The sequence below is a fragment of the Oncorhynchus keta genome, chromosome 17 (genome assembly GCF_023373465.1).
Source record: "Oncorhynchus keta strain PuntledgeMale-10-30-2019 chromosome 17, Oket_V2, whole genome shotgun sequence".
NCBI lineage: Eukaryota > Metazoa > Chordata > Actinopteri > Salmoniformes > Salmonidae > Oncorhynchus > Oncorhynchus keta.
The window spans coordinates 37,079,963-37,224,141 of NC_068437.1; the positions used below are offsets into that span (position 1 = coordinate 37,079,963).

Genomic DNA, 144,179 nt, shown 5'->3' on the forward strand with positions numbered 1-144,179 from the left:
CTCTCTCCTCTCTTGCTGCCTCTCTCATCTCTCTCACTGACTCTCTTCTCTATGTGGCTGCCTCTCTTCTCTCTCTTGCTGCCTCTCTTTTCTTTATTGCTGTCTCTCTCTATGTTGCTGCCTCTCTCCTATGTTGCTGCCTCTCTTCTCTCTCTTGCTGCCTCTCTCCTCTCTTGCTGCCTCTCTCCTCCCTCTTGCTGCCTCTCTCCTCCCTCTTGCTGCCTCTCTCCTCCCTCTTGCTGCCTCTCTCCTCCCTCTTGCTGCCTCTCTCCTCCCTCTTGCTGACCCTCTCCTCTCTTGCTGCCTCTCTCCTCTCTCTTGCTGTGTGTCTCCTCTCTCTTACTGCCTCTCTTGTCTCTCTTGCTGTCTCTCTTCTCTATGTTGCTGCCTCTCTCCTCTCTCTTACTGCCTCTATTCTCTCTCTTGCTGCCTCTCTCCTCTCTCTTGCTGCCTCTCTCTCTTCTCTCTCTTGCTGCCTCTCTCCTTTATCTTGCTGCCTCTCTCCTCTCTCTTGCTGCCTCTCTCCTCTCTCTTGCTGCCTCTCTCCTCTCTCTTGCTGCCTCTCTCCTCTCTCTTGCTGCCTCTCTCCTCTCTCATGCTGCCTCTCTCCTCTCTCTTGCTGTGTGTCTCCTCTCTCTTGCTGCGTCTCTTCTCTCTCTTGCTGCCTCTCTTCTCTCTCTTGCCTCCTCTCTCCTCTCTCTTGCTGCGTGTCTCCTCTCTCTTGCTGCCTCTCTTCTCTCTCTTGCTGCCTCTCTCCTGTCTTGCTGCCTCTCTCCTCTCTCATGCTGCCTCTCTCCTCTATGTTGATGCCTCTCTGCTCTCTCTTGCTGCCTCTCTCCTCTCTTGCTGCCTCTCTCCTCTCTCTTGCTGCCTCTCCTCTCTCTTTCTGCCTCTCTCCTCTATGTTGCTGCCTCTCTCCTCTCTTGCTGCCACTCTCATCTCTCTTACTGACTCTCTTCTCTATGTGGCTGCCTCTCTTCTCTCTCTTGCTGCCTCTCTTTTCTCTCGTGCTGTCTCTCTCTATGTTGCTGTCTCTCTCCTATGTTGCTGCCTCTCTTCTCTCTCTTGCTGCCTCTCTCCTCTCTTGCTGACTCTCTCCTCTCTCTTGCTGCCTCTTTAATCTCTTGCTGCCTCTCTCCTCTCTCATGCTGCCTCTCTCCTCTATGATGATGCCTCTCTGCTCTCTCTTGCTGCCTCTCTCCTCTCTCTTGCTGCCTCTCTCCTCTCTCTTGCTGCCTCTCTCCTCTCTCTTTCTGCCTCTCTCCTCTCTCTTTCTGCCTCTCTCCTCTATGTTGCTGCCTCTCTCCTCTCTTGCTGCCACTCTCATCTCTCTTACTGACTCTCTTCTCTATGTGGCTGCCTCTCTTCTCTCTCTTGCTGCCTCTCTTTTCTCTCTTGCTTTCTCTCTCTATGTTGCTGCCTCTCTCCTCTCTTGCTGCCTTTCTTCTCTCTCTTGCTGCCTCTCCTCTCTCTTGCTGCCTCTCTTCTCTCTCTTGCCGCCTCTGTCCTCTCTCTTGCTTCGTCTCTTCACTCTCTTGCTGCCTCTCTTCTCTCTCTTGCCGCCTCTGTCTTCTCTCTTGCTGCATCTCTTCTCTCTCTTGCTGCCTCTCTCCTCTCTCTTGCTGCCTCTCTCCTCTCTCTTGCCGCCTCTGTCCTCTTTCTTACTGCCTCTCTTCTCTCTCTTGCCGCCTCTGTCCTCTCTCTTGCTGTGTGTCTCCTCTCTCTTGCTGCGTCTCTTCTCTCTCTTGCTGCCTCTCTTCTCTCTCTTGCTGCGTCTCTTCTCTCTCTTGCTGCCTCTCTTCTCTCTCTTGCCGCCTCTCTCCTCTCTCTTGCTGCGTGTCTCCTCTCTCTTGCTGCCTCTCTTCTCTCTCTTGCTGCCTCTCTCCTGTCTTGCTGCCTCTCTCCTCTCTCATGCTGCCTCTCTCCTCTATGTTGATGCCTCTCTGCTCTCTCTTGCTGCCTCTCTCCTCTCTTGCTGCCTCTCTCCTCTCTCTTGCTGCCTCTCTCCTCTCTCTTTCTGCCTCTCTCCTCTATGTTGCTGCCTCTCTCCTCTCTTGCTGCCACTCTCATCTCTCTTACTGACTCTCTTCTCTATGTGGCTGCCTCTCTTCTCTCTCTTGCTGCCTCTCTTTTCTCTCTTGCTGTCTCTCTCTATGTTGCTGTCTCTCTCCTATGTTGCTGCCTCTCTTCTCTCTCCTGCTGCCTCTCTCCTCTCTTGCTGACTCTCTCCTCTCTCTTGCTGCCTCTTTCCTCTCTTGCTGCCTCTCTCCTCTCTCATGCTGCCTCTCTCCTCTATGATGATGCCTCTCTGCTCTCTCTTGCTGCCTCTCTCCTCTCTCTTGCTGCCTCTCTCCTCTCTCTAGCTGCCTCTCTCCTCTCTCTTTCTGCCTCTCTCCTCTCTCTTTCTGCCTCTCTCCTCTATGTTGATGCCTATCTGCTCTCTCTTGCTGCCTCTCTCCTCTCTTGCTGACTCTCCTCTCTCTTGCTGCCTCTGTCCTCTCTTGCTGCCTCTCTCCTCTCTCATGCTGCCTCTCTCCTCTATGTTGATGCCTCTCTGCTCTCTCTTGCTGCCTCTCTCCTCTCTTGCTGCCTCTCTCCTCTCTCTTGCTGCCTCTCTCCTCTCTCTTTCTGCCTCTCTCCTCTATGTTGCTGCCTCTCTCCTCTCTTGCTGCCACTCTCATCTCTCTTACTGACTCTCTTCTCTATGTGGCTGCCTCTCTTCTCTCTCTTGCTGCCTCTCTTTTCTCTCTTGCTGTCTCTCTCTATGTTGCTGCCTCTCTCCTATGTTGCTGCCTCTCTTTTCTCTCTTGCTGCCTCTCTCCTCTCTTGCTGACTCTCTCCTCTCTCTTGCTGCCTCTTTCCTCTCTTGCTGCCTCTCTCCTCTCTCATGCTGCCTCTCTCCTCTATGATGATGCCTCTCTGCTCTCTCTTGCTGCCTCTCTCCTCACTTTCTGCCTCTCTCCTCTCTCTTGCTGCCTCTCTCCTCTCTCTTTCTGCCTCTCTCCTCTCTCTTTCTGCCTCTCTCCTCTATGTTGCTGCCTCTCTCCTCTCTTGCTGCCACTCTCATCTCTCTTACTGACTCTCTTCTCTATGTGGCTGCCTCTCTTCTCTCTCTTGCTGCCTCTCTTTTCTCTCTTGCTTTTCTCTCTATGTTGCTGCCTCTCTCCTCTCTTGCTGCCTTTCTTCTCTCTCTTGCTGCCTCTCCTCTCTCTTGCTGCCTCTCTTCTCTCTCTTGCCGCCTCTGTCCTCTCTCTTGCTTCGATCTCTTCACTCTCTTACTGCCTCTCCTCTCTCTTGCTGCCTCTCTCCTCTATGTTACTGCCTCTCTCCTCTCTTGCTGCCTTTCTTCTCTCTCTTGCTGCCTCTCCTCTCTCTTGGTGCCTCTCTTCTCTCTCTTGCTGCCTCTCTTCTCTCTCTTGCCGCCTCTGTCTTCTCTCTTGCTGCATCTCTTCTCTCTCTTGCTGCCTCTCTCCTCTCTCTTGCTGCCTCTCTCCTCTCTCTTGCCGCCTCTGTCCTCTTTCTTACTGCCTCTCTCCTCTCTCTTGCTGCCTCTCTCCTCTCTCTTGCCGCCTCTGTCCTCTTTCTTACTGCCTCTCTTCTCTCTCTTGCCGCCTCTGTCCACTCTCTTGCTGTGTGTCTCCTCTCTCTTGCTGCGTCTCTTCTCTCTCTTGCTGCCTCTCTTCTCTCTCTTGCCGCCTCTCTCCTCTCTCTTGCTGCGTGTCTCCTCTCTCTTGCTGCCTCTCTTCTCTCTCTTGCTGCCTCTCTCCTGTCTTGCTGCCTCTTTTCTCTTTCTTGCTGCCTCTCTTCTTACTCTTTCCACCTCTCCTCTCTCTCTCAGCCACCTCTCCTCTCTCTCTCGTATCCTCTCTTGCTGCCTCTCTCCTCGCTCGCTGCCTCTCTCCTGTCTTGCTGCCTCTTTTCTCTTTCTTGCTGCCTCTCTTCTTTCTCTTTCCACCTCTCCTCTCTCTCTCGCCACCTCTCCCTCTCTCTCATCTCTTCTCTCTTGCTGCTCTCTCTCTCTCTCTTGCTGCCTCTCTCCTGTCTTGCTGCCTCTTTTCTCTTTCTCGCCGCCTCTCCTCTCTCTCTTGCCGCCTCTCCTCTCTCTCTCGCCGCCTCTCTCGCTGCCTCTCTCCTCTCTCTTGCTGCCTCTCCTCTCTCTTGCTGCCTCTCCTGTCTTGCTGCCTCTTTTCTCTTTCTTGCTGCCTCTCCTCTCTCTTGCTGCCTCTCTTCTCTCTCTTGCCGCCTCTGTCCTCTTTCTTGCTTCGTCTCTTCACTCTCTTACTGCCTCTCTCCTCTCTCTTGCTGCCTCTCTCCTCTATGTTACTGCCTCTCTCCTCTCTTGCTGCCTTTCTTCTCTCTCTTGCTGCCTCTCCTCTCTCTTGCTGCCTCTCTTCTCTCTCTTGCTGCCTCTCCTCTCTCTTGCTGCCCTCTCTCCTCTCTCTTGCTGCCTCTCTCCTCTCTCTTGCCGCCTCTGTCCTCTTTCTTACTGCCTCTCTCCTCTCTCTTGCTGCCTCTCTCCTCTCTCTTGCCGCCTCTGTCCTCTTTCTTACTGCCTCTCTCCTCTCTCTTGCTGCCTCTCTTCTCTCTCTTGCCGCCTCTGTCCTCTCTCTTGCTGTGTGTCTCCTCTCTTGCTGCGTCTCTTCTCTCTCTTGCTGCCTCTCTTCTCTCTCTTGCCGCCTCTCTCCTCTCTCTTGCTGCGTGTCTCCTCTCTCTTGCTGCCTCTCTGCTCTCTCTTGCTGCCTCTCTCCTCACTTGCTGCCTCTCTCCTCTCTCTTGCTGCCTCTCTCCTCTCTCTTTCTGCCTCTCTCCTCTATGTTGCTGCCTCTCTCCTCTCTTGCTGCCACTCTCATCTCTCTTACTGACTCTCTTCTCTATGTGGCTGCCTCTCTTCTCTCTCTTGCTGCCTCTCTTTTCTCTCTTGCTGTCTCTCTCTATGTTGCTGCCTCTCTCCTCTCTTGCTGCCTTTCTTCTCTCCCTTGCTGCCTCTCCTCTCTCTTGCTGCCTCTCTTCTCTCTCTTGCCGCCTCTGTCCTCTTTCTTACTGCCTCTCTCCTCTCTCTTGCTGCCTCTCTCCTCTCTCTTGCCGCCTCTGTCCTCTTTCTTACTGCCTCTCTCCTCTCTCTTGCTGCCTTTCTTCTCTCTCTTGCCGCCTCTGTCCTCTCTCTTGCTGTGTGTCTCCTCTCTCTTGCTGCGTCTCTTCTCTCTCTTGCCGCCTCTCTCCTCTCTCTTGCTGCGTGTCTCCTCTCTCTTGCATGTTACTGCCTCTCCTCTCTTGCTGCCTTTCTTCTCTCTCTTGCTGCCTCTCCTCTCTCTTGCTGCCTCTCTTCTCTCTCTTGCTGCCTCTCTTCTCTCTCTTGCCGCCTCTGTCTTCTCTCTTGCTGCATCTCTTCTCTCTCTTGCTGCCTCTCCTCTCTCTTGCTGCCTCTCTCCTCTCTCTTGCTGCCTCTCTCCTCTCTCTTGCCGCCTCTGTCCTCTTTCTTACTGCCTCTCTCCTCTCTCTTGCTGCCTCTCTCCTCTCTCTTGCCGTCTCTGTCCTCTTTCTTACTGCCTCTCTCCTCTCTCTTGCTGCCTCTCTTCTCTCTCTTGCCGCCTCTGTCCTCTCTCTTGCTGTGTGTCTCCTCTCTCTTGCTGCGTCTCTTCTCTCTCTTGCTGCCTCTCTTCTCTCTCTTGCCGCCTCTTTCCTCTCTCTTGCTGCGTGTCTCCTCTCTCTTGCTGCCTCTCTGCTCTCTCTTGCTGCCTCTCTCCTCACTTGCTGCCTCTCTCCTCTCTCTTGCTGCCTCTCTCCTCTCTCTTTCTGCCTCTCTCCTCTCTCTTTCTGCCTCTCTCCTCTATGTTGCTGCCTCTCTCCTCTCTTGCTGCCACTCTCATCTCTCTTACTGACTCTCTTCTCTATGTGGCTGCCTCTCTTCTCTCTCTTGCTGCCTCTCTTTTCTCTCTTGCTGTCTCTCTCTATGTTGCTGCCTCTCTCCTCTCTTGCTGCCTTTCTTCTCTCTCTTGCTGCCTCTCCTCTCTCTTGCTGCCTCTCTTCTCTCTCTTGCCGCCTCTGTCCTCTCTCTTGCTTCGTCTCTTCACTCTCTTACTGCCTCTCTCCTCTCTCTTGCTGCCTCTCTCCTCTATGTTACTGCCTCTCTCCTCTCTTGCTGCCTTTCTTCTCTCTCTTGCTGCCTCTCCTCTCTCTTGCTGCCTCTCTTCTCTCTCTTGCTGCCTCTCTTCTCTCTCTTGCCGCCTCTGTCTTCTCTCTTGCTGCATCTCTTCTCTCTCTTGCTGCCTCTCTCCTCTCTCTTGCTGCCTCTCTCCTCTCTCTTGCCGCCTCTGTCCTCTTTCTTACTGCCTCTCTCCTCTCTCTTGCTGCCTCTCTCCTCTCTCTTGCCGCCTCTGTCCTCTTTCTTACTGCCTCTCTCCTCTCTCTTCCTGCCTCTCTTCTCTGTCTTGCCGCCTCTGTCCTCTCTCTTGCTGTGTGTCTCCTCTCTCTTGCTGCGTCTCTTCTCTCTCTTGCTGCCTCTCTTCTCTCTCTTGCCGCCTCTCTCCTCTCTCTTGCTGCGTGTCTCCTCTCTCTTGCTGCCTCTCTTCTCTCTCTTGCTGCCTCTCTCCTGTCTTGCTGCCTCTTTTCTCTTTCTTGCTGCCTCTCTTCTTACTCTTTCCACCTCTCCTCTCTCTCTCGCCACCTCTACTCTCTCTCTCGTATCCTCTCTCTTGCTGCCTCTCTCCTCTCTCGCTGCCTCTCTCCTGTCTTGCTGCCTCTTTTCTCTTTCTTGCTGCCTCTCTTCTTTCTCTTTCCACCCCTCCTCTCTCTCTCGCCACCTCTCCCCTCTCTCTCATCTCTTCTCTCTTGCTGCCTCTCTCCTCTCTCTTGCTGCCTCTCTCCTGTCTTGCTGCCTCTTTTCTCTTTCTCGCCGCCTCTCCTCTCTCTCTTGCCGCCTCTCCTCTCTCTCTCGCCGCCTCTCTCGCTGCCTCTCTCCTCTCTCTCTCGCCGCCTCTCTCGCTGCCTCTCTCCTCTCTCTTGCTGCCTCTCCTCTCTCTTGCTGCCTCTCTCCTGTCTTGCTGCCTCTTTTCTCTTTCTTGCTGCTTCTCCTCTCTTTTGCTGCCTCTCTTCTCTCTCTTGCCGCCTCTGTCCTCTCTCTTGCTTCGTCTCTTCACTCTCTTACTGCCTCTCTCCTCTCTCTTGCTGCCTCTCTCCTCTATGTTACTGCCTCTCTCCTCTCTTGCTGCCTTTCTTCTCTCTCTTGCTGCCTATCTCTCTCCTTTCTCTTGCTGCCACTCTTCTTTCTCTTGCTGCCTCTCTTCTTTCTCTTGCTGCCTCTCTTCTTTCTCTTGCTGCCCCTCTACTCTCTCTTGCTGCATCTCTCATCTCTCTTGCTGCCTCTCTCCTCTCTCTTAATGCCTCTCTCTCTTCTCTCACTTGCTGCCTCTCTCCTCTCTTACTGCCTCCCTTCTCTCTCTTGCTGCCTCTCTCCTCTCTCTTGCTGCCTCTCTCTCTTCTCTCTCTTGCTGTCTCTCTCCTTTATCTTGCTGCCTCTCTTTTCTGTGTTGCTGCCTCTCTTCTTTCTCTTGCTGCCTCTCTTCTTTCTCTTGCTGCCTGTCTCCTCTCTCTTGCTGCCTCTCTCTCCTTTCTCTTGCTGCCTCTCTTTTCTGTGTTGCTGCCTCTCTTCTTTCTCTTGCTGCTTCTCTTGTCTCTCTTGCTGTCTCTCTTCTCTATGTTGCTGCCTCTCTTCTCTCTCTTGCTGCCACTCTCATCTCTCTTGCTGCCTCTCTCCTCTATCTTACTGCCTCTCTCCTCTCTCTTGCTGCCTCTCTCCTCTATGTTGCTGCCTCTCTCCTCTATCTTACTGCCTCTCTCCTCTCTCTTGCTGCCTCTCTCCTCTATGTTGCTGCCTCTCTCCTCTCTCTTGCTGCCTCTCTCCTCTATGTTGCTGCCTCTCTCCTCTATGTTGCTGCCTCTCTTCTCTCTCTTGCTGCCTCTCTTCTCTCTCTTGCTGCCTCTCTTCTCTCTCTTGCCGCCTCTCTTTTCTCTCTTGCTGTCTCTCTCTATGTTGCTGTCTCTCTCCTATGTTGCTGCCTCTCTTCTCTCTCTTGCTGCCTCTCTCCTCTCTTGCTGACTCTCTCCTCTCTCTTGCTGCCTCTTTCCTCTCTTGCTGCCTCTCTCCTCTCTCATGCTGCCTCTCTCCTCTATGATGATGCCTCTCTGCTCTCTTGCTGCCTCTCTCCTCTCTCTTGCTGCCCTCTCTCCTCTCTCTTGCTGCCTCTCTCCTCTCTCTTTCTGCCTCTCTCCTCTCTCTTTCTGCCTCTCTCCTCTATGTTGATGCCTCTCTGCTCTCTCTTGCTGCCTCTCTCCTCTCTTGCTGACTCTCCTCTCTCTTGCTGCCTCTCTTCTCTCTCTTGCCGCCTCTGTCCTCTCTCTTGCTGCGTCTCTTCTCTCTCTTGCTGCCTCTCTCCTCTCTCTTGCTGCCTCTTTCCTCTCTCTTGCTGCCTCTTTCCTCTCTTGCTGCCTCTCTCCTCTCTCATGCTGCCTCTCTCCTCTATGTTGATGCCTCTCTGCTCTCTCTTGCTGCCTCTCTCCTCTCTTGCTGCCTCTCTCATCTCTCTTACTGACTCTCTTCTCTATGTGGCTGCCTCTCTTCTCTCTCTTGCTGCCTCTCTTTTCTTTATTGCTGTCTCTCTCTATGTTGCTGCCTCTCTCCTATGTTGCTTCTGTGGCTCAGTTGGTAGAGCATGGCGCTTGTAACGCCAGGGTAGTGGGTTCGATTCCCGGGACCACCCATACGTAGAATGTATGCACACATGACTGTAAGTCGCTTTGGATAAAAGCGTCAGCTAAATGGCATATATTATTATTATATATATTGCTGCCTCTCTTCTCTCTCTTGCTGCCTCTCTCCTCTCTTGCTGCCTCTCTCCTCCCTCTTGCTGCCTCTCTCCTCCCTTTTGCTGCCTCTCTCCTCCCTCTTGCTGCCTCTCTCCTCCCTCTTGCTGACCCTCTCCTCTCTTGCTGCCTCTCTCCTCTCTCTTGCTGTGTGTCTCCTCTCTCTTACTGCCTCTCTTGTCTCTCTTGCTGTCTCTCTTCTCTATGTTGCTGCCTCTCTCCTCTCTCTTACTGCCTCTCTCCTCTCTCTTGCTGCCTCTCCTCTCTCTTGCTGCCTCTATTCTCTCTCTTGCTGCCTCTCTCCTCTCTCTTGCTGCCTCTCTCTCTTCTCTCTTTGCTGCCTCTCTCCTTTATCTTGCTGCCTCTCTCCTCTCTCTTGCTGCCTCTCTCCTCTCTCTTTGCCCTCTCTCCTCTCTCATGCTGCCTCTCTCTCTCTCTTGCTGTGTGTCTCCTCTCTCTTGCTGCGTCTCTTCTCTCTCTTGCTGCCTCTCTTCTCTCTCTTGCCGCCTCTCTCCTCTCTCTTGCTGCGTGTCTCCTCTCTCTCTTGCTGCCTCTCTTTCTCTCTTGCTGCCTCTCTCCTGTCTTGCTGCCTCTCTCCTCTCTCATGCTGCCTCTCTCCTCTATGTTGATGCCTCTCTGCTCTCTCTTGCTACCTCTCTCCTCTCTTGCTGCCTCTCTCCTCTCTCTTTCTGCCTCTCTCCTCTATGTTGCTGCCTCTCTCCTCTCTTGCTGCCACTCTCACTCTCTCTTGCTGCCTCTCTTTTCTCTCTTGCTGTCTCTCTCTATGTTGCTGTCTCTCTCCTATGTTGCTGCCTCTCTTCTCTCTCTTGCTGCCTCTCTCCTCTCTTGCTGACTCTCTCCTCTCTCTTGCTGCCTCTTTCCTCTCTTGCTGCCTCTCTCCTCTCTCATGCTGCCTCTCTCCTCTATGATGATGCCTCTCTGCTCTCTCTTGTTGCCTCTCTCCTCTCTCTTGCTGCCTCTCTCCTCTCTCTTGCTGCCTCTCTCCTCTCTCTTTCTGCCTCTCTCCTCTCTCTTTCTGCCTCTCTCCTCTATGTTGATGCCTCTCTGCTCTCTCTTGCTGCCTCTCTCCTCTCTTGCTGACTCTCCTCTCTCTTGCTGCCTCTGTCCTCTCTTGCTGCCTCTCTCTCTCTCATGCTGCCTCTCTCCTCTATGTTGATGCCTCTCTCTCTGCTCTCTCTTGCTGCCTCTCTCCTCTCTTGCTGCCTCTCTCCTCTCTCTTGCTGCCTCTCTCCTCTCTCTTTCTGCCTCTCTCCTCTATGTTGCTGCCTCTCTCCTCTCTTGCTGCCACTCTCATCTCTCTTACTGACTCTCTTCTCTATGTGGCTGCCTCTCTTCTCTCTCTTGCTGCCTCTCTTTTCTCTCTTGCTGTCTCTCTCCTCTCTCTTGTCGCCTCTGTCCTCTTTCTTACTGCCTCTCTCCTCTCTCTTGCTGCCTCTCTCCTCTCTCTTGCCGCCTCTGTCCTCTTTCTTACTGCCTCTCTTCTCTCTCTTGCCGCCTCTGTCCTCTCTCTTGCTGTGTGTCTCCTCTCTCTTGCTGCGTCTCTTCTCTCTCTTGCTGCCTCTCTTCTCTCTCTTGCCGCCTCTCTCCTCTCTCTTGCTGCGTGTCTCCTCTCTCTTGCTGCCTCTCTTCTCTCTCTTGCTGCCTCTCTCCTGTCTTGCTGCCTCTTTTCTCTTTCTTGCTGCCTCTCTTCTTACTCTTTCCACCTCTCCTCTCTCTCTCGCCACCTCTCCTCTCTCTCTCGTATCCTCTCTCTTGCTGCCTCTCTCCTCTCTCGCTGCCTCTCTCCTGTCTTGCTGCCTCTTTTCTCTTTCTTGCTGCCTCTCTTCTTTCTCTTTCCACCTCTCCTCTCTCTCTCGCCACCTCTCCCCTCTCTCTCATCTCTTCTCTCTTGCCGCCTCTCGTCTCTCTCTCGCCGCCTCTCTCGCTGCCTCTCTCCTCTCTCTTGCTGCCTCTCCTCTCTCTTGCTGACTCTCTCCTGTCTTGCTGCCTCTTTTCTCTTTCTTGCTGCCTCTCCTCTCTCTTGCTGCCTCTCTTCTCTCTCTTGCCGCCTCTGTCCTCTTTCTTGCTTCGTCTCTTCACTCTCTTACTGCCTCTCTCCTCTCTCTTGCTGCCTCTCTCCTCTATGTTACTGCCTCTCTCCTCTCTTGCTGCCTTTCTTCTCTCTCTTGCTGCCTCTCCTCTCTCTTGCTGCCTCTCTTCTCTCTCTTGCTGCCTCTCTTCTCTCTCTTGCCGCCTCTGTCTTCTCTCTTGCTGCATCTCTTCTCTCTCTTGCTGCCTCTCCTCTCTCTTGCTGCCTCTCTCCTCTCTCTTGCTGCCTCTCTCCTCTCTCTTGCCGCCTCTGTCCTCTTTCTTACTGCCCTCTCTCTCTCTTGCTGCCTCTCTCCTCTCTCTTGCCGCCTCTGTCCTCTTTCTTACTGCCTCTCTCCTCTCTCTTGCTGCCTCTCTTCTCTCTCTTGCCGCCTCTGTCCTCTCTCTTGCTGTGTGTCTCCTCTCTCTCTTGCGTCTCTTCTCTCTCTTGCTGCATCTCCTCTCTCTCTTGCCGCCTCTCTCCTCTCTCTTGCGTGTCTCTCTCTCTCTTGCTGCCTCTCTGCTCTCTCTTGCTGCCTCTCCTCACTTGCTGCCTCTCTCCTCTCTCTTGCTGCCTCTCTCCTCTCTCTTTCTGCCTCTCTCCTCTCTTTCTGCCTCTCTCCTCTATGTTGCTGCCTCTCTCCTCTCTTGCTGCCACTCTCATCTCTCTTACTGACTCTCTTCTCTATGTGGCTGCCTCTCTTCTCTCTCTTGCTGCCTCTCTTTTCTCTCTTGCTGTCTCTCTCTATGTTGCTGCCTCTCTCCTCTCTTGCTGCCTTTCTTCTCTCTCTTGCTGCCTCTCCTCTCTCTTGCTGCCTCTCTTCTCTCTCTTGCCAGCCTCTCTTCTCTCTCTTGCCGCCTCTGTCTTCTCTCTTGCTGCATCTCTTCTCTCTCTTGCTGCCTCTCTCTCTCTCTTGCTGCCTCTCTCTTGCCGCCTCTGTCCTCTTTCTTACTGCCTCTCTCTCTCTCTTGCTGCCCTCTCTCCTCTCTCTTGCCGCCTCTGTCCTCTTTCTTACTGCCTCTCTTCACTCTCTTACTGCCTCTCTCCTCTCTCTTGCTGCTTCTCTCCTCTATGTTACTGCCTCTCTCCTCTCTTGCTGCCTTTTCTTCTCTCTCTTGCTGCCTCTCTCTCTCTTGCTGCCTCTCTTCTCTCTCTTGCTGCCTCTCTTCTCTCTCTTGCCGCCTCTGTCTTCTCTCTTGCTGCATCTCTTTCTCTCTTGCTGCCTCTCTCTCTCTCTCTTGCTGCCTCTCTCCTCTCTCTTGCCGCCTCTGTCCTCTTTCTTACTGCCTCTCTCCTCTCTCTTGCTGCCTCTCTCTCTCTCTTGCCGCCTCTGTCCTCTTTCTTACTGCCTCTCTTCTCTCTCTTGCCACCTCTGTCCTCTCTCTTGCTGTGTGTCCTCTCTCTTGCTCGTCTCTTCTCTCTCTTGCTGCCTCTCTTCTCTCTCTTGCCGCCTCTCTCCTCTCTCTTGCTGCGTGTCTCCTCTCTCTTGCTGCCTCTCTTCTCTCTCTTGCTGCCTCTCTCCTGTCTTGCTGCCTCTTTTCTCTTTCTTGCTGCCTCTCTTCTTACTCTTTCCACCTCTCCTCTCTCTCTCGCCACCTCTCCTCTCTCTCTCGTATCCTCTCTCTTGCTGCCTCTCTCCTCTCTCGCTGCCTCTCTCCTGTCTTGCTGCCTCTTTTCTCTTTCTTGCTGCCTCTCTTCTTTCTCTTTCCACCTCTCCTCTCTCTCTCGCCACCTCTCCCCTCTCTCTCATCTCTTCTCTCTTGCTGCCTCTCTCCTCTCTCTTGCTGCCTCTCTCCTGTCTTGCTGCCTCTTTTCTCTTTCTCGCCGCCTCTCCTCTCTCTCTTGCCTCCTCTCTCTCTCTCTCGCCGCCTCTCTCGCTGCCTCTCTCCTCTCTCTTGCTGCTCTCCTCTCTCTTGCTGCCTCTCTCCTGTCTTGCTGCCTCTTTTCTCTTTCTTGCTGCCTCTCCTCTCTCTTGCTGCCTCTCTTCTCTCTCTTGCCGCCTCTGTCCTCTTTCTTGCTTCGTCTCTTCACTCTCTTACTGCCTCTCTCTCTCTCTTGCTGCCTCTCTCCTCTATGTTACTGCCTCTCTCCTCTCTTGCTGCCTCTCTTCTCTCTTGCCGCCTCTGTCTTCTCTCTTGCTGCATCTCTTCTCTCTCTTGCTGCCTCTCCTCTCTCTTGCTGCCTCTCTCCTCTCTTGCTGCCTCTCTCCTCTCTCTTGCCGCCTCTGTCCTCTTTCTTACTGCCTCTCTCCTCTCTCTTGCTGCCTCTCTCTCTCTTGCCGCCTCTGTCCTCTTTCTTACTGCCTCTCTCCTCTCTCTTGCTGCCTCTCTTCTCTCTCTTGCCGCCTCTGTCCTCTCTCTTGCTGTGTGTCTCCTCTCTCTTGCTACGTCTCTTCTCTCTCTTGCTGCCTCTCTTCTCTCTCTTGCCGCCTCTCTCCTCTCTCTTGCTGCGTGTCTCCTCTCTCTTGCTGCCTCTCTGCTCTCTCTTGCTGCCTCTCTCCTCACTTGCTGCCTCTCTCCTCTCTCTTGCTGCCTCTCTCCTCTCTCTTTCTGCCTCTCTCCTCTCTCTTTCTGCCTCTCTCCTCTATGTTGCTGCCTCTCTCCTCTCTTGCTGCCACTCTCATCTCTCTTACTGACTCTCTTCTCTATGTGGCTGCCTCTCTTCTCTCTCTTGCTGCCTCTCTTTTCTCTCTTGCTGTCTCTCTCTATGTTGCTGCCTCTCTCCTCTCTTGCTGCCTTTCTTCTCTCTCTTGCTGCCTCTCCTCTCTCTTGCTGCCTCTCTTCTCTCTCTTGCCGCCTCTGTCCTCTCTCTTGCTTCGTCTCTTCACTCTCTTACTGCCTCTCTCCTCTCTCCTCTCTCTTGCTGCCTCTCTCCTCTATGTTACTGCCTCTCTCCTCTCTTGCTGCCTTTCTTCTCTCTCTTGCTGCCTCTCCTCTCTCTTGCTGCCTCTCTTCTCTCTCTTGCTGACTCTCTTCTCTCTCGTGCCGCCTCTGTCTTCTCTCTTGCTGCATCTCTTCTCTCTCTTGCTGCCTCTCTCCTCTCTCTTGCTGCCTCTCTCCTCTCTCTTGCCGCCTCTGTCCTCTTTCTTACTGCCTCTCTCCTCTCTCTTGCTGCCTCTCTCCTCTCTCTTGCCGCCTCTGTCCTCTTTCTTACTGCCTCTCTCCTCTCTCTTGCTGCCTCTCTTCTCTCTCTTGCCGCCTCTGTCCTCTCTCTTGCTGTGTGTCTCCTCTCTCTTGCTGCGTCTCTTCTCTCTCTTGCTGCCTCTCTTCTCTCTCTTGCCGCCTCTCTCCTCTCTCTTGCTGCGTGTCTCCTCTCTCTTGCTGCCTCTCTTCTCTCTCTTGCTGCCTCTCTCCTGTCTTGCTGCCTCTTTTCTCTTTCTTGCTGCCTCTCTTCTTACTCTTTCCACCTCCTCTCTCTCTCGCCACCTCTCCTCTCTCTCTCGTATCCTCTCTCTTGCTGCCCTCTCTCTCTCGCTGCCTCTCTCCTGTCTTGCTGCCTCTTTTCTCTTTCTTGCTGCCTCTCTTCTTTCTCTTTCCACCTCTCCTCTCTCTCTCGCCACCTCTCCCCTCTCTCTCATCTCTTCTCTCTTGCTGCCTCTCTCCTCTCTCTTGCTGCCTCTCTCCTGTCTTGCTGCCTCTTTTCTCTTTCTCGCCGCCTCTCCTCTCTCTCTTGCCGCCTCTCCTCTCTCTCTCGCCGCCTCTCTCGCTGCCTCTCTCCTCTCTCTTGCTGCCTCTCCTCTCTCTTGCTGCCTCTCTCCTGTCTTGCTGCCTCTTTTCTCTTTCTTGCTGCCTCTCCTCTCTCTTGCTGCCTCTCTTCTCTCTCTTGCCGCCTCTGTCCTCTCTCTTGCTTCGTCTCTTCACTCTCTTACTGCCTCTCTCCTCTCTCTTGCTGCCTCTCTCCTCTATGTTACTGCCTCTCTCCTCTCTTGCTGCCTTTCTTCTCTCTCTTGCTGCCTCTCCTCTCTCTTGCTGCCTCTCTTCTCTCTCTTGCTGCCTCTCTCCTCTATGTTACTGCCTCTCTCCTCTCTTGCTGCCTTTCTTCTCTCTCTTGCCGCCTCTCCTCTCTCTTGCTTCGTCTCTTCACTCTCTTACTGCCTCTCTCCTCTCTCTTGCTGCCTCTCTCCTCTATGTTACTGCCTCTCTCCTCTCTTGCTGCCTTTCTTCTCTCTCTTGCCGCCTCTCCTCTCTCTCTCGCCGCCTCTCTCGCTGCCTCTCTCCTCTCTCTTGCTGCCTCTCCTCTCTCTTGCTGCCTCTCTCCTGTCTTGCTGCCTCTTTTCTCTTTCTTGCTGCCTCTCCTCTCTCTTGCTGCCTCTCTTCTCTCTCTTGCCGCCTCTGTCCTCTTTCTTGCTTCGTCTCTTCACTCTCTTACTGCCTCTCTCCTCTCTCTTGCTGCCTCTCTCCTCTATGTTACTGCCTCTCTCCTCTCTTGCTGCCTCTCTTCTCTCTCTTGCCGCCTCTGTCTTCTCTCTTGCTGCATCTCTTCTCTCTCTTGCTGCCTCTCCTCTCTCTTGCTGCCTCTCTCCTCTCTCTTGCTGCCTCTCTCCTCTCTCTTGCCGCCTCTGTCCTCTTTCTTACTGCCTCTCTCCTCTCTCTTGCTGCCTCTCTCCTCTCTCTTGCCGCCTCTGTCCTCTTTCTTACTGCCTCTCTCCTCTCTCTTGCTGCCTCTCTTCTCTCTCTTGCCGCCTCTGTCCTCTCTCTTGCTGTGTGTCTCCTCTCTCTTGCTGCGTCTCTTCTCTCTCTTGCTGCCTCTCTTCTCTCTCTTGCCGCCTCTCTCCTCTCTCTTGCTGCGTGTCTCCTCTCTCTTGCTGCCTCTCTGCTCTCTCTTGCTGCCTCTCTCCTCACTTGCTGCCTCTCTCCTCTCTCTTGCTGCCTCTCTCCTCTCTCTTTCTGCCTCTCTCCTCTCTCTTTCTGCCTCTCTCCTCTATGTTGCTGCCTCTCTCCTCTCTTGCTGCCACTCTCATCTCTCTTACTGACTCTCTTCTCTATGTGGCTGCCTCTCTTCTCTCTCTTGCTGCCTCTCTTTTCTCTCTTGCTGTCTCTCTCTATGTTGCTGCCTCTCTCCTCTTGCTGCCTTTCTTCTCTCTCTTGCTGCCTCTCCTCTCTCTTGCTGCCTCTCTTCTCTCTCTTGCCGCCTCTGTCCTCTCTCTTGCTTCGTCTCTTCACTCTCTTACTGCCTCTCTCCTCTCTCCTCTCTCTTGCTGCCTCTCTCCTCTATGTTACTGCCTCTCTCCTCTCTTGCTGCCTTTCTTCTCTCTCTTGCTGCCTCTCCTCTCTCTTGCTGCCTCTCTTCTCTCTCTTGCTGACTCTCTTCTCTCTCGTGCCGCCTCTGTCTTCTCTCTTGCTGCATCTCTTCTCTCTCTTGCTGCCTCTCTCCTCTCTCTTGCTGCCTCTCTCCTCTCTCTTGCCGCCTCTGTCCTCTTTCTTACTGCCTCTCTCCTCTCTCTTGCTGCCTCTCTCCTCTCTCTTGCCGCCTCTGTCCTCTTTCTTACTGCCTCTCTCCTCTCTCTTGCTGCCTCTCTTCTCTCTCTTGCCGCCTCTGTCCTCTCTCTTGCTGTGTGTCTCCTCTCTCTTGCTGCGTCTCTTCTCTCTCTTGCTGCCTCTCTTCTCTCTCTTGCCGCCTCTCTCCTCTCTCTTGCTGCGTGTCTCCTCTCTCTTGCTGCCTCTCTTCTCTCTCTTGCTGCCTCTCTCCTGTCTTGCTGCCTCTTTTCTCTTTCTTGCTGCCTCTCTTCTTACTCTTTCCACCTCTCCTCTCTCTCTCGCCACCTCTCCTCTCTCTCTCGTATCCTCTCTCTTGCTGCCTCTCTCCTCTCTCGCTGCCTCTCTCCTGTCTTGCTGCCTCTTTTCTCTTTCTTGCTGCCTCTCTTCTTTCTCTTTCCACCTCTCCTCTCTCTCGCCACCTCTACCCTCTCTCTCATCTCTTCTCTCTTGCTGCTCTCTCCTCTCTCTTGCTGCCTCTCTCCTGTCTTGCTGCCTCTTTTCTCTTTCTCGCCGCCTCTCCTCTCTCTTGCCGCCTCTCCTCTCTCTCTCGCCGCCTCTCTCGCTGCCTCTCTCCTCTCTTGCTGCCTCTCCTCTCTCTTGCTGCCTCTCTCCTGTCTTGCTGCCTCTTTTCTCTTTCTTGCTGCCTCTCCTCTCTCTTGCTGCCTCTCTTCTCTCTCTTGCCGCCTCTGTCCTCTCTCTTGCTTCGTCTCTTCACTCTCTTACTGCCTCTCTCCTCTCTCTTGCTGCCTCTCTCCTCTATGTTACTGCCTCTCTCCTCTCTTGCTGCCTTTCTTCTCTCTCTTGCTGCCTCTCCTCTCTCTTGCTGCCTCTCTTCTCTCTCTTGCTGCCTCTCTTCTCTCTCTTGCCGCCTCTGTCTTCTCTCTTGCTGCATCTCTTCTCTCTCTTGCTGCCTCTCCTCTCTCTTGCTGCCTCTCTCCTCTCTCTTGCTGCCTCTCTCCTCTCTCTTGCCGCCTCTGTCCTCTTTCTTACTGCCTCTCTCCTCTCTCTTGCTGCCTCACACCTCTCTCTTGCCGCCTCTGTCCTCTTTCTTACTGCCTCTCTCCTCTCTCTTGCTGCCTCTCTTCTCTCTCTTGCCGCCTCTGTCCTCTCTCTTGCTGTGTGTCTCCTCTCTCTTGCTGCCTCTCTTCTCTCTCTTGCTGCCTCTCTCCTGTCTTGCTGCCTCTTTTCTCTTTCTTGCTGCCTCTCTTCTTACTCTTTCCACCTCTCCTCTCTCTCTCGCCACCTCTCCTCTCTCTCTCGTATCCTCTCTCTTGCTGCCTCTCTCCTCTCTCGCTGCCTCTCTCCTGTCTTGCTGCCTCTTTTCTCTTTCTTGCTGCCTCTCTTCTTTCTCTTTCCACCTCTCCTCTCTCTCTCGCCACCTCTCCCCTCTCTCTCATCTCTTCTCTCTTGCTGCCTCTCTCCTCTCTCTTGCTGCCTCTCTCCTGTCTTGCTGCCTCTTTTCTCTTTCTCGCCGCCTCTCCTCTCTCTCTTGCCGCCTCTCCTCTCTCTCTCGCCGCCTCTCTCGCTGCCTCTCTCCTCTCTCTTGCTGCCTCTCCTCTCTCTTGCTGCCTCTCTCCTGTCTTGCTGCCTATTTTCTCTTTCTTGCTGCCTCTCTTCTTTCTCTTTCCGCCTCTCCTCTCTCTCTCGCTGCCTCTCCTCTCTCTTGCTGCCTCTCCTCTCTCTTGCTGCCTCTCTCCTCTCTCTTGCTGCCTCTCTCCTCTCTCTTGCTGCCTCTCTCCTCTCTCTTGCCGCCTCTCCTCTCTCTTGGAACCTCTCTCCTCTCTCTTGGAACCTCTCTCCTCTCTCTTGCTGCCTCTCTCCTCTCTCTTGCCGCCTCTGTCTTCTCTCTTGCTGCATCTCTTCTCTCTCTTGCTGCCTCTCTCTTGCCGCCTCTCTCCTCTCTCTTGCCGCCTCTCTCCTCTTTCTTGCTGCCTCTCTCCTCTCTCTTGCCGCCTCTCCTCTCTCTCTCACCGCCTCTCCTCTCTCTTGTAACCTCTCCTCTCTCTCTCGCCGCCTCTCCTCTCTCTCGCCGCCTCTCCTCTCTCTTGCTGCCTCTCCTCTCTCTTGCTGCCTCTCTCCTCTCTCTTGCTGCCTCTCTCCTCTCTCTTGCTGCCTCCCTCCTCTCTCTTGCTGCCTCTCTCCTCTCTCTCTCGCCGCCTCTCCTCTCTCTTGGAACCTCTCCTCTCTCTCTCGCTGCCTCTCCTCTCTCTTGCTGCCTCTCTCCTCTCTCTTGCTGCCTCTCTCCTCTCTCTTGCTGCCTCTCTCCTCTCTCTCTCGCCGCCTCTCCTCTCTCTTGGAACCTCTCTCGCCGCCTCTCCTCTCTCTTGGAACCTCTCTCCTTTCTCTTGGAACCTCTCTCCTCTCTCTCTCGCCGCCTCTCCTCTCTCTTGCTGCCTCTCTCCTCTCTCTTGCTGCCTCTCTCCTCTCTCTTGCTGCCTCTCTCCTCTCTCTTGCTGCCTCTCTCCTCTCTCTTGCTGCCTCTCTCCTCTCTCTTGCTGCCTCTCTCCTCTCTCTTGCTGCCTCTCTCCTCTCTCTTGCTGCCTCTCTCCTCTCTCTTGAATGCTGTGTCTTTCTCTATGTCACTCTCTGTCTCCCACTCTCGGAGCTTTGTGTTGTCTTGCTTATTCTCTCATCGTCTCTGTCTGTCTGTCTGTCTGTCTGTCTGTCTGTCTGTCTGTCTGTCTGTCTGTCTGTCTGTCTGTCTGTCTGTCTGTCTGTCTGTCTGTCTGTCTGTCTGTCTCTCCTCTCCTCTCCTCTCCTCTCCTCTCCTCTCCCTTCCCTTTATGTTGATCGTCCTCAAAGATGACAGTAATTATGTTCATATGAGCGTTTGGCTGGGCTGAACAGTAGCTGGTTTGTGTTATTGAATAATCACCAATCAACAACCCAAGCTGTGACATGGGCTGTCATTACACCAGTATGCCAGGGAGAATGCTTGGCACAGCGGATAAACCTCTTCCAATCCACTTTTAACAGCAGCCCTCTGCTGTTAAAAGCTGCCCTCTTGTCTCAGCAGCCCTCTGAGACGAGACAGGAGAGCCACTGACAGTACAGGCCACACACACAAACACACAGGCCTAGCCGACTAAACTCAACTCCAGATGGTTAATAGTGAAATTTCAAATGCCCATCTCTAAGTGTAATTGCGGGCTATTCTTTTGGTGCTGAAATCAGCCGTTTTCCATTAAAATGTCGGAGCTCCACTCTGCCCATACTAGTTGCTGCTCAACTCCATCATAAATCATAGAGTTGAGTTTAATCGGCTAATACAGGCCAAGACATGCACAGAGACACTTGGAGAAAACACAGAGTGACATGTGGACTGCCTGTACCTGCCTCACACACACACGCTTGCTACATGCATCATTTGAATATAATAGTGGTCTATTGAGGTTGAGATGAATAATGGACAGGGGGATTATGATCTGACTGGAGCTGCTGAGTGTTGGTGGCTGTGTGTGTGTGTGTGTGTGTGTGTGTGTGTGTGTGTGTGTGTGTGTGTGTGTGTGTGTGTGTGTGTGTGTGTGTGTGTGTGTGTGTGTGTGTGTGTGTGTGTGTGTGTGTGTGTGTGTGTGTGTGTGTGTGTGTGGCATTCATCTGTGCTGTCAGTGCAGCCATCTTTCTCTCATTAGTTTCCTGGAGCCCTGAGTGGGGCCCCTGGAGCATTCATTATACAGAGAGAGGACCTTCCGTGTGTCGGGTAACAGACAGAGGGCTTCAGTTATTACAGGGGCTGTTCCCTCTGGACTGGCTGGCTTTTCACTCCTTCCTCCACTAGACCAAATAGGGAATCCTGAGGACGAAGGGGCCTGCTGACCCCCACACACACACACACATTCCATACCACAAAAGGAGGGACTTGAAGAATGAGAGAAGATTTTAATGACACGCTTCGCAGGCTCTCGTTTCCTGCCACCCGACGGCAGGAGCTGTCCGTTACTGTGACAGACGGCTCCATTTTCCAAATATTGTTTCATATCAGGCCTGAGACATTAGAGAATGACAGCGCCTGTTACCGCGTGATGGATGGACCTCTTTGAATAGACCATCAGGGGAAGGATGAGGTCGCCACCACAGCAGTACTTTCTCTTTCCTCCTTCCCTCCTTCCTTCCTCACTTCCCCCCAGGGCTTTCAAATTAAACTTGTTCTGATTAAAAATGTGGCAACGTAGATCTTATGAAAAATGTTGAGGGAAGTTTATCTTTGTTCTTTGGTTGTGGAGTGGACATGGCCTTTTCATTTGGACAGGCAGGGCACTGAGCAGGGGGAGGGGGAAACATGGCCTTTTCATTTGGACAGGCAGGGCACTGAGCAGGGGGAGTGGACATGGCCTTTTCATTTGGACAGGCAGGGCACTGAGCAGGGGGAGGGGAAACATGGCCTTTTCATTTGGACAGGCAGGGCACTGAGCAGGGGGAGTGGACATGGCCGTTTCATTTGGACAGGCAGGGCACTGAGCAGGGGGAGGGGAAACATGGCCTTTTCATTTGGACAGGCAGGGCACTGAGCAGGGGGAGTGGACATGGCCTTTTCATTTGGACAGGCAGGGCACTGAGCAGGGGGAAGGGAAACATGGCCTTTTCATTTGGACAGGCAGGGCACTGAGCAGGGGAGTGGAAACAGGGCCTTTTCATTTGGACAGGCAGGGCACTGAGCAGGGGAGTGGACATGGCCGTTTCATTTGGACAGGCAGGGCACTGAGCAGGGGGAGGGGAAACATGGCCTTTTCATTTGGACAGGCAGGGCACTGAGCAGGGGAGGGGAAACATGGCCTTTTCATTTGGACAGGCAGGGCACTGAGCAGGGGGGGAAACATGGCCTTTTCATTTGGACAGGCAGGGCACTGAGCAGGGGGAGGGGAAACAGGGCCTTTTCATTTGGACAGGCAGGGCACTGAGCAGGGGGAGGGGAAACAGGGCCTTTTCATTTGGACAGGCAGGGCACTGAGCAGGGGGAGGGGAAACAGGGCCTTTTCATTTGGACAGGCAGGGCACTGAGCAGGGGGAGGGGAAACAGGGCCTTTTCATTTGGACAGGCAGGGCACTGAGCAGGGGGAGGGGAAACAGGGCCTTTTCATTTGGACAGGCAGGGCACTGAGCAGGGGGAGGGGAAACATGGCCTTTTCATTTGGACAGGCAGGGCACTGAGCAGGGGGGGGGAAACATGGCCTTTTCATTTGGACAGGCAGGGCACTGAGCAGGGGGAGGGGAAACATGGCCTTTTCATTTGGACAGGCAGGGCACTGAGCAGGGGGAGGGGAAACAGGGCCTTTTCATTTGGACAGGCAGGGCACTGAGCAGGGGAGGGGAAACAGGGCCTTTTCATTTGGACAGGCAGGGCACTGAGCAGGGGAGGGGGAACAGGGCCTTTTCATTTGGACAGGCAGGGCACTGAGCAGGGGAGGGGAAACAGGGACTTTTAATTTGGACAGGCAGGGCACTGAGCAGGGGAGGGGAAACAGGGCCTTTTCATTTGGACAGGCAGGGCACTGAGCAGGGGAGGGAAACAGGGCCTTTTCATTTGGACAGGCAGGGCACTGAGCAGGGGAGGGGAAACAGGGCCTTTTCATTTGGACAGGCAGGGCACTGAGCAGGGGGAGGGGAAACAGGGCCTTTTCATGTGGACAGGCAGTGCACTGAGCAGGGGGAGGGGAAACAGGGCCTTTTCATTTGGACAGGCAGGGCACTGAGCAGGGGAGGGGAAACAGGGCCTTTTCATTTGGACAGGCAGGGCACTGAGCAGGGGGAGGGGGAAACAGGGCCTTTTCATTTGGACAGGCAGGGCACTGAGCAGGGGAGGGGAAACATGGCCTTTTCATTTGGACAGGCAGGGCACTGAGCAGGGGAGGGGAAACATGGCCTTTTCATTTGGACAGGCAGGGCACTGAGCAGGGGAGGGGAAACATGGCCTTTTCATTTGGACAGGCAGGGCACTGAGCAGGGGGAGGGGAAACAGGGCCTTTTCATTTGGACAGGCAGGGCACTGAGCAGGGGGAGGGGAAACAGGGCCTTTTCAGTTGGACAGGCAGGGCACTGAGCAGGGGAGGGGAAACAGGGCCTTTTCATTTGGACAGGCAGGGCACTGAGCAGGGGAGGGGAAACAGGGCCTTTTCATTTGGACAGGCAGGGCACTGAGCAGGGGGAGGGGAAACAGGGCCTTTTCATTTGGACAGGCAGGGCACTGAGCAGGGGGAGGGGAAACAGGGCCTTTTCATTTGGACAGGCAGGGCACTGAGCAGGGGAGGGGAAACATGGCCTTTTCATTTGGACAGGCAGGGCACTGAGCAGGGGAGGGGAAACAGGGCCTTTTCATTTGGACAGGCAGGGCACTGAGCAGGGGAGGGGAAACAGGGCCTTTTCATTTGGACAGGCAGGGCACTGAGCAGGGGAGGGGAAACAGGGCCTTTTCATTTGGACAGGCAGGGCACTGAGCAGGGGAGGGGAAACAGGGCCTTTTCATTTGGACAGGCAGGGCACTGAGCAGGGGGAGGGGAAACTGGGCCTTTTCATTTGGACAGGCAGGGCACTGAGCAGGGGAGGGGGAAACATGGCCTTTTCATTTGGACAGGCAGGGCACTGAGCAGGGGAGGGGAAACATGGCCTTTTCATTTGGACAGGCAGGGCACTGAGCAGGGGAGGGGAAACTGGGCCTTTTCATTTGGACAGGCAGGGCACTGAGCAGGGGAGGGGAAACAGGGCCTTTTCATTTGGACAGGCAGGGCACTGAGCAGGGGAGGGGAAACAGGGCCTTTTCATTTGGACAGGCAGGGCACTGAGCAGGGGGAGGGGAAACATGGCCTTTTCATTTGGACAGGCAGGGCACTGAGCAGGGGAGGGGAAACAGGGCCTTTTCATTTGGACAGGCAGGGCACTGAGCAGGGGAGGGGAAACAGGGCCTTTTCATTTGGACAGGCAGGGCACTGAGCAGGGGGAGGGGAAACAGGGCCTTTTCATTTGGACAGGCAGGGCACTGAGCAGGGGGAGGGGAAACAGGGCCTTTTCATTTGGACAGGCAGGGCACTGAGCCAATATTATTAGCAATCAAATCAAAAATCGAATCAGATTGTACTTGTCAAATGTGCCGAATACAACTGGTCTAGACTTTAAAAAATACAAATACAACTGGTCTATACTTTAAAAAATACAAATAAAACTGGTCTAGACTTTAAAAAATACAAATACAACTGGTCTAGACTTTAAAAAATACAAATACAACTGGTCTAGACTTTAAAAAATACAAATACAACTGGTCTAGAATTTACTTTGAAATGCTCCCAGTACCAAGTATCAACTCACACCTAGGGGTCTTTACTTTATTTATTTCACATTTCCTATTTTCAGGGCCCTAACTACATTACTTTCACCAGCTGACATAAGAGTAGATATCATCTCATAGAGACGCCTGCTGTGTTTGGGTTCTAGTGATGCAATAACAAAGAGTCGGTCAGTGGCTTTGATGTCGCAGATTGTGATCTCCATCCACAAACTGAATTTAATTGGGTAATTCTGATTGTTTATTACATAAAGCACCCAATTCCTTTAGATGTTTTTTACTCTCTGTAAATGGCCATTGCTCTGTAGATGGCTGATATGATTAAGGATAGTTAACTAAACGCGGAGTCTGCTGCCAGACCGTACTGAGGCCTGTTGAGGAGGAATGAGTCAGAGCTGGAGAGAGGGAGGTAGGGAGGGAGAGAGAGAAAGAAAGAAGAAGAGGATAGGGGGGCCATCCCTGTCCCCGTCGTACCGCACAAAAGTATTTTTTCTATACATTTCTTAACATTATCCTGAGTTTGATTCTACTGTGGGTCTGAGTTAATGTGAATGAAAAGGCTGCTGATTGCAAAAGGCTACAAAGCAACAGACTACTGAGTAGCAAATAAGGACGATCTGTCCTCATTTCAAGGATGATGAGAGGATTTAAACACGAGAGGAAAGTTTAGAAATCAGCTAAAGCTGGTTATTAAAGGGTGACATCAGTGTGGTAAAACCATAACTCTCTGGGATTGAAAACATTTTGCTGGATCTATGTGTGTTTTTCTAGTGGTTACTTAAAGTGTGACAAATAGCAGAGCCCTGCCTGTCCTCTAGAGAAACCGCTGTGGGTCTGTATCGCACAATGTTTATTTTCATTTTCATTCATCAGACTCCACTGTGGAAAATGTGCACTAGGATTGTTAAACTAGGGGTTAATGTATAGGTTTATATAAGTTCAAAGTTCTGTTTGAGTAGAAAAGCAGTTGTGAGGGGTGAGAATTATTTGTGTGTGTGTGTGTTTGAGTGTGAGTGTGCTGGTTTGTAGGTGTTGTGTGCATCTGTGTGCGTGTGTTTGTTAGTTTATCATGCATGCTGTTGGCAGTAATGCGTCTTGGCATGTGTTTATGGCTAGGTTTGTGTCTGTTGATGTGTCTCCCTGTCTCCGTGTGCGTTTAACGCCAGTCTAAAGCTGGTGCTAAAACCAGTCTCAGTACGGGAAGACGAGAATTACTACTGCCATAACTCTCTCTCTCACTTTAGCTGAGGTATTTCAACACCCCCAAAGTGTGGCTTGTTAATCAATGTGAAATCCTGACCTTGCAAAGACATCATAATCCATCCCTACATTTTCATAGGAGTAATTCAATTTCTCCAACCATCCATCACGTTTTATAGCCGAGTACATTATATATTTTAATGGTAGATGATGTGTGTTGTTGTTCCTTGAGCTAACTCCAGGAGGTGATTATGAATTGTTGCTATTCTGTGTGTGTGTGTGTGTGTGTGTGTGTGTGTGTGTGTGTGTGTGTGTGTGTGTGTGTGTGTGTGTGTGTGTCAAGGTTTCTGGGCCTGGTTAAGCTCTCCCTGGAGTTCCAGTGTTGATGAGAGCTGAAGCCCTGCAGACATTAATGTGGGCACATTTATACTTACTTTAATGAAGTATTCATGCTAGGGGAGCATGGAGAGCACAAACAATAGGAGTGTTTGTATCAGTATTGATATCAGCAGGCAAATCCCAGCTGTACGGGGAGGAGGGAGGGAGATGCTGCCGAGTGCTAGGCTCCATCGACAGCCCAGACCGCCAGTATGTCTGCCTCTGTCGCCAGGTCCAGAGCGGCTACGCTAGTTAGTTCGTTTCTGTAAACGAAGGATCTGCACCACGGGGAAGCAATGGAGAGAGAAGAGAGGGAGGATTGGATGAGACGAGAGATGTCCCAGTCCCAGGTCTGCTGATTGCTACCACATTGGGGATGGTTTGTGGGAGAGTGTACCCATGGATCATGGAGGCTGTGCGGTAGACTGCACTGGTCTGTCAGCTGGCTGGTTCAGCCCTGTGGCACTTCACCCTCTGCCCCTCAGGCAGGCCCTGAGGCAAGGACATATCCCTCAAATAAAATTAAATCAAATGTTATGTGTCACATACTCATGGTTAGCAGATGTTAGCAGTTATGAAGGCAGGTAGCCTAGTGGTTAGTGCGTTGGGCCAGTGACCGAAAGGTTGCTAGATCAAATCTCCGAGCTGATAAGGTTCAAAACTGTCATCCTGCTCCTGAACGAGGCAGTTAACCCACTGTTCCTAGGGCGCCATTGTAAATAAGAATGTGTTCTTAACTGACTTGCCTAGTTAAATAAAATAAAAATTATAATAATGCGAGTGTAGCGAAATGCTTGTGCTTCTAATTAGTTCTGACAGTGCAGTAATATCTAGCAAATTCAAAACAACTACCTTATACACACAAATGTAAAGGGATGGAATAAGAATATATACATATGGATGAGCGATGGCCGTGTGGCATAGACAAGATCCAATAGATGGCATGAAATGCAGTACATACATATGTGATGAGTAATGTAGAATATGTAAACATTATTAAAGTTGCATTATTTAAAGTGGCCAGTGATTTGGGTCTGTATATTGGCAGCAGCCTCTCTATGTTAGTGATGGCTGTTTAACAGTCTGATGGCCTTGAGATTGAAGCTGTTTTTCAGTCTCTCAGTCCCAGCTTTGATGCACCTGTACTGACCTCGCCTTCTGGATGATAACGGGATGAACAGGCAGTGGCTTGGGTGGTTGTTGTCCTGTGATATTTTCGGCCTTTCTGTGTCATCGGGTGCTGTAGGTGTCCTGTAGGGTATGTAGTTTGACCCGGGGATGCGTTGTGCAGACCGTACTACCCTCTGGAGAGCCTTACATTTGAGCGAGGTGCAATTACCGTACCAGGCGGTGATACAGCCCGACAGGATGCTCTCGATTGTGCATCTGTAAAAGTTTGTGTATATATTAGAGTGTTTTAGATGACAAGCCAAATTTCTTCAGCCTCCTGAGATTGAAGAGGCACTGTTGCGCCTTCTTCACCACACTGTCTGTGATGGTGGACCATTTCAGTTTGTCCGTGATGTGTATGCAGAGGAACTTAAAACGTTCCACCTTCTCCACAACTGTCACGTCGATGTTTCCTGATGTCCACGGTCATCTCCTTTGTTTTGTTGACGTTGAGTGAGAGGTTATTTTCCTGACACAACACTCTGAGGGACTTACCTCCTCCCTGTAGGCCGTCTCGTCGTTGCTGATAATCAAGCCCACTACTGTTGTATCGTCTGCAAACTTGATGATTGAGTTGGAGGCGTGCATGGCCACACAGTCATGGGTGAACAGGGAGTATAGGAGGGGGCTGAGTACGCACCCTTGTGGGGCCCCAGTGTTGAGGATCAGCAAAGTGGACATGTTGTTGCCTACCTTCACCACCTGGGGACGGCCCGTCAGATAATCCAAGACACAGTTGCACAGGGCGAGGTTGAGAACCAGGGCCTTAAGCTTAATGATGAGCTTGGAGGGTACTATGGTTTTGAATACTGAGCTTACAGACTACAAAGGAAAGCACAGCCGCGAGCTGCCCAGTGACACAAGCCTACCAGACGAGCTAAATCACTTCTATGCTCGCTTTGAGGCAAGCAGCACTGAGGCATTCATGCGAGCATCAGCTGTTCCGGACGACTGTGTGATCACGCTCTCCGTAGCCGACGTGAGTAAGACCTTTAAACAGGTCAACGTACACAAGGCTGCGGAGCCAGAAGGATTACCAGGACATGTTCTCCGGGCATGTGCTGACCAACTGGCAGGTGTCTTCACTGACATTTTCAACATTTCCCTGATTGAGTTTGTAATACCAACATGCTTCAAGCAGACCACCATAGGTCTGTATTTTCCTCAAAGCGGGTGTTTAGCTTGTCTGGGAGAAAGACATTGGTTTCCGTGACGTGCCTGGTTTTCTTTTTATAGTCTGTAATTGCCTGTAGACCCTGCCACATACGTCTCGTGTCTGGGCCGTTGAATTGCAAAATTTTGCTTGTTTGATTGCCTTGCGGGGGAAATAACTACACTGTTTATATTTGGCCATATTCCCCCAAACTTTTTCCATGGTTGAATGCGGTGGCTTTCAGTGTTGCGCACCACCATCTATCCCTCACATCATTCCCTGTGCCTAGGCTAGGACATATCCCTCACATCCCTTCCTGGGACTAGGCCAGGACATATCCCTCACATCCCTTCCTGGGACTAGGCCAGGACATATCCCTCACATCCCTTCCTGGGACTAGGCTAGGACATATCCCTCACATCCCTCCCTGGGACTAGGCTAGGACATATCCCTCACATCATTCCCTGTGCCTAGGCCAGGACATATCCCTCACATCATTCCCTGTGCCTAGGCCAGGACATATCCCTCACATCCCTTCCTGGGACTAGGCTAGGACATATCCCTCACATCCCTTCCTGGGACTAGGCTAGGACATATCCCTCACATCCCTTCCTGGGACTAGGCCAGGACATATCCCTCACATCCCTTCCTGTGCCTAGGCCAGGACATATCCCTCACATCCCTTCCTGGGACTAGGCTAGGACATATCCCTCACATCCCTTCCTGGGACTAGGCCAGGACATATCCCTCACATCCCTTCCTGGGACTAGGCCAGGACATATCCCTCACATCCCTTCCTGGGACTAGGCTAGGACATATCCCTCACATCCCTCCCTGGGACTAGGCTAGGACATATCCCTCACATCCCTCCCTGGGACTAGGCTAGGACATATCCCTCACATCCCTTCCTGGGACTAGGCCAGGACATATCCCTCACATCCCTTCCTGGGACTAGGCCAGGACATATCCCTCACATCCCTTCCTGGGACTAGGCTAGGACATATCCCTCACATCCCTCCCTGGGACTAGGCTAGGACATATCCCTCACATCATTCCCTGTGCCTAGGCCAGGACATATCCCTCACATCATTCCCTGTGCCTAGGCCAGGACATATCCCTCACATCCCTTCCTGGGACTAGGCTAGGACATATCCCTCACATCCCTTCCTGGGACTAGGCTAGGACATATCCCTCACATCCCTTCCTGGGACTAGGCCAGGACATATCCCTCACATCCCTTCCTGTGCCTAGGCCAGGACATATCCCTCACATCCCTTCCTGGGACTAGGCTAGGACATATCCCTCACATCCCTCCCTGGGACTAGGCTAGGACATATCCCTCACATCCCTCCCTGGGCCAAGGCTAGGACATATCCCTCACATCATTCCCTGTGCCTAGGCCAGGACATATCCCTCACATCCCTTCCTGGGACTAGGCTAGGACATATCCCTCACATCCCTTCCTGGGACTAGGCCAGGACATATCCCTCACATCCCTTCCTGGGACTAGGCTAGGACATATCCCTCACATCCCTTCCTGTGCCTAGGCCAGGACATATCCCTCACATCCCTTCCTGGGACTAGGCTAGGACATATCCCTCACATCCCTCCCTGGGACTAGGCTAGGACATATCCCTCACATCCCTCCCTGGGACTAGGCTAGGACATATCCCTCACATCCCTTCCTGGGACTAGGCTAGGACATATCCCTCACATCATTCCCTGTGCCTAGGCCAGGACATATCCCTCACATCCCTTCCTGGGACTAGGCTAGGACATATCCCTCACATCCCTCCCTGGGACTAGGCTAGGACATATCCCTCACATCATTCCCTGTGCCTAGGCCAGGACATATCCCTCACATCCCTTCCTGGGACTAGGCTAGGACATATCCCTCACATCCCTCCCTGGGACTAGGCTAGGACATATCCCTCACATCCCTCCCTGGGACTAGGCTAGGACATATCCCTCACATCCCTTCCTGGGACTAGGCTAGGACATATCCCTCACATCATTCCCTGTGCCTAGGCCAGGACATATCCCTCACATCCCTTCCTGGGACTAGGCTAGGACATATCCCTCACATCCCTCCCTGGGACTAGGCCAGGACATATCCCTCACATCCCTCCCTGGGACTAGGCTAGGACATATCCCTCCCTGGAACTAGGCCAGGACATATCCCTCACATCCCTTCCTGGGACTAGGCTAGGACATATCCCTCACATCCCTTCCTGGGACTAGGCCAGGACATATCCCTCACATCCCTTCCTGGGACTAGGCTAGGACATATCCCTCACATCATTCCCTGTGCCTAGGCCAGGACATATCCCTCACATCCCTTCCTGGGACTAGGCCAGGACATATCCCTCACATCATTCCCTGTGCCTAGGCTAGGACATATCCCTCACATCCCTTCCTGGGACTAGGCCAGGACATATCCCTCACATCATTCCCTGTGCCTAGGCTAGGACATATCCCTCACATCCCTTCCTGGGACTAGGCCAGGACATATCCCTCACATCCCTTCCTGGGACTAGGCCAGGACATATCCCTCACATCCCTTCCTGGGACTAGGCTAGGACATATCCCTCACATCATTCCCTGTGCCTAGGCCAGGACATATCCCTCACATCCCTTCCTGGGACTAGGCTAGGACATATCCCTCACATCCCTCCCTGGGACTAGGCCAGGACATATCCCTCACATCCCTCCCTGGGACTAGGCTAGGACATATCCCTCCCTGGAACTAGGCCAGGACATATCCCTCACATCCCTTCCTGGGACTAGGCTAGGACATATCCCTCACATCCCTTCCTGGGACTAGGCCAGGACATATCCCTCACATCCCTTCCTGGGACTAGGCTAGGACATATCCCTCACATCATTCCCTGTGCCTAGGCCAGGACATATCCCTCACATCCCTTCCTGGGACTAGGCCAGGACATATCCCTCACATCATTCCCTGTGCCTAGGCTAGGACATATCCCTCACATCCCTTCCTGGGACTAGGCCAGGACATATCCCTCACATCATTCCCTGTGCCTAGGCTAGGACATATCCCTCACATCCCTTCCTGGGACTAGGCCAGGACATATCCCTCACATCCCTTCCTGGGACTAGGCCAGGACATATCCCTCACATCCCTTCCTGGGACTAGGCTAGGACATATCCCTCACATCATTCCCTGTGCCTAGGCCAGGACATATCCCTCACATCCCTTCCTGGGACTAGGCTAGGACATATCCCTCACATCCCTCCCTGGGACTAGGCCAGGACATATCCCTCACATCCCTCCCTGGGACTAGGCTAGGACATATCCCTCCCTGGAACTAGGCCAGGACATATCCCTCACATCCCTTCCTGGGACTAGGCTAGGACATATCCCTCACATCCCTTCCTGGGACTAGGCCAGGACATATCCCTCACATCCCTTCCTGGGACTAGGCTAGGACATATCCCTCACATCCCTCCCTGGGACTAGGCTAGGACATATCCCTCACATCCCTTCCTGGGACTAGGCCAGGACATATCCCTCACATCCCTTCCTGGGACTAGGCTAGGACATATCCCTCACATCCCTCCCTGGGACTAGGCTAGGACATATCCCTCACATCCCTCCCTGGGACTAGGCTAGGACATATCCCTCCCTGGAACTAGGCCAGGACATATCCCTGACATCACTCCCTGGGCCAAGGCTAGGACATATCCCTCACATCCCTTCCTGGGACTAGGCTAGGACATATCCCTCACATCCCTTCCTGGGACTAGGCTAGGACATATCCCTCCCTGGAACTAGGCCAGGACATATCCCTCACATCCCTTCCTGGGACTAGGCTAGGACATATCCCTCACATCCCTTCCTGGGACTAGGCTAGGACATATCCCTCCCTGGGACTAGGCTAGGACATATCCCTCCCTGGAACTAGGCCAGGACATATCCCTCACATCCCTTCCTGGGACTAGGCTAGGACATATCCCTCACATCCCTCCCTGGGACTAGGCTAGGACATATCCCTCACATCCCTCCCTGGGACTAGGCTAGGACATATCCCTCCCTGGAACTAGGCCAGGACATATCCCTGACATCACTCCCTGGGCCAAGGCTAGGACATATCCCTCACATCCCTTCCTGGGACTAGGCCAGGACATATCCCTCACATCCCTTCCTGGGACTAGGCTAGGACATATCCCTCACATCCCTCCCTGGGACTAGGCTAGGACATATCCCTCACATCCCTCCCTGGGACTAGGCTAGGACATATCCCTCACATCCCTTCCTGGGACTAGGCCAGGACATATCCCTCACATCCCTTCCTGGGACTAGGCCAGGACATATCCCTCACATCCCTTCCTGGGACTAGGCTAGGACATATCCCTCACATCCCTCCCTGGGACTAGGCTAGGACATATCCCTCACATCATTCCCTGTGCCTAGGCCAGGACATATCCCTCACATCATTCCCTGTGCCTAGGCCAGGACATATCCCTCACATCCCTTCCTGGGACTAGGCTAGGACATATCCCTCACATCCCTTCCTGGGACTAGGCTAGGACATATCCCTCACATCCCTTCCTGGGACTAGGCCAGGACATATCCCTCACATCCCTTCCTGTGCCTAGGCCAGGACATATCCCTCACATCCCTTCCTGGGACTAGGCTAGGACATATCCCTCACATCCCTCCCTGGGACTAGGCTAGGACATATCCCTCACATCCCTCCCTGGGCCAAGGCTAGGACATATCCCTCACATCATTCCCTGTGCCTAGGCCAGGACATATCCCTCACATCCCTTCCTGGGACTAGGCTAGGACATATCCCTCACATCCCTTCCTGGGACTAGGCCAGGACATATCCCTCACATCCCTTCCTGGGACTAGGCTAGGACATATCCCTCACATCCCTTCCTGTGCCTAGGCCAGGACATATCCCTCACATCCCTTCCTGGGACTAGGCTAGGACATATCCCTCACATCCCTCCCTGGGACTAGGCTAGGACATATCCCTCACATCCCTCCCTGGGACTAGGCTAGGACATATCCCTCACATCCCTTCCTGGGACTAGGCTAGGACATATCCCTCACATCATTCCCTGTGCCTAGGCCAGGACATATCCCTCACATCCCTTCCTGGGACTAGGCTAGGACATATCCCTCACATCCCTCCCTGGGACTAGGCTAGGACATATCCCTCACATCATTCCCTGTGCCTAGGCCAGGACATATCCCTCACATCCCTTCCTGGGACTAGGCTAGGACATATCCCTCACATCCCTCCCTGGGACTAGGCTAGGACATATCCCTCACATCCCTCCCTGGGACTAGGCTAGGACATATCCCTCACATCCCTTCCTGGGACTAGGCTAGGACATATCCCTCACATCATTCCCTGTGCCTAGGCCAGGACATATCCCTCACATCCCTTCCTGGGACTAGGCTAGGACATATCCCTCACATCCCTCCCTGGGACTAGGCCAGGACATATCCCTCACATCCCTCCCTGGGACTAGGCTAGGACATATCCCTCCCTGGAACTAGGCCAGGACATATCCCTCACATCCCTTCCTGGGACTAGGCTAGGACATATCCCTCACATCCCTTCCTGGGACTAGGCCAGGACATATCCCTCACATCCCTTCCTGGGACTAGGCTAGGACATATCCCTCACATCATTCCCTGTGCCTAGGCCAGGACATATCCCTCACATCCCTTCCTGGGACTAGGCCAGGACATATCCCTCACATCATTCCCTGTGCCTAGGCTAGGACATATCCCTCACATCCCTTCCTGGGACTAGGCCAGGACATATCCCTCACATCATTCCCTGTGCCTAGGCTAGGACATATCCCTCACATCCCTTCCTGGGACTAGGCCAGGACATATCCCTCACATCCCTTCCTGGGACTAGGCCAGGACATATCCCTCACATCCCTTCCTGGGACTAGGCTAGGACATATCCCTCACATCATTCCCTGTGCCTAGGCCAGGACATATCCCTCACATCCCTTCCTGGGACTAGGCTAGGACATATCCCTCACATCCCTCCCTGGGACTAGGCCAGGACATATCCCTCACATCCCTCCCTGGGACTAGGCTAGGACATATCCCTCCCTGGAACTAGGCCAGGACATATCCCTCACATCCCTTCCTGGGACTAGGCTAGGACATATCCCTCACATCCCTTCCTGGGACTAGGCCAGGACATATCCCTCACATCCCTTCCTGGGACTAGGCTAGGACATATCCCTCACATCCCTCCCTGGGACTAGGCTAGGACATATCCCTCACATCCCTCCCTGGGACTAGGCCAGGACATATCCCTCACATCCCTTCCTGGGACTAGGCTAGGACATATCCCTCACATCCCTCCCTGGGACTAGGCTAGGACATATCCCTCACATCCCTTCCTGGGACTAGGCCAGGACATATCCCTCACATCCCTTCCTGGGACTAGGCTAGGACATATCCCTCACATCCCTCCCTGGGACTAGGCTAGGACATATCCCTCACATCCCTCCCTGGGACTAGGCTAGGACATATCCCTCCCTGGAACTAGGCCAGGACATATCCCTGACATCACTCCCTGGGCCAAGGCTAGGACATATCCCTCACATCCCTTCCTGGGACTAGGCTAGGACATATCCCTCACATCCCTTCCTGGGACTAGGCTAGGACATATCCCTCCCTGGAACTAGGCCAGGACATATCCCTCACATCCCTTCCTGGGACTAGGCTTGGACATATCCCTCACATCCCTTCCTGGGACTAGGCTAGGACATATCCCTCCCTGGGACTAGGCTAGGACATATCCCTCCCTGGAACTAGGCCAGGACATATCCCTCACATCCCTTCCTGGGACTAGGCTAGGACATATCCCTCACATCCCTCCCTGGGACTAGGCTAGGACATATCCCTCACATCCCTCCCTGGGACTAGGCTAGGACATATCCCTCCCTGGAACTAGGCCAGGACATATCCCTGACATCACTCCCTGGGCCAAGGCTAGGACATATCCCTCACATCCCTTCCTGGGACTAGGCTAGGACATATCCCTCACATCCCTTCCTGGGACTAGGCTAGGACATATCCCTCACATCCCTTCCTGGGACTAGGCTAGGACATATCCCTCACATCCCTTCCTGGGACTAGGCTAGGACATATCCCTCCCTGGAACTAGGCTAGGACATATCCCTCACATCCCTTCCTGGGACTAGGCTAGGACATATCCCTCCCTAGGACTAGGCTAGGACATATCCCTCCCTAGGACTAGGCTAGGACATATCCCTCCCTAGGACTAGGCTAGGACATATCCCTCCCTAGGACTAGGCTAGGACATATCCCTCACATCACTCCCTGGGCCTAGGCCAGGACATATCCCTCCCTAGGACTAGGCTAGGACATATCCCTCACATCACTCCCTGGGCCTAGGCCAGGACATATCCCTCCCTAGGACTAGGCTAGGACATATCCCTCACATCACTCCCTGGGCCTAGGCTAGGACATATCCCTCACATCACTCCCTGGGCCTAGGCTAAGACAGTCAACAGTGTGCAACTGCCAACTAGTTGTTGAGCCAACTCTTTTGCACTGACTCCATGCACAAACACTGGACTCTACCCACACACTCACACAAACTTACACTGACACTTACACTGACACATACACACACAAACACACACACTACATATGCCCACATACACATTACATGCATACACATGCATACTGATGCCACACACACACACACTTTCACACGTACCATATATGCTGCTGCTACTGTCTATTATCTATCCTGTTGCCGAGTCACTTTACTTTACAGTACATAGCAAACTCATACTGCTACTCCCTATAGCAGGGGCGGCAGCGTAGCCTAGTGGTTAGAGCGTTGGACTAGTAACCGGAAGGTTGCGAGTTCAAAACCCCGAGCTGACAAGATCTGTCTTTCTGCCTCTGAACAGGCAGTTAACCCAGGCCGTCATTGAAAATAAGAATGTGTTCTTAACTGACTTGCCTGGTTAAATAAAGGTTAAAAAAAATAGCCATGTTATTTTCTACTCCCTAAATATAGACATGTTATTTTCTACTCCCTATATATAGACATGTTAGTTTCTACTCCCTATAGCCATGTTATTTATACTCCCTAAATATATACATGTTATTTTCTACTCCCTAAACGCCCAACCAAAACAGCTAGCCCATCCAACTACCTTATGTTATTATACCTTATGTTATTTATTTATTTATTTCTACTTGCACATTCATCTTCTGCACATTTATCACTTCAGTGTTTAATTGGTAAATTGTAATTACTTCGCCACCATGGCCTATTTATTGCCTTACCTCCCTAATCTTACCTCATTTGCACACACTGTATATAGACTTTTCTGTTGTGTACGTTTGTTTACTCCATGTGTTACTCTGTGTTGTTGTTTGTTTATTCCATGTGTAACTCTGTGTTGTTGTTTGTTTATTCCATGTGTAACTCTGTGTTGTTGTTTGTTTATTCCATGTGTAACTCTGTGTTGTTGTTTGTTTACTCCATGTGTTACTCTGTGTTGTTGTTTGTTTATTCCATGTGTTACTCTGTGTTGTTGTTTGTTTATTCCATGTGTAACTCTGTGTTGTTGTTTGTTTATTCCATGTGTAACTCTGTGTTGTTGTTTGTTTATTCCATGTGTAACTCTGTGTTGTTGTTTGTGTCACACTGCTTTGCTTTATCTTGGCCAGGTCGCAGTTGTAAATGAGAACTTGTTCTCAACTGGCCTACCTGGTTAAATAAAGGTGAAAAAAAATGAACATGCGCCAAATACAATAAGTGTGTACCTTACAGTGAAATGCTGACTTACAAGCCCTTAACCAACAATGCAGTTTTAAGAAAATACCACCAAAAAATACAAATAAAAGTAACAGATAATTAAAGAGCAGCAGTAAAATAACAATAGCGAGGCGATATTACAGGGGGTACCGGTACAGAGTCAATGTGCGGGGGCACCGGATAGTCGAGGTAATTGAGGTAATATGTACACGTAGGTAGAGTTATTAAAATTACTATGCATAGATAAGAAATCTGTCGTTCTGCCCCTGAACAAGGCAGTTAACCTGTTTAAACTGTTCATAGGCCGTCATTGTAAGTAAGAATTTGTTCTTAACTGACTTGCCTAGTTAAATAAATGTTAAATAAAAAATATAATAACAGAGAGTAGCAGCAGTGTAAAAGGGGGGGGCAATGCAAATAGTTTTAGATGTTCAGGAGGTTTATGGATTGGGGGTAAAAGCTGTTTAGAAGCCTCGTTGACCTAGACTTGCCTCTCCGGTACTGCTTGCCGTGCGGTAGCAGAGAGAACAGTCTATGACTTGGGTGGCTGGAGTCTTTGACAATTTTTAGGGCTTTCCTCTGACAACCCGTGGTATAGATGTCCTGGATGGCAGGAAGCTTGGCCCCAGTGATGTACTGGGGCGAACACACTACCCTCTGTATTGCCTTGCGGTCGGAGGCCGAGCAAATCTTTTCAGTCTCCTGAGGGGGAATAGGTTTTGTCGTGCCCTCTTCACGACTGTCTTGGTGTGCTTGGACCATGTTAGTTTGTTGGTGATGTCGATGCCAAGGAACTTGAAGCTCTCAACCTGCTCCACTACAGCACCGTCGATGTGAATGGGGTGTGCTCGGCCCTCTTTTTCCTGTAGTCCGCAATTATCTCCTTTGTCTTGATCACGTTGAGGAAGAGGTTGTTGTCTTGGCACCACACGGTCAGGTCTTTGACCTCTTCCCTATAGTCTCCTCGTTGTCGGTGATCAGGACTACCGCTGTTGTGCCATCGGCAAACTTAATGATGGTGTTGGATTTGTCTCTGGCCGTGCAGTCATGCGTGAACAGGGAGTACAAGAGGGGACTGAGCACGCACCCCCGTGTTGAGGATCAGCGTGACGGATGTGTTGTTACCTACCCTTATTTCAACTTACTTTCAAGTAATCAAGGTAATACTGTCGTTAATGAAATGTATAAGCAATACGTTTCATTAACGTGGATAGTTAGTTGACTTTGTCATCCATGCACTTTATGGAGATTGGGCTGATTTCACATTGACAACTCTTGACAACTTCTGATATCTGGCCCAACCTTAATTGGATGTTGATCTGACGTCGTTGGTCTGTGGGTTGTATTACATTTGTATGTTGTATGTTATCAGTAGTTTGGATTGTCCCCATGGGTGCATCTGTTATTCTGTTGATGTTCTGTTAATGTTCTACTCGATGTTGTCTCATGCCAACATAGTTGAGGTTGACATTTTAGAATTGTAACCAACTCTGTCTGAGTAGACCAAAGAGCATCTCTTGTTGCATCAGGAAATCGGCCAAATCAACAGCAAAAAATGTCCAGTCCCTCTACCCCCGCTCCTCTCTGTCTCGTCCCCTTTTTCCAATCCCCCTCTTCTCTTCTCTCTTCTCTTCTCTTCTTCTAGTATCAGCTGCTTCAAATAATGTGATTGACTCATTTTCCAGCAGCCCAACTCTCTGTGTTTTCTAAGAACTGCAATATTATACTCCTGTCCTCCTCAATTTCTTCAAGCAATTGGAAGCTGTGAAACCTAGCGTGTAAGAGCAGTTTTTATAATTTAGCTAATAGTGTGCCCTAAACCAAACCAGATACATAAGCAGCACAGCAAACACACACCCTGCTTCAACACCCTCTGCATCTCTCTAATCACACACACACACACACACACAGCGTTAACAGACGATATTTGGCTGAGAAAATTCAAAACTCAGAAATATTGTACTCATATACCAATCTACACTACATTACCAAAAGTATGTGGGCAACTGCTCGAACATCTCATTCCAAAATCATGGGCATTAATATGCAGTTGGTCCCCCTTTGCTGCTATAACAGCCTCCTCTCTTCTGGAAGGGTTTTCTCTAGATGTTGGAACATTGCTGCAGGGACGTGCTTCCATTCAGCCACAAGAGTATTAGTGAGGTAGGGCACTGATGTTGGGCGGTTAGGCCTGACTCGCAGTCGGCGTTCCAATTTATCCCAAAGGTGTTCGATGGGGCTGAGGTCAGGGCTCTACAGGCCAGTCAAGTTCTTCCACACCGATCTCGACAAACGATTTCTGTATAGACCTCGCTTTGTGCACAGGGGCATTGTAATGCTGAAACAGGAAAGGAAAGGGCCTTCCCCAAACTGTTGCCACAATGTTGGAAGCATAGAATTGTCTAGAATGTCATTATATGCTGTACTGTTAAGATTTCCCTTCACTGGAACTAAAGGGCCTAGCCCAAACCATGAAAAACAGCCCCAGACCATTATTCCTCCTCCACTAAACATTAAAGTTGGCACTATGCATTTGGGCAGATAGAATTCTCCTGTCACCCACCAAACCCAGATTCGGCCGCCGGACTGCCAGATGGTGAAGCGTGATTCATCACTCCAGAGAACACGTTTCCACTGCTCCAGAGTCCAATGGCGGCGAGCTTTATACTACTTCAGCCGACACTTGGCATTGCGCATCGTGATCTTAGGCTTGTGTGCGGCTTAGTGGCCAAAGAAACGTATTTCATGAAGCTTCCGACGAACAGTTCATGTGCTGACGTTGCTTCCAGAGGCAGTTTGGAATTCGGTAGTGAGTGTTGCAACCGAGGACAGACAATTTTTATGAGCTACAATGATTCAGCACTCAGTGGGCCTGTTCTGTGAGCGTGTGTGGTCTACCACTTCACCCTGAGCCGTTGTTGTTCCTAGACGTTACTACTTCACAATAATAGCACTTACATTTCACCAGGGCAGCAATTTGACGAACTGACTTGTTGGAAAGGTGGCATCGTGACGGTGCCACACTGAAAGTCACTGAGCTCTTCAGTACGGGCCATTCTACTGCAAATGTTTGTCTATGGAGATTGCATGTCTGTGTGCGCGATTGTATACACCGGTCGGCAGCGGCTGAAATAGCCGAATCCACTAATTTGTAGGGGTGTCCCACTACTTTTGTATATATAGTGTATACCATGTTCCCTTTGGACATTTATGAGCAGGTTTATGACTGCCTGAAAATCACAACAATCAAGGGACATTGTTAGCACCCAATTTGCACTGCAAAAGCACTTAGACACACTTATTTTGGTACTCCTAAACTTTCCCTTATGAAACAAGAGGGGGAAAGGTTTTGGCTGTTCAGACTTTTGCATTGTAAGCATTTAATATAAACTCTAGGTCTAGGATATGGGTCCAGGCTATACGTTCAAATGTTTTCCCATACGAGTCTATCGTTTTACCCCAAGGCTCTTGTTGTTGCTAGCAAGATTAAATGACGCTCCTCCGCTAGCTTTTCTTGATGTATGTTTGGGGGAATATTTTCTTTGCTCAGCGGAGGAAATATTTTTGTAATGGAAGCAGCATCTGCAGCAGATGGAGAAACTCTTTTTCAGTTGGCAAACAGTAACACAGGCTTTCCCTGGTGGTATTGAGAACATTGGCAAATGTTTACATGCCGCGATTGAAGAACAAGGATAGGGTTTTTGACATGAGAAACTGCAAGGCAGCCAGAGCTCTCACTCCACACTTCCATCTTGCACAGGCCCGATCCAACGATACGAGAAAAAAATATGATAATGAGTAGCGAGAAGAGGAGAAGAGACTGGTGACAAGATCAGCGAGTGTGATTTAAAGAAAAACGGTTTGCCAGATCTTGAAGCAACGCAGCCTGCCTGTGGGAAGCTGTTTGAGCAGTGCTTCATATTTAATCAGACGATGTGTCATAGTTCTAGCTGTGACGACTGACTGACGTCTTTATACAACAGCTTAACTGTTGGGTAGTACTATAGTATATTCATGTTATTGTAGTTATGGATGTGATCATATGGATGGGGTATTCTATATTTCCTGTATCGTAGTACGTGTCTGGGACATAGTTCCGTGCATACTGTGGGGTTGAAGCAACATTAGGGGGACGGCAGTCTGTTGGGTGATCTAAATAGCTGATGGCACACGGAAAATCCTTTTCCTGCTCCTTGTTTTCCTGCTTATTCCAGTCTAGTGTTATTCCAGTGTCACAAAAACACCCCGGGCTGAGTGAAATGGAGGACATCCATCAATGGCCTATGGCGCAAGGTCATAAGCTAAGGTATACCACAAAAAAGACTGGGCTACGCTTTTTAGATGAATGAGGAGTTTCGATATTAGCGTAAATTAAGATTTTGGATCATACTAAAGTTATCAGAGTTTGAATGGGATTCTCAGAATACAGTTGGATCGCTCCATACTCCAGCATAATATATCCCACAATGCTTAGCCATAAAAAGGTATTTCCTGATTTCTTGGCTGCTTACAGTAAGTGATGTGAAGGGCTTTAGTAGGGACCTGGCAGCCCTCCTCCACTACGCCTGTGTCTTAAGGCCTGTGAAGGCGAAAGTCGTCACACTCTTTTCCATACACTCAACAGACTGGGCACAGACTCTGCCAGGCTAAACCACATATTTTATTCACAGGCCTTGACTCTACTGCTTCCATATGATAAGGGGGGGTGTTTACTTTGTCATAACATCCTCTGTTTAGACCCTTAGACCCTCTCTTCTGCTCTCTCCTGCTCTCTCTCTCTCTCTCTCTCTCTCCTGTGTCACTTTAATCTCTTGCTGTCTTTCGTTTTCTCTTGCTGTCTCTCGTTCTCTTCTTCCTCATGATGTGTGGATGTCGCCCACTCTCTCTTTTACATTATTTCCCTCCGTATCTTTCCCTGCACCTCTCTCTTTCTCTCTCTCTTTTCTGCCTGGGCAGAAACAGATTAGGCAGCGTCAGTGAGTGTTGGGGCCCAGAGCCCTGGATTGGGTTCTCAATAGAAGGCCTGTCTCTTTGTGTCTCTCCTAAAAAGGCAGGATGGGATGGCTGCTGCCACGACCTGACAACAGAGCTTTTAGTTCTAGCTGCTTTTATTTAAGCACCACAGTGGGGCTGAGGCTCATTTAGCCCACCGCTGATTTGTCGTGCCCAGCTCCACAGATGTGTGTGTGTGTGCAGCTCCACAGATGTGTGTGTGTGTGCAGCTCCACAAATGTGTGTGTGTGTGTGCAGCTCCACAGATGTGTGTGTGTGTGCAGCTCCACAAATGTGTGTGTGTGCAGCTCCACAAATGTGTGTGTGTGTGCAGCTCCACAGATGTACAGTACCAGTCAAAAGTTTGGACACACCTACTCATTCCAGGGTTTTTCTTTATTTTTACCATTTTGTTCATTGTAGAATAATAGTGAAGACATCAAAACTATGAAATAACACATATGGATTCATGTAACCAAAAAGGTGTTAAACAAATCAAACATTTGAGATTCTTCAAATTAGCCACCCTTTGCTTTGATGACAGCTTTGCACATGCTTGGCATTATGTCAACCGGCTTCATGAGGTAGTCACCTGGAATGCATTTCAATTACAGGTGTGCCTTGTTAAAAGTGAATTTGTGGAATTTCCTTCCTTCTTAATATGTTTGAGACAGTCAATTGTGTTTTGACAAGGTAGGGGTGGTATACAGAAGATAGCCCTGTTTGGTAAAAATAAGCAAAGAGAAACGATAGTCCATCATTACTTTAAGATATGAAGGTCAATCAAACCGGAAAACATCAAGAACTGTGAAAGTTTCTTCAAGTGTAGTCGCAAAAACCATCAAGCACTATGATGAAACTGGCTCTCATGAGGACCACCACAGGAATGGAAGACACAGAGTTACCTCTGCTGCAGAAGATAAGTTAATTCAAGTTAACAGCCTCAGAAATTGCAGCCCAAATAAATGCTTCACAGAGTTCAAGAGACACGTCTCAACATCAACTGTTCAGAGGAGACTGTGTGAATCAGGCCTTCATGGTTGAATTGCTGCAAAGAAACCACTGCAAAAGGACACCGATAAGAAGAAGAGACTTGATTGGGCGAAGAAACATGAGCAATAGACATTAGACCGGTGGAAATCTGTCCTTTGGTCTGATGTGTTAAAATGTGAGATTTTTGGTTCCAACTGCTGTGTCTTTGTGAGAGGCAGAGTACTGTAGGTAAACGGATAATCTCTGCATGTGTATTTCCCACCGTGAAGCATGAAGGAGGAGGTGTGATGGTGCTTTGCTGGTGCCACTGTCTGTGATTTATTTAGAATTCAAGGCACACTTAACCAGCATGGCTACCACAGTATTCTGCAGCGATATGCCGTCCCATCTTGTTTGCCCTTAGTCCCACTATCATTTGTTTTTCAACAGGACAATGACCCAACACACTTCCAGACTGTGGACGGGCTATTTGACAAAGAAGGAGAGTGATGGAGTACTGCATCAGATGATCTGGCTTCCACAATCACCCGACCTCAACCCAATTAAGATGAGCTGGACCGCAGAGTGAAGGAAAAGCAGCCAACAAGTGCTCAGCATATGTGGGAACTCCTTCAAGACTGTTGGAAAATAATTCCAGGCGAAGATGGTTGAGAGAATGCCAAGAGTGTGCAAAGCTGCCATCAAGGCAAAGTGTGGCTACTTTGAAGAATCTCAAATATAAAATATATTTTGATTTGTTTAATTAACACTTTTTTGGTGACTACATGATTCCATATGTGTTATTTCATAGTTTTGATGTCTTCACTATTATTCTACAATGTAGAAAATGGCAAAAATTAAGAATAACCCTTGAATGAGGTGTTTCAAACGTTTGACTGGTACTGTACATATAACTAGGAATAAAGTGATAGATAATAAACAATAGCAGCAGTATATGTGAGGAGTCAAACATGTTAGTGAAAAAAGGGTCAATGCAGATTGTCTGGGTAGCTAACTAACTATTTAGCAATATTATGGCTTAGGGGTAGAACTGTTCAGGGTCCTCTTGGTTTCAGAGAGAACGGTGTATGACTTGGGTGTATGGAGTCTTTGAAAATGTTTAGGGCATTTCTCTGACACTGCCTGGTATAGAGGTCCTGGATGGCAGGCAGCTTGGCCCCAGTGATGTACTGGGCTGTACGCACTACCCTCTGTAGCGCCTTGTGGTCGGATGCTAAGCAGTTGCCGTACCAAGCGGTGAAACATCCAGTCAAGATGCTCTCAATGGTGCAGCTGCAGAACGTGTTGAGGATCTGAGGGCCCATGCCAAATCTTTTCAGCCTCCTGAGGGGGATGAGACGTTGTCGTGCCCTCTTCCCAGATGTGTTGGTGTGTGTGGACCATGACAGATCTTAGTGATGTGGATACAGAGAAACTTGAATCTCTCAACCTGCTCCACTACAGCGCTGTTGATGTGAATGGGGGCAAGGTTAGTCCTCTGCTTCCTGTAGTCCCTGATATGCTTTTTTACTTGGTGAGGAATAGGATTTTGTTCTAGCAGCACACTGCCAGGTCTCTGACCTCCTCCCTGTACAGTGGCTTGCGAAAGTATTCACCCCCTTTGGCATTTTTCCTATTTGTTTCCTTACAACCTGGAATGAAAATAGATTTTTTTGGGGGGGTTGTATCATTTGATTTACACAACATGCCTACCACTTTGAAGATGCAAAATATGTTTTATTGTGAAACAATACATTAGACATTAGACAAAGACATTAGACAAAAAAACTGAAAACTTGAGCGAGCGTTCACTTTTTTTTTCTTTTTCATTTCACTTTTTTTTGTGTGTGTTTGTCCATTACATGAAATCCAAATAAAAATCCATTTAAATTACAGGTTGTAATGCAACAAAATAGGAAAAATGCCAAGGGGGATGAATAATTTTGCAAGGCACTGTAGGCTCATAGTCATCGGTGATCAGGCTTACCACTGTGTCGTTGGCAATCGTAATTATGGTTTTGGAGTCGTGCATGGCCATGGCCACGCATCATGGGTGAACAGGGGGTACGGGAGTGGACTAAGCACGCACCTCTAAGGGGCCCCCGTGTTGAGGGTCAGCGAGGGTCAGATGTGTTGTTGCCGACCCTCACCACCTGGGCGCGGCCCATCAGGAAGTCCATGATCCAGTTGCAGACCTAGGTGTTCAGTATCAGGGTCCTGAGGTTAGTGATGAACTTGGAGGGGACTGGTGTTGAACACTGAGCTGTAGTAGATTAACAGCATTGTGTGGAGTGCAATAGAGATTGCGTCATCTGGAGATCGTTTGGGGCGGCATGCAAATTGGAGTGGGTCCAGGGTGTCTGGGATTAGGGTGTTGATGTGAGCCATGACCAGCCTTTCAAAGCATTTCATGGCTACAGATGTGAGTGCTACTGGGCGATAGTCATTTAGACAGGTTACCTTGGCTTTCTTGGGCTCAGGGAATATGGTGGTCTGCTTGAAACATGTAGGTATTACTATACATACAATATAAGGTTACTGAGTTCTTCACTGTCTGACTTTGTCAAGTGCCAGATGTCTTTCCTGTGTGTTAGCTTGCCCGCTAACGTGCTAATGGTGTGCAGCCATGCACTCTCCGGGGTGTGTGTGTGCTCTCGCAGGTGTGTCGTAATGTGTTAATGGCTATCTAGTCCCCTTTAGTCAGGTAATCAGTAATGAGCTCCCTCAGGGGTTTCTAACTCCGCCCTCCCACCTGCTCTCCTCTCTGCCTGCACGGACAGACAGACGCCTAGAACCCAAGCACTCCGGAACCCATGGGTTCTACTTAACATATTATACTGGCCTTCCGGGCGAGCCCCTGGGAACTACAGCTGCGCTTCATTTGATCAGTGTCCCACTGCCGACAGTGTGGGCCTCACGTCAAACGGCTTCTGTGTGACAGGGGCCAATATCGCTGCTTTGATAGTTTCTATACGTGTGTGTGTGTGTGTCTGTGTATATAAAGCCTGTGTATATTTTAACCCAAGGTACTGTGTATGTGAGTGTGTGTGCGGGTGTGTGTATGTGCGGCCGTGCGTGTATGGAATGTGGGTTGGAAGCACTGACCTCTTTCTCTCTTTTCCTGAATGTACATACATAGAGGACCCATGCGTCTGTGCCAGTGAATGGTCTCTGTGTGTTATGCTCTATGTATAAAATATCAGATCACAAGTCTGTAGGGGGAAGCTGAGGGAGGGCTGTGACTGGAGGGACACACACATACACACACACGTCTGTGACTTGGTAGTATGTTATTTCAGCGCTAATTAATGGCTGCTTGTGCTGTGTCAGGCCTCTCTTCCTCTCTTTCTGTGTGTGTGTGTTCTTCTCTCCAAGTATTTGTGTGTGCGTGTGCGTGTGCGTGCGTGTGCGTGTGCGTGCGTGTGCATGCGTGTGTGCGTGTGCATGCGTGTGTGCGTGTGCATGCGTGTGTGTAAGATATAAATGTGTCAATACACTATAGAGAGCTGATATTGATTGACAGCAAGTCCTCTGTTTAATATGACTGTTCATAGTGGTATTGTTAGTTTATGTTCCACCGAAGGATGAAAAGAGATGGAGACAGATATCAGTGGCTCTCACAGATAGACTGTGAGAAACGCTTTACGTCAAGACTCTCAATGGATCCTTTCTCACTGTCTCCTCAGTCTCATGGCTCACAATGCTGCGACTGTATGAGCCTTGAACCTAAAGTGCCCTACTATGCATTCACCTACAAACCACAATGAGGAGACTGTATGCGTCGAGGTGTGAAAACATTCCTGTCACCATTGAAAACTCTCCCAGCTGTCAGTGGAGGGGAAAATGTCCCTGTGTACCTTACCCTGACACAATCCCACAGTTTATTTTCTGAAACTATAGTATAGCTCACACACACATCAGACAGAGCGGATCCTTCAGCCATGGTATCCTATTCACTGCTGTACATCATCTTCAGCCATGGTATCCTATTCACTGCTGTACGTCAGCTTCAGCCATGGTATCCTATTCACTGCTGTACGTCAGCTTCAGCCATGGTATCCTATTCACTGCTGTACATCATCTTCAGCCATGGTATCCTATTCACTGCTGTACATCAGCTTCAGCCATGGTATCCTATTCACTGCCGTACATCATCTTCAGCCATGGTATCCTATTCACTGCCGTACATCATCTTCAGCCATGGTATCCTATTCACTGCTGTACATCATCTTCAGCCATGGTATCCTATTCACTGCCGTACGTCAGCTTCAGCCATGGTATCCTATTCACTGCCGTACGTCAGCTTCAGCCATGGTATCCTATTCACTGCCGTACGTCAGCTTCAGCCATGGTATCCTATTCACTGCCGTACATCAGCTTCAGCCATGGTATCCTATTCACTGCCGTACGTCAGCTTCAGCCATGGTATCCTATTCACTGCCGTACGTCAGCTTCAGCCATGGTATCTTATTCACTGCCGTATGTCAGCTTCAGCCATGGTATCTTATTCACTGCCGTATGTCAGCTTCAGCCATGGTATCCTATTCACTGCTGTACATCATCTTCAGCCATGGTATCCTATTCACTGCTGTACATCATCTTCAGCCATGGTATCCTATTCACTGCTGTACGTCAGCCTCAGCCATGGTATCTTATTCACTGCCGTATGTCAGCTTCAGCCATGGTATCTTATTCACTGCCGTATGTCAGCTTCAGTCATGGTATCCTATTCACTGCTGTACATCATCTTCAGCCATGGTATCCTATTCACTGCTGTACATCAGCTTCAGCCATGGTATCTTATTCACTGCCGTATGTCAGCTTCAGTCATGGTATCCTATTCACTGCCGTACATCAGCTTCAGCCATGGTATCCTATTCACTGCCGTACATCAGCTTCAGCCAGGGTATCCTATTCACTGCTGTACGTCAGCTTCAGTCATGGTATCCTATTCACTGCCGTACATCAGCTTCAGTCATGGTATCCTATTCACTGCAGTACATCAGCTTCAGCCATGGTATCCTATTCACTGCCGTACATCAGCTTCAGCCAGGGTATCCTCCTCACTGCTGTAAGTCTTCTTCAGCCATGTGCATGTGTTTGAGAGGCAGAGTAAGAGGGGGAGGTTGTGTGTTGTGAGATGGAGGATTAGTTTTCATAGTGTTTGTTTGTGTGTGTGTACATGTGTGTGTGTGTGTGTGCATTCGTGCACCTTGCTCTGTGTGTATGTTTGTGTGTCTGTATGTGGGATGGTTTTTTTCATAGTGTATGTGCAAGTGTGAATGAGCAAGAGAGTGAGCAAGTGAGCGAGAGTGACTTGGAGAATTAGTGCAAATATAACAAAATGGAACGTTCTAGATGTAAGTTACTGTTTATGCTGCATATTCAGTTCATGCAGGCAATTCATTGCATTCATAAAAAAAAGGGTAAAAATAACTTCCTATTTTAATATTATGTTGAAAACCATTTTTCTCATTTACAGTAAAGTATGCAATCAGAGCCAGTATCCTGTGAGTTCAAGTCAATGTACTGTGATGGGTGGACAGGCAGCATAGTGTACCCATAGCAGTAATATAGGAAGTGTTTGATCTGTTTTTATTGGTGTTCAGCTCTTGGCTGCCATAAACACCCCAGACTCAGGGCTTGTTTTGACTGTAGACCCTGCCTTCTTGGAGGAAGTAGATCTAGGGCCAAATGTAACTGGCTGGGCCTGGCCAGCTTAGGTCGTGTCCAGAAGGCACCAAACGGAAGGCATCGGGCTGAAACAGGGAGGGACTACCTGGACTTGTCCAATGAGAAAATCATTTTCGTTTTACATTGCAAAATGTTTTAAATATTCCCGTTGTGTGCCCTAACAAACACTACCTAGTTTAACTTACAGCGATCCTGCTATGTGCTTGTTTCACCTTCTTTAGTTAGATTCACTTACTGTAAGTAATTCTGTTAACACATCTTATATCAGAATATATGTGAATTATATGTGAATATAAATGTGTGGTAGGAAGGAAGTTGCAAGTGTGGGTGGGTACAGAGATGCTGCTGTGTCATTGTAAGACAGAAAGGAGGAGCAGAAAGGAAAAGTAAAATGCCAAAAACAGAGCTGCTCTGGTTACTTGTCATCTTATGGATGAGATGGGGGATGGCTGGCTCGGGATAGACAATCTGCCAATAGATGCACAGCCCTAAGACCCCTGTCTTGATTCTGTATTTCAAAATCAACACATACTCCATATTTTAGAGCACACTATAAGGAGTATAATGACACCAAGATTGTCTGTATTGTGTACGGTTCACAGATCATAGGGTCTTACAGCAGGCATGGCCTATAATGGCCACTTTTATCATGAATTTCTCAAGAATGTTTTGAGATACAAATGTAATAGGCATTTATTTCAAACATCCTTCCTCCCAATGAAGTTTCTATGTGACAATTTCCAGAACAGTCTGAGATACAAAAATGATGTTCCACTCCCGCTGGCGTGGAATCGCCCTAATGTCCACACTTTAAGTAGGACGTCACAGGATGCTAACTTTAGTGCCCATGTTCTCTAGGCTCTAGGTGTCCTCTTACTACACTCCTTACGTTTTACTGTCTACTGTATATTGAGGCTGTGGGTGTTGGACAGACTGTAGAGCTGGGTTCCTCATCTGGTGGCAAGCGATTTGGTTTTATTTGCCCCCCACGTTTTCTGAGCAAAGAATATACAGTATCAGCCAACGTTTGGACACACCTACTCATTCAAGGGTTTTTCTTTATATATACTATTTTCTACATTGTAGAATAATAGTGAAGACATCAAAACTATGAAATAACACATATGGAATCATGTAGTAACCAAAAAAGTGTTAAACAAATCAAAATATATTTTAGATTTTAGATTCTTCAAAGTAGCCACCCATTGCCTTGAGTACAGCTTTGCACACTCTCGGCATTCTCTCAATCAGCTTCATGAGGAATGCTTTTCCAACAGTCTTGAAGGAGTTCCCACATATGCTGGGTACTTGTTGGCTGCTTTTCCTTTACTATGCAGTCCGACTCATCCCAAACCACCTCAATTGGGTTGAGGTCGGGGGATTGTAGTGGCCAGGTCATCAGATGCAGCACTCCATCACTCTCCTTCTTGGTCAAATAGCCCTTACACAGCCTGGAGGTGTGTTGGGTCATTGTCCTGTTGAAAAACAAATGATAGTCCCACTAAGCACAAACCAGATGCGATGGCGTATCGCTGCAGAATGCTGTGGTAGCCATGGTGGTTAAGTGTGCCTTGAATTCTAAATACATCACAGACAGTGTCACCAGCAAAGCACCCCCACAGCATCACACCTCCTCCTCCATGCTTCACTGTGGGAACCAAACATGCAGATATCATCCGTTCACCTACTCTAAACGGAAGTTGGAACCAAAATCTCAAATTTGGACTCATCAGACCAAAGGATAGATTTCCACCAAGTCTCTTCTTCTTATTGGTGTCCTTTAGTGGTGGTTTCTTTGCAGCAATTCAACCATGAAAGCCTGATTCATGCAGTCTCCTCTGAACAGTTGATGTTGAGATGTGTCTCTTACTTGAGCTCTGTGAAGCATTTATTTGGGCTGCAATTTCTGGCTGGTAACTCGAATGAACGTATCCTCTGCAACAGAGGTAGCTCTGGGTCTTCCTTTCACAATAAGAAGGAAATAAATTCCATAAATTAATTTTTAACAAACATTTTAATTGAAATGCATTCCAGGTGACTACCTCATGAAGCTGTTTGACAGGATGCCAAGAGTGTGCAAAGCTGTTATCAAATCAAATTTATTGGTCACATACACATGGTGAGGAGATGTTAATGCCAGTGTTGCAAAATGCTTGTGCTTCTAGTTCCGACCATGCAGTAATATCTAACAAATAATCTAACAATTTCCAATAACTACCTTTTACACACAAATGTAAAGGAATGAATAAGAATATGTACATATAAATATATGGTTGAGCGATGGCCGAACAGCATAGGCAAGATGCAGGAGATGGTATAGAGTACGGTATATACATATGTGATGAGTAATGTAGCGTATGTAAACATTATATAAAGTGGCATTGTTTAAAGTGACTAGTGATACATTTATTACATCCAATTTTGTATTATTAAAGTGGCTAGAGATTTGAGTCAAACTAACACATACTAAGGGCATCAAGACACTCAGGACAATCACCCACCATACAACCAAAGAATATGGCTGCCTAAATATGGTTCCCAATCAGAGACAACGATAAACACCTGCCTCTGATTGAGAACCACTTCAGACAGCCATAGACTTAACTAGAACACCCCACTAAGCTACAATCCCACTATCTACACACCACATACAAAAAACCCATGTCACACCCTGGCCTGACCAAATACATAAAGAAAAACACAAAATACTTCGAACAGGGTGGCTACTTTGAGAAATATAAAATAGATGATGTCTTCACTATTATTCTACAGTATAGAAAATAGTAAAATAAAGAAAAACCCTTAAATGAGTAGGTGTGTCCAAACTTTTGACTGGTACTGTATATATTATAATTTGATTTTAATTTTAACAGTAAAAACACCAGGAAATCAGCTCCATCTGATTTTAATTTGGGATATTTGTTCTCAAGTATTTCCACGCATAATCCCATAATAGATTATGTATATATATAGTGATTATATACAAATGTAAGCAAGGTTTGAAATGATTATGTTTTAGTCAAATATTATATTTTTTTCGGCTTCTTGTGGTCAATTTGCAGTCTACAAATGATTTGTAAATATGTTCCGGCCCCCTGACCATTCCTTCAAGGAAAAATCATCCCGCCGCTCAATATAGTTGATGATCCCTGCTGTAGAGTTTGTTGTTGTAGTTTTGAGACATTGACTTCCAGGTTACCCTCACTGTGCTGCACCACAGACTTTATGAGTAGGGCCATGAGTGTCTCTGACCATGTAACCTAACCGGGAAAAACTCCAGGCTAGAGCTGGGGCTCAACGTTTTCCCTGTTTTTCCCTTGCAGGTTTTTCCCTTGCATGTGTTCAAGTCAAATTTCTAGCCTGACTTCATGACTTTCGGTGTCTCTTGAGGTCTTCTGTTTCATAAAGTAAAAAAAAAAAGCCTTCCTGGTCTTGGAGAACAGTCAGACATATCGGCTTTGTAACCCTATTCCCTATATAGTGCACTACTTTTGACCAGCGCCCAGGCTTTAGTCAAAAGTAGTGTACCATATAGTGCAGGGCTCTCGAACCCTGTTCCTGGAGAGCTACCGTCCTGTAGGTTTTCACTCTTACCCTGTTCCTGGAGAGCTACCGTCCTGTAGGTTTTCACTCTAACCTTGTTCCCTTGAGAGCTACCGTCCTGTAGGTTTTAACTCTAACCTTGTTCCTGGAGAGTTACCGTCCTGTAGGTTTTATCTCTAACCTTGTTCCTGGAGAGCTACCGTCCTGTAGGTTTTAACTCTAACCTTGTTCCTGGAGAGCTACCGTCCTGTAGGTTTTAACTCTAACCTTGTTCCTGGAGAGCTACCGTCCTGTAGGTTTTAACTCTAATCTTGTTCCTGGAGAGTTACCGTCCTGTAGGTTTTAACTCTAACCTTGTTCCTGGAGAGCTACCGTCCTGTAGGTTTTAACTCTAACCTTGTTCCTGGAGAGCTACTGTCCTGTAGGTTTTAACTCTAACCTTGTTACTGGAGAGCTACCGTCCTGTAGGTTTTAACTCTAACCTTGTTCCTGGAGAGCTACCGTCCTGTAGGTTTCGACTCCAACCCTAATGTAGCATACCTGATTCTAATAATTAGCTGGTTGACCAGTTGAATCATGTTAGTTAAAGCTGGGTTTGGACTGAAAACCTACAGAAGGGTAGATCATGAGGAACAGGGTTGGAAAGCCCTGATATAGGGAATAGAGTGCACACCCTTACTGTACAGTAGGGTTGAGGGAGGGTCCCCATTGTAATAACGAAACCCTGCAGATGCCGGCCCTTTGAAGGCAGAGGTGCTGACCTCTGTGTCAGTGGGGGCCTGGGGTGACACAAGCCATGAAAAGGGCCATTGTTGTTGGAAGAGAGAACGGCCTGCTGAAGCCCCATAGATTACTAAAGTACATGTCCCCCTGTCTCTCTCTTCCTCAGAGAGCATATCTCTCTCGCTGTCTCTCATAGGTTTACATTGCCAACGCAAGTGAAATAGATAATAAACAAAAGTTAATTAAACAGTAACATATTAACAGTACATATTACACGTACAAAAGTTCCAAACCAATGATGTGCAAATAGTTAAAGTATAAAAGGGAAAATAAATAAATATAGGTTGTATTTACAATGTTCTTGTCACGCCCTGACCGTAGAGATCTTTTTATTCTCTATGTTTGGTTGGTCAGGGTGTGCCTTGAGTGGGAAACTCTATGTTCTTTGTTTCTATGTTTTGGCAGGGTAAAAGAAATGTACTTTCACCATGCTGCACCTTGGTCTGGTCATTTCCACGACGACAGCGATCGTGACAGTTCTTCACTGGTTGCCCTTTTCTTTTGGCAACAGGTTACAAATCTTGCTGCTGTGATTGCACACTATAGCATTTCACACAATCAATATGGAAGTTTATCAAACTTGGATTTGTTTTCAAATTCTTTGTGTATCTGTGTAATCTGAGGGAAATATGTGTCTCTAATATGGTCATACTGTCAAATGTCAATGTGTAGCAGGTAGGACGGAGTCAGGCGCAGGACACAGAACTGAGTAAAAAACGTACTTTACTCGAATAAACCACAAAAATAATTCCACGCAGGGAAAATACTCCAGCTCACAGAAATAGCGAACACTTAACAATGAACAAACACGCACAAAACCATGTGGGAACCAGAGGGTTAAATAGGGAATAAATAATAATGTCATGGAAACCAGGTGTGTACAATAAAGACAAAACAAATGGACAATGAATCGTAGATCGGTGGTGGCTAGAAAACCGGTGACGACGACCGCCGAAAGCCACCCGAACAAGGAGAGGCACCAAATTCGGCGCAAGTCGTGACACATACATTTGTCAGGAGGTTAGGAAGTGCATCTCAGTTTCCACCTCATTTTTTGGGCAGTGTGCACATAGCCTGTCTTCTCTTGAGAGCCAGGTCTGACTTTCTCAATAGCAAGGCTATGCTCACTGAGTCTGTACATAGTCAAAGATTTTCTTAGTCTGGGGCCAGTCACAGTGGTTAGTTATTCTGCCACTGTGTACTCTCTGTTTATGGCCAAATAACATTCTAGTTTGCTTTGTTGTTTTGTAAATTCTTTCCAATGTGTCAAGTAATTATCTTTTTGTTTTCTCGTGATTTTGTTGGGTCTAACTGTGTTGCTGTCCTTGGGCTCTGTGAGGTTTGTTTGTGAACAGAGCCATAGGACCAGCTTGCTTAGGGGGCTCTTCTCCAGGTTTATTTATATGTACAGTGGGGCAAAAAAGTATTTAGTCAGCCACCAATTGTGCAAGTTCTCCCACTTAAAAATATGAGAGAGGCCTGTAATTTTCATCATAGGTACACTTCAACTATGTCGTGCAAAATGAGAAGGAAAAAAATCCAGAAAATCACATTGTAGGATTTTTTAATGAATTTATTTGCAAATTATGGTGGAAAATAAGTATTTGGTCAATAACAAAAGTTTATCTCAATACTTTGTTATGTACCCTTTGTTGGCAATGACAGAGGTCAAACGTTTTCTGTAAGTCTTCACAAGGTTTTCACACACTGTTGCTGGTATTTTGGCCCACTCCTCCATGCAGATCTCCTCTAGAGCAGTGATGTTTTGAGGCTGTTGCTGGGCAACACAGACTTTCAACTCCAAAGATTTTCTATTGGGTTGAGATCTGAAGACTGGCTAGGCCACTCCAGGACTTAGAAATGCTTCTTACGAAGCCACTCCTTCTTTGCCCGGGCGGTGTGTTTGGGATCATTGTCATGCTGAAAGACACAGTCACGTTTCATCTTCAATGCCCTTACTGATGGAAGGAGGTTTTCACAAAAAATTTCACGATACATGGCCCCATTAATTCTTTCCTTTACACGGATCAGTCGTCCTGGTCCCTTTGCAGAAAAACAGCTCCAAAGCATGATGTGTCCACCCCCATGCTTCACAGTAGGTATGGTGTTCTTTGGATGCAACTCAGCATTCTTTGTCCTCCAAACACGACGAGTTGAGTTTTTACCAAAAAGTTATATTTTGGTTTCATCTGACCATATGACATTCTCCCAATCTTCTTCTGGATCATCCAAATGCTCTCTAGCAAACTTCAGACGGGCCTGGACATGTACTGGCTTAAGCAGGGGGACGCGTCTGGCACTGCAGGATTTGAGTCCCTGGCGGCGTAGTGTGTTACTGATGGTAGGCTTTGTTACTTTGGTCCCAGCTCTCTGCAGGTCATTCACTAGGTCCCCCCGTGTGGTTCTGGGATTTTTGCTCACCGTTCTTGTGATCATTTTGACCTCACGGGGTGAGTTCTTGCGTGGAGCCCCAGATTGAGGGAGATTATCAGTGGTCTTGTATGTCTTCGATTTCCTAAGAATTGCTCCCACAGTTGATTTCTTCAAACCAAGCTGCTTACCTATTGCAGATTCAGTCTTCCCAGCCTGGTGCAGGTCTACAATTTTGTTTCTGGTGTCCTTTGACAGCTCTTTGGTCTTGGCCATAGTGGAGTTTGGAGTGTGACTGTTTGAGGTTGTGGACAGGTGTCTTTTATACTGATAACAAGTTCAAACAGGTGCCATTAATACAGGTAACAAGTGGAGGACTGAGGAGCCTCTTAACTTCTTCCGGCGACCCATCCCGGATCCGGGATCGTGACTACGGCTAAAGCTCATTACCATAACGCAAAATGCAAAAAAATATTCTTAGAAATATTTAACCTCCACACATTAACAAGTCCAATAGCTCAAATGAAAGATAAACACATTGTTCATCTACCCAGCAAGTCAGATTTCTAAAATATTTTACGGCGAAAACATAGCACATATTTATATTAGACCACCACCTAAACAAAAGACGAGAGGCAGCCATTTTGTCCCAGAAAATATAAAATTATAAAAGCAGGATTAAAAAATAAATCATTCACTAACCTTTTGAAAATCTTCATCAGATGACAGTAATAGTACATGTTACACAATACATTTTTTTTTTCAATAATATGCCATTTATATCCATAAATCTCTGTTTACAATGACGACATTTCAAAAAATGCTACTCAAATGTCCGGAGAAATGATGATAGCTCCGACAGATAACGTCAGATAACAAGCAATAAACATGACTAAATATACATGTTCTACATATAGTTACAAAGATACACTTCTTCTTAATGCAACCGCTGTATTACATTTATTTTTAACGTTACAGAATTTGTTCACTGGCTATACAATGAGACGGCGCTCAGATATTAGCAGTATGTCTCCTCTACGTTTGGAGTCCACAGAAACCCAAAATAACCACATAAATATTCCCTTACCTTTGATGTTCTTGATGTTCTTTGATGTTCTTCGAATACATTGTTTGGTTTCACGTTGTGTGTCTCTGTATTAGCATATGCTAACAGCTTCAGCTGAAATGCACCCAAAATGACTTCTGCGCATCAAAACTTCAAATTTACATATTATATGTCGACTAAACTGGTCAAACTATGTGCAGAATCGAGCTTTATGATGTTTTTAACATGTAAAACAATTATCAGCGCGAACAGACAAACCGCCTTCAATTGGTGTTTCTTGGAAAAGACGGTGCCCCAAATCGGCCGCGCGCAATAGAGTGCATGTATTTGAAAGTGACCCGAACATTTTCGCCCGCCATTTGAAAGCAGGCATCGCGCTGAACACATACATACTGATCCCAGATCAGTAGCTGCCTGGGAAGGGTGGGGGCGATGACGTCAAAGTTGACCCAACTTTTCTCTTGACAAGAGAGAGTTTGGGAGAAAGGCTGCCCTGAGAGTTCTGCTTTACATACAGACATAATTTAAACGGTTTTAGAAACTTTAGAGTGTTTTCTATTCAATAATAATTATTGCATATTATTGAATATGCATATATTAGCAATTTTGGGAAAAAATATTTTCAGTTTACTATGGGCACGCACTTCCTCCAAAGGGGGCAGTATTGAGGCCTAGTCTTAAGAGGTTAAAGAGGTCTGTGAGAGCCAGAAATCTTGCTTGTTTGTAGGTGACCAAATACTTATTTTCCACCATAATTTGCAAATAAATTAATAAAAAATCATACAATGTGATTTTCAGGATTTTTTTTCTAATTTTGTCTGTCATAGTTGAAGTGTACCTATGATGAAAATTACAGGCCTCTCTCATCTTTTTAAGTGGGAGAACTTGCACAATTGGTGGCTGACTAAATACTTTTTTTGCCCACTGTAGGTGATGGCTTTGTTATGGAAGGTTTGTGAATTGCTTCCTTTTTCAGTTGGTGTATGTAGAATTTAACGGCTCTTTTCTTGATTTTGATAATTAGCAGGTATCGGCCTGATTCTGCTCTGCATGCATTATTTGATGTGTTACGTTGTACACAGAGGATATATTTGCTGAATTCTGCATGTAGAGTCTCAATTTGGTGTTTGTCCCATTTTGTGAATTCTTGGTTGGTGTGCGGACCCCAGACCTCACAAACATAAAGGGCAATGGGTTCTGTAACTGATTCAAGTATTTTTAGCTAGATCCTAATTGGCATGTTGAATTTGATGTTCCTTTAGATGACATAGAAGGCTCTTCTTGCCTTGTCTCTCAGATCGTTCACAGCTTTATGGAAGTTACCTGTGGCACTGATGTTTAGGCTGAGGTATACATAGTTTTTCGTGTGCTCTATCTAGGGTGTCGGTGTCTCGATGAAATATGTTTTCGTGGTCCCAGGAACTGGACCTTTTATGGAACACCATTATTTTTGTCTTACTGCGATTTACTGTCAGGGCCCAGGTCTGACAGAACTGTGCAGAAGATCTAGGTGCTACTGTAGGCCCTCCTTGGTTGGGGACAGAAGCACCAGATCATCAGAAAACAGTAGACAATTAACTTCAGATTCTAGTAGGGTGAGGCCCGATGCTGCAGACCGTTCTAGTACCCTCGCCAATTCATTGATATATATGTTGAAGCGGGTGGGGCTTAAGCTGCATCCATGTCTCACCCCCCGGCCCTGTGGAAAGAAATGTGTTTTTTTTGTGCCAACTTTAACCTCACACTTGTTGTGTGTGTACATGCATTTCATAATGTTGTATGTTTTTGCCCCAACACCACTTTCCATCAATTTGTATAGCAGGCCCTTGTGTAAAATTGAGTTGAAAGCTTTTTTGAAATTAACAAAGCATGAGAAGACTTTTCCTTTGTTTTGGTTTGTTTGTTTGTCAATTAGGGTGTGCAGGGTGAATACATGGTCTGCCGTACAGTAATTTGGTAAAAAGCCAAATTGACATTTGCTCAGTACATTGTTTTCGCTGAAGAAATGTACGAGTCTGCTTTTAATGATAATGCAGAGGATTTTCCCAAGGTTGCTGTCGACACATATCCCACGTAGTTATTGGGGTCAAATTTGTCTCCACTTTTGTGGATTGGGGTGATCAGTCCTTGGTTCCAAATATTGGGGAATATGCCAGAGCTGAGGATGATGTTAAAGAGTTTAAGTATAGCCAATTGCGGTCTGTATATTTTATCATTTCATTTAGGATACCTTCAACCCCACAGTTCATTCAATGTAATTGGAGAATTCAGTGGGTTCAGGTTAGAGGTCGACCGATTATGATTTTTCAACGCCGATACCGATTATCGGAGGACCCACACATAAAAAAAACCCAGATACCGATTAATCGGCCAATTTAAAAAATAAAAAATAAAAAAAGTATTTGTAATAATGACAATTACAACAATACTGAATGAACACTTATTTTAACTGAATATAATACATCAATAAAATCAATTTAGCCTCAAATAAATAATGAAACATGTTCAATTTGGTTTAAATAATGCAAAAACAAAGTGTTGGAGAAGAAAGTAAAAGTGCAATATGTGCCATGTAAGAAAGCTAACATTTAAGTTCCTTGCTCAGAACATGAGAACATATGAAAGCTGGTGGTTCCATTTACATGAGTCTTCAATATTCCCAGGTAAGAAGTTTTAGGTTGTAATTATTATAGGAATTATAGGACTTTTTCTCTCTATACCATTTGTATTTTATTAACCTTTGACTATTGGCTGTTCTAAAAGGCACTTTAGTATTGCCAGTGTAACAGTATAGCTTCCGTCCCTCTCCTCGCTCCTACCTGGGCTCAAACTAGGAACACAACGACAACAGCCACCCTCGAAGCAGTGTTACCCATGCAGAGCAAGGGGAACAACCACTCCAAGTCTCAGAGTGAGTGACGTTTGAAACGCTACACCCCGCTAACTAGCTAGCCATTTCACATCGGTTACACCGGCCTCATCTCAGGAGTTGATAGGCTTGAAGTCATAAACAGCTGCTGGCAAACGCACAAAAGTGCTGTTTGAATGAATGATTACGAGCCTGCTGCTGCCTACCATCGCTCAGTCAGACTGCTCTATCAAATCATAGACTTAGTTATAACATGATAACACACAGAAATACTAGCCTTAGGTCATTAATATGGCCAAATCCGGAAACTATCATCATTATTATTTCAGTGAAATACAGAACCGTTCCGTATTTCATCGAACGGGTGGCATACAAAAGTCTAAACATTCCTGTTACATTGCACAACCTTCAATGTTATGTCATAATTACGTAAACTTCTAGCAAATTAGGAGGCCCAAATTGTTGCATATACATTGACTCTGCGTGCAATGAACGCAAGAGAAGTGACACAATTTCACCTGGTTAATATTGCCTGCTAACCTGGATTTCTTTTAGCTAAATATGCAGGTTTAAAAATATATACTTCTGTGTATTTATTTTAAGAAAGGCATTGATGTTTATGGTTAGGTACACATTGGAGCAACAATACGCACCGCATCGATTATATGCATCGCAGGACACGCTAGATAAACGAGTAATATTTTATTTGATTTGATTTTACTATCATCAACCATGTGTAGTTAACTAGTGATTATGATTGATTGATTGTTGTTTATAAGATAAGTTTAATGCTAGCTAGCAACTTACCTTGGCTTACTGCATTCGCGTAACAGGCAGTCTCCTCGTGGAGTGCAATGTAATCAGGTGGTTAGAGCGTTGGACTAGTTAACTATAAGGTTGCAAGATTGAGTCCCCCGAGCTGACAAGGTAAAAATCTGTCGTTCTGCCCATGAACGAGGCGGTTAACCAACCGTTCCTAGGCCGTCATTGAAAGTAAGAATGTGTTCTTAACTGACTTGCCTAGTTAAATAAAGATTTTTTTTTAAATACATTTTAAAAAATGTTAAATCGGCCAAATCGGTGTCCAAAAATTGTTATGAAAACTTGAAATTGGCCCTAATTAATCGGCCATTCTGATTAATCGGTCGAACTCTAATTCAGGTAGTCTTTAATTGTTGATTCTAAGATGTATATTTGAACATGTATATGTTATTGCTGTTTGTTCTTTGTTATAGAGCAAAAAAGATTGGAAAAGTGTTTTTTCCATAAATCTCCGTTTTGGATAGATAACTCTTTGTGTTGTTGTTTGTTGAGAGAGTTTTCAAATTTTCCCAGAAGTGGTTAGATTCTATGGTTTCTTCAATTACATTGAGCTGATTTCTGACATGCTGTACCTTCTATTTCCGTCGTGTATTTCTATATTGTTTTAGTGATTCACCATAGTGAAGGCTTAGGTTCAGGTTTTCTGGGTCTCTATGTTTTTGGTTGGATAGGTTTCTCAATTTCTTTCTTAGGTTTTAGCATTCTTCATCAAACCATTTGTCATTGTTGTTAATTTTCTTAGGTTGTCTACTTGAAATTTTGGAATTTGATAGGGAAGCTGAGAGGTCAAGTATACTGTTTAGGTTTTCTACTGCCAAGTTTACACCTTCACTATTACAGTGAAACATTTTGTCCAGGAAATTGTCTAGAAGGGATTGAATTTGTTTTTAGTAGATTTCCACACTACTTTCCTTCCATCTATAGCATTTCTTAATATTATTCAGTTCCTTTGGCTTTGATGCCTCATGATTGAGCAAAGCTCTGATCAAGTAGTGTGATTTTTCTGTGATCTGATAGGGGTGTCTCTCTCGCTCGTTCTCTTTCTCAGAGAGAGCCTCCGGGTCTTTCTCTCAGGCATTCCTTTTGCTTGAGTATTCCTCTGTGTATCTTCTGCTCTCTTCCTGCTGCTGTTCATACCTGTAAGCCTTTCGCAGGTACCAACACCTTTAGAAATGGTTGGTTAAGTCCCTGTCTCTCTGTCTTGCTCTTTCTTTCTTTCTCACTTTGTCTCTTTATTGTTCGCTCTCAATTCAATTTCAATTTAAAATGCTTTACTGGCATGACAAAAGTGCATGTTTCTCTCTCTTTCTCTCTCTTTCTCGCTCTGTTTCAATTTAAAATGCTTTACTGGCATAACAAAAGTAAATATTTCCCTCTCTATCTCTTTCTTCCTCTATTGCTCTAGCTATTTCTCTCTTGCTTGCATGTCTACAGTTGAAGTCGGAAGTTTACATATACACTTAGGTTGGAGTAATTAAAACTTGTTTTTCAACCACTCCACAAATTTCTTGTTTACAAACTATAGTTTTGGCAAGTTGGTTAGGACATCTACTTTGTGCATGACACAAGTAATTTTTTTCAGTGGGTCAGAAGTTTTCATACACTAAGTTGACTGTGCCTTTAAACAGCTTGGAAAATTCCAGAAAATTATGTCATGGCTTCAGAAGCTTCTGATAGGAGGTGTACCTGTGGATGTATTTCAAGGCCTACCTTCAAACTCAGTGCCTCTTTGCTTGACATCATGGGAAAATCAAAAGAAATCAGCCAAGATCCCAGAAAATAAATTATAGACCTCCACAAGTCTGGTTCATCCTTGCGAGCAATTTCCAAATGCCTGAAGGTACCACGTTCATCTGTACAAACAATAGTACGCAAGTATAAACACCATGGGATCACGCAGCCGTCATACCGCTCAGGAAGGAGACACGTTCTGTCTCCTAGAGATGACCGTACTTTGGTGTGAAAAGTGCAAATCAATCCCAGAACGACAGCAAAGGACCTCCTGAAGATGCTGGAAGAAAGAGTTACAAAGGTATCTATATCCACAGTAAAAACAAGACCTATATCGACATAACCTAAAAAGCCGCTCAGCAAGGAAGAAGCAACTGCTCCAAAACCACCATAAAAAGCCAGATTACGGTTTGCAACTGCAACGTGAGGACAAAGATCGTACTTTTTGGAGAAATGTTCTCTGGTCTGATGAAACAAAAATAGAACTGTTTGTCCATAATGACCATTTTTATGTTTGGAGGAAAAAGGGGGAAGCTTGCAAGCCGAAGAACACCATCCCAACCGTGAAGCACGGGGGTGGCAGAATCATGTTGTGGGGTGCTTTGCTGTAGGAGGGACTGGTGCACTTCACAAAATAGATGGCATCATGAGGCGGGAAAATTATGTGGATATATTGATGCAACATCTCAAGACATCAGTCAGGAAGCTAAAGCTTGGTTGCAAATGGGTCTTCCAAATTGACAATGACCCCAAGCATACTTCCAAAGTTGTGGCAAAATGTCTTCAGGACAACAAAGTCAAGGTATTGGAGTAGCCATCACAAAGCTTTGACCTCAATCCCATACAAAATTTGTGGGCAATTTGTGGGCAGAACTGAAAAAGTGTGTGCAAGCAAGGAGGCCTACAAACCTGACACAGTTACACCAGCTCTGTCAGGAGGGATGGGCCAGAATTCACCCAACTTATTGCGGGAAGCTTGTGGAAGGCTACCTGAAACATTTGACCCAAGTTAAACTATTTAAGGGCAATGCTACCAAATACTAATTGAGTGTATGTAAAATTCTAACCCACTGGGAATGTGATGAAAGAAATAAAAGCTGAAATAAATGGTTCTCTCTACTATTATTCTGACATTTCACATTCTCAAAATAAAGTGGTGATCCGAACTAAGACAAGGAATTGTTACTAGTTTTAAATGTCAGGAATTGTGAAAATCTGAGTTTAAATGTTTTTGGCTAAGTGTATGTTAACTTCCAACTTCAACTGCATGTAGAACGGGTAGGTAATTGTTCAGATGTGCACTCGCCTTAACCCCACCTGGCTCTAGCTTCTAACCCTGGCTCTGTCACAGTCAAGTTCACCTGGAGAGGACAAGCTGTTGGAACACAGGGAAAAATACTAATTGCTGCCTCTTTCAAAGCGCATGCATCCTCTCTAATGTATAAGCCCCCGGGGGCAGAAATCGCTAATATATCGCTGACATTCAGGAGTTTGAGGGACACCCACAGTAGGGAAAACGGAAGAGGTGGAGGTAGGGGCGTGTGTTGATGTCACTTCTGATGGCTTCACTCACCCCCCCTCCCACTCTCCTTCACCCACCATCCTTTCTTCCATTCCTTCAGCTCTCCATCACTCCCCCCTCTCTCACAGGAATCGTGGAATTCTCCCACTTGGCGCATTTCCAATGAGGATTTACCCCAGTGTTTACCCAAAAGGCTCAGACTTTTCTGTTTCCATCTACGTGGGCCGGCCCCCGTGTCTCACTGGGCCACGGCTCCAGTGGACCTGCTCTGACTTGGAGCCAGGCAAGGCTCTAAGTATTTTTCAGCTGCATTTACAAAACAATGGCTAACTGTGAACTTTAACACCTTCTCACAAAGCCACTGTCTTGAATGATGCAGAGTTTGTTGATTCAGCTCACCACAAGTCTTTCGTGTCATACTCCTGATGGAAACACAATAACACTAGAGCTGGCATTAACATAAAACACTGGTGACAACCTTGTGTGGGGGAAAGACTCAGTGAAAAAGCACCATTAGAGTAGTGCAGGAGTTCCAGCCACTGGCACTCAGTCCCTCTATAGGACTTTAAGGTTTTCCCAGTCTATCCAGGCTGTTTCTGTCCAGGATTGAGCTTAACCTGTGTTTGGGAAACCTGCCCCAGTTGTATACTTTAAAATTACCCTCACGTCCTCACTGAATTAATTATGTAGAGCTTACCTGTACCAGAACAGTCATTACATGTCCCTGAATTCACAAGCAGTGTCTCCACTGTCCTGAGATGGACTCTGTCTGTGCACGCTCAAGCAGTTATGTACATACACATGCAGCCACTTGCATACGCATACACCCACATGTATTTTAATCGTATACTGTGTATACATACCAAAGCTGCTGTGTGCTCACACAGAGTCACTCCGTTTATTTTCTCTGTAGTAGCTAAGAGTGCTTCACTTTCTCTGTTTGATCAAGTTTTGTAATCAGGCAGTGGTGTAACAGAGGAGGACAGATGGGGCCTTCAGACCCTGTTTGTTTATGTTTTTCTAAGATAGAGGCAGGGCTCTATTACTAATAGCGGAGACAAATTAGTTAAAGGTTGAGTAAGTATACATTTTGTTCGTGAATTCCATAATGTAGTTATTTTGTTACATACTTCTCCCTTTTAGTTGAAATCGTGTTTTTTCAAAGCCATTTTAGCTGTTGTGCTAGCTGTTTGGTCCAGACATTTTCACAAATTATGGGAATTTGTTGCATTATGAAGCTGTTGCCTCCTGCCAAGGATTCATGATCATGTTGTTAGACAAAGCAAGTAAAGTGAACTTCAGAACGTGATGTAGTTTTATAGGAATTTGCAGCTGCTGTTGTTAAGTAATGAATCTGCTCGCTTCTGACATGACTTACTGCATCTTTAATTAGCATTGCATATATTAGCGCTCGTTGTGTCTGTTTTCATCTGTCCTCTGAGCTTATTATCTCCCTATGTTCAAAGAACGGAAACTCCAGAGGAGGAGAGAAAGGGGGGGAAGACTTTTATAGGCGGACAGCAGAGACACGTTTGACCTGTTTAACAGCGACTTCTTTTATGTGGCTGCCGAAAGAAATCATGAGTCTATTCTAATTACACTGTACATTGGTCCTGCCAGGCATGAGCTAATGCTCTTTATCGAAGAGTCTTTCGATTTTCTCTCCGTGTTGCAATGCTCTGCCAGCGAACTCAGATAAATATAATAGTTTGATTTAAACACTTACATATTTGCAAGAAGAATGATTTCCCTAATAATGTTGTTTACATGACACATCTGAAATCAGGCTACGTGATGGGATCTTGATAAATGAACAAAATCTCAATCAAAATAAATGTTCTACGACAGCGACCATGTTATTTTTGGGAAGCCTGTTTGATTCTGAGTTCAGACATATAACGTTTGTATGTGAAAACTAAGATGCATACTTTCAGTTTTTCTAAAACTGACTTCACTTGCGCATAAACATAAGAGGTAGGCTTGTGCATAAACATAAGAGGTAGGCTTGCGCATAAACATAAGAGGTAGGCTTGCACATAAACATAAGAGGTAGGCTTGCGCATAAACATAAGAGGTAGGCTTGCGCATAAACATAAGAAGTAGGCTTGTGCATAAACATAAGAGGTAGGCTTGCGCATAAACATAAGAGGTAGGCTTGCGCATAAACATAAGAAGTAGGCTTGTGCATAAACATAAGAGGTAGGCTTGCGCATAAACATAAGAGGTAGGCTTGTGCATAAACATAAGAGGTAGGCTTGTGCATAAACATAAGAGGTAGGCTTGTGCATAAACATAAGAGGTAGGCTTGCGCATAAACATAAGAGGTAGGCTTGCGCATAAACATAAGAGGTAGGCTTGTGCATAAACATAAGAGGTAGGCTTGCGCATAAACATAAGAGGTAGGCTTGTGCATAAACATAAGAGGTAGGCTTGCGCATAAACATAAGAGGTAGGCTTGCACATAAACATAAGAGGTAGGCTTGCGCATAAACATAAGAGGTAGGCTTGTGCATAAACATAAGAGGTAGGCTTGTGCATAAACATAAGAGGTAGGCTTGCGCATAAACATAAGAGGTAGGCTTGCGCATAAACATAAGAGGTAGGCTTGTGCATAAACATAAGAGGTAGGCTTGCGCATAAACATAAGAGGTAGGCTTGTGCATAAACATAAGAGGTAGGCTTGCGCATAAACATAAGAGGTAGGCTTGCACATAAACATAAGAGGTAGGCTTGCGCATAAACATAAGAGGTAGGCTTGCGCATAAACATAAGAGGTAGGCTTGCGCATAAACATAAGAAGTAGGCTTGCGCATAAACATAAGAGGTAGGCTTGCGCATAAACATAAGAGGTAGGCTTGCGCATAAACATAAGAGGTAGGCTTGCGCATAAACATAAGAGGTAGGCTTGCGCATAAACATAAGAGGTAGGCTTGCGCATAAACACAAGAGGTAGGCTTGCGCATAAACATAAGAGGTAGGCTTGCGCATAAACATAAGAGGTAGGCTTGCGCATAAACATAAGAGGTAGGCTTGCGCATAAACATAAGAGGTAGGCTTGCGCATAAACATAAGAGGTAGGCTTGCGCATAAACATAAGAGGTAGGCTTGCGCTGCTGGTCCTTGCACATCAAATGCACCGATGCTGTTGACGTATGCTCGCAAGCTAATCACAGAATGTGACGATAACACTTAAGCAAATCATGCAATCTGGCCAGATTGATATCCAGATTTTAATTTGGTAAAGTTGCACAGTGTGACATGTAATAATAGTAAAAGACTGAATCCGACATATAGTGTAGGAAGGCCTTCAAGAATATCATCCATCTCGTAAAGCAACTGTCTAACACTAACTTTCTCTTGATATCTCTCTGTCTTTCTCTTTAACTAGGCTATTTCCATCTAACTCATTCTCTCTTTAACGCTATCTCTTGGTCTCTTCCTTGAATGCTTCATTTCAATCTCTTTCTCTCTCAAAAACCATGACTCAGTCCTCCATTTCGAACACAAAAACAGTGTCAGAATCTCTAAAAGTTCTCAGTTTGTAATGCTTTTCTCCCTCTCTATATTTCTGTTTTTAACATGTCTGAATTTCTGACAATTAACGCCTTTTTTACGTCAATGTTTTTATCATCACTTTTTCAGCCCAGAACTCGTGTGGGAGTGTAACAGCTCGGAAAATGACACAGGGTGCCACAAAAAACACAGAACACAGAATATCAAATAGACACACTAGACTTGTATTTTTCCCCCTTTTAGCTGTCCTTTACTCCATTGCTTTTATTCTCTCCTTTCTTCTTGAACATGTTTCTGGCTGCGGCTTGATGGGTTTGACTGGAAGTTCTGGAACCTGTGTTGTGATTGGATTGGAGGACAATTGTTCTAGTGTGGCTTGGGCTGCCACAGCATGTGCTTACTGTGCTAGCACATTCAACGGTTGTGGTGAAAGTAAGTCTTTCTTTCCAACCATATTTTCCCCTTGACTTGTGTTGTGAGTAAGACTTGACGGGCAGCACTGTTTGGTATTTTGGTAAGTCCCCATGTGAGAGGATACAGCACCAAGCCCTGAAGAACACCGTGGCCTGTTAATTGTACACACAAGGGGTGTGGATGACTGTGTGAAATGCCAACTGGCCAGGTCATAGAGCTAAAAGTCAGAATAGGCTGTAATGCTCAGTGGGCTGGGTGGTCATTACTTTGTCTGGGATACAGATGTTTCACTGGGAATTTGGCTTTTAAAAAAATCTTTCCCCATCTTTCTTATTTTCTTTCACTCATGCAAACATTCTATCCATAGATCTTCAATTATTGCTCCATCTCCCCAAGGCTTCAATCATTTTTTATCTCCTGCTTCTTTATTTACCCTCTTCCTTCTTCTTTTTTTTAAAATATTTTTTTTACCAAACTCTCTTCTTTCTTTCCCTCCCTCTAACTTTATTTTTCACTTAAATTCCACTCACTGGTGCTCCTGTAGGGATCTATATGGAGAATGTATGTAGCCCTCCCTCTTGAAGAAGATGAGCACTCGGTTATCAGTGAAGCAAAACTTCTACAATATCCATATCCAAAACCATAGCTCTGAGAGAACTCTCCTTATTTTGCTCTATGATATATGACTGAGACAATAGGCAGACAGAGATAGAGATCAAGAGTTGCAGAGGGAGTTGTAAAATGTATATCTGGCGGGGGGAATCTCCCTGGGTCAGTTGAGACGGAGGGAGAGGAGGACAGTAGAAGGAAGAGAAGGGGGGAAATGGAGGAAGAGGGGTGAGAAGGGGGAGAGAGAGGAGTAAGAGAATAGAGAAGGGTGTGAAAGAGATAAAGAGTAGACTAGGGGAAATTGAGAGATAGGGGGTTGAGTGAAGACAAAGAGGTGAAAGGGGGTGGGGTTTGGGCTAAGCCTGTGGGTCCTCTGAGGATCTTTGAGATGTATTAGCAGCAGATGAGGCTGATATCCATCTGCACAGATAACACTCTCCACTGAGCCAGCCAGCACTCTGCTCCACCACTGCAGCCCCCTGCCCTTAACCACAGAATATTACATTCCTCGAAGTCTGGTACACAGCGCTACTGCAACAGGAGGGACGAAAAGAAAGAGATTGAGAAAGATTGACAGACAGCAAGAGAGTGGGGTGTGTGTGTGGGGGGGAGTACGGAAGGCGAAAGAGACATAGGAAGAGAGAGAGGAACACAGACAGAGAGAAGGGGCTGAGATAAAGAAAGGACAGATTGTGACAGACTTTTAAAATTTGATTTATATACGTTTTTTATTTCACCAGGTAAGTTGATTCAGAACACATTTTCATTTACAGCAACGACCTGGGGAATAGTTACAGGGATGATTGAGCCAATTGGAAGCTGGGGATGATTAGGTGGCCATGATGGTATGAGGGCCAGATTGGGTATTTTGCATAAGAGTAGGGGTGTTAAGTGCCATGGATTTTTTAGTCCCCAATCACTGCCCTGGGGCACTGGGATATATATATGTTTTAGACCAGAGGAAATAGTGCCTCCTAATTGCACTCCAACACCACTTCTAGCAGCATCCAGGGACCGACCAGAACCAACCCTGCTTAGCTTCAGAGGCAAGCCAGCAGTGGGATGCAGGGTGGTGTGCCCCTGGCAAGATTAAGTTTCCCAGATTTGTTTCAGTAGTTTTTCTTTAAAATAACTTTCTCACACACTTACGGTATATTATCAGTTAAGGTGAGGAATCCTCTATATGTGTAGTAACCAGGGTTGAGGTCAATTTAATGTATGTCCCAGTCATTCAGGAATTGGAATTTTGTTTTATTTTCTGAATTTAAAAGAATTGAATTGACCGTAACCCTGTTAGTAACCAAACCTGGCCACCCTGTAGACAATCGGAGTGCTTCCAAAGCAAAGAGATATCATGTGTTTGATACTCACCAAGCATCCATGTCTAGAAAAATAAATTGCCCCCTTACTTCTGGGCCCTGTAACCTCTACCTATGGCTGTGATCAAGGTGTCTGTGTGTGTGTCGTCTGTGTGTTTGAGTGTGTGGGTGCGTGCAGGTTTCATTGAGTTGAATGAACTTTACTTTTCACCAGTTCTTCTAACTAACACGTTCTTAATAGGAACCATTTTCCACCCACATATATCACAGGAATCATCCCAAAGTCTGCTAAGAAGGCATGTTTTCAATTCAGAATGTGTTTTGTAGTTCATCTTAAATGATTTCTGGTACCACAGAGAGACTAGGCTATATCAGGCTATTTTGAATCCCTGTTTTGAGTCCAGAAATTGTACTGCATATTACGGTTGTTTTTTTATAGATTATTGGATGCTCTGTCCATTAGTTGTACTCGTTGCTTTCTTTTAAGCACCAGTCCATATGTACCTCTTATTCCCATGACATTTTAAGTGAGGGATGAGAGAGAGGGACTTTGCGAGTGTACTGTATCTGCCTGCAATAGAGGTAGAGTGAACGATGTAGAGCACACCAATTTCTTTGTTTATTTTTATTTTGTTATCGGGTCAATTTGAGTTTTATGTATTCTTCGTCTTACAGTTGCCACGGGGGACAGGTCACTTACAGGACTGAGCTTTTAAGAGGGAGTATTTCCAGAGACACACATTGTTAAGTCCTCGGTAGCAGCAGATTGTGAGAAAATCTGCTTTATGAACCACTAAAATGAGCTGTTTCAGATTGGTATTGTTCTACTTTACGGTGTGGAACCGATCGTCAATAATAATGCTAATGGCTCTCCCTCCTGATGGCGGTGTTGAACCTTAAAGCACCTCTGTGTCTCATAAAGCCTGTCTATTGTGGTTGTTTCGAGTGCTAGGCCGCATCCCAAATGGCACCCTTTTCCATTTGTACTGTACTACTTCTGATCAGGGCCCATAGGGCTGTTGTGCACTATATAGGGAATAGGGTGCCATTTGGTACGTATCCAATGACTTTAAGGATTGGGACCATAGGGAATGCTGGGAAAGTGTGTTAGCTCGCTTCTCCATGGGGAAACCTCCAACCTCCATTATGATTTCCCCCCATCCATCTTTTTTTCATGAGGTAGCTATGACGGACAGACTTTTCCAGCAACACATAGGTTTTTGATGCAGTACTGCGGTGAAGAGGGACTCCAGAGAAGTGGAACTTTATAATCTGAACATTGTGTATTAGAATCACATAAAACAATAACAGTTGGTAACCTTAAACGGTTGGACCTGGGACAAAGCACAGCTGGGAGGGTTTTAAATGTGGGAATGAAACAATATGGCCTCAGACACTTTCTCTCCAAGGCTTCGGTTTAACTGTGCTTTGGAAAAATGAGGCATATCTTTTGTGACAAATGTTAAACTTGTTGGAAACTAGCATGGTCTCTTAACCGTGTTTGGTATAACAAGATCTATTATCATTGTTTAAATATGGTCAAGGCCCTCTATGGGTGTTTAAAAGTGAGCTGCCTTGGACTTTTTGCTTTCAGGAACTCCAATAGCTCTTTTCAATACAGCTTCTAATTGCAGGCCATTACTCAGGAGTTCTCTTTGCTAAAGTCTTATTGGTAAATTTTTAAGAATTATAACTATTATCTCAGAGCCGTAACTCTTGACTCTGTATTCTTTTCAAATGTACTTAGGCGAACAACTCTGAACGAATCTGCTTTGTTAGGGGGCCATGGTGTAAAGTTCTCGTAGCGTCTATACTTTCAGTATTTTTCTCTTTCTCTCGCACGCACGTACGCACACGCACACACACAAACACACACACACACCCACCCACCCACTCACCCACCCACCCACCCACCTACCACCAGGGTTAATTATCATTCATAATGATCGTGCGACATGTGATGGAAAGAATCATGATGTTTAGGTCATTAGTATAAACCTTGCTGGGCCTCATAGACATAGCTTAGGACCATCATGGTTACACTGTTTCCCAAGCAGATGACACGCTTTTCATGTTTGACCATGTGAATGGTATCACACACATGCATGTATGCACGCACACACACACACACACACACACACATTAATTTTCTCCTCCACTGTGATCTTAGAATGATAACATAGCTCAACATAGGCCATATCCAGCTTCTCCTACTGATCAGCCTTTCTCTTAACTTTAATTCAACAACATGTAGGCCTACACTACCTTCTTCCACCATAACTATACAGTATACACATTGCAATGTCACAATATCTACAGTAAATGTTCCTAATGTATGAGAATATGATATTCCCAGATATTAGTGACATCAGTCATTAGTGGGCCCTATTGAATTGTACAGTATTAGCAGTCAGAACAGGCCTCTATAGAACAGTCATCAGACACGCATCATTCATCACGCTAATTAGTTCTACTATACATTCTTACGGAGCTTACACTCTGCAGAAAGTGTGTGTGTGCTGGGCCGGGAGAGGCACAGAGATGGGTCAAAAATAGACTTGAGTATAGTGGGAAGGAGAGTGGAGGGGAAAAATGTTGTTTTTTGTTAGCTTTGGCTGATACACGGAGCGATTCCGGAACCCTGTGTCCAGATTCCCAGCAGTATGTGGTGCTAAGGCCTGTTACGCACCATACCTGCCTGTAAACACACACACACATACTGTAGGGCTGTTACGGTGACCTTATTATCGCCACACCGGTGGTCACGAGTCATGACAGCAGTCAAATTCCATGTGACCACTTAGTCACGGTAATTAGGTTTCTCCAAGCTCTGATGCTGCTGATGGTCGTTGTAGCCTACCAAACTTGCTAACCGCCTGGTACTCATCAGCACTATATTGTCCCTCTAATCACTCTGACATCAATGAAAATGTAATCTAAAATGAGCTGATGTTGCTTAATATATATTTATTTCTCAAATATTAAGCATGAAAATGAACCATGGGAAAAGCATCCTCCATTCGCTATTTAAGTGCATAGATGAAGTATTCTTCCTCCTGCCTCTGTTTCGAGACAGGTGCATGATTGTCCATTCACACATATTATTTAGTATATGTAAAGACAAGATTAAATCAAGAATAGTGTGATGGGTTACAATATTAGCCTGTCACTTGTGAATTATATTTTATCACTTGTGAATGATGCCCAGCTTAAGGCAAGAAACAGCGCATGCCTTTTTGTGACATAGTCGCACACCTCATGTAACCTAGTCCATAAGATTATATGTTTTGATAATGTTTGTGTCATAACTAAAGTGCCAAAATAACTTCTTAAAATTAAGCACATTAATCCGCTTTACAAGGGGTGTAGAGCCTAGCTGGCATACATAAGCAGTGTGTGAGTTTCAAGTTTGGGGAAGATAATTTTCACCATAAAAATGCACCTTTATAATAAAAGCATTACATGCATAATCACATTTGTGGTCACTTTTGAGAATGGTGTTTTCCTGCTAATGGAACATTTGCACTTGTGCCGTGTGCGCATTGCTGCACAATATCCTAATAGTTTATCAACACTTTAGACTAAACGTTCTGATCTGTTGCGTTTTTTGATGCTAATAATGGTTGTATTAATTTGGGATCCATCGCATCCCACAACTGTCCCAGACTATGTTTGGAATATTTCTTTGTCACACAGAATATGCCAACTTTTGTACTATGGGGGATAGTAGATTGACATAGACTAGTGATTTTGCTGTTCATTAGGCCTACTCATCTAGTTGGCTGATGAAAAGTAAATGTGGACAGTTCTTCCAATATCTTCAATATGTATATTAATGTTTAATAATTAAGGACTCTTGGAAGATTAGTCCAAATGAGGACTAAAAGAGATAAATAATAAAATAAATAAAAGCAAATATGCACCTTTGAATTTGCTAAGGACACAAACAGTTGCGTCCCAGATGTGTCTGTCTTCACTTGTAGCCTGTGAGAAAGACCCCATCACGTGATGGAGAGCCATGTGAGTGAGATGTGCTTCAGCCAGGCGAAGGGAACTATCATTATTATATTTAGCCCTAGGGCACAATGGGCACTGGCCACAAAAGCATGCATTCTTTTAGGGAGTATTACGGCCACACAAAGGGGATGTAGCCAGGAAATTCAAGGCATAATCAAGTGCTTGTCAAATTGTGAATGAGTGACTGATTCACAATTTTTGTACAGCCTGCACAATTAACAAAGCAGATTTCATGCCTTTCATGTGATTTTTTGTTAGTTACATCATGCAGCCTTGGAATGTATTAAAAATAAAAAATAAAAACCTGTACCCCCGCACATTGACTCAGTGCCCCCTGTATATAGCCTCGTTGTTGTTATTTTATTGTATTATTTTTTACTTTCGTTTATTTTGTAAATATTTTCTTAACTCTTAAATCTGCATTGTTAGTTAAGGGCTAGTAAGTGTAAGCAAGCATTTCACGGTATTCGGTGCATGTGACAAATATTTGATTTGAATATTTGTATCACAACTCATAAATAACTCTAAATGTAGCATATGTTCCTTTGTTAATCACTCAACACAGAATAGCCACATGTGCACATATCCTTTCTATGTTCAGTTGTATTCTTCATACTGTAAAATAATATAAAATAATGCCACGGAATTCTAAGCAAATGTTGTCTGCTAAATTAACTAATGTGGCCCACAATCATTTGGTATAGCCAGATCAGGGCCTAACATAAAGACAACTCATAGAATGCTATTCTGTTCATCTGAAATGGACTACATTCTCTTCATAACATGTTTCTTTAGACTTGTCTAAAATAAATCATGTATTTATTGTGAAGGTGTAGGCTATATTACAAGGATTTATTGTGATGGTGTAGGCTATATTACAAGGATTTATTGTGATGGTGTAGGCTATATTACAAGGATTTATTGTGATGGTGTAGGCTATATTACAAGGATTTATTGTGACGGTCTAGGCTATATTACAAGGATTTATTGTGACGGTCTAGGCTATATTACAAGGATTTATTGTGACGGTCTAGGCTATATTACAAGGATTTATTGTGACGGTCTAGGCTATATTACAAGGATTTATTTCACTTTTTAAAATGTTGATGTTCCAAAGGTCTGCATCAGTGGCTTGTAGGATGTGCGTGGAAGCCAGGAGATGTTAAATGTGTTTATGTTCATTAACTCTAAATTACTGGGAGACCGGCAGTTATTTGCTTGACAATCACCAGCTGACAAAATGTCCTGACCGCCACAGCCCTACACAGAAACACACAGTCGTAAAAGCTGTCGGGTGGAGCTGGTGTAGAGCCTTCTGGATGTCTTATGGATCCACGGGCCTAGTGCTGAGAACGGAGGAAACACACAAATGGAAGAACAGAGAAGGGGGAGGTGTGAGAGAAGTGTGTATGTGTGCATGCGTGTGTGCTTGTGTTTGTTCATGTGTATGTGTTTATGCATGTGTGTGTGTTTGTGTTTGTTCATGTGTATGTGTTTATACATGTGTGTGTGCTTGTGTTTGTTCATGTGTTTATGCATGTGTGTGTGCTTGTGTTTGTTCATGTGTATGTGTTTATGCATGTGTGTGTGTTTGTGTTTGTTCATGTGTATGTGTTTATGCATGTGTGTGTGCTTGTGTTTGTTCATGTGTTTATGCATGTGTGTGTGCTTGTGTTTGTTCATGTGTATGTGTTTATGCATGTGTGTGTGTTTGTGTTTGTTCATGTGTATGTGTTTATGCATGTGTATGTGTTTATGCATGTGTATGTGTTTGTGTTTGTTCATGTGTATGTGTTTATGCATGTGTATGTGTTTGTTCATATGTATGTGTTTGTTCATGTGTATGTGTTTATGCATGTGTATGTGTTTATGCATGTGTATGTGTTTATGCATGTGTATGTGTTTATGCATGTGTATGTGTTTGTGTTTGTTCATGTGTATGTGTTTATGCATGTGTATGTGTTTGTTCATATGTATGTGTTTGTTCATGTGTATGTGTTTATGCATGTGTATGTGTTTATGCATGTGTATGTGTTTATGCATGTGTATGTGTTTATGCATGTGCTTGTGTTTATGCATGTGTATGTGTTTATGCATGTGTATGTGTTTATGCATGTGTATGTGTGTGTGCTTGTGTTTGTTCATGTGTATGTGTTTATGCATGTGTATGTGTTTATGCATGTGTATGTGTTTATGCATGTGTATGTGTGTGTGCTTGTGTTTGTTCATGTGTTTATGCATGTGTATGTGTTTGTTCATGTGTATGTGTTTATGCATGTGTATGTGTTTATGCATGTGTGTGTGCTTGTGTTTGTTCATGTGTTTATGCATGTGTATGTGTTTGTTCATATGTATGTGTTTGTTCATGTGTATGTGTTTATGCATGAATATGTGTTTATGCATATGTATGTGTTTGTTCATATGTATGTGTTTGTTCATGTGTATGTGTTTATGCATGTGTGTGTGCTTGTGTTTGTTCATGTGTTTATGCATGTGTATGTGTTTGTTCATGTGTATGTGTTTATTTTTTATATTTTTTTTATTTCACCTTTATTTAACCAGGTAGGCAAGTTGAGAACAAGTTCTCATTTACAATTGCGACCAGGCCAAGATAAAGCAAAGCAGTTCGACACATACAACGACACAGAGTTACACATGGAGTACAACACAAATACAGTCAATAATACAGTATAAACACGTTTATATACGATGTGAGCAAATGAGGTGAGATAAGGGAGGTAAAGGCAAAAAAAGGCCATGATGGCAAAGTAAATACAATATAGCAAGTAAAACACTGGAATGGTAGATTTGCTGTGGAAGAATGTGCAAAGTAGAAATAAAAATAATGGGGTGGAAAGGAGCAAAATAAATAAATACAGTAGGGAAAGAGGTAGTTGTTTGGGCTAAATTATAGATGGGCTATGTACAGGTGCAGTAATCTGTGAGCTGCTCTGACAGTTGGTGCTTAAAGCTAGTGAGGGAGATAAGTGTTTCCAGTTTCAGAGATTTTTGTAGTTCGTTCCAGTCATTGGCAGCAGAGAACTGGAAGGAGAGGCGGCCAAAGAAAGAATTGGTTTTAGGGGTGACCAAAGAGATATACCTGCTGGAGCGCGTGCTACAGGTGGGTGATGCTATGGTGACCAGCAAGCTGAGATAAGGGGGCACTTTACCGAGCAGGGTCTTGTAGATGACATGGAGCCAGTGGGGTTGGCGACGAGTATGAAGCGAGGACCAGCCAACGAGAGAGTACAGGTCGCAATGGTTGGTAGTATATGGGGCTTTGGTGACAAAACAGATTGCGCTGTGATAGACTGCATCCAATTTGTTGAGTAGGGTATTGGAGGCTATTTTGTAAATTACATCCCCGAAGTCGAGGATTGGTAGGATGGTCAATTTAGTCAAAAGGGTATGTTTGGCAGCATGAGTGAAGGATGCTTTGTTGCGAAATAGGAAGCCAATTCTAGATTTAACTTTGGATTGGAGATGTTTGATGTGGGTCTGGAAGGAGAGTTTACAGCCTAACCAGACACCTAGGTATTTGTAGTTGTCCACGTATTCTAAGTCAGAGCCGTCCAGAGTAGTGATGTTGGACAGGCGGGCAGGTGCAGGCAGCGATCGGTTGAAGAACATGCATTTAGTTTTACTTGTATTTAAGAGCAATTGGAGGCCACGGAAGGAGAGTTGTATGGCATTGAAGCTTGCCTGGAGGGTTGTTAACACAGTGCCCAAAGAAGGGCCGGAAGTATACAGAATGGTGTCGTCTGCGTAGAGGTGGATCAGAGACTCACCAGCAGCAAGAGCGACATATTTGATGTATACAGAGAAGAGAGTCGGTCCAAAAATGGAACCCTGTGGCACCCCCATAGAGACTGCCAGAGGCCCGGACAGCAGACCCTCCGATTTGACACACGGAACTCTATCAGAGAAGTAGTTGGTGAACCAGGCGAGGCAATCATTTGAGAAACCAAGGCTGTCGAGTCTGCCGATGAGGATGTGGTGATTGACAGAGTCAAAAGCCTTGGCCAGATCAATGAATAAGGCTGCACAGTAATGTTTCTTATCGATGGCGGTTAAGATATCGTTTAGGACCTTGAGCGTGGCTGAGGTGCACCCATGACCAGCTCTGAAACCAGATTGCATAGCAGAGAAGGTATGGTGAGATTCGAAATGGTCGGTAATCTGTTTGTTGACTTGGCTTTCAAAGACCTTAGAAAGGCAAGGTAGGATAGATATAGGTCTGTAGCAGTTTGGGTCAAGAGTGTCCCCCACTTTGAAGAGGGGGATGACCGCAGCTGCTTTCCAATCTTTGGGAATCTCAGCCGACACGAAAGAGAGGTTGAACAGGCTAGTAATAGGGGTGGCAACAATTTCAGCAGATACTTTTTGAAAGAAAGGGTCCAGATTGTCTAGCCCGGCTGATTTGTAGGTGTCCAGATTTTGCAGCTCTTTCAGAACATCAGCTGACTGGCTAGTAATAGGAGTGGCAACAATTTTGTGTTGTTTAGTGTTGCAGGAAGCAAATTTCTGCTTGAAAAAGCTAGGCTTGTCTTTTCTAACTGCCTGTGTATAATGGTTTCTAGCTTCCCTGAACAGCTGCATATCACGGGTGTTGTTCGATGCTAATGCAGAACGCCATAGGATGTTTTTGTGTTTGTTAAGGGCAGTCAGGTCTGGGGAGAACCCAGAGCTATATCTGTTCCTGGTTCTAAATTTCTTGAATGGGGCATGCTTATTTAAGATGGTTAGGAAGGCATTTTTTAAATACCCAGGCATCCTCTACTGACGGGATGAGGTCAATATCCTTCCTGGATACCCCGGCCAGGTCGATTAGAAAGGCCTGCTCGCTGAAGTGTTTCAGGGAGCGTTTGACAGTGATGTGTGGAGGTCGTTTGACCGCTGACCCATTACGGATGCAGGCAATGAGTAAGTGATCGCTGAGATTTTGGTTGAAGACAGCAGAGGTGTATTTAGAGGGCAAGTTGGTTAGGATGATATCTATGAGGGTGCCCGTGTTTAAGGCTTTGGGGAGGTACCTGGTAGGTGAAGCCGGAGGTTTACATACACCCTAGGCAAATACAGTGGGGCAAGAAAGTATTTCGTCAGCCACCAATTGTGCAAGTTCTCCCACTTAAAAAGATGAGAGAGGCCTGTAATTTTCATCATAGGTACACTTCAACTATGACAGACAACATGAGAAAAATCCAGAAAATCACATTGTAGGATTTTTTATGAATTTATTTGCAAATTATAATGGAAAATAAGTATTTGGTCACCTACAAACAAGCAAGATTTCTGGCTCTCACAGACCTGTAACTTCTTCTTTAAGAGACTCCTCTGTCCTCCACTCGTTACCTGTATTAATGGCACCTGTTTGTTGTCAGTATAAAAGACACCTGTCCACAACCTCAAACAGTCACACTCCAAACTCCACTATGGCCAAGATCAAAGAGCTGTCAAAGGACACCAGAAACAAAATTGTAGACCTGCACCAGGCTGGGAAGACTGAATCTGCAATAAGTAAGCAGCTTGGTTTGAAGAAATCAACTGTGGGAGCAATTCTTAGGAAATGGAAGACATACAAGACCACTGATAATCTCCCTCGATCTGGGGCTCCACGCAAGATCTCACCCCGTGGGGGTCAAAATGATCACAAGAACGGTGATCAAAAATCCCAGAACCACACGGGGGGACCTAATGAATGACCTGCAGAGAGCTGGGACCAAAGTAACAAAGCCTACCATCAGTAACACACTACGCCGCCAGGGACTCAAATCCTGCAGTGCCAGACGTGTCCCCCTGCTTAAGCCAGTACATGTCCAGGCCCATCTGAAGTTTGCTAGAGAAACCAAAATATAACTTTTTTGGTAAAAACTCAACTAGTAATGTTTGGAGGACAAAGAATGCTGAGTTGCATCCAAAGAACACCATACCTACTGTGAAGCATGGGGGTGGAAACATCATGCTTTGGGGCTGTTTTTCCTGCAAAGGGACCTGGACGACTGATCCATGTAAACGATAGAATGAATGGGGCCATGTATCGTGAGATTTTGAGTGAAAACCTCCTTCCATCAGCAAGGGCATTGAAGATGAAACGTGGCTGGGTCTTTCAGCATGACAATGATCCCAAACACACCGCCCGGGCAAGGAAGGAGTGGTCTCCAGATTTCAACCCCATAGAAAAATCTTTGGAGGGAGTTGAAAGTCTGTGTTGCCCAGCTACAGCCCCAAAATGTCACTGCTCTAGAGGAGATTGAGGTCAGGGCTTTGTGATGGCCACTCCAATACCTTGACTTTGTTGTCCTTAAGCCATTTTGCCACAACTTTGGAATTATGCTTGTGGTCAATGTCAATTTCAAATCAAATCAAATTTTATTTGTCACATACACATGGTTAGCAGATGTTAATGCGAGTGTAGCGAAATGCTTGTGCTTCTAGTTCCGACAATGCAGTGATAACCAACAAGTAATCTAACTAACAATTCCAAAACTACTGTCTTATACACAGTGTAAGGGGATAAAGAATATGTACATAAGGATATATGAATGAGTGATGGTACAGGGCAGCATACAGTAGATGGTATCGAGTACAGTATATACATATGAGATGAGTATGTAGACAAAGTAAACAAAGTGGCATAGTTAAAGTGGCTAGTGATACATGTATTACATAAGGATGCAGTCGATGATATAGAGTACAGTATATATGTATGCATATGAGATGAATAATGTAGGGTAAGTAACATTATATAAGGTAGCATTGTTTAAAGTGGCTAGTGATATATTTACATCATTTCCCATCAATTCCCATTATTAAAGTGGCTGGAGTTGGGTCAGTGTCAATGACAGTGTGTTGGCAACAGCCACTCAATGTTAGTGGTGGCTGTTTAACAGTCTGATGGCCTTGAGATAGAAGCTGTTTTTCAGTCTCTCGGTCCCAGCTTTGATGCACCTGTACTGACCTCGCCTTCTGGATGATAGCGGGGTGAACAGGCAGTGGCGGGTGGTTGATGTCCTTGATGATCTTTATGGCCTTCCTGTAACATCGGGTGGTGTAGGTGTCCTGGAGGGCAGGTAGTTTGCCCCCGGTGATGCGTTGTGCAGACCTCACTACCCTCTGGAGAGCCTTACGGTTGAGGGCGGAGCAGTTGCCGTACCAGGCAGTGATACAGCCCGCCAGGATGCTCTCGATTGTGCATCTGTAGAAGTTTGTGAGTGCTTTTGGTGACAAGCCAAATTTCTTCAGCCTCCTGAGGTTGAAGAGGCGCTGCTGTGCCTTCTTCACTACGCTGTCAGTGTGAGTGGACCAATTCAGTTTGTCTGTGATGTGTATGCCGAGGAACTTAAAACTTGCTATCCTCTCCACTACTGTTCCATCGATGTGGATAGGGGGGTGTTCCCTCTGCTGTTTCCTGAAGTCCACAATCATCTCCTTAGTTTTGTTGACGTTGAGTGTGAGGTTATTTTCCTGACACCACACTCCGAGGGCCCTCACCTCCTCTCTGTAGGCCGTCTCGTCGTTGTTGGTAATCAAGCCTACCACTGTTGTGTCGTCCGCAAACTTGATGATTGAGTTGGAGGCGTGCGTGGCCACGCAGTCGTGGGTGAACAAGGAGTACAGGAGAGGGCTCAGAACGCACCCTTGTGGGGCCCCGTGTTGAGGATCAGCGGGGAGGAGATGTTGTTGCCTACCCTCACCACCTGGGGGCGGCCCGTCAGGAAGTCCAGTACCCAGTTGCACAGGGCGGGGTCGAGACCCAGGGTCTCGAGCTTGATGACGAGCTTGGAGGGTACTATGGTGTTGAATGCCGAGCTGTAGTCGATGAACAGCATTCTCACATAGGTATTCCTCTTGTCCAGGTGGGTTAGGGCAGTGTGCAGTGTGGTTGAGATTGCGTCGTCTGTGGACCTATTTGGGCGGTAAGCAAATTGGAGTGGGTCTAGGGTGTCAGGTAGGGTGGAGGTGATATGGTCCTTGACTAGTCTCTCAAAGCACTTCATGATGACGGAAGTGAGTGCTACGGGGCGGTAGTCGTTTAGCTCAGTTACCTTAGCTTTCTTGGGAACAGGAACAATGGTGGCCCTCTTGAAGCATGTGGGAACAGCAGACTGGTATAGGGATTGATTGAATATGTCCGTAAACACACCGGCCAGCTGGTCTGCGCATGCTCTGAGGGTGCGGCTGGGGATGCCGTCTGGGCCTGCAGCCTTGTGAGTGTTAACACGTTTAAATGTCTTACTCAGCTCGGCTGCAGTGAAGGAGAGACCGCATGTTTTCGTTGCAGGCCGTGTCAGTGGCACTGTATTGTCCTCAAAGCGGGCAAAAAGTTATTTAGTCTGCCTGGGAGCAAGACATCCTGGTCCGTGACTGGGCTGGGTTTATTCTTGTAGTCCGTGATTGACTGTAGACCCTGCCACATGCCTCTTGTGTCTGAGCCGTTGAATTGAGATTCTACTTTGTCTCTGTACTGACGCTTAGCTTGTTTAATAGCCTTGCGGAGGGAATAGCTGCATTGTTTATATTCGGTCATGTTACCAGACACCTTGCCCTGATTAAAAGCAGTGGTTCGCGCGTTCAGTTTCACGCGAATGCTGCCATCAATCCACGGTTTCTGGTTAGGGAATGTTTTTATCGTTGCTATGGGAACGACATCTTCAACGCACGTTCTAATGAACTCGCACACCGAATCAGCGTATTTATCAATATTTTTATCTGACGCAATACGAAACATGTCCCAGTCCACGTGATGGAAGCAGTCTTGGAGTGTAGAGTCAGCTTGGTCGGACCAGCGTTGGACAGACCTCAGCGTGGGAGCCTCTTGTTTACGTTTCTGTCTGTAGGCAGCGATCAACAAAATGGAGTCGTGGTCAGCTTTTCCGAAAGGGGGGCGGGGCAGGGCCTTATATGCGTCGCGGAAGTTAGAGTAACAATGATCCAAGGTTTTACCACCCCTGGTTGCGCAATCGATATGCTGATAAAATTTAGGGAGTCTTGTTTTCAGATTAGCTTTGTTAAAATCCCCAGCTACAATGAATGCAGCCTCCGGATAAATGCTTTCCAGTTTGCAAAGAGTTAAATAAAGTTTGTTCAGAGCCATCAATGTGTCTGCTTGGGGGGGGGAGATATATACGGCTGTGATTATAATCGAAGAGAATTCTCTTGGTAGATAATGCGGTCTACATTTGATTGTGAGGAATTCTAAATCATGTGAACAGAAGGATTTGAGTTCCTGTATGTTTCTGTCATCACACCATGTCTCGTTAGTCATGAGGCATACGCCCCCGCCACTCTTCTTACCAGAAAGATGTTTGTTTCTGTTGGCGCGATGCGTGGAGAAACCCGTTGGCTGCACCGCCCCGGATAGCGTCTTCCCAGTGAGCCATGTTTCCGTGAAGCAGAGGACGTTACAGTCTCTGATGTCCCTCTGGAATGCTACCCTTGCTCGGATTTCATCAACCTTGTTGTCAAGAGACTGGACATTGGCAAGAAGAATGCTAGGTAGTGGTGCGCGATGTGCCCGTGTCCTGAGTCTGACCAGAAGACCGCTACATTTCCCTCTTTTACGAAGTCGTTTTTTTGGGGGGTCGCTGCATGCGATCCATTCCGTTGACCTGTTTGTAAGGCAGAACACAGGATCCGCGTCGCGGAAAACATATTCTTGGTCGTACTGATGGTGAGTTGACGCTGATCTTATATTCAGTAGTTATTCTCGAGTGTATGTAATGAAACCTAAGATGACCTGGGGTACTAATGTAAGAAATAACACGTAAAAAAACAAAAAACTGCATAGTTTCCTAGGAACGCGAAGCGAGGCGGCCATCTCTGTCGGCGCTGGAAGTTAAAAGGAAGACCCATTTGCGACCAAGCTTGAACTTATATCCACATAATCTTCCTTCCTCGTAATGCCATCTATTTTGTGAAGTGCACCAGTCCCTCTTGCAGCAAAGCACCTGCAGAACATGGTGCTGCCACCCCTGTGCTTCACGGTTGGGATGGTGTTCTGTGGCTTGCAAGCCTTCCCCTTTTTCCTCCAAACATAACGATGGTCATTATGGCTAAACAGTTCTATTTTTGTTTAGTCAGACCAGAAGACATTTCTCCAAAAAGTATGCTCTTTGTACCGATGTGCAGTTGCAAACCGTAGTCTGGCTTTTTTATGGCGGTTTTGAAGCAGTGGCTTCTTCCTTGCTGAGCTGCCTTTCAGGTTATGTCGATATAGGACTCATTTTACTGTGGATATAGATACTTGTGTACCTGTTTCCTCCAGCATATTCAGAAGGTCCTTTGCTGTTGCTGGGATTGATTTGCACTTTTCGCACCAAGGTACGTTCATCTCTAGGAGACAGAACGCATCTCCTTCCTGAGCAGTATGATGGCTGCGTAGTCCCATGGTGTTTATACTTGCGTACTATTATTTGTACAGATGAACATGGTACCTTCAGGCATTTGTAAATTGCTCCCAAGGTTGAACCAGACTTGTGGAGGTGTACAATCTTTTTTCTGAGAGGTCTTGGCTGATTTCATTAGATTTTCACATGATGTCAATCAAAGAGGCACTGAGTTTGAAGGTAGGCCTTTAAATACATCCACAGGTACACATACAATTGACTGAAATTATGTCAATCAGCCTATCAGAAGCTTCTAAAGCCATGACATAATTTTCTGGAATTTTCCAAGCTGTTTAAAGGCACAGTCAACTTAGTGTATGTAAAATTCTGACTTTTCCACATTGTGTTACTTTACAGTTATTCTAAAATGGATTAAATCATGTTGCCCCTCATTCTACACACAATACCCCATAATGTCAAAGCAAAAACAGATTTTTTGAAATGTTGCATATTTAAAAAAAAAAAAATCTGAAATATCACATTTACATAAGTATTCAGACCCTTTACTCAGTACTTGGTTGAAGATTTTACAGCCTTGAGACTTCTTGGGTATGACGCTACAAGCTTGGCATACTTGTATTTGGGGAGTTTCTCCCATTCTTCACTGCAGATCCTCTCAAACTCTGTCAGTGTCATATCGCTACACAGATATTTTCGGGTCTCTCCAGAGATGTTCGCTCTGGCTGGGCCACTCAAGGACATTCAGAGACTTGTCCCGAAGCCACTCCTGCATCGTCTTGGCTGTGTGCTTAGGGTTGTTGTCCTGTTGGAAGGTGAACCTTCGCCCCAGTCTGAGTGCTCTGGAGCAAGTTTTCATCAATAATCTCTCTGTACCTTGTTCCATTCATCTTTCCCTCGATCCTGACTATTTTCCCAGTCCCTGCCGCTGAAAAACATCCCCACAGCATGATGCTGCCACCACTATGCTTCACCATAGGGATGGTGCCAGACTTCCTCCAGATGTGACACTTGGCATTCGGGCCAAATAGTTAAATCTTGAAATATTCTTTCTCACGGTCTGAGAGTCCTTTAGGTGCCTTTTGGCAAACTCCAAGCGGGCTATCAAGTGCCTTTTACTGAGGAGTTGCTTCCGTCTGGCCACTATATAATAAATGCCTGATTGGTGGAGTGCTGCAGAGATGGTTTTCCTTCTGGAAGGTTGTCCCATCTCCACAGATGAACTCTGGAGCTTTGTCAGAGAGACCATCAGGTTCTTGGTCACCTCTCCGATTGCTCAGTTTGGCCGAGCGGCCAGCTCTAGGAAGAGTCTTGGTGGTTCCAAACTTCTTCCATTTAAGAAGGATGGAGGCCACTGTGTTCTTGGGGACCTTCAGTGCTGCAGAAATGTTTTGGTATCCTTCCTCAGATATGTGCCTCGACACAAGCCTGTCTCTGAGCTCAATGGACAATTCCTTTGACCTCATGGCTTGTTTTTTTTCTCTGACACACACTCTCAAGTGTGGGACCTTATGTAGACAGGTGTGTGCTTTTCCAAATCCTGTCCAGTCAATTGAGATTACCACAGGTGGACTCCAATCAAGTTGTAGAAACATTTCAAGGATGATCAATGGAAACAGGATGCACCTGAGCTCAATTTCAAGTCTCATCGCAAAGGGTCTGAATAGTTATGTAAAATATTTGTAATGCATTTGTAAATGTTTCTAAAAACCAGTTTTTGCTTCATCATTGTGGGTTATTGTGTGTCGATTGATGAGGGCAAAAAAATTAATTTATCAATTTTAGAATAAGGCTGTAACCTAACAAAATGTGGAAAAAGTCAAGGGGTGTGAATACTTTCTGAATGCACTGTATACATACATGGTGAGGTTGACAACAGTGGAGGAATTCTGTGTTGGACATGTAAGGAAGAGAGAGGGCCTCTAGGGCCTCTGCCTTGCAGACATGTGAACAGGTAAGAACAGCGAGCCTATTGTCACAGGCTTAATCATCCAGGCAGGTGTACCGCTCACCTCACCCCTGTTCAGCCCTGCATGGCTCTACCATAGCTACCTGTTTTACCCTCTGTCTCACAGACTCTCTCCTTCCCTCTGGCCACATACTGCTGTGTTATTCTTCTCTCCTCCTCTCTCTTCCATTCCATTTGTTTACAGTAGCATAATGTCATTTTAGTCATCTCAGATGATATTTGATTTGTGAGTGACATTTCAATAAAAAGCCATTCAAGAAGGTTTTAAAAAGAAACCTTGTTGTTAGCATTGGAAAACAATGTCATGAGACACCACTTAAAACAGAAAGTGGATACATGGACACACACTGGAAAGGTTGGACCAGTCACATATCATCTTAAAGGGGCAATCTGCAGTTGCTATATACATTTTTGAACTTATAAAGTGATGATCCTCTCTTCCATTCCATCCAATTAATGTAACTCAATGTGATCCTAGTCAGTGCAGATGATTTGATTAATGAGTTGCATTTTAAAAAGAAAATGTGTTGTTATCGTTGGAAAACACTACATAAAATAGAAAGTAGACACATGGACACATACTACTGTAGAAATGGTTGGACCAGTGAGATTGCTGCGAGATTGAGAGACAAGGACAGAAAATCTCAGAAAGATAACAAGTGAATGAGAATGAAAGAAAATAGAGAGGGTAAGTGAGAGAACAAGTGGGAGTGAGAGAGACTGACCTAGAAGAAGAAGAAGATCATGAGAGAGGGAGAGAGAGAAAGAAAAGGAGTGAAAGACAAAAATATATATTTAGAAAGAGGGAGAGAAAAAAAACAAAGATTAAGAGAGAAGCAGAGAGCAGTTTGCCAAGGGCCTTCTCTGTTAGCCAGGGTATACAGCCAGGGCCCAGGTTGATACATCTTTCAGCTGGTGGGCTGTGCTGCAGTAGATCCATGCTCTGGCCCTGCTCTGCTCCCCAGCTGGGCTGGACCTGATCCAGAGCCTCATACTCTGTCCTGGACCTGCTCCAAGGCCCTCAGTCTGCCTCTGCCCGCCGGACGTAGACCTGGCACTATGCCAACATTGCTAACCCTCAGACTGTAGTCCTGGCACAATGCCCATCCTGCCATGCACTCATACTGAAGCAGTGTAGGATCGCCCACTGAATTATTCTTTAGGCTATACCACTGTCCTCTGGACTCATTCTGCTCTGATTACCAATGATAATGACATGTTATGTCACATTTCTCTGCGCTCATGTGGCTCACACTCCTAGTTGGGAGTGGTATGGATTTAGATTTGATTGGATCCCATTAGCCGGCACCAATGGCGACAGCTAATCTTCCTGGGGTCTGACACATAAGAAAAAAGGCATTACATACAAAAATACTTTACAATTTACATTCATTTAAAAAATATTAACCTTACATGCATACAGTGCCTTCAGAAAATATTCATATGTTACAGCCTGAATTAAATGGATTAAATAGATGTTCTTTCTCACTCAAGTGAAAACACGTTTTTAGACATTTTTGCAAATGTGTCAAATAAAATACAGAAATATCTAATTTACATACTGTAAGTACCCACACCCCTCAGTCAATACTTTGTAGAAGCACCTTTAGCGGCGATTACAGCTGTGAGTATTTCTGGGTAAGTCTCTAAGAGCTTTCCATAGCTGGATTGTGTCACATTTGCCCATTATTCTTTTTAGAATTCTTCAAGGTCTGTCAAATTGGTTGTTGATCATTGCTAGACAACCATTTTCAAGCAGATTTAAGTCAAATCTATAACTCGGCCACTCAGCAGCATTCACTATCTTCTTGGTAAGCAACCCCAGTGTAGATTTGGCCTTGTATTTTAGGTCATTGTCATGCAGAAAGGTGAATTAATCTCCCAGTGTCTGATGGAAGAAGCATGATCCAGGTTTTCCTCTAGGATTTTGCCTGTGCTTAGCTCCATTCTGTTTATTTTTTATCTTGTAAAACTCCCCCATCCTAAACGATTACAAGCATAGCCATAACATGATTCAGCCAGCACTATTCTTGAAAATATGGAGAGTGGTACTCAGTAATGTGTTGTATTGGATTTCCCCCTAACATAACACTTTGTATTCAGGACAAAAAGAGAATTGCTTTGCCACAATTTGTTCAGTATTACTTAAGTGCTTTGTTGCAAACAGGCTTCCATTTCACTCTGTCAATTAGGTTAGTAATTGTGGAGTAACTACAATGTTGGTGATCCATCTACAGTTTTCTCCTACCGTATCACAGCCATTAAACTCTGTAACTGTTTTAAAGTCACCATTGGCCTCATGGTGAAATCCCTGAGCGGTTTCCTTCCTCACTGGCTTTGTGGTTGAATCTGTGTTAGAAATTTACTGTTTGACTGAGGGACCTTGCAAATAATTCTATGTGTGTGGTACTGTCACGGACGTCCTCCATTTCATCTGAAGAGGAGAGGCGAGAAGGATCGGAGGACCAAAATGCGGCGTGGTATGTGTTCATCATGAATTTTAATAAAGACAACACTGAACACTGAAACACACTATACAAAAACAATAAACAAAATAATGACCGTGAAGCTAATGAGAACTGTGCTGACACAAGCAATCAACATAGACAATCACCCACAAACAAACAGTGCAACCCAGGCTACCTAAGTATGATTCTCAATCAGAGACAACTAATGACACCTGCCTCTGATTGAGAACCATACTAGGCCGAAACATAGAAATCCCCAAATCATAGAAAAACAAACAGACTGCCCACCCCAACTCACGCCCTGACCATACTAAATAAATACAAAACAAAGGAAATCAAGGTCAGAACGTGACAGGTACAGAGATGTGGTAGTCATTCAAAAATCATTTTAAATACTATTATTTGAGACAGTCCATGCAATTTATTATGTCGCTTGTTAAGCACATTTTTACTCCCAAATGTATTTAGGCATGCCATAACAAAGGGGTTGATTACTTATTGACTCAAGACATTTCACCTTTTAATTTTTTATCAATTTGTAAAATATATATATATATATTTTTTTTCTTCCAGTTTGACATTATGGAGTATTGTGTGTAGGCCAGTGACAAAAAATCTGAATGTTTTAATTAGTCAAGGGGTATGAACAAGGGGTATGAACAAGGGGTATGAACAAGGGGTATGAACAAGGGGTATGAATACTTTCTGAAGGCACTGTAGCTCTCAACCCATGATATGGCAGAGGATGTAAAGCCATATACATTTTTCCAATGAAAGATTATGGTCAATAATATCAAAAGCTGCAATGAAGTCTAACAATACCGCTCCCACAATCTTCTTTGTCTTAATTTCTTTCAACCAATCATCAGTCATTTGTGTCAGTACAGTACATATTGTACAGCCCTTCTATATAAGCATCCTGAAAGTCTGGAGTTAATTTGTTCACATAAAACTCTATTTCTATCTGGTCGAACACAACTTCTCAAAAAGTTTACTAAGAACCGTCAGCAAGCTGATTGGTCGGAACCAGTAAAGGGCGCTTTACCATTATTGGGTAGCGGAATGACTTAAGCTTCCCTCCAGGTCTGAGGACTAACAGGCTCAGATTAAATATATGACAAACAGGAGTGGCAATATATTCCGCTACCATCCTCAGTAGCTTTCCATCTAAAATCGTCAATACTATGTGGTTTCTCATTATTGATGGACAACAATATTTTTTGCACCTCCCCACACTAACTTTACAGAATTATTAATGACAATATTTTTATTTTATTATTAGATATTTTAAGCATGAATATGATGGCTCACAGTTTGTTGTTGGCATTTCATGCCTGAGTTTGCCCACTTTGCCAATGAAATATTTATTAAAATAATTGTCAATATTGAAAGGTTTTGTGATGAATGAGCCATCTGATTAAATGAAAGATGGAGTTGAATTAGTCTTTCTGGCCATCATTTCATTTAAAGTTCCCCAAAGCTTTTGTACATCACTTTATATTATTTGTCTTCGTTTCTTATTGTTTTGTTCAGTTTAGTCACATCATTTCTCAATTTACAGTACATTTGCTAATCAGATGTGCAGCCAGACTTTTTAGCCATACAGTTTTTTAAATTCCTCATCAATCTACAGAGCCTTAACAGTTCTAACAGTCATTTTCTCAATAGGTGCATGTTTATCAATAACTGGAAGAATGTGCAGCGTCTTGATGCTCTTCATTACACATATCAGGCCAACAAATCGTTTTTACATCTTCAACATAGGAATCAGTGTTGTATGATCTCTTATATACAATTTTAGGCCCAGCCTTTGGAACGTAGTCTTTTCTGGATGTAGCCACTATATTATGGTCACTACATCCAATGGGTGTGGATACAGCTTTAGAACAAAGTTCTGCAGTGTTTTAAAAATGTCATCAACACACGTGAATTATATAGTTCCTGTAACATTTGTAAACACCATGGTAGGTTGATTAATAACCTGATCCAGATTACAGGCACTGGTAATAGTGAGCAGCTTCCTCTTGAGCGGACAGCATGATGAAAACTAGTCTATATTCAGGTCATCACTTTCACTATCAAACATTGCACACATATTATCCAGATATTGACTGTTATCCACAACATGTTATTCCATCTGGATTGTTCCTCTAGATTTCCCAGTCGTGGTTTATAATGATTCACAGACTGTACTGATGTCATCTCTCGTGGATTTACAGTTTGTTGTCATCTTGACTCATTCCTCTTTGAGGACATCCACCTCTCCCTGGAAGAATTGCAAGCTGTTCTTAAGGTCCTGGAACTCTCTGGTCATATTGTCCATTCTTTGGTTCATTGAATACACCATTATTTGGACAAAGCTCTTGAAGCTATTTTCCTGTTGCTGTAACATCTGCTTGTTGACATATTTTGCCGTGGGACATCTGGACCCATTGCCAGGTGCAGCGGGCATACGCTATCCTGCTTTTTGTGGGCCTGTGAAAGGTTCAACAAATTGTGTGAGTGGTAGAAATGGGCGGATTTCTCCATACCCTTCTCCGGCTGTTGTATTGGGCAGTTCAAAAGATGAAAAATGTCTCAGTCCCTGAGGCAAAAACTTTGTGCTATCCAGGGGCATGAGTACAGGGCATAAATAAACTGCTCCCAAACATTTTAAACCAGCATCAGGAAATTGAGTCTATCGTAGTTCATGTGGGATTCAATGACATTATGAAAGGCAGCTCAGAACAGCTGAAGATATATTAAAGAACTGATTGGGTCACTGCTTGACTCTAACAAACGCCCCATAATATCTGTCCCTCTGCCCTCCTTAAATTGTGGCATTGAACATTTCAATAGACTTTTAGCCTTCCATAACTGACTACGACTATTGGTGCCTTGTGTGTATAACATTTATTAACAATTTTGATACCTTCTGGAAAACTTAGCTTGTTTTATAAGGAGGATGGGATCCACCCAAATAATGTGGGTTCCTAGATCCTTTCACAGCATTTTGGCGCTGAGTTGTCATAATTGTCACAATCCCTCCGGTACTGCTCATACCGTGCATCAGTTTCGGAGGTCTATGTCACTGGCCTCGCTGCACTGAACTGTCATTACTCACACCTGGTTCCAATTCCTCACTAATTGTATTTGTATAAATGTGCGCTTTGTTTCACCATTGGGCTGTCGATTACTGTTCCCATGTCCGTTGTGCCTGTGAGTACCTTTGCTGTGTTGTTTTGGCTTTCGTGCCGCTTGTATTGTGCAGATGATTACAGGCCTCGTCCCATGGTGTATCATTATGCACTTGTGTTTTTGGGTCTCGTCCCGTGTATGTATTAGGGGTCTCGCCCCTTGTATTTATTTGAGGTGCTCCTCGCTCTTTTATTTGGGTTTTAACCCTGTGTATTGTTTACGTGTTTGTTTGGTCTTCGTCCCCGTGCATTTACATGGCATGCTGTAATTTGGGTCAATAAAAGCCCCTATTACGCATTCCTGCATCTGTCTCCCGATCCTTCACACAACGTGACAATAATGCTTCAGCAAATGTACATTATCCCCTGGGGTGTTTGAATACATAATGTAAGTAACCTAATTTATGTCGCTCTAACTTCCCTGAATGCCTCTACTGATCCCACAGCTATTGTATGCAGTAATCATTTGCCTGTGAACCAGTTCTACTGTTAGCACTGTGGCAGTGTGCCCTAGTAGGAAGTCCACTGTGTGCAGCTCACCCTGCACTAACATAAAGAGCAAGTCTACTTCTGCTAAGCTTCCCAGTAAGGCAATGAAAACAATCCCAGAAAAGTGCTAGAAATAGCCCACGTTAACATATGTAGACTAAGAACAAAGGTTCATGAAGTCATTAACTTGCTAGTAACAGATGATATTCATATTCTGACTGTCTCTGAAAGTCACTTAGATAATACCTTTGATGATAGAGTGGTAGCAATACATGGTTGTAACATCTACAGAAAAGACAGAAATGCCAATGGGGTCTATGTTGCGGTCCATATTAAGAACCACATTCTTGTAAAGCTTAGAGAGGATCTCATGTTAAATACTGTTTAAGTAATATGGCTAGAGGGTCATCTGCCTCACCTGAAGCCTATTCTTGTGGGAAGCTACTATAGACCACCAGGTGCTAACAGTCCGTATCTGGATAACATGTGTGAAATGCTTGATAATGTATGTGATATCAACAGAGGTATATTTTCTGGGTGATTTCAATATTGACTGGCTTTCACCAAACTGCCCACTCAAGAAAAAGCTTCAAACTGTAACCAGTGCCTGCAACCTGGTTCAGGTTATTAGTCAACCTACCAGGTTAGTTACAAACAGCACGGGAATGAAATCATCAACATGTATTGATCACATCTTTACTAATTTTGCAGAAATTTGCTTTAAAGCAGTATCCAAATCCATCGGATGTAGTGTCACAATATAGTAGCCATATCTAGGGAAACCAAAGTTCCAAAGGCTGGGCCTAATATAGTGTATAAGAGGTTTATAGTGATTCTTATGTTGATGATGTAACGGATATTTACTGGTCTGGGGTGTGTAATGAGGAGCAACCAGACACTGCATGCACTAATTAAGAAAATGACTGTAAAAACGGTTAAATCCCCTTGGATTGATGAGGAATTTAAAAATTGTATGGTTGAGAGGAATGAGGAAAACGGTATAAGAAATATGTCTGGCAGCACAACCTATTGGCAAATGTACTGCAAATTGAGAAATCATGTGACTGACCTGAATAACAAGAAGAATAAACTATATTATGAAATAAAAATAAATTCTATAAAGAATGATAGTAAAAAGCTTTGGAGCACCTTAAATGAAATGTTGGGCAAAAGTGTCAACTCAGCTCCATCATTCATTGAATTAAATGGCTCAATCATCACAAAAGCCACTGATATTGCCAACTATTTTATGATTTCTTTCACAAATTTAGACATGACATGCCAGCAACAAACGCTGACACTACAAATCCAAGTATACAGTGTATCTGACCAAATTATGAAAGTGAGTGTGGAAGAGGTGCCACTAGGGTCTGACAACTTGGAAGAAAAATTACTGAGGATAATACCGGACGATATTGCCACTCCTATTTGACATATCTTGAATTTAAGCCTACTAGAAAGTGTATGCCCTCAGGCCTGGAGGGAAGCAAAAGTCATTATGCTACCTAAGAATAGTAAAGTCCCTTTTCTGGCTCAAATAGCCGACCAATCAGCCTGTTACCAACCCTTAGTAAAAAAATAAATACCAGATACATTGCTATTTCACCGTAAACAAATTGACAGGCGACTATCAGCATGCTTCTAGGGAAGGACATTCAACAAGCGCGGGGCGGCAGTGTAGCCTAGAGCGTTGGACTTATAACCGGAAGGTTGCAAGTTCAAACCCCCGAGCTGACAAGGTACAAATCTGTCGTTCTGCCCCTGAACAGGCCTAGGAACCCACTGTTCCTAGGCCATCATTGAAAATAAGAATTTGTTCTTAACTGACTTGCCTAGTTAAATAAAGGTCAAATAAAAAATAAAAATAAAGCACAGTGCTTACACAAATGACTGATGATTGGCTGAGAGAAATTGATGATAAAATGATTGTGGGGGCTGTCTTGTTAGACTTCAGTGCAGCTTTTGACATTATCGATCATAGTCTGCTGCTGGAAAAATGTATGTGTTATGGCTTTACACCCCCTGCTTTATTGTGGATAAAGAGTTACCTGTCTAACTGAACACAGAGGGTGTTCTTTAATGGAAGCCTCTCCAACATAATCCAGATAGAATCAGGAATTTCCAAGGTTAGCTGTCCAGGTCCCTTACTTTTTTCAATATATGACATGCCACTGGCTTTGCGTAAAGCCAGAGTGTCTCCGTATGTATGCGGATGACTCAACACTATACACATCAGCTACTACAGCAACTGAAATGACAGCAACACCAAAGAGCTGCAGATAGTTTTAGAATGGGTGGCAAGGAAAAAGTTAGCTGTAAATATATATATTTTTAAACTAAAAGCATTGTATTTGGTACAAATAATTTTTTTAATTAGATTTTTATTTCACCTTTATTTAACCAGGTAGGCTAGTTGAGAACAAGTTCTCATTTACAACTGCGATCTGGCCAAGATAAAGCAAAGCAGTGTGACAGAAACAGCAACACAGAGTTACACATGGAATAAACAAACATACAGTCAATAATACAATAGAAAAAGTCTATATACAGTGTGTGCAAATGAGGTAGGATAAGGGAGGTAAGTCAATAAATAGGAAATAATTACAATTTAGCAATTAAAGACTGGAGTGATAGATGTGCAGAAGATGAATGTGCAAGTAGGGATACTCGGGTGCAAAGGAGCAAACTAAATAAATAAATACAGTATGGGGATCAGGTAGAGTGGATGAGCTAATTACAGATGTGCTATGTACAGGTGCAGTGATCTGTGAGCTGCTCTGACAGTTGGTGCTTAAAGTTAGTGAAGGAGTCTCCAGCTTCAGTGTTTTTTGCAGTTCGTTCCAATCATTGGCAGCAGTGAACTGGAAGGAAAGGCGGCCAAAGTACGAATTGGCTTTGGGGGTGACCAGTGAAATATACCTGCTGGAGCGTGTGCTACGGGCGGGTGCTGCTATGGTGACCAGTGAGCTGAGATAAGGCGGGGCTTTACCTAGCAAAGACTTATAGATGACCTGGAGCCAGTGGGTTTGGCGACGAATATGAAGTGAGGGCCAGCCAGCGAAAGCATACAGGTCACAGTGGTGGATAGTATATGGGGCTTTGGTGACAAAACGGATGGCACTATGATAGGCTGCATCCAATTTGCTGAGTAGAGTGTTGGAGGCTATTTTGTAAATTACATCGCCGAAGTCAAGGATTGGTAGCATAGTCAGTTTTACGAGGTTATTCACTGAACCCTAAACCTGAACTAAATCTTGTAATGAATCATGTGGAAATTGAGTTGACTAAACTGGAGTAACCCCTGTCATGGTCAAAACATGTTGATACAACAGTAGCTGAAATGGGGAGATGTCTGTCCATAATAAAGCGCTGCCTTCTTTAACAACACTATCCAGATGGCTGGTCCAACAGGCCCTAGTTTTGTCACACCTGGACTACTGTTCAGTCATGTGGTCAGGTGCCACAAAGAGGGACTTAGGAGAATTAAAATTGGCTCAGAACAGGGCAGCACGGCTGGCCCTTGGATGTACACGAGGAGCTAACATGATTAAAATGCATGTCAATCTCTCCTGGCTCAGAGTGGAAGAGAGATTGACTTCATCACTACTTGTTTTTTGTGAGACGTTTCAAAAGAACACAGACACTGGACAGAGGAACTCTGCCAAGAAGTCCAGCATCCCGGAGTCGCCTCTTCACTGTTGACGTTGAGACTGGTGTTTTGCAGGTACTATTTGATGAAGCTGCCAGTTGAGGACATGTGAGGCGTATGTTTCTCAAACTAGACACTAATGTATTTGTCCTCTTGCTCAGTTGTGCACCGGTGCCTCCCACTCTTTATATTCTGGTTAGAGCCAGTTTGCGCTGTTCTGTGAAGCGTTGTACGAGATCTTCAGTTTCTTGGCAATTTCTCGCATGGAATAGCCTTCATTTCTCAGAACAAGAATAGACTGACGAGTTTCAGAAGAGAGTTCTTTGTTTCTAACCATTTTGAGACTGTAATTGAACCCACAAATGCTGATGCTCTCCAGATACTCAACTAGTCTAAAGAAGGACAGTTTTATTGCTTCTTTAATCAGAACAACAGTTTTCAGCTGTGCTAATATAATTACAGAATGGTTTTCTAATGATCAAATAGCCTTTTAAAATTATCAACTTGGATTAGCTAACACAACGTGCCATTGGAACACAGGAGTGATGGTTGCTGATAATGGGTCTCAGTACGCGTATTATGATATTCCATAAAACATTAGCCGTTTCCAGCTACAATAATAATTTACACCATTAACAATGTCTACACTGTATTTCTGATCAATTTTATGTTATTTTAATGGACAACAAATGTGCTCTTCTTTCCAAAACAAGGACATTTCTAAGTGACAGTGGTAGTGTATATACTGTATTTAAAATGTCCTGTTTATCTTATTTTCTGTAATTAGCTATTCATATTTGTAGTAATGTAGGTAGTTTATGCAAAGGATTTTTACTTCTCACCAGTCTCTCCATTACCAAAATTACATTATGGCAAGCTATTATTATATTAGCAAAGTTTTTGTGATTCATCCTATATTGTCCCTAACCACTTTTACTTCATCGCAACATTTGTGGGACACACACACACACACACACACACACACACACACACACACACACACACACACACACACACACACACACACACACACACACACACACACACACACACACACACACACACACACTCTACCCCTTTCCCCCACAACAACCATCGACTCCCAACTCAGGAACGGTCTTGATATACAAATGTATACACTTGCAGCTGTATGAGAAGGCCTACAAAATGGAGCAAAAAATGTGAAGAAATGGGAAGATTTGATTAACCATTGTCACGTCCTAGTTGATGGAGGTCAGATATACCCTCTTTCCCTGAAACACCCACACATGGTCCCCCATTATGACCTTTGATTTTGTGCCACCATGGCCACAATAATATGCCCCCTCTCTGAATGTCAGAGTGTGACCCCCTCCCCATGGGTCACTGCAGCTAGTGTTGCCAGCACTGCCACTGCCTGGGTGGGGGCACCCCACCGTAATCCCCACCGGCTAGGTACAAGGTCATTGGTAGCTTTGAGAATTTCCTTGTATGTTATGCTCTCCCATCAGGGGGCTCTGGCTTTGCAGGACCAACCCTGCCAGGCAGGCTCAGAATCTTGAGGGGGCGGTGCTGCTGTAGAAGGTCTCTGACCGCATTTTGCTCCATACAGGCCACTTTAAAGCAGGCCCATAAAACAGATGGGGACATCGCATTAGTATCTGGATCATTCAGGTGGGTGTCTCGGGTATAGGGTTGTGGACCATTCCCTCAATATTGGAACATAAATAAATAAATTAGATGTATCATTTATTTTTTTAAATGTAGTTCTCCATGATTGGAGAATAAATAAATTAGATGTATAATTTATTTTAAAATGCAGTTCCACCATGATAGGACAATAAATAAATATGATGCATAATTCACTGTATATCCCTCATCCACACAAAATTGAAAGCTCTCTGAAAGCTCTCTCACAGACATATATTGGTTCTGGGATATGCAACCATTTCCTTTCTCACTCACTTAACGCCTCTTTCCTAAACACCAAAAAACACACACCACACCATCCATCTCAATACGTCCACACGTATCTACATACTAAGCCTTCTGTCTGCTGTGTTTTCAACTCCACCATGTTGAATTAGTGCTTTTGTGTACCAATTAGTTATATTTCAAGATAGATAGAAAAACTATATATTTTTTTGTATTATTACAATCCATACCAAGGCTAGTATTGTGTGTTTCATTATTTGCCTCCTATATGGGAACTTTGTCATTTTTAGAATAGCCATGGAGTAGCCTTTGTCTCTGAACAATTGGTTATCAATATACAGTTTATCGACTACGAGAGCCAAGCGTTTCCCTTTCAATCTATTTTCCTTGAAAATTGGATACAGAACTTTGCGCCGTTCTGCAATTTCCTTCAGGAACTGGTCATTCATGCCTATTTTCGTGCTATCAAGTCTTTTACTCAGGCTTTTCGCCATTATTTTATCTTTAAAGAAAGCTAATTTGGCATCAATTGGGCATTCATACCTCTACCCTCTGTCCAAAGCGGTGTGCACGTTCAAGTTGGATTTTGTCAATAGCTTCGCGTGGGATCGGAAGCGCTGTAACGAGGAACTCACGAACTACACATTCAGGAACTTCTCCTTATTTCTCTTGGATACCTGCATGTACCAGATTCTCTCTCATGGATCTAGTCTGTATGTCAAGTAAGTCTTCTCTCAGAACGATGTTCACTTTTTTATAGACTCTGCCTATAAAAAAGGGGGTCAGGTGAAGCAAATGCTAAACTACAGGACTGTTTTGCTATCACAGACTGGAACATGTTCCGTGATTCTTCTGATGGCATTGAGAAGTACACCACATCAGTCACTGGCTTTATCAATAAGTGCATCGAGGATGTCGTCCCCACAGCGACTGTACATACATACCCCAACCAGAAGCCATGAATTACAGGCAACATTCGCACTGAGCTAAAGGGTAGAGCGGTCCGCTTTCAAGGTGCGGGACTCTAACCCGGAAAACTTCTAAGAAATCCTGCTATGCCCTCCGACGAACCATCAAACAAACAAAGCGTCCATACAGGGCTAAGATTGAATTGTGCTACACCGGCTCCAACGCTCATCTTATGTGTCAGGGCTTGCAAACGGTTATAGACTACAAAGGGAAGAACAGCTGCGAGCTGCCCAGTGTCACGAGCCTACCAGACGAGCTATGTCACTTTACATTTACATTTACATTTAAGTCATTTAGCAGACGCTCTTATCCAGAGCGACTTACAAATTGGTGCATACACCTTATGACAACCAGTGGAACAGCCACTTGCATCTAAATCTTGTTGGGGGGGGGAGGGGGTGAGAAGGATTACTTACCCTTACTTACCCTATCCTAGGTATTCCTTGAAGAGGTGGGGTTTCAGGTGTCTCCGGAAGGTGGTGATTGACTCCGCTGTCCTGGCGTCGTGAGGGAGTTTGTTCCACCATTGGGGGCCAGTGCAGCGAACAGTTTTGACTGGGCTGAGCGGGAACTGTACTTCCTCAGTGGTAGGGAGGCGAGCAGGCCAGAGGTGGATGAACGCAGTGCCCTTGTTTGGGTGTAGGGCCTGATCAGAGCCTGGAGGTACTGAGGTGCCGTTCCCCTCACAGCTCCGTAGGCGAGCACCATGGTCTTGTAGCGGATGCGAGCTTCAACTGGAAGCCAGTGGAGAGAGCGGAGGAGCGGGGTGACGTGAGAGAACTTGGGAAGGTTGAACACCAGACGGGCTGCGGCGTTCTGGATGAGTTGTAGGGGTTTAATGGCACTTCTTTGCTCGCTTCGAGGCAAGCAACACTGAGGCATGCATGAGAGCATCAGCTGTTCTGGACGACTGTGTGATCACGCTCTCCGTAGCCGACGCGAGTAAGACCTTTAAACAGGTCAACATTCACAAGGCAGCGGGGCCAGACGGAATACCATGACGTGTGCCCCGGGCATGTGCTGACCAACTGGCAGGTGTCTTCACTGATATATTCAACATGTCCCTGATTGAGTCTGTAATACCAACATGTTTCAAGCAGACCATCATAGTCCCATACAGACCCATAGCACTCACGTCCGTAGCCATGAAGTGCTTTGAAAGGCTGGTAATGGCTCACATCAACATCATTTTCCCAGAAACCCTAGAACCACTCCAATTTGCATACCGCCCAAACAGATACACAGATGATGCCATCTCTATTGCATTTCACACTGCCCTTTCCCACCTGGACAAAAGGTACACCTACGTGAGAATGCTATTCATTGACTACAGCTCAGCGTTCAACACCATGGCCCCCTCAAAGCTCATCACTAAGCTAAGGATCCTAGGACTAAAGACCTCCCTCTGCAACTGGATCCTGAACTTCCTGACAGGTCGCCCCCAGGTGGTGAGGGTAGGTAGCAACACTTCTGCCACGCTGATCCTCAACACTGAAGCCCCTCAGGGGTGCGTGCTCAGTCCCCTTCTGTACTCCCTGTTCACCCACAACTCTAACACCATCAAGTTTGCTGACTACACAACAGTGGTAGGTCTGATCACCAACAACGACGAGACAGCCTATAGGGAGGAGGTCAGAGACCTGGCCGGTTGGTGCCAGAATAACAACCTATCCCTCAACGTAACCAAGATGAAGGAGATGATTGTGGACTACAGGAAAAGGAGCATCGAGCACGTCTCCATTCTCATCGACGGAGCTGTAATGGAGCAGGTTGTGAACTTTAAGTTCCTTCATGTCCACATCACCAACAAACTAGAATGGTCCAAATACACCAAGACAGTCGTGAAGAGGGCACGACAAAGCCTATTCCCCCTCAGGAAACTAAAAAGATTTGGCATGGGTCCTCAGATCCTCAAAAGGTTCTACAGCTGCAACATCGACAGCATCCTGACCGGTTGCATCACTGCCTTTTGCAGCAATTGCTTGGCCTCCGACTGCAAGGTACTACAGAGGGTAGTGCGTACGGCCCAGTACATCACTGGGACTAACCTGCCTGCCATCCAGGACCTCTAAACCAGGCGGTGTCAGTGGAAGGCCCTAAAAATTGTCGAAGACCCCAGCCACCCCAGTCATAGACTGTTCTCTCTACTACCGCATGGCAAGCGATACCGGAGTGCCAAGTCTAGGACAAAAAGGCTTCTTAACAGTTTTTACCCACAAGCCATAAGACTCCTGAACAGGTAATCAAATGGCTACCCGGACTTACGCTGCTGCTACACTCTGTCTATCATATAAGCATTGTCACCTCTAACTATAAATTCATGTACATACTACCTCAATTGGCCCGACCAACCAGTGCCACCGCACATTGGCTAACCGGGCTATCTGCATTGTGTCCCGCCGCCCGCCGCCCGCCGCCCACCACCCGCCAACCCCTCTTTTACGCTACTGCTACTCTCTGTTCATCATATATGCATAGTCACTTTAACCATATATACAGTGGGGAGAACAAGTATTTGAAACACTGCCGATTTTGCAGGTTTTCCTACTTACAAAGCATGTAGAGGTCTGTTATTTTTATCATAGGTACACTTCAACTGTGAGAGACGGAATCTTAAACAAAAATCCAGAAAATCACATTGTATGATTTTTAAGTATTTAATTGGCATTTTATTGCATGACATAAGTATTTGATCACCTACCAACCAGTAAGAATTCCGGCTCTCACAGACCTGTTAGTTTTTCTTTAAGCCCTCCTGTTCTCCACTCATTACCTGTATTAACTGCACCTGTTTGAACTCGTTACCTGTATAAAAGACACCTGCCCACACACTCAATCAAACAGACTCCAACCTCTCCACAATGGTCAAGACCAGTGAGCTGTGTAAGGATATCAGGGATAAAATTGTAGACTTGCACAAGGCTGGGATGGGCTACAGGACAATAGGCAAGCAGCTTGGTGAGAAGGCAACAACTGTTGGCGCAATTATTAGAAAATGGAAGAAGTTCAAGATGACGGTCAATCACCCTCGGTCTGGGGCTCCATGCAAGATCTCACCTCGTGGGGCATCAATGATCATGAGGAAGGTGAGGGATCAGCCCAGAACTACACGGCAGGACCTTGTCAATGACCTGAAGAGAGCTGGGGCCACAGTCTCAAAGAAAACCATTAGTAACGCACTACGCCGTCATGGATTAAAATCCTGCAGCGCACGCAAGGTCCCCCTGCTCAAGCCAGCGCATGTCCAGGCCCATCTGAAGTTTGCCAATGACCATCTGGATGATCCAGAGAAGGAATGGGAGAAGGTCATGTGGTCTGATGAGACAAAAATAGAGCTTATTGGTCTAACCTCCACTCGCCGTGTTTGGAGGAAGAAGAAAGATGAGTACAACCCCAAGAACACTATCCCAACCGTGAAGCATGGAGGTGGAAACAATTCTTTGGGGATGCTTTTCTGTAAAGGGGACAGGACGACTGCACCATATTGAGGGAAGGATGGATGGGGCCATGTATCGCGAGATCTTGGCCAACAACCTCCTTCCCTCAGTAAGAGCATTGAAGATGGGTCGTGGCTGGGTCTTCCAGCATGACAATGACCCGAAACACACAGCCAGGGCAACTATGGAGTGGCTCCGTAAGAAGCATCGCAATGTCCTGGAGTGGCCTAGCCAGTCTCCAGACCGGAACCCAATAGAAAATCTTTGGAGGGAGCTGAAAGTCCGTATTGCCCAGCGACAGCCCCGAAACCTGAAGGATCTGGAGAAGGTCTGTATGGAGGAGTGGGCCAAAATCCCTGCTGCAGTGTGTGCAAACCTGGTCAAGAACTACAGGAAACGTATGATCTCTGTAATTGCAAACAAAGGTTTCTGTACCAAATATTAAGTTCTGCTTTTCTGATGTATCAAATACTTATGTCATGTAAATTAATTATTTAAAAATCATACAATATGATTTTCTGGATTTTTGTTTAGATTCCGTCTCTCACAGTTGAAGTGTACATATGATAAATATTACAGACCTCTACATGCTTTGTAAGTAGGAAAACCTGCAAAATCGGCAGTGTGTAAACTACTTGTTCTCCCCACTGTACATGTACATACTACCTCAATCAGCCCGACTAACCGGTGCCTGTATATAGCCTTGCTACTGTTATAGCCTTGCAACTGTATATAGTCTCGTTACTGTTATTTTTTACTGTTGTTTTGAATTTTTTTACTTACCTATTATTCACCTAACACCTTTTTTGCACTGTTGGTTAGAGCCTGTAAGTAAGGTTGTAAGGTTGTATCCTGTTGTATTCGGTGCATGTGACAAATAAACTTTGATTCTATTTTTTTTTTCATTAACTTCGGTTTCAATCTTATTGACCCTTTTAGCTTCTTTGTGTCTTTCTCCATTGTTGCAACTTTTTCGTCCCACATCTCAAGGCTTGCCTTCAACTCTTTTATATCTGTACTGACTGGTTCAAGTATGCCCAGTTTGTCATTTATTGATTTTAACAGATCGGTTTCAACCTTTACCATTCCCGGTGGTGAAAATATTAAATTGTCTGTCTGTAGAAGAGTCATATTTTCGTTTTGAGGTAGGTTCCCAGTCTTACTCTCTGTCATGTTTGGATGTTGCTTGTTTTCGTAATATTTGTTGCTAAATTTCTCTCGTCTCATGATTTGTTTTGTGCTGTTATCCAGATCGAATGTTATTACCCACCAGATTGTGAAGTGCTAATATTTAGCCTAATTTACTGATATTGAATATTACGTTTTATCTTGAGGTGATCTCCATTGCTGTGTTCTAAATCAGATATTAGTTTCTGCCCTCAGGGTATGGCTCTATTAAGGTTGGAGCATGCAAGACTGCACAGGAAATACAGTATGATCCAGAACAGTATCTGCTATACACATTGAAATACACATGATTTTTTCCTAAATTCACCGCTATGGTACTGTTCAGCTCTGTCTCTGGTCAGAGCTGGGGTATAATTTTGGGAAGGTTTAAAACTTGTCACCATTTGGTCCTTGTTTAATATGTGGGGTGGTACTGGTACTGTTACTGTCTAAGTGGTCGACCTGTGGGAAATTGCATTGGGTTTACTACAGTGCCCTGAGGTACTCCCCTCCCTTTTATCTCCTACAGGAATTCATTGGAGCTGCAATTTCCCTTTCATGGCGTGCCCAAAGCGGCACTTTGTAAACAGATACCTAGGACACAGGGCTCATTGGCACCACAGAAAGCTGCTTGTGTAGTAAAGTACCTCTGGGAGAAGACAGCTCTTCAACTGGATGTGAAACTGACGAATGTCAAGCAGGCAGCTCTCGACTTGTTCACTCTGCCAACACACACACACACACACACACACACACACACACACACACACACACACACACACACACACACACACACACACACACACACACACACACACACACACACACACACACACACACACACACACACACACACACACACACACACTTTCTGCTATGCCCCCTGATTGGACCCACAATGATGAATTGATATGCAGTTTTGACAGTTTTTTTTTACAGTGTAAATAGAACAAAATACCTTTGTACCGCTCTCATGCAATATTATACATATCTCGTTATTGACTCATGACTCATGGCACTTTGGTTACAAGAATAACTGTACAGAAAAACAGTAGATTTACTTAGTGAATAAATATGTTTAATACTGTACAGTAACTCACTTGAAGCAGGATTGATGCTGTTTGTGTGAGCTCCCCACAGTCCCGCCACATTCGCTCATGCTTTCTTTATTTTGACAGATATTATATTATTTATAGTGTATATAATAGATACTGTATATATGATTGGGAAACATGAGTACGTCTTATTTCAAACAGAGTAGAGGTTAGTAGACCAGGCTATCACATTGTATGTGCTGTTTCCACATGATTCTACACCTACTGTTGGGCCGTGGACTAGAGGAGGGGAGTACTACTGTTTGCCTGAGACATGCACACACACACAACACACACACACACACACACACACACACACACACACACACACACACACACACACACACACACACACACACACACACACACACACACACACACACACACACACACACACACACACACACACACACACACACACACACACACACACACACACACACACACACCAATATCTGCTGATGTTGGAAACTGACCATCTCTCCATTCCAGCCGGTGGTTTCCCCCTATCCTCTCTGCGGTCCAACATCCCAAACACTCACTTCACTCTCCCTTTCCCCTTTCTCCCCCCTTTCTGGAGCCAAATGCTTGCTACCTTACTATAGGTATTATGTTGCTATTTATTTCCACACAGCGTATTTTTAGCCCCTGTTTAGATCCCCTGCTATGAGACACCATCTCAGGTTCTCCTATTATACACACAGACTGTGGTACACACAGACAATGGTACACACAGACTGTGGTACACACAGACAATGGTACACACAGACTGTGGTACGCACAGTCTGTATCGCAAATGGCACTCTATTCCCTATTTAGTGCACTATTTTTGACCGAGACCTATGGGCCCTGGTCAAAAGTTGTGCCCTACAAAGGGATTAGGGTGCCATTTGAGGCATTGCCACACTTTTGGTGTGATGTGTGTGAGAGTCTGGAAAAGCCATTGGTGGAGCGAATCCATAGCAGGAGCTCCTTAATTTACTGCCTGATGCTCAGCGTGTTCTCCCTACTCTGTTCTGGCTCAGATACAGTTGACGGTGGAAATCCTTACAACCGCAACACCCATACAAAGATAATTGGGGGGGGGTAAGTGTGCATGTGTTTTCACTCTTCCTCTATCAAACACCAGTTGGCCTCTAATGGCTCTAATGTCTTATCAACAGTATGTAAATACACCACGGCACGTTTATTCTTTTTGGGGGCTTGGCTGACTCTTTTTGAATTGTAATATTAAGACAACAAACTAGCAATAAATCAACTGTATCAGTTATTTATCTATATATTTTTCGAAAGCAAATATCAATACAGTTGTTTGTGAGGTTTGGTACCCTAACATGAATCAATGCCACATTGTATTATTTACATTTTTCAGGACTTACGTAAGTATGATTCTCAATCAGAGACAACTAACGACACCTGCCTCTGATTGAGAACCATACCAGGCCAAACGCAAAACACAACATAGAAAACGAACATAGACAACCCACCCCAACTCACGCCCTGACCAACCTAAAACAAAGACAAAACAAAAGAACTAAGGTCAGAACGTGACAGCTTTGTGCCAAATAAGGGACTAACTCCAGCTCCTTCCCCCAGTGCAGCAGCCTAAGACCAGGCAAATGTTCCTCAATCTACCCCCTCCGCATGGTTCATGTCTCCTGGAGTCCTGGAGGAGTAAAATCTGCTCTGTAGTGAAGGATCTTACTGTGTGTGTGTGTGTGTGTGTGTGTGTGTGTGTGTGTGTGTGTGTGTGTGTGTGTGTGTGTGTGTGTGTGTGTGTGTGTGTGTGTGTGTCAGCAGAGGCTGGTGGGAGGAGCTATTGGAGGACAGACTCATTGTAATGGCTGGAATGGAATGGTATCAAACACATCAAATATATGGAAATCACATATTAGACTCTGTTCCACTATTCCATTTCAGCTATTAAAATAAGCCCATCCTCCTATAGCTCTTCTCACCAGCCTCCTTTGGTGTGTGTGTGTGCATCAAATTTATATCGGAAATCACATATTAGACTCTGGAGTGGTTCTGGTTAGTAGGGTTAGTAGGGGTTTATAAGAACTCCGGGAGAGAGAAACATTTGGTGTTTGTGGTCAGTGTTTTTGGAGAAGCCCAGGTTCTGGAATCCTCCTCCCCACGGCTGTGGGAGCACAGGCCTTGGGGGTCCAGGGAGGATTCAGGAGGGATCCACTGTGGTCTGTGTCTGTGTGATGCGTTGGGCTTACGGGGTAACCAACAGACAGATATGGAAAAGTTGAAGACGATAAAAATAAAAAATAAATCAACAGCGCCTCCAGAGAAACCTGTGATATAAAACGTTTAAAGGGGAGGGAGAGCTGTGAAGAGAGTCTGAATGGAAAATAACATGTCCTGGTAAGAGAGGCGTGAGAGACGGAGAGAGAAAGCATTAGTACAAGGATGGAAAAATATAAAAATGAAGTGCGAGGAAGTAGGACAGACAGAGGATATGAGTGAGTGTGCATTTGAAAAAAAAAAGGGAAGAGAGAGAGAGAGCAGTATTGAGAATGAGTATGAGAGAAGAGAAAGAGAGAAGTGTGTGTTTAAAAAGAGCGGGAGAGAGAGTAGTATAGCTAATGAGTGTGCGAGAAGAGAAATGGAGAAAAGGCAGCTGTAGAGTGTTAGGGCCACTGAAAATATCTAATTGCACACTATCACCCCTGGCTCTTTTGGAGAATTTAAATAATGTTTTAATTTTCCTGAGAGAAGATGGCACTGACAGACATGGCATCTCTGCTTCTAGTTTCTATGCAACTTTGCATTATTTTGTTTTTTTGTGTGTTATTTCTTACATTTTTAGCCCAGCAGGAAATTACTTTTGGATATCAGAGCGGTGGTAACTCACCAGCATTACGACCAGGAATACGACTTTCCTGAATTGGAACTTTTGTTCATACCCTCCAGGGCAATTGAACTTATCCCAGAGGCTGCTTCAAGACACTGCCGGCAGAGAAGAGGAATTCAGAATGGACTTCTAGTCCAACTCAGGAGGCGGGCACACCATCCACCTCTTCCGAGTATATTACTCGCTAATGTTCAGTCCCTGGACAATAAAGAAGATTAACTCAGGGTGAGGATCTCCTACCAGAGAGACATCAGGGACTGTAACATACTCTGTTTCACAGAATCATGGCACTCTCCGCATATACTGTCCCTGTCCATACAGCCAGCTGGGTTATAAGTACATTGTGCAGACAGGAATAAAGAACTCTCTGGGAGTCCTTTTGCTCCCCCAAACCAAGAATACCTCACAATCAAATGCCAACCGTATTACCTCCCAAGATAATTCTCTTTGGTTAGTCACAGCCGTGTATATTCCCCCTCAAGACGATACCACGATGGCCCTCAAGGAGCTACACTGGACTTTGTGCAAACTGGAAAGCACTTATCCTGAGGCTGCATTTATTGTAGCTGGGGATTTTAACAAAGCAAATTTGAGGAAAACGCTACCGAAGTTCTATCAACACATTTCCTGTAGTTCTCGTGCATCATAAACTCTCGATCATTGTTACTCCCCCTTCCGGGATGGCTACAAGGCCCTCCCTCCGGCAAATCAGATCACGACTCCACCCTGCTCCTCCCTTCGTATAGGCAGAAACTCAAACAGGAAGTACCCGTGCTAAGGTCTATTCAACGCTGGTCTGACCGATCGGAATCTATGCTTCAAGATTGTTTTGATTACGCAGACTGGGATATGCTCCGGGTTGCCTATGAGAATAACATTGACGGATACATGGACACAGTGACTGAGTTCATCAGGAAGTGTACAGGGGATGTTGTTCCTACTGTGACTATTAAAACCTACCCAAACCAAAAACTGTGGAATAGATGGCAGCATTCGGGCTAAACTGAAAGTGCGAACCATCTCATTTAACCACGGCAAGGTGACTGGAAATATGGTTGAATATAAATAGTGTAGTTATTCCCTCTGTAAGTCAATCAAACAGGTAAAATGTCAGTACAGAGGAAAAGTGGAGTCACAATTCAACAGCTCAGACACGAGACGTATGTGGCAGGGTCTACAGACAATCACATATTACAAATGGAAAACAAGCCACGTCGCGGACACCGAAGTCTTGCTCCTGGACAAGCTAAACACCTTCGCCCATGTTGAGGATAACACAGTGCCACTGTCGCGGCCCGCACCCAAGGACTGTGCGCTCTTGTTCTCCGTGGCCAACGTGAGTAAGACATTTAAGCGTGTTAATCCTCGCAAGGATGCCGACCCAGATGGCATCTCTAGCCGCGTCCTCAGAGCATGCGCAGACCAGCTGGCTGGAGTGTTTACGGACATATTCAATCTCTCCCTACCCCATCCTGTTGTCCTCACTTGCTTCAAGATGTCCACCATTGTTCCTGTACCCAAGAAAGTAAATATAACTAAATTACTATCACCCCATAGCACTCACTTCTGTTACCACCTCCACCTTACCTGACACCCTAGACCCACTTCAATTTGCATAATGCCCCAATAGATCCACACACGATGCAATTGCCATCGCACTGCACACGGCCCTATCCCACCTGGACAAGAGGAATACCTATGTAAGAATGCTGTTCATTGACTATAGCTCAGCCTTCAACACCATAGTACCCTCCAAGGTCATCATCAAGCTTGGGGCCCTGGGTCTGAACCCCGCCCTGTGGAACTGGGTCCTGGACTTCTTAACGGGCCGCCCCAAGGTGGTGAAGGTAGGCAACAACAACTCCACTATGCTGATCCTCAACACGGGGGCCCCACAAGGGTGCACGCTCAGCCCCCTCCTGTACTCCCTGTTCACCCATGACTGCGTGGCCATGCACGCCTCCAACTCAATCATCAAGTTGACAGACGACACAACCTCTCCCTCAACGTCAACAAAACTAAGGAGCTGATTTTGGACTTCAGGACACAGCAGAGGGAGCATGTCCCTATCCACATCAATTTGACCTCAGTGGAGAAGGTGAAAAGCTTCTCGGAGTACACATCACTGACAATCTGAAATGGTCCACCCACACAGACAGGCTGCAGAAATACCCTCACAAACTTGTGACTACCTGGTATGGCAACTTCACCAACCGCAACCGCAGGGCTCTCCAGAGGGTGATGCGGTCTCCCCAAGGCACACTGCCTGCCTTCCAGGACACCTACAGCACCCGATGTCACAGGAAAGTCAAAAAGATTATCAAGAACATCAACCACCCGAGCCACGGCCACCTGAGCCACGGCACCGGGGGTACACGGCCTGTCCCCGCTATCATCCAAAAGGCGCGGTCAGTCCAGGTGCATCAAATTAGAGACCAAGAGACTGAAATAAATCACTAGCCGGCTGCCACCCGGTTACTTTTACATTTGTGTGTGTGGTTGTGAATGGTTAGATACTGCTGCACAGTTAGAATTTGATTTGATGTTGACTAGGCCCCCAAGCATGCAAAACGATAAGAGCTGTGTGTGTGTGTGCGTGTGTTTGAGAGAGAAAGAGTTAAAGACAGTTTGCATCCGTCGATTGCGTCTGTGTGCCCATGTTCCATTTTACCCCTATGTTATTTCACTGTTGAAATGTGTGGTTTGTGAATGAAGTACTTATAGATAGATGTACAGGCTGATCTGCGGCTGTGGATGGCCTGACAGTTATCAAAGGTTAGCAGTGTTTACTGAGTTTTTTTGTGATATCACTGGCTACTTTTGTTATTCTTTATGAAACCCTTATTCTTATACAGTATTTCATTTAGGAAGAATAGTAGTACTTATTTGAAACTTTTTCAAATTGGACAGAAGCTGTGACAGATTTTCCGTACATTCTGCGGATGATAGCCAATACGCTAGGGAAATTATTAACAATAATATTCTCATTAATATCAAAATGAAGATGTATAAATAAATAGGACAAAGGTATCCTGTCTTTGTAATTATATTATGACCTACTGTATGTTGATGGAAGAATTTGTACTTTACCGTTAATGAGAGGACTTAATAAAAAGCTTGATCCAATTTATTTTCTTTGAAAAGCCAGATTAAATGGACCATTTAAAACAAGCATTCAGACAGTATTGAGGCTGTTGCGTTTTGTTCATTTTGGCATTGCAGAGAGAGAGGTTGCAGGTTCTTACCTTTCGTAATGCCTTCAGACCACCAGCCAATAGGAATGATTTATCCTACCTTGTTACCATTGTGCTGTTTTTCTTGAGCGTGCTCCCCTCAGTCTGAAGAAGAGTGTGTGCAAGTGCACGTACCTGCTCTTGAGGCCCTTTCAATGGCCCTCTCAACAGTTTGTCTGTCCAACCCCATCCCCACCATTCCTCCATCACCAGCCCTGTAGCCAGTACTGGACTGGAAATCTCAATTTATGGGTCATATTTGACATCCTGATTGAGGCCCACGGAGAACCCTCGATAACCTTTGGAGTTAGGTAGGCACGGCCCTCTGTCAATCCTTTGCCTTTATTTCCTGGGTAAAGACAACACAGAGAGGAATTTGTTCAGAGCTTGAATGATTGCCGACGCTCTTATGGCGCCGTGAAGACAACACCGGAAAGGCTCCTGACTGTTTTATTAGCAGAGATCACAAATGCCAGCGCCACGTTTGCGCAGAGCTAGCTAGCTCTTATTAAGTGCAGAGACTCTGGACCTGGCTGGACTGGCCTGCTCACAGATTGCAGATATGAACCACTGTTGTTTCTAATGTAATGAAGTGTGTTTTTAACTCTCCTGAGGACCCAGGAGCTGCTGGGCTGTTTCATGCTACTGTTTGTGACATATGGTATTACAGATCACTTCACAGATGTGGATCCTGCGTGGCTCAGTTAGTAAGAGCATGGAGCTAGCAGTGCCAGGGTTGTGGGTTACATTTTTCATCAATCAAATGATTAAATTAAGCCCCTTTTTATATCACATTGTCACAAAGTGGTTTCCAGCAAACCGGTCTAGACCCCAAAAAGCAAGAAATTCAGAAGAAAAAGCATGAAAACCTAGAGAGGAACTTGACTCAGAGGGGTGGCCCAAGGCCAGTCTGATGGACCTTTTCTAGAATGTAGCTTATGCACTCACTGTTGTAAGTCCTTTTGGATAAAGGAGTCTGCTCAATGACATATTATTTATAATTTTTACATGAAGTGGATCCTTCAAGTGCCTGTTTGGCAAATAACATTATACAGTAGCCGAATATCAAGTGACCTTTTCTGGAACCAACTTGGCACACCCTGTTCTGTGCTGTCAAACTCATATGACGTAATTGGCTTGCCTCTAGATTAACAGGAATATTAGCGTGCCTTGTGTAGTTTGGGCAAGTGGATGCTTGGTGGATCTTTCATCCAGGGCACTGTCTGTAAGTCCTTTTAAGTGTTATTTGGCACCAGGCAGCAGACAGCCCTTGTGCTGTGTAGCATCCTATTCAAGGCCAGGCATGGGCTGCTAGCCCATGCACACCCTTCTGTGTGTGTGTTTGGACCAACTCCACAGCCCTGCGCTGGTGCTTCTGATGATGATGAGGTTGAACTCTTATAGCATAAGTCTTGCCTCTTCATGAAAACAATCTCCTCTCTCATTGAAAGACAGCTGATGCTAAACAAGACATGGGACACTCGCTCGCCCGCCTACACGCTTGGCACGACATGGGACGCTCGCCCGCCTACACGCCTGGCACGATGTGTGTGTTTTTTTGTGTGTGTCTCTGTGTGTGTGTGCCTGTGTGCGCCTGTGTGCCTGTCTGCGTGTGGACCGACTCCACAGCCCTGCATCACTCCACTGTTGTTAACGATGATGAGGTAATAAGAACATTACCTTAAGGTGCAACAGCATTGATGAGAGATTAGCGTCTCAGCTCTCATCATCAACCCCCTCTTCTTGCCATCCACTCATTCCATCATTTTCAAGTGGTTAGGATGATTCAAACTTGATAGGCCATATTAACAGGATAATAGTGATATCTGTGGAGCCAAAGCACCAATAAAACTATGATTTTACTCTGCACTGTGTAAGTCAAGACAACTCCATCTCTAGTATAAAATGGCTGCGTACAAGTGAGCATACAAGTGAACACATAAGCACACACAAGGGTGCACACACAGCATACATTTGCACGCACACACATGCACGTGTACATACACACACATACTAACACACATTTACATTATATCCCCTTGAATATCTACTCACTTACACACAAAGACACATGCACACACACATTGAGTTGGTCAGGCTTGTTATTTCTACAGTTATCATTCTCACAGTCTGAATGTGCTCTTGCAGCAGCTGCATAGTGTGGATCCCAGCCTATGGAATAATAGTTTGAGGGAATTCCTCCCTTGTAAACTCCTCTGTGGTATTGTGCTCCACATATTGTCAAAAACGAGTTTAATTTCAGAAAACCACGAGTAGGGCTTTTATTGCTCAATCTAATTTGTGCTGGGAAAAAAAACGTAGGTCTAACACACACTCAGAATCTCACACGTTTGATACTTCAACAGCTGCAAATTATCGAGATATGAAAGTGTCATGAATAAAAACCTTAACAATAGGCCTATAGCAAAGACAGCATATGGCATTCATTTTTCAAACGAAAATAGCACTTTTCGGCAGTGCTCAAAGCATGCCATTCCATGAGGGCAGCATTTATTTTTCAACTTAAAGCAATGAGCCCAATCAGTCGTCCATGACAACAACATGAGTAAGCTAATAAGTCCTTTGTGGGTCTGTCTGCCCAATATAAAGGATCAAAACTGGCAGGGGAACAAAAATAGCATAAATGGGAAAATATACCAGTTTAATTTGAATACCAGGATGTTGACAGCTGTGCCATGCAGATAGCAAAATAGCTGGGAATAGATATTTTATGTTCCGATTCCATGGCACAGCGTGTATGAGTTGATATATAAAATGACACAAGATTCAAGACTTTTCAGCTGAAATTATTGAACAGAATTCTTCCCATCGCAGCTCTGCAGATTTTGTTGCGGGGATACATAATCAATGGACCGTTTGTTCTAGTATTTTCCTCAGGTAGCCTTTTTCTGGTCTCAGGTTCAGAAATGGCTGAAAATCGTAACATTGATCTAAAACTGACCCTAGGAAAAGCATTGATTGAAAATTTGGATAGACTTGGTGAGTCAATTACTAATATACTAATACACGTAGTAAAAGTATTTATCTTCAACTCGCAATCTGTGGATTCTGTTTGATAGATTCAAATTGTATGTTAAACATCACAGCATAGTTGAGAGATATACTGAGTGTGGCCAGAGGGTGGCCAGCAGAGATAGTTGGGATGGGTTGAGGGAAACTGAGGGTTGGGAGGTGGGAGTGGAGTTGCTGGGGGGTAGAATGACTGTCAAAGATAAAAGTAAAAACAAACAAACAAAAAACAAGTTTAACTGACACTAAAAAGTAATGTTATTACATCCAATGCCTGTTTGCCTGAGGCTGATGTCATGCAATCACTTGTTTTTGCATGGTTGTTTTCTGTTGTTTACCTTTGTTTTTGTCTTTTGTCTCTTTTGCTCTTGTTGTTGGTTGTAATTTTTATTTTTTAAATAACAAAAAACTAAGAGCAAAGACTATTGTATGACAAATATAATAAGAAACATTTTATTTTATTGAGCACATTTATTTATTGGTTTCTTTTCATTTTGATAAGAGATGAAAAATGTATTAATTGAAGGTTATTTGTTGATGTAAAAATCAACATTTACAGATTTTAAGGTTGTTTTCATCAGATTTGAAGCAGAGTCGCGATAAATTCTTGTGAACTTCTGGTGGAAAAATGGGGTCCCCACTGAAAAATATTTAATACCACTGTGTTAGAAGAAGCCTACATAGCCCATAAAGTAAAATGGAACATCCATTTATGGCAGTTACAGTGCCAAAAAGTAGTCATGCCCCTTGACCTTTTCCACATGTTGTGTTACAGCCTGAATTTAAAATGGATTAAATGTAGATATTTTGATCACAATACCCCATATTGTCAAAGTATAATTTTTTGAAATTTTACAAATGAATTAAAAATGAAAAACTGAAATGTCTTTAGTCAATAAGTATTCAAACTCTTTGTTATGGCAAGCCTAAATAAGTTCAATACAAGAGTAAAAATGTCCTTAATAAGTTTCATGGACTCATTGTGTGCAATAATAGTGTTTAACATGATTTTTGAATGACTACCTCATCTCTGTACCCCAAACATATGTAAGGTCCCTCAGTCGAGCAGTGAATTTCAAACACAGATTCAACCTCATAGACCAAGGAGGTTTTCCAATGCCTCATAAAGAAGGACAGCTATTGGTAGATGGGTAAAAATAAGCAGACATTGAATATCCCTTTGAGCATGGTGAAGTTATTATACTGAACAAAAATATAAACCCAACATGCAACAATTTCAAATATCTTACTGAGTTACAGTTCTTTAATGAGTCCTACGCAAAGGATATACTGCCCAAATCCAGGCCCAAATCCCCGTCCATCAGAGTTTATAAAATACGGAAAAAATGGGTGAGGAGGGCTGAGGCAGGTGTTAGTCATTTTCTTTGATTGGGAACCATATTTAGGTAGCCTGTTTTGTCATTGTGGGTTGTGGGTGATTGTCTATGTTAGTTGCTTGTGTCAGCACATTTCGTATATAGCTTCACGGTCGTTGTTCATTTATTGTTTTGTTCAGTTTACTTCGTGTTTTCGTCAACCATTAAAATTATGCATTCACACCACGCTGCGCTTTGGTCCGCTTCTTACGACGATCGTGACAGTCAAACGGGTGATTTAACAAGTGCATTTGCATAAAAAGCACTGTCGTTGCACCAATGTGTACCTAACCATAAACATGAATGCCTTTCGTAAAATCAATACAGAAGTATATATTTTTAAACCTGCATATTTAGTTAATATTGCCTGCTAACATGAATTTCTTTTAACTCTGGAAATTGTGTCACTTCTCTTGTGTTCTGTGCAAGCAGAGTCAGGCTACATGCAGCAGTTTGGGCCGCCTAGATCGTTGCGAACTGTGTGAAGACCATTTCTTCCTAACAAAGACCTTAATTAATTTGCCAGAATTGTGCATAATTATGACATAACATTGAAGGTTGTGCAATGTAACAGGAATATTTAGACTGATGGATGCCACCCGTTAGATAAAATACGGAACGGTTCCTTATTTCACTGAAAGAATAAACGTTTTGTTTTCGAAATGATAGTTTCCGGATTTGACCATATTAATGACCTAAGGCTCATATTTCTGTGCGTTATTATATTATAATTAAGTCTATGATTTGATAGAACAGTCTAACTGGTGGTAGGCAGCAGCAGGCTCGTAAGCATTCATTCAAACAGCACTTTCCTGCATTTGCCAGCAGCTCTTCGGTGTGCTTTAAGCATTGCGCTGTTTATGACTTCAAGTTTAACTCCCGAGATTAGGCTGGCAATACTAAAGTACCCATTAGAACATCCAATAGTCAAATGTATATGAAATACAAATGGTAGAGAGAAATAGTCCTATAATAACAACAACCTAAAGCTTCTTACCTGGGAATATTGAAGACTCATGTTAAAAGGAACCACCAGCTTTCATATGTTCTGAGCAAGAAGCCTCAAACAATAGCGCATATTGCACTTTTTCTTTCTTCTCCAACACTTTGTTTTTGCATTATTTAAACCTAATTTAAACCAAATCTAAACCAAATTGAACATGTTTCATTATTTATTTGGGACTAAATAGATTTTATTGATGTATTATATTAAGTTAAAATAAGTGTTCATTCAGTATTGTTGTAATTGTCATTATTACAAATATATATATATATATATATATAGAAAAAAAATCGGCCAATTAATCTGTATCAGCTTTTTTTTGGGGGTCCTCCAATAATCGGTATCGGTATTGCCGTTGAAAAATCATAATCGGTCGACCTCTACTATGAACATTTGAACATCTTGGCCATGTTCTGTTATAATCTCCACCCGGCACAGTCAAAAGATAACTGGCCACCCCTCATTGCCTGGTTCCTCTCTAGGTTTCTTCCTAGGTTCTGGCCTTTCTAGGGAGTTTTTTCTAGACACCAAGCTTCAACACCTGCATTGCTTGCTGTTTGGGGTTTTAGGCTGGGTTTCTGTAAAGCACTTTGTGACATCAGCTGATGTAAGAAGGGCTTTATAAATAAATGTGATTGATGAATTTGATTGATCTGAGTTTCAGAGATGGTCAGAATATGAATGTGATCTTTTACAACCATTTATTGACTTCATGGACCTTGTTTCTTAGGCTACATATATTAATATGGACTATTTTTAGCACTTTTCTGGTTTGCTTGATTGCTTTTAATGCTTTACTGGGAAGCTATCAGAGGTAGACTTACTCGTGTCATTTACATGGGAGCTGATAGTACAGGGTGAGCTGCATTAAGTGGTCTTGCTATTATTTCCACAACACCTCAGTGCTAACAGTGTAACTGGTTTACAGGCTCATGATTACTGCTTACAATAGCTGTAGGATATACAGACGTATTCGGTGCAATTAGGGGTACATACAGTTGAAGTCGGAAGTTTACATACACTTAGGTTGGAGTCATTAAAACTAGTTTTTCAACCACTCCACAAATTTCTTGTTAACAAACTATAGTTTTGGCAAGTCGGTTAGGACATCTACTTTGTGCAGGAAACAAGTAATCTTTCCTTTCCATTGTTTACAGACAGATGATTTAACTTATAATTCACTGTATCACAATTCCAGTGTGTCAGAAGTTTACATACACTAAGTTGACTGTGCCTTTAAACAGCTTGGAAAATTCCAGAAAATTATGTCATGGCTTCAGAAGCTTCGGGTAGGCTAATTGACATAATTTGAGTCAATTGGAGGTGTACCTGTGGATGTATTTCAAGGCCTACATTTAAACTCAGTGCCTTTTTGCTTGACATCATAGGAAAATCAAAAGAAATCAGCCAAGACATCAGACATTATTTTTGTAGACCTCCACAAGTCTGGTTCATCCTTTGGAGCGATTTTCAAACGCCTGAAGGTACCACTTCATCTGTACAAACAATAGTATGCAGGTATAAACACCATGGGACCATGCAGCCATCATATCGCTCAAGAAGGAGACGCATTCTGTCTCCTAAAGATGAAATTACTTTGGTACGAATAGTGCAAATCAATCCCAGATCAACAGCAAACGACCTTGTGAAGATGCTGGAGGAAACGGGTACAAAAGTATCTATATCCACAGTGAAACGAGTCCTGTATCGACATAACCTGAAAGGCCGCTCAGCAAGGAAGAAGCCACTGCTCCAAAACTGCCATATAAATCCAGACTACGGTTTGCAACTGCACATGGGGACAAAGATTGCACTTTTTGGGAGAAATGTCCTCTGGTCTGATGAAACAAAAATAAAACTGTTTGGCCATAATGACCATCGTTATGTTTGGAGGAAGAAGGGGGATGCCTGCAAGCCAAAGAACACCATCCCAACCGTGATGCACGGGGGGGCAGCATCATGTTGCGGGGGTGCTTTGCTGCAGGAGGGACTGGTGTACTTCACAAAATAAATGACATCACGAGGCAGGAAAATTATGTGGATATATTGAAGCAAAATCTCAAGACATCAGTCAGGAAGTTCTAGCTTGGTCGCAATTGGGTGTTCCAAATGGACAATGACCCCCAAGCATACTTCCAAAGTTGTGACAAAATGACTTAAGTACAACAAAGTCAAGCTATTGGAGTGGCCATCGCAAAGCCTTAACTTCAATCCTATTGAACATTTGTTAGCATAACTGAAAAAGTGTGTGCAAGCAAAAAGGCCTACAAACCTGACTCCGTTCCTCCAGCTCTGTCAGGAGGAATGGGCCAAAATTCACCAAACTTATTGTGGGAAGCTTGTGGAAGGCTACCCGAAACGTATGACCCAAGTTAAACAATTTAAAGACAATGTTACCAAATAATAATTGAGTGTATGCAAACTTCTGACCCACTGGGAATGTGATGAAAGAAGTTAAAGCTCAAATAAATCACTCTCTACTATTATTCTGATATTTCACATTCTTAAAATAAAGTGGTGACCCTAGCTAACCTAAGACAGGGATTTCTTAATCCTAAAACAGGATTAAATGTCAGGAATTGTGAAAAACTGAGTTTAAATGTACTTGGCTAAGGTGTATGTAAATGTCAGACTTCAACTGTAAATTAAATGACTTACATTGTATTTGCCAATGCCCCTAAGATCATGTACATTTGATGCATTATCACGACTCATTGTCACAATGGTAGTGATTAACTGAGCTGGTCTTGGATCATTTACCAGTCATTGTTTCAACGCAGCCTTGAAATGCGTGGACATTCCTTGAGCCAAGGTGATTTGGATGGACTCCGTCATTCCTGTAGATTATCTTCTGTTTCCAGAAAGTGTCAAAGTTATCAATAAAAGTGACTCCAGCAGAGCTACAGTAGTCTTTTAGCCAGATGTGTAATGTCAGCAGTCTTCTGAATGCTGGCATAGCAGTCTTCTGAATCGTTCATACCCGCAGCCCAAAGATGGTACTGGACCTGAAATTATTGGAGTTCTTTTTTTTGTCTTTTAATGCTAAAATCAGTTCTTTAAAATCTATTTCCAAATGTTCCGAGCTAGCCCTCCTGATGTCGTTTGACCCCACATGGACTGCGACAGTATCAGCTCCCAGCATCTGTGGTAGAAGAGTCGGAAGCATCCTTGTTATGTCCTGTGCTCGTGCTCCTGGGTAGCACAGGGTTTTTGCCTTGGAAACGGAGATGTTTCTCACCATAGAGCTGCCTATGATGACAGCTGGTGAGGTTGAATGGTCCAGTCTCTCAGGCAGCCTCACAGTCTGGTGAGCTCTGAGGACCTGAACCTGAGGTAGAAGCCACCGGAGAGGGAGACAGAGCCGAGGACAAAGATGCAGGTACCTCTGTATCCGATCTTGTTTGGGAAGCCACCAAGGACGAAGGCGCTGGGAACCTCTTGATCTAGGGCTGCAAATCTGTTTCTGGTCTGTGTCAGTTCCATCCTCAACATCTCCATGGAGACCCTTGTTGCCAGAGGATGCCTTCTTCGACTTCCACGGCAAGTAACGTACCTCCATGGCTGGCTGGTTGGGTCGAGATCAGCTCCGTTCTCCAGGCCAGTTGGCTGTGGAGAGCCCACACGGCGGTGAAACTAAAATAAAAAGTAGGTGGGCGTGGGTTCCCCAGTAGCTTATGTAGGTTTGCTACTTGCTTGCTAACAATAGCTACTTCACTCCTGTAGTCCACCGCAAGCAAGCAGTTGCTACATTGAAAGTCAGCGCGGTCCACATTGTCCCGGAACAAAGCAAAGTAAACACAGTAAACACTCCATTTGAGACCGCTGAGCCAGCTAGTCTAGCTGGGATTTTGCATCTCTCCCCCTATACAGAATCTGGCAGGATCCCGGGACAAATAGCAGCGCTCACAGCAATTTAGCCCAACAGAGCTGCAGGATTCAAAATAAAATAAAAGTATATTAAACACTGTCAGCTTTTAAACAGAAGGTCTTTAGCACAAGGTGCACTTGTGTAATGATCATGCTTCTTGATATACCACACCTGTCAGGTGGATGGATTATCTTGGCAAAGGAGAAATGCTTACTAACAGGGATGTAAACAAATGTGAGAGAAATAAGCTTTTTGTGCATATGGAACATTTCAGGATCTTTTATTTCAGCTCATGAAACATGGGACCAACACTTTAAATGTTGCATTTATATTTTTACTCAGTATAATTACACTTTGGAGGGTGTATCAATACACCCAATCAATACAAAGATACAGACGTCCTTCCTAACTCAGTTGCTGAAGAAGAAGGAAACCGCTCAAGGATTTCACCGAGGCCAATGGTGACTTTAATACAGTTAGAGTTTAATGGCTGTGATAGGAGAAAACTGAGGATGGATCAGCAACATGGTTGTTACTCCACAATACTAACCTAAATGACAGAGTGAAAAGAAGGCTGTCTGTACAGAATACAAATATTCGAAAACATGCATCCTGTTTGCAAACAAGGCATTAAAGTAGTACTGCAAAAAATGCATCCTAAATTTTTGTCCTGAATACAAAGTCTTATTTTTGTGGCAAATCCAATACAACACATTACTGAGTAACTCCATATTTTCAAGCATTGTGGTGGCTGCATCATGTTATGGGTATGCTTGTAATATTTGGTTCCACAGAGTAGTTGAACGGATGATCTTTGCATGTGTGGTTCCCACAGTGAAGCATGGAGGAGGAGGTTTGATGGTGTGGGGGTGCTTTGCTGATGACACTATCAGTGATTTATTTAGAATGCAAGGCACACTAACCAGCATGGCTACCACAACATTCTGCAGCGATACGCCATCCCATCTGGTTTGTACTTAGTGGGACTATCATTTGTTTTTCAACAGGACAATGACCCAACACACCTCCAGGCTGTGTAAGGGCTAATTGGTTAAAAAGCAGAGTGATGGAGTGCTACATCAGATGACCTGGCCTCCACAATCACCCGACCTCAACCCAATTGAGATGGTTTGGGATGAGTTGGACTGCAGAGTGAAGGAAAAGCAGCCAACAGGTACTCAGCATATGTGGGAACTCCTTCAAGACTGTTCCCTGTGAAGCTGGTTGAGAGAATGTCAAGAGTGTGCAAAGCAGTTATCAAGGCAAAGAATTGAAGAATTTAAAATATGTTTTGATTTGTTTAACACTTTTGGTTACTACGTGATTCCATGTGTGTTATTTCATAGTTTTGATGTCTTCACTACTATTCTATAATGTAGAAAATCGTAAAAAATAAAGAAAACCCTTGAATGAGTAGGTGTGTCCAAACTTGTGACTGGTACTGTATATGCTGGTAGCATAGCAAGCATAGATAAATCGGTGGTTGTAGTTAAGTCATGTTTTACTATAATGCAGTTGATGGTGACGATGACATGGACATGTATTTGGCTTGACATCCATACAAGATTATACTTCGATTTTCACCTCAACAGTGTGAAATACACATATAAACAATAGTCTATATATAGGCACATTTTGCTGGTGGGGCAATAAGGAGATTTGGCATCTTTCCCCAAAGGCATCTTCTGTTTCCATGGCATTTTTATTGTTTTTTCACCTTCCTTTGACCTCTTTACCACATCTATGGCATACGAGAAGGTCAAGAACCTCAGGTCCATCCTGTTGTTGTCTTTTTGCGTCCCAAATGGAACCCTATTCCCTATTTCTTTGTTTGGCCTGGTATGGTTCCCAATCAGAGGCAGCTGTCTATTGTTGTCTCTGATTGGGGATCATACTTAGGCAGCCTTTTTCTCACCTTAGTTTGTGGGATCTTAATTTTGTATAGTTGCTGTGTAGCCTGCAGAACTCTACGTTAGTTTTGTATTTTGTTGTTTTTCGGTGTTCATTTTAATAAAAGTAAGTTGTTCGCCTACCACGCTGCACCTTGGTCTCCTCATTCAAACGAACAGAAACAGAGAGAGAGAGAGAGAGAGAGAGAGAGACACTCGGATGAACTCTCCAGCAGACGGACCGGATTCCAACAGAGAAGACAACAATGACATACATCCTAAATATGTACTTGCAATTATTCTCGAATGAGCAGCCGTTCATGTGCAAAGGATTAGCATTTCAATGTATATAATTATAGACTGTGTAATGAATCCATTTTGTCTTTCCCGCTCTCGACACCAGTCCACACCCCGTTCCATTTGTCCACCAAGCCGTCCTATTGGTTTAGCCCTCAAGGGAATCTTTCCTATCATTGTTAGTAACCAATATCTACTGTTTGTTTATGCATTTCTGTGATTATTTAGTTAGTTAGTGAATAAATGATTAAGCCAATTGGTGTATGGATGATTTATAGTAAAGGCTGGGTTCGTGCAGATAACCAACCATTTACGACGTTCAGATGAGACTGACATGAGGAAAATAATCATTAATTAATAGAAGACTAATTGATCAGATATTAAAATATCGGAAGAGTTATATTCCGAAAAGTATAACTTTGTCATTTTAATATTTGCCCCAACTTCCTAGTTAATTCAATTTACATTATTAGTTTAATCATGTAAAAATAATTACAGAGAATTGATTTGATAAAATAACAGTCTTCACCTTTTAATGATGCCAAAGACACGACAGTAGCATTGTAGTCAACATGGGCCAGCATCCCTGTGCAATGCTTTCGACACCTTGTAGAGTCCATGCCCCGACAAATCGAGGCTGTTCTGAGGGCAAAAGGGGAGAGAGGGGGGTGTAACTCAGTATTAGGAAGGTGTTCTTAATGTTTGGTACACTCACACGCATTCCCAATCATGCACAGACCCATGCATGCATGCACAAACACACATATGCACTCACACATGAACAAACACATACACATGTGCACACACATCCACTGTACAGTCGTACGGTGAGGAACTGTTACTTTTTTATCCTCGTCTTTGACAGCAGCCGTTTCCTCAGAATATGGACATTGTGTTTCGCTTCAAACACAGCCTCTCATTTTCTCTCTCAGTGGGGGGAGAGAGTGGAGGCAGAGAAGAGGAGTAGAAGAAGAAGAGAGAGAAAGGAAAGAGAGAGGAGAGGGGTAGGATACAAACTGAGGGTGCATTTGAGAGTGAATGGAAAGACTAAAAGGGAGAGAGAGGAAATGAGTGGAGAGGGAGAAGAGGGGAGAAAGAGAGAAAAATAAGAAAGGAGAGAGATACAGAAAGGAAAGGAGAGAGAGGAAAGGAGTGCGAGAGAGAGGACAGGAGTAGAGAGAGAGAGGAAAGGAGTGCGAGAGAGAGGACAGGAGTGAGAGAGAGAGGAAAGGAGTGCGAGAGAGAGGAAAGGAGTGCGAGAGAGAGGAAAGGAGTGTGAGAGAGGGGTGGAAAGGGAAGAGAGAGAGGAAAGGAGAGGGAGGATATCGAATTGATGAAAGACCAGTAAGTGTGTAGCAGTAAAATCTACAGTATATGAAATGTGTCTGTAAGAGAGGCTCTGAACTACCGTTCCCCACCACTCTCTTCCGCCTAGTTAAAAGAATCCCAGTCATAACTCACATCCTAACCCCAATACTAACCATACAGCCAACCCTAAATTACCATCTGATTTACATAACACTCCTGCATGCTCACCCACAAATCCAGCCCTCCCCTCCTCCTCCTCTGTGTACCAGAGCCACCTCAAACTACCACCTCCAAAACATTCACTGCAATCAACCAGAGCTCACTGCAATCAACCAGAGCTCACTGCAATCAAGCAGTACGGAAACGTAAAGCATGGTCACTTATCCAAAATGTGTGTGTATGTGCGCGGGTGTGTCTGTGTCTGTATGTGCATGCATGCTGATGTAATGTGTGCTGTGTGAGTGTGCGTGTGTGCGTGTGTACGTGCATATAGTCTGTGTGTGTGCGTACATGTGCATGTAGTTTGTATGTGCATATAATGTGTCCTGTGTGTGTGTAGTTTACAGATAAGCACTGGATAAAAAATTACAAAAACGACCTTCAGGTCTGTATGTGTATGCACAGCAGAACGTGCCGCCTCTTCTCAACTTCAGCCAAAAGAGCGAGTCCCTTCCAACCACAGAGACCGATAGCATCACAGCCTCTGGTCACAGTATCAAACACGCACAGTGGGGTTGAGGTGCATGCCGCGATCTTATCTCCCTTGTGATCCAGCCTCTTTTTAAAGTAGCGCTAATCAGTTTAACATCCCACTGTGTGTGAAACCAGAGATTGAGGCAGTAAGAGAGCCGCCTAGTGTCATCATCATTACAAATCATAGTAAATCATTTTAAAGCTTCTGACAATACTTACAGGTAGCAACAAATTGAACAGCTGGATTGGCTCAGAATGCATCCCTCCAAATTACAAACTATGTGTTGATTTGACTTGCTACCCAGAATTCATTGTTTATATAAAATAATCCATACTTCTAGAATGTAATATTATTTACACGACAGACCCTCAGTGTGTGAAGGTTGCATCCCAAATGGCACCCTATTTCCCACATAGTGCACTACTACTAGGGAATAGGATAGATGTTTCGGCGGTTGTCGGTATTCTCGTCCTCGGTTTACTTAATTTCTAGCTGCAGACTAGTACTTCGTATCTAAGATTTGCTCTTATTCTGTAGGGATCGATTGTCTCAGAGTTTAACCATTTACAGCCGTGTAGCCACGTGTTATGGTTAGGAATTCAACAACCATTGCAACCTTAACTTACACCGGGGTTTGCATGGTCTTAACTATTCGCAATCATAGCTCACGCTGTGGGTTTGCTTAGTCTGAGGAGGATTTTCTTAGGAGGGGATTTTATTCGTAACAGTAGAAGAGGGCGGTTCCATGATGCCTGATCATGTCTGTGCTCATGGGGCCGGGCAAATGACTTAATTTAACTTTAAAGGGAATACAATTCTCTCACATTAAAGGTTCAACATCACATTGCATAATTTCACAAATAGTTTCATCTTTACTCATTCATTTTATACAAGAATTAGATGCAAAACACATAATTGAGAAATGTACATATTCAGAGATCTAGTTATGTGTGTTTCTTGTCCTCTCTGAGTTCACCAATTGAAACATACTCGTACATTAAGTGTCCACCGACCATTCCCACCTTTTCACAAGTGGACATATTGTTTAATTTTCCTATTTTGGGGATTTAGGAGTTCGGCCACGAGAGTCTCTGTCAGGAATGACCTGAGATAACAGAACCTGGGTGTAGGAGAGAGGGGGAAGCCACAATCTACACCCAGAAAGGGCCACGTCATGACAGTCCCCCCTGGTGGTTTGGATCTTGTGATTATTATTATTATTAAAATAATGACCACGTGATGTCCTGTAGTGGATCATCGTCGCGATCCCCACTCTGGTGGTTGAGCTTGGTAGGTTCTCTGGCAGCGGGGCAGGCAGCCACAAGGATGGGCAGCGGATGTCCTGTTTGGGATCGCTGTTCCGGACCCGTCGTGTGGTTGTCCAGACTGGAAGATCTGGGCAGTAACTTAGGCAGATGTTAACAACGCACACACGCTCACAAAGTATATAATTACATTGATTCCCCAATGATCAACGTTGTGGCACTAAGTGATGGTTGTATGGGGACTTTGTTTGTGGCTCTATCGCTTAAGTGTCAAAGAAACTTAACTGAAAAGGAATGAAAGCTTAAAGAAATATATACAACATATAGTTCTCACACCAAAATCCTCTAATTGGACTATTCTATACACGTCCAATGTCTTGGCAAAATTACTCTATCATGGCATTGTCTCTAATGTTATATCTAGGGTTTTCCTACTTGATGTGTTGCTTAGGCACTATCCTAAGTTGATAACTACATGATAAGTCTACAGTAAGGCACAAGTTTTGGACAGTCTATAGGGATGACCTATGGACCTTTGTGGAGAAACTGGTGAGTACTGTAGCTGTGGAGTCAAAGGCGTCAAAGTAAATGTTCAGTTTTACTAAGGCTGGTATTTTTCTTGAACCATTAAGTGATACCAGCATAAATCCTAAGTGGATGTTCTGTTGTACATGTGCGTTTATGCTTACACAAGCGCACATGTCAAGGGAAGAAAACCAAGTATCCTGGCGGACTGCAACTTGTTCAGAATGAGTCTGATGTAATCAGGTAGTTTTCAGGTCAATGCCCGGAAGTCAGTCAGAATTCGTGTCGAGGGAGTCTGTAGTGGTTTAACTGCGAGTCACTGTGTCTTCCACTATTGTAGTGGTGATAGGTATGATGTCTATTTCATACCTACGGTATGTTATCCATGGAGGAGCTAACCTCACGACAGAAGTACTCTTTAAGCATTGGACCAGTCATACGTGGTGTGATCATGGTTCATGACTTCTAATAACTTTTCTCCTGATTGTAGGGTTCTATTTATTAGTGGCATGTGTGTTAACCATTGGAAGAGTGCTCTGGAGATTCCCTTCCCCATGTTCCACTCTGAGTGACTCCTAATTACTCTGTCGCTGTTGTCAAGGGCCCTCCAGGACACCTACACCACCCAATGTTACAGGAAGGCCATAAAGATCATCAAGGACATCAACCACCCGAGCCACTGCCTGTTCACCCCGCTATCATCCAGAAGGCGAGGTCAGTACAGGTGCATCAAAGCTGGGACCGAGAGACTGAAAAACAGCTTCTATCTCAAGGCCATCAGACTGTTAAACAGCCACCACTAACATTGAGTGGCCGCTGCCAACACACTGACACTGACTCAACTCCAGCCACTTTAATAATGGGAATTGATGGGAATGATGTAAATATATCACTAGCCACTTTAAACAATGCTACCTTATATAATGTTACTTACCCTACATTATTCATCTCATATGCATACGTATATACTGTACTCTATATCATCTACTGCATCCTTATGCAATACATGTATCACTAGCCACTTTAACTATGCCACTTTGTTTACATACTCATCTTATATGTATATACTGTACTCGATACCATCTACTGTATCTTGCCTATGCTGCTCTGTACCATCACTCATTCATATTCTTTATCCCCTTACACTGTGTATAAGACAGTAGTTTAGGAATTGTTAGTTAGATTACTTGTTGGTTATTACTGCATTGTCGGAACTAGAAGCACAAGCATTTCGCTACACTCACATTAACATCTGCTGACCATGTGTATGTGACAAATAACATTTGATTTGATTTGCTTTGAATTTGATTCGTTAGGTCTCTAACCTTCTTACTGATTGTAGCTGGACTGACTGTTGCTGGCATTGGTACTGGTACTACAGGAACACATGATTTGAGCATTTTACTAGTTGAACCGGTAGTTGAACCTACACATGGCAAGGTATGACTATTTTTACCATTTGTTTGAGGTGGAAGTCCACTGGACGTCTTCTACGACCGGTGTGGTACACCTCAGTAATATCTTCGATGTATTCTAAGATTATCCCCGTCTAGGGGCCTGTCTGCTCCTGACTGTTCTCATAGGGGAGTTTACAACTAGATTTGTTTTATGCTCTGGTGGCCTCGTACAGTGTTGCAGGTAGTCTCGATGAGGCTATAATAAGTCTGGGCTACTATTCCCTCCCTTTGTGTCTCGGGATCCCCCCCACCAGCGGGTGGTTGGTATCCGAGGCACAAACGAAAAGGTTGGACCCTATGTATGAGTTGTCAGCAGCCGCGTTGTTATGAGAATGGCTATAACCTTTCAACCAAATCTCCTGGTGTTTGTGCTTCAAAACGCTCAGTGGCTGTCGAGGACTGCCAGTCATGTCTGTGTGTGGCAACCTCTTCAGTACCTGTGAACTGAGACGAGGATATCTGTCTGTGATATCGCAAAGTGTTTCACCAGTTGCTGGACTGATGCCATTAGTGTCATTGTCAAGGGTGACAGTCCCCCACAAAGCTGAAGGTGTATCATCGGAAGCAGAGTAAACTCATTGTTTTTCTTGCTGAGATTGCCACAGTGCTTGCGGAAGTGTCCGAAGAGCAAGAGAAGTTCATCTCAACTACCGTATTGCACGACTGCAAGGAGGAGGGAAGTTGCTCATTCACAGAGACAGCTGGCTCGAAATCCTGAAAATAATGGTCAATCAGTTTTGCTGATGGAATGTGTCGCGATATCTTAATATCTCCTTGGATTGGATTCTGCACCAAGAGGTTTCAAACGTCTTTTTCCCAAGGGGTGCTTTCGACAGATACCCCTGGTGAATGACTGCATTACAGCTAGCATCAGGGGAAGACAGTGTGGTCAGTGGAGAAGGCACTGTGGCCATACATGGTTGGTTTTCCAATCCATCAGTGGGAGTAACTGATCCATCAAGTCTGCTCCAAGTAGCAGGGATTCAGGTTCGTGATGTGCCATTTCTGTTCAAGGGGAAAGCAAATCGCTTTTCGGATTTGGAGTGGGCTTGGCTTTAACAAAGCTTTTTACCTTTTTCTTCGCAACCTTTGTATCAGAGTCTATAGACAACGCCTGTGGGCTTGTTTCCTGATCAAGCGGGCCCTGAATAGGGTCTCAAGTGAGAGCGGGAGAGATTTAAATTTTAATGTCCTTGCTATTGGTGTTTATTCCTGCGGACCTGGTGTCCGGTAATTCTCCGTCTAGTCCTTGTGACTTATCTTTTACCCTTTTATCAATTTTTTCTCACTTTAGTTCTTCATGTAGTGGAACTTCTAGAGAACAGTGGTCTATGTTTTGATCGTCCTTTAACCCTTTGTTACCCTTGTGCTCTGACACTTTGTGTGGGTTGGGTGCAGGAACGAAGCGAACAGGTCGATTGTAGCGGTAGTCGTTTCGATGGCGACGTACTTTACAGTTATTTCGACCGCAGAGGTTATTGGAGTCGTGGTTTCATGGTAGAAACCATTGTTGTGCGTCAACTCTCAACCCTCCAATACCTGATAACGCACCCTCTAACTGGAGTGAGTGCTCCTGGTCAAACTTCAAAACCGAGTGGTCAGGGCTCTTAGCGTTGTGAACTTTTGAGGCCTCAAAAGCTGTGCTTGTAAGCTCTCTGAGTTGTAAGATAGGCAAGCCAACATGTGCGGCAGGACCCAAGTAGGTAATGAAGGTGGGATACATGTTCGACAGAAACATTTGTTTGAATGGTAACAGCTCTTCCATTCTTGTTTCAGTGAGTAGGCCAAAGTAAGCTAAATGAAGCCTTTGATAGTAAGCTTATGGGTGTTAATTCCGAGCTTGTTTGAGGGTGTTAGCCAGTGAGCTATCGTGTTTGCGAGTCGCAGAACCACTGAATTCTAATTTCAAATCTGTGGCAAGTTTAGCGTTGTCATTTAGCACGTGTTGCTGTTGTAGACGAATTAACCTCGTCACGTGTCTATTTGTTTCGTTAGCTTCAACAGGTAAACCCTGTCAGAATCCGTAGCGTTCGGGTAGCCATCTAATGTGTCCTCTATGTCAGCTAGGAACATCTCAGTATCGTTTGGCTGACCTGGAACGGGGTCAAAGATGGGAAAATTCTTGACAAGTTTGACAAGGTATTCCGCGCCAAGCAGGTGGAGAGGGTTGGTTTCCTCCTGTGGGGAAATTGGGGCCGGAAGGCTAAGAGGAGAAGCCAAGCTTTGGCTTTGTTTGCCAAGAGGCACCATATTACTCAGTGCCAAATGGCCAAGAGAAGACGACTGAGGGACACATGAGGGAGGCAAAGTCTGAAACCTATCGTCTTTACTCCTTTGAATACAGGGCTCCATTTTTGGGATGGGTAGTCACGCTGTAGAGAGTGACCATTCTGGACTTTCTCCAAATGGTACCTAAGGGTGCTATTCTGCTGCATTGCAGAGTCCACTTGAGCACTTTGAGTACTGATTTCGGACACGAGTGTCGCACTTGCTCCTTTCGGTCTCAAACTTATCTATCATGGTTTGCAGATAGAGGTCTTGAGTACGGAGTGAGAGATTCAGTGATGAGATTTCCTCCGCTTGCTTAGAAGTCAATATTTACATCTTCATCACCTGAGTTCTCACCATTAATTTGGTCAGCAACTTCAATGAGTTCTGCTGATTTGTCGTCCAACTTAGTCATTGTGTTCATTAACTGATCGTCTTTGGTCTGCAGCATTTTGAGTAGAACAGTGTTGCTTTGAGTAACATTCAGTTGTGTACTGTGGTATTGGACCGATGCCAAGACATCCGGGGTAAACTGGAGAGAACCTTTACGAGGCCTGCGCCCGATGGTTGATTTTGGAGAGCGTTGTTCGCCATGTCTGCCGTTTTTCTGCTAATGGCATAATTAGGGTTGGTATCACTGCTGAGGTCAGCGATCAATCGATTTAAGGGTGGAGGTTCACTAATTAGCGGGCGAGTGGGGACTACCCCCTCTGATAGCTTGCACATTATTAGAACATTTGATAGGAAAAATGTTTTTCCTATTTTTCCAAAGTCTGGTTTTGGAATACGTTGGAAGCTGCAAAGATGATTTTAATCTATTTATAGATGTTAATGAACCATCAGTACTGTACCAGTAATATGGGAGTTGGATGTGAATGAATTGGCAAAAGCAAATGTAAGTAATTAATCAATGATAATAATTAATCATACCTGCATAGGCTATCTGGGGATTAAACTTTACTTAACCTGGGAAGTTGGTTCGTCTAGGTTACTATTGCAAAGTTTAACATGTCTAATTTAATTGGAAGAACTTAAAAAGGTATGTTCGATAATTTAACTTATTAAATTGAATGAGACGATGATATCCAATCAATTGGGATTACCTGGATTATCAAAAAAGTGTAACCAGTAGTTTAAATGTTAGGTTACATTCAGCACTAGGTTCACCTCTCCCTAAGGCCAAAGCTGGAGGCGGGACTTCCGTCAGTACTGGGGTTACTGAATGTGCTTTGCACTAGCAAATTTTACTGATTGATCAATTTTAATGATAAATCAAACCTGTATAGGGAATTGAGAATTAAACTTCACATTAACCTGAAAACCTTGTTGATCTAGGTTAATGTGAAAAGTTGAAATTGTCTCATTGTGGAAAACCATTCATTTACATTTACATTTAAGTCATTTAGCAGACGCTCTTATCCATTCAATGTGGATATTATTTAAAAGATCCACTTGAAAGATAAATCTGGCAATTTCACTTGTTAGTTAAATTGAATGAGACATCGATATCCAATCAATTGATTGGCTGGATATCCTAAGTACCCACTTTTTGAACGTGATCCATGTTTGGGTGTCACCTAATTCTTTTTTCAATAAATGTACTGGCGATTCTTCACCACCAGGGGGTCACTGATCGCAGAAAGATGAAAACACCGGAAGTACAAAGGCGGAGGAATTTCAACGTGACACAGGAAAAGGAGAGAGTGAGAGAAGGGGAAGCCACGATCTACACCCAGAAAGGGCCACGGCATGACAGTACACACAGTTGTGTCATGTTGGCTGGATGAGCTTTAGGTGGTGAACCATTCTTGATACCCACAGGAAACTGTTGAGCGGGAAAAACCCAGCATCATTGCAGTTCTTGACACAAACCGGTAGCCTGGCACTTACTACCATACCCTTTTCAAAGGCACTTAAAACTTCTTAAGGATGACGCAGAACACAGTTCCCATGCAGGAACATCACTCAGCGGAATTTCCGAGCGCCACCTATAGTTTTTGATAAAACTCAAACTTTCATTAAACTTTCATTAAAATACACATTCAAGGTAGTGAATTAAAGCTACACTCGTTGTGAATCTATCCACCAAGTCAGATTTGTAAAATGCTTTTCGGCGAAAGCATGAGAAGCTATTATCTGATAGCATGTACCCCCAAAATACTGCAACGTCACCTAACACGACAGATTTTGCGTTAGCCGGCGCTACCCAAAACGCAGAAATAAAATATAAAACATTCATTACCTTTGACAAGCTTCTTTCTTGGCACTCCTAGATGTCCCATAAACATTTATTTGGGTCTTTTTTTCGATTAAATCGGTCCATATATAGCCTAGATATCGATCTATGAAGACTGTGTAATCAAGGAAAAAAATGAGATTGATAACACAACGTCATTTTTAAAAATTAAAAAAGTCGACGATAAACTTTCACAAAACACTTCGAAATACTTTTGTAATGCAACTTTAGGTATTAGTAAACGTTAATAATCTATCAAAATGATCACGGGGCGATGTATATTCTTTTGCTCCACGTCTTGAAATCATGTCCGGATATTTCTCAACCAAAACATCCAGTCGGAGACCGGAAGAAATCGGCTCCCTTGTTTCGGTTTGACCAAGAAACAAATCCGAGACAAATGACAAGACTGTTGACATCGTGTGGAAGCTGTAGGTATTGCAACCTCGGCCCCATTTAATGTGGGTCACTTTTAACAATTGGTTGAAGTGGCGCATGGATATATTTTCCCATTTTCAGTGATCAGATTTTCCTGCACTTTTCGATGAAACACACGTTCTGTTATAGTCACAGCCGTGATTTAACCAGTTTTAGAAACGTCTGAGTGTTTTCTATCCACACATACTAATCATATGCATATACTATATTCCTGGCATGAATAGCAGGGCGCTGAAATGTTGCGCGATTTTTAACAAAAAGCTGCGAAAATTCGCAGCCTCCCTAAGAGTTATTAAATCTTTTGTCTCACCCTCTGAATGGCACACATACACAACCCACATCTCAATCCATATTAAACCTGTCTCCTCCCCTTCATCTACATTGATTGAAGTGGATTTAACAAATGGCATCAATAAGGGATCATAGCTTTTACCTGGATTCACCTGGTCAGTCAATTTCATGGAAAGAGCAGGTGTTCTTAAAGTTTTGTATACTCAGTGTATGTGTGTGTGTATGAGCATGCACATGTGTGCCTCACTCTCTCTGTGTCCATGTGCGATATCCACTACCAGTCAAAAGTTTGGACATACATACCCATTCCAAGGTTTTTCTTCATTTTACTATTTTATACATTGTAGAATAATAGTGAAGACATCAAAACTATGAAATAGCACATATGTAATCATGTAGTAACAAACAAAAAAGTGGTAAACAAATCAAAATATATGTTATATTTGAGATTGTTCAAAGTTGCCACCCTTTGCAATGATGACAGCTTTGCACACTTTTGGCATTCACTCAACCAGCTTCATGAAGTAGTCACCTGGAATGCATTTCAATTAACAGGTGTGCTTTGTTAAAAGCGAATTTGTGGAATGTATTTACTTCTTACTTCTGCGTTTGAGCCAATCAGTTGTGTGGTGACAAGGTTGGGGTGGTGTACAGAAGATAGCCCTTTTTGGTGAAAGACCAAGTCCATATTATGGCAAGAACAAAGACAAAGACATATTATGGCAAGACAAATGACAGTCCATCATTACTTTAACACATGAAGGTCAGTCGATTCGGAAAATTTCAAGAACTTGGAAAGTTTCTTCAAGTGCAGTCACAAAAATCATCTAGCGCTATGATGAAACTGGCTCTCATGAGGACTGCCACAGGAAAGGAAGACCCAGAGTTACCTCTGCTGCAGAGGATAAGTTCATTAGAGTTAATTGCACCTCAAATTGCAGCCCAAATAAATGCTTCAGAGTTCAAGTAACAGACACATCTCAATATCAACAGTTCAGAGGAGACTGCGTGAATCAGGCCTTCATGGTTGAATTGCTGCAAAGAAACCACTACTAAAGGACACCAATAATAAGAAGAGACTTTCTTGGGCCAAGAAACATGAGCAAAGAACATTAGACATTGGAAATCTGTCCTTTGGTCTGATGAGTCTAAATTTGAGATTTTTGGTTCCAACCCCCTTGTCTTTGTGAGACTCAGTGTAGATGAACGGATGATCTCCGCATGTGTGGTTCTCACTGTGAAGCATGGAGGAGGAGGTTTGATGTTATGGGGGTGCTTTGCTGGTGACACTGTCTCTGATTTATTTAGAATTCAAGGCACACTAACCAGCATGGCTACCATAGCATTATGCAACGATTACGCCATCCCATCTGGTTTGCACTTAGTGGGACTATCATTTGTTTTTCAGCAGGACAATGATCCAACACACCTCCAGGCTGTGTTAGGTCTAACTGATTAAAAAGCAGAGTGATGGAACGCTGCATCAGATGACCTGGCCTCCAAAATTACCTGACCTCAAACCAATTGAGATGGTTTGGGATGAGTTGGACCGCAGAGTGAAGAAAAAGCAGCCAACAAGTGCTCAGCATATGTGGGAACTCCTTTAAGACTGTTGAAAAAGCATTCCAGGTGAAGCTGGTTGAGAGAATGCCAAGAGTGTGCAAAGTGTGGCTACTTTGAAGTCTCAAATATAAAATATATTTTAATTTGTTTAAATTTTTGGGGGTTACTACATGATTCCTTATGTGTTATTTCATTGTGGTTGATGTCTTCACTATTATTCTACAATGTAGAAAATAGTAGAAAATAGTGGAAATAAAGAAAAACCCTTGAATGAGTAGATGTGTCCAAACTTTTACATTTAAGTCATTTAGCAGACGCTCTTATCCAGAGCAACTTACAAATTGGTGCATTCACCTTATGCCATCCAGTGGAACAGCCACTTTACAATAGTGCATCTAAATCTTTTAAGGGGGGGGGGTGAGAAGGATTACTTTATCCTATCCTAGGTATTCCTTAAAGAGGTGGGGTTTCAGGTGTCTCCGGAAGGTTTTGACTGGTGGTGAAGTATATATATATATGCCATTTAGCAGACGCTTTTATCCAAAGCGACTTACAGTCATGTGTGCATACATTCTACGTATGGGTGGTCCCGGGGATCAAACCCACTACCCTGGCGTTACAAGCGCCATGCTCTACCAACTGAGCTACAGAAGGACTGGTGCTGTAACTCTACCGAACCACCACAATTCAAATACACATATCACAATCTGAGGCCTTAGTCCCTGTTCCCCAGGGTTATAAATTAAGCCCTCTTAAACTTCACAGCCACGACTTATGTCCTCTCAGCCTGGTCCATAAAAGAGAACATGATTGGGTGCTAACAAGGAGCACTGTTTATGGATTTCAGATAACATCAGTTGGGCCAGTTGTGAAACCATGTGCTTAAGTCTCTGGGGGTGTTTTAGTGTGCAATTTGATATAGGGGAGCTTGTGTACCACACACAGCTGCATGTCCCTGCCTTGTGACCCACTCTGCCCCCCTGGGATCAGGCCTCGGGCAGGCCCTCTCAAAGTGTGTGTTTGTGTGTGTTTTTAAGAGGAGCTCTCTGATGAGCTAGACAATGCAGGAAGATATGCCACTTAGTATCCAATGGGACTTACAGTGAGTATATACCTTTTTTGTGCATGTGATCCCTGTGGGACTTGAACCCATGACCTTGGCTGTGTGTTTGAATGTGCATTTGTGTGCGTGACTGTGTGTGTTTGTGTGTGTGTGTGTGTGCCAGAAGGCTGCAACAATCTTCTGCCACTGTAGCTTGTGCCACAGTGCTCCTGTCCCATGAGGGACACTCTTACAACTCAGACACCACTGTTCATCACGACGTTGCCTCATTTGTGCTTTCCAGGTGGTGTCCATCTGATACCAACTGTAATACTTCTACAGTATCTCTGTATGTGTATGTGAGTTTGTGTGCAGTCCCATATATGTGTGCTCCCATATGTGTGTGTGTTTGTGCCAGCATCTGGTGAGGATGTTGGAGGGAGGGTGCTGAGTGGTATCATCTTCCCTGTAATGACACAGAGTGGGGGAATCCCACACAGCCACACAGACTAAACTGTTAGCACTACTGAAGGCTAAATTTACCCACAGATTACTCTGCTTGCGTGTGTTTGTAGGGGACCGGGTGGGTGGGTGGTTGGGGGGGGGTTAGCATGCCACTCCCATCCCTGTCTACAGTCTAGACCAGGGGTCAGCAACAGAGGGCCCGCGGGCCAAAACTATGTGGCTGATAGAGGAAGAGGGTTGGTGAGAGACAGAATATTAAAAGAGAGGAGGTAAACATTTGAGTGAGTGAGATGAACAGAGAAAAGGAGTGAGAAAGAGAAATGAAGGATGGAGATATAGGATATATTTATAATATTTATGTAAGGGATGATCTGTCTTGAAATCATTATGGACATCTCTGTATATATTTCAACCTCTTAGATGTGAGTGGTAAAATTGGTGAGAAGGACGTCTAACAGTACAGACTTAATCTCGTCCACCAGCCGGCTCTGTCAAACCTATGCGCCAGCAATTCAAGCCTGGGGACGAGGTTAGTGCATACTGTACGTGAGTTTTAAAGAAACATCAGCCAAATATTTTGGTTTTGAGATAATACCGGTATGATGAATATGCCCCAGTCCAATGGTCAATTACCAGTCCTCTCATTTTGAAAAACTCTTTCTTTTGGAACCAGCATTTCAACCTGTCGCATATGTACTTCATGCAGGTCTTAGATCTCTATCAAACTGAGGACCACATGGGAAATGTATTTGCAAACCACATCAGATGTGGCTACTGTAGTTACGCCTACATCATGCGAGTGAGAGTAAGCATGTCATGTGTTTACATTTTTCTGTATACATTTTTGTTTCTGTGTTTGTGTGTGCATACATGCCTAGTGTCCTTTAAATATGTATACATGTGTGTATTGTGTCAGCCCAACGGTTATGTGTTTGTGCAAGTACAGCCAAGTATTGTAATCTGTTTGTGTGATAGCCTGCCATGCAGTCTGATTAATATGTAGCTTCCCAGGGGTTTTGACATTCCTTTCCAGTACATCCAGTTCCACAGTGTCCCATGTGGAGGCATGAATGGGATTGATGTTGGGAATGAGTAGGATCAGGAATGATGACCCTGTGTGTTCAGTGTCTGCCTCTGCCCCCGCCCAGCCAAGCTCCACTTCATTCATTCACATAAATTTTACTCTTCTGACCAACTTTCTGGTAAGGATGTTTAAACTTCAATGGCACACATACTTCTGGGCACCGACAATTTGTTTGGCATGGGATAACTCTAAAGTAATGTTTCTACTCGAATGCTATGTGCTGTTCAGAGAACATTGCCCTCATACTATCCAAGAGAAAGGCCTGTTGTGCCATTTCACTGGCTTTAATGTCCGCTGTATGTCATATGGTCAAGTAGGTCAAGGCTCAGCCAGAGTTTGAATGGTCACTGGTCCTGGATTCATGGGACACCATTATGTTAGCTTCCATTATGGGAACTCTATTACATCAGACTGGTCAATGTAGTATATGTGTGACAGGGGACTAAGGATAAAGTGTTACGTTCCCCAGGAAGAAAACCAAATAATGTCGCTCAAACAAAAAAGGGAACTAACAAAGAGTCACTGACAACAACAAAAACAAAACAGGTGGGGTTTTAGGAGGGGTTCAGAAAGACACTGATGGGGGTGTCCACTAAAAGTTGAATAGCACCAACAGCTGGAACCTTAGACACCCACCATGAGTGCCTACTAAATTTGCCCAAGAAGAGGCAAACAAAAGAAACAAACCACACCAAACTTAAAGACAGGAAGCAAACCAAAAAGTGGAGGGGTAAAAAATAGGAAAGATCAGATAAGGATTGTTTGTCTAGAAATCAAACTAGGGAGCACCAACTAAAGGTGTTAACCCTTCATCACTCAAGGTAACTGGAACACTGGGCCAGTCACTCTTAAATAGCACCTGGCCCAGCACAGGTGAAACACCTTCCTATTAATGAGATGGCCACCAGCACAGGTGTAACACATACTGACTAACGAGGTGACACCAATCGGTGGGCCCTACATGCTAACGTGCAACCTCAAAACAAACATAAATGGGAAAAACCAAACCTGTAACAACAAGGTACAGAAATATGTCTACATTTTGTCAGAGCAGTCTGGCTGTTAGGAGTTAAAGCATCTGGCAGTTAGGAGTTTAAGCATCTGGCAGTTAGGAGTTTAAGCATCTGGCTGTTAGGAGTTTAAGCATCTGGCTGTTAGGAGTTTAAGCATCTGGCAGTTTGGTGTTTAAACGTCTGGCAGTTTGGTGTTTAAACGTCTGGCAGTTAGGTGTTTAAGGGTCTGGCAGTTAGGTGTTTAGGGGTCTGGCAGTTAGGTGTTTAGGGGTCTGGCAGTTAGGTGTTTAGGGGTCTGGCAGTTAGGTGTTTAAATGTCTGGCAGTTAGGTGTTTAAATGTCTGGCAGTTAGGTGTTTAGGGGTCTGGCAGTTAGGTGTTTAGGGGTCTGGCAGTTAGGTGTTTAAATGTCTGGCAGTTAGGTGTTTAAATGTCTGGCAGTTAGGTGTTTAAATGTCTGGCAGTTAGGTGTTTAGGGGTCTGGCAGTTAGGTGTTTGAGGAGATGGGGGACTGGTTCTGTGTTTGTTATTTGGGATGTTAGGAATTGGAGTCTGGGTATGTGGGTTAGCCAGACCTGGGGTGTATGTTTGTGGATTTGCAGGAAGGGTTGTGTGTCTGGAGGGTTAACCTAAGCAGAGCCTAGGGTATGGGTCTGGGTCTGCTAGTTTATGTTATCACCAGATGCAAGCCAGGCTGTGTGGAGCCTGTGAGGCTTATTTGCTGTAGCTAGTTGTGTACTGCTGGGGCTGTGAGAGTTAAAAGGTGTTTGGGAGCACTGCAGTAGGTCAGAAAATCCCACGAGCGCTGCGGAGGAGTTTGAACAATACATAGAATATTAGTCCCTCCTGGAAGTATTTATAGTTCTTCTTTGTTTTTGATTTACGCTTTTAAGTAGAAACACATAGTGACTGGCATGTGCTGGCATAGCATGCGCTGGCCGGGATGTGTAGAAAAGCAAGGTCATCAAACTTTGTGAAAACGTAACATAATACATGTGTGAACATTTACCGGGGTGATATTAGAGGGAAGTGAGGTTGGCATCAACTGGGAGGATTATCATTGTGTCCCACCTGCCATGAAATGAACCAGTGGATTAGAAGGGGGGAGGTAAAAGCTGTGATTTGTTTTTTTAGGGTGATTCATAGGGCTCTGATCAAAAGTAGGTAACTGTATATGGAATAGGGTGCAATTTGGGGGCAAAGCCTTGGTCGTAAAAGTATGCTGTCCACAAAAAGTATAGGATTACCTGATCAATGATAAGGATTGGACACACTCCAAGGAAAATGTCAGTATATTCCAAGCTCTTGACAAAGGCATCTATCTGAAACATTGGGCACTGGTTTTGTTTAACATTATGATTTCTGATTACAATAAATAATATTCTGGTATATTTCTTGGAGTGCATCCCATCCTTATCATCCTCAAGAGCTAGTGACTTACCCAGTGGTGTAAAGTATTTAAGTAAAATTACTTTGATGTACTACTTAGTCTAAGAGTATCTGGTTTTAAATGTACTTAAGTAACTTTTACCTTTACTCCACTACATTCCTAAAGAAAATATGTACTTTTTTCTCCATACATTTTCCCTGACACCCAAAACATTTCAAATGCTCAGGTAGGACATCAATATAGTCCAGTTCACACACCTATATATATATATAACACGTTGTCTGATCTGGTGGACTCACTAAACACAACAAATACTGAATTTGTAAATTATGTCTGAGTGTTGGAGTGAGCCCCTGTCTGTCTGTAAATAAATAAAATGTTTAATTGTGCCGTCTGGTTTGCTTAGGAATTTGATGTGTACCTTTTACTCCTTGTACTCCTTAATCATTTATTTAAGTACATTTAAAACCAGGAACCTTTCGATTTTTACTCAAGTAGTATTTTACTGGGTGACTTTCACTTTTACGTGAGTCATTTTCTATTAAGGTACCTTTACCTTTACTCAGGTATGACAATTGAGTACTTTTTCCATCACTGGACCTATCTCTGATCACTGACAGACAGCAGTAAGTAACAGTATGAACTGTAACATAAAGGCCACAGCCAGATCATGCCTTTGGGAAACATATTAAAACACTCTGGTCTGCAGACTGTGATTCAACAATAGTTGATTTGAGAGGTTTACAATAACCATGCCTTGTGAGTCAAACAAATCTGGAGTTATTTACTGGTCAAATGTCCCCATTTGTTAAGAGTGGGATGATGGGTTATGAAACTGTGGGGTACAGACGGACTGTGTGAGTGATAGTGCTTGTATTGTGGAAGGAATCATATGGTGGTGATAGACTTTCTGGTGGGCGTGTGTGTGTGTTTGTGTGATGTGGCGGTGGAAGTGTATGTATGTAGTTGACATTGGTGCTGTGTATGGGAGTGGAGAGTGAGGGTGTTTGTGATTGAAAAACTGAGGGTGGATGAAGTGGGTAAAGAAATGAAAGTCTGTTACGTTTGTTTTGGTTTACATGTGATGTCCAGGCTGAGGGATCGTTTTTCTTTCATGTCCTGGTGTGGTTGATGTATTTATTCAGTCAGTCTGTTGGAGTCATCCTTACAATTTTCTCTGTTTTTTTCTTTCTTTCTCTCTCCCTCACTCTCTTTTTATTCTCTCTCCATATTTGACATCTTGTTATAATTAGAACCGTGGGAGATGCTTGAACAAACATCCTCTGCATGGAGGCTTCTTGCTAGACACACACACCTGCATGCACACACACATAAATAACCGCACACACAGAGGAACACACACATGGGTAGATGCACACAAACTCAAATAATAAACAAGCGTGCACGTTTGAACACACACATGCACGCACAGTTTTGCTCTTAAGATAAGACTAAGACCTGAAGAGGAAAAAGTTAGTGTTGAGTTTGAATAAAGCTGATCAGCATTTCTCTCTCGCCAAATAGATCCAATATGTACTCAGTAAAAAGCACAGAGCCGGGCTTATCAAAGAGCCAGATTCATCAACTCAGACAAGGATTTGAGGATTGAGGACAAGATTTTATGTGCACATTAAGCTGCTCATTTCACTGAAGGGTGAAAGTGAACATCAGCCACACACACATGCACATGGGGTGCGCATACACACATACATGCACATACATGCACATACATGCACAAATGCATGTGCGCACACCCACGAACAAACACTCACTCACCCACAGTGAACTGCTGACTCCTCTGAAGTCACAGCTGAACTTACAGCCTTTTTAGATTTACTTTGGCATCGTTTGGCCTTCACAATGAAAACACACACACATACACACAGCAGAGTGAAGGCAGGGATTCAGCAGTGCTAGGCCTTCCATGTTTACCCTCACACATTTCAGGCCTCTCCACATCTAGTGTTAAGCTGAGAGCAGTGGAATGATGCACACATACAAATACACACACACACACAAAACACAAACACACACACACACGCACACACGCACACACACACTCAAATAAACACGAGAACAGTCTCACACATATGTACAAAAGCTGGTACAAAGTTGGACATTTTCTCTGTTTCAATTTACCCACTTTAGAAGTAGACGCTCAAACTTTTTGGTCAGAGACCTGGATAGTATGCAGAACTCTGCAGGCTATCTCTACAGTAGATTGCAATTCCGCCCCCTTTAGCAGTTCTGTCTTGATGGAAAATGTTGTAATTGGGGATGGAAATTTCAGAATTTTTGGTGGCCTCGTAAGCCAGGATTCAGACATGGCTAGGACATCCGGGTTGGCGGAATGTGCTAAAGCAGTGAATAAAGCAAACGTAGGGAGGAGGCTTCTGATGTTAACATGCATGAACCCAAGGCTTTTACAGTTGCAGAAGTAAACAAATGGGGACTGGGGACACACAGGCCCTGGGTTAACCTCTACATCACTAGAGGAACAGAGGAGGAGTAGGATGAGGGTACAGCTAAAGGCTATAAGAACTGGTCGTCTAGTGTTTGGGAACAGAGAATAAAAGGAGCAGATTTCTGGGCGTGGTAGAATAGATTCAGGGCATAGTGTACAGACAAGGGTATGGTAGGGTGCAAGTACAGTGGGGGTAAACCTGTTGAGTGACGATCGATGAGAGAGGTTTCATCTTTGGAGGCGCCAGTTAAGCTAAGTGCGGTCTCCGCAAGTGTGGGGGCCGGGACAAGGGGTTATCTGAGGCATGTTGAGCAGGACTAGGGGCTCCACAGTAAAATAAAACAATGAGAGCTGCCCTAAACAGTATACAAGGCATATTGACATCAGAGAAAGGCATTAAGCTATCACAGGTGTTGATTGGGAGAGCTAAGACAACAACGGGTGAGACAACAACGGGTAAACATCTAGGACAACAACAATGGGTAAATGGTGATGAATGGGGAAAGAGGGTCAGTTAGCTACACACAGGGCCTGAGTTCGAGGCTGCGGCCGACAGATAAACAAAATGAAGTACTGTGTTAATGAACAGTCCAGCAGGCATCAGCTGTGTAGCTGAGTGATCATTGGGTCCAATGAGCAGCAAAGATGAAAGAGAGCCATTCGGTAGTCGATTACTACGCAAGACGAGCGGGAGACACAGCGTTCAGGAAGCTAGCAGGCTGGGGCTAGCAGATGGATCAACCCCAACATCCATGACGCAGAGGCTGGTTTAGAGCACATCGGCCGAATTACATCAGCAGACAGGCAGACCAGTCGTGATGGATCGGCGGGGCTCCATGTCAACAAAGGGTCTAGGCCAATTGGTCAGAGAGGTATTGTAGTTGGTGTAGTTCATTTGCTAGCTGGAAATGGGCCTAGCTTGAGGCTAGCTCAATGCTAGCTGGCGCAGGCTTCTGGACAAGGTGTTAGCCACAATAGCCACTCGGTAGCAACTAGCGAAGATCCGGTGTCATGGACAAGAGGTTGCGGAAGGAATCCGGTGATGTAGTGGGGGGAAAAAGCAGTCCGATATGCTCAGGGCTGATATCGTGCTGTGCAGACTGGCACGTTTTATCCAGGCCATCTGGGCTAAAGCAACTGGAGTCTGAGCTAAAGGTAAAGAGTGGCTAACAATGACTAAAAAGCTAGTCGCTAATTAGCTGGCTGGCGTCTGATGGAGGTTCCAGTTATAAGGTCTAGAAAATAAAAAATCCTTACCACACTGGAGCATGTTTGTGCATAGTATTTGAGTTTGCATGTGTTTATGTTTACGTTATCACACTCTGCATGTAAGTGTGCATCTACTAAGAGTTTGCACCTGTATACAGTATGTTTGTGAGAGTGCGTACACTGATTCATAGTGTGTGCCTTTGAAGATCAGTATGTGGAAGTGTGTGCAATTTGACTGTATCCCATCCTATGTTTCTGTTTGTGTCTGCCTTTGATTGAGTCTTAATCTGTGTGTGGGTGTGGTCTGACTCACTGGGTTGATGTGTTGTGTGATTATGAGCTCTGGAATGGCTGGGGTAAAGTATGATAGATCAGGATGAGTCAAGATCTAGCTACCTCTGCTGGCTGACTATGACCTTTCCCAGTTCATCAGACGACTCCTCTCACCTCACAGGGGCTTAGCTCATCCACAGTTGTTTACTGCTGAAGAAATCCAACACATGCACTTAATTGAGACATAGTTACAGACCGACTGACTCATACACACCCAAACACACTTGACACCGACATAGATACAGACAAACACTCTCTCACGCACAAACATGACACATAGACAGACAGACGGCCAATTAGACAGATGCACACTCACAGACACAGATGTTGAATATGTAGATCAAAATGCCAGCATGCCAACACAACTGCCTCCTAGGTTCGCCCTTCTCTCTTTTCCCCCTCTCTCTCCTTCCATCTTGCCCTCCCTCTCAGTCTTTCTCGTTTTCTCTCTCCTCAGCCATGACCAGGTTTGTGCCACATGTACGGTGTGGTATAGTCGAGCTTTGAACCTGTGTGGGATTAGCTGTGTATGTCTGTCTTTCTGTCTATGAGTAGGATTTTTCTGAAGGGCATGGTGCTGGTGCAGCTGACCCTGTCTGATTGTCTGTCTCTTTGTCTGTCTGTCTGTCTGTCTGTCTGTCTGTCTGTCTGTCTGTCTGTCTGTCTGTCTGTCTGTCTGTCTGTCTGTCTGTCGGACTTTCCTTATACTTATCTCTATATATCTGCTGTACAATCGTCTGAGCTGGATATTATATCCACATGGACAAGGGCATAACATGTCTTAGCCCTTAGTTGTGGTAGTTCACTATTTCATGCCCAGGTTTAGCTGTAAATGTATTCCTCCCCTCCCCTCACTCCCCTCTACAAGCGATAAGATAGTCCAGTCCGCGCCGCTCTCGTAATTATTTTCTGGGAGGCGTAAGACGCATCCTGTGGGCGTCAAAGTTCTTCTTGTATTTCTAATTCAGATTAAACAGTAAACATCATAAGGGGATAAATAAAGCACTAATAAAAGTAGATTGAAAGGGAAGTTAACTAATTATGTCCTGGATGTTATTCTGGTTGTTATTTTTTATTCTCCCCAATTTCAAAGAGGAAAAAGTGATCGGATCCAATGTCAGAGAGAGAGACATTTTTTTACTAGCGCTTCTCATAATGTTTATCCTTTGATTTCATCCTCCAGAATCGTTAAATGTGATTATGGAGTTTCTCTCTTTTGTTTCCAGGTTTGATCAGCTGTGAGGAGGCTGAGTGACCTAGTGGAGCCACCAGAGGTAAGCACAACAAAGTGGCATGTCCAGGTAGTTGAAATGACAGATTGGTAGTAGGTGGCAAGCACACCGGTTTGTGTCAAGAACTACAAAGCTGCTCAACAGTTTCCTGTGTGTATCAAGAATGATCCACGGCCCAAAGGACATCCAGTCAACATGGGCCAGCATCCCTGTGGAATGCTTTCGACACCTTGTAGAGTCCAGGCCCTGATGAATTGAGGCTTTTCTGAGGGCAAAAAGGAGAGGGGGTGCAACTCAATATTAGGACGGTGTTCCTAATGTTTGTTATACTCAGTGTATGATTACAATGACTTTCTACACAATGAAAGTTGTTTTGGAGGATTCTAGAGGGCTTTTTACGCTACTGAGCCTAACCAAGACAAGCCAAAGCATGCTGTACAGCTTGGAAAGGACAATGCGAAAAGAGAATTTCAGAGCCATCTGAGTTTAGTTTCACAGTAGTGTGAAAATGGAGTGTCTAGCAGGGATGCCTACCTCCAATGATCTCAGGGGAATCCCTCCAAATTACATTGTTTTTTTTTACACAGACGCTTGGACATTGAACAGACGTTAGTCTCTATGGGCTCTAATTTAACAAACTTAAAGCAAGTGTAAATCTGTGTGGGTGTGTAAGACATATTTTTGCTATTTTGAGAGCGGGAATTATGGGCGCAACACCTGGCATTACCTTAAAGAGGCAGGCTTTCTGTGAATGAATAAATTGTAGGTGTGATCAGGGCTTGACCACTCACTGGCCAACCTGCTCAGAAGCTTTTTATGTTTTTGCTTTAACTTGTGTATTTACAGTGTTCGATGTTGCGTTGGCATAAACTCTGGCAGGAGAGCATGAATGTTTGTCCTATCCATTTAAGATAGGCCACGTTTATTAAAGAGCATACAGTAACCCTATTTAAGCCTAGAGTTTCAAGTTCCTTGGTGTCCACATCACCAACAAACTAACATGGTCCACACGCACCAAGAAAGT

At 45.0% G+C, this 144,179-nt stretch overlaps 1 protein-coding gene across 1 annotated transcript; it reads right to left on the reverse strand.

The window, feature by feature from the left end:
• Nucleotides 1–6,252: 6,252 nt before the first annotated feature.
• Nucleotides 6,253–118,323, reverse strand: LOC127908460 (uncharacterized). The gene is made up of 5 exons (XM_052467009.1): nt 118,127–118,323; nt 25,482–25,554; nt 25,333–25,350; nt 17,447–19,045; nt 6,253–6,358 (listed from the first exon to the last, which is right to left on the reverse strand). The coding sequence occupies exons 1-4, from the start codon at nt 118,321–118,323 to the stop codon at nt 18,014–18,016; spliced, it is 1,320 nt and encodes a 439-aa protein (XP_052322969.1). The 3' UTR covers nt 6,253–6,358; nt 17,447–18,013.
• Between the last annotated feature and the right edge of the window lie 25,856 nt (nt 118,324–144,179).

What these genes read in the sequence shown, in the direction of transcription:
- LOC127908460 (XM_052467009.1), bottom strand. Translation starts at nt 118,323, where the DNA reads ATGGAGATGTTGAGGATGGAACTGACACAGACCAGAAACAGATTTGCA. An exon ending in TCCTCAGAGCTCACCAGACT is followed by an intron (nt 25,555 to 118,126) that starts GTGAGGCTGCCT and finishes CCCGTGGTGCAG; the next exon opens with ATCCTTCGTTTACAGAAACG.